Raw genomic sequence first — 121,896 nt, forward strand, 5'->3', positions numbered from 1 at the left:
AAGGTTGGGATTTTATAGCTTTATCCATGTTAAGTTTAGCCTTAAAACAATAACAATTTCTGAATTGAAGCTCTTTTAATAACAAGACTTTTCTGTATGACTTCATTTACCAAACTAGCTACAGCTTAACAATATTAGTAAAAGTAAGGAGGTTAGACATACATTCCTAAATCAGTCTCTGTTAACCTGAATAGACTAGGAGTCTGAATAGACTAGAATAAGAGACCCTTTGCCAGACTGCTTAGGTCACCATCTTGCTACATCATGAAATAGGAATACTTCAATCTCGAGTGTTTAGCTGTGCTCTTAAGTTCTTATTTCAAGAATAAAGACACAGAAAACAACCATAATTTGTAGAAGACAAAACCAAGTTTCAACACTGTAAACAATTCAGTGTCTCTAAAATCAATACCAAGTGGATTACTCTTATGTTACAAAATTCAGCTGCCAGCAAGATACGTCTCTGTAATGCATCAAGGTGCAGTTTTAATATCTCATTAAACCAACATTATTTTAAATTCTCTTTCATAAACCTTGTATTAAGAACAGGACAGGAATTATCATGCAAAAATCCATTCTAATTCACCTTTAATCAAAATGGCAGCAAAGTCACATGACCTCCCTCTTCTCCAATCCTAGTCAAAATGGTGACTGCCCACATGGCTGCACTTAAGAGGATGGCAAACAATGCATTGTTTCCCAAAACAGCTCCAATTCGGACTTACAAGTTTTAACTTTTTGTTACAGATTTCCAACTATATCCAATTCCCTTGGCTGTTTTTTAAATAAGATAGAATATCACAAAACTTTAATATTATTTATACCCAAATGACATATAAATCTCTGTTATTACATCAGATTCAGTGGCCAGAAAGCCCAGAGGCAGATTCTGATCCCAGGCAGCTGTTGCAATAGTAACACCTGAGCTATCACCAAAACATACAGAAAACAGTAAAAACACACATCCAAGACCATTCAGAAACAAACATGCAGTGGCCACACACATTTATACATCTGAGACTAATGAAATTTTGTGTGGCTCCATGTACACAAGGAGACTTAAAGGCACAGATCCATACATATATACAAAATAGATAAGCTTTTCTTTTTTTTAATTTCTCAACAGGGTTTCTCTGTGTAACTGCCGTGGTTGTCCTAGAACTCACTTTCTAGACAAGGCTGGCCTCAAACTCACAGAGATCCACCTGCCTCTGTCTTCCAAGACCTGTGATTAAAGATACACACCACCACCACCCAGGACAAATCTTTTCTAACAAGACAAACAAAACTTCCTGCAGGAAACAGACTTTGTTACAAATTATATAAATTTAAACCACAAGTAAGGAGAGAAAGAGTCCAAGTAGAACATTGTCAGAGTGGTCAGGTTGGCTGCAAGGCAAAATAAAATGAGGGAGAAGAAAAGGGAAGAGTCTATGTGGGTCAGCTGGTCAAAAGAGCCAGAGCCATGTGGAATACAGTGGCCTAGAGTTTAAGCTGTGGATTCCCTAGGCTGCTGGGAGAAGGGAGAGAGCAGGAGAGGAGATTCCACATGGGTGCAGAAGGCTGCAGAAGCCAGAAAAACACATATGTGCCAATGTGGATGGTGACACAGGGCAGAGGGAAGCAGCAGTTGAAGAATCAGATTCTAGAATTTGGAATCAAATTTATAGACAAATAATCCATACATATCTTATTGAGGATTAGATCAGTAGATGCTATAAGGGAGAAAAGGCACGTGCTGAGAAGACACCAGCTGGCCTCTCTTGTTCTAACTCCCATGTTGTAACTAATGTAAGGACAGGGCATTTGCAGAGTTAAGGGTGGGATAGGAGACAGAAACAAAGAGAGCAGACCCATTGCAGGTGGAATGGGCAGGTAGGATCCCAGCATGGTAGGGTGAGAGAGCAGACAGAAACAGAGGGAGCAGATCTGTTTCAGGTGGAGCAGGTGGGTAGAATCCTAGCATACCAGGAGAACCTAGTAAGTCTTTGGCACCAATGAAAATATTTTCAAACAGCAAAGTGGGTACCTTTTGACAGGCCCTGCCAAGGTAAGCCATTAAGTGAAAACACCAAGTGCAACAGAGTTAGTGCAACAGGTTTATTGGAGGAAAGAGAGAGTGAAAGAGCAAAAGGCTATGTTAGAGTGAGTACATGAGAAAGACGGGCAAATAGACAGAATAGGGATGAGAGCCAAGAGGAAGAAGAGAGGTGGGGATGCCAGCAACTCTAGAAGCTCAGTCAGGGTGGAGGGCTCAGGGTCAATCCCTAGGTGAAAAGGTGTCTGGAGCTGCCACTGCTCTGGCAAACAAAACCTGGACCAATTAGTACTGGCTACAGATGGAAGGGCAGAAGTGCATAGCTCAAAAACCCTAGATAAGGGAGCTCAACCATTTGTTTTGGTCATATGGTGTGAAACAGCCCCAATATGGATGAAATTCACAGCAGACACCAGACACCAGGGGTGACTGAGGATCAGGTTTAGATCTGGTGTGTTGAAGGGAGCTGCGGGCTTGCTTTTTGTCGTGCCCAGCTCCCGCACGGCTAGCTTTACACCCGAAATAACCACACACAAATGTATTCTTTTAAACACTGCCAGGCCCATTTCTATTAATGTGTGTAGCACCGAGGTGCGCTTACCGGGAAGATTCTAGCCTACGCCCATCCTGGGTCGGAGCTTCATTGCGTCTGCCCCAGAGAGGAGAGCTATCGACTCTGAGCTCACTTCCTCTTCCTCCCAGCATTCTGTTCTGTTTACTCCGCCTACCTAATTTTCTGTCCTATCAGGGCCAAGGCAGTTTCTTTATTTAACCAATGACCTTCCTCCATCACTGGTATTGCACATTTCCAAGCCTGTGCCAGAGACCAAAAACTAGGGTGAGGCATTCCACACAATAGCCTGGGGTTTTGCAGTGGGGGGTCGGTAGTCTTTGGGAAGGATATCTTCTAACACAAAAGTGTCTCCAAAACAGAAACTATCTCTGCTCTGGGATGGGAGGGCTTGTCCAAGCATGGCCACTGTTTGGCAGGGGATCCTGAGGATCCTGAACCCAGAAAGAGGTCCTCTTTAGGTGGCAGTTGGGAAGTGGGTAACTTACCCGAAGTCAAAAGTCTGTCACATCGAAGACCTGGGCTCCCATGTTTTGGCACCAAGATAATAGGTTTTCTGTCCCCTAATAATAGGTTTCTCTACCAATGCAATAAGTCAGATCAGGCAGAATTGAAAAAGTATAACAACAGGTTTATTTGAGCAAAGCAACTCCCAGATAGGTTCTCCAGTCCCAGAGATCAAGGCCAGAGTAACTGCACCCAAAAAAGCAGGGAGATTAAATAGCTTGTAGGCAAGAGGTGATGATGTGTCTTCCATAAGCTGGATTTGTACCCAAGTATGGTCAAAAGCTGAATGCTTTAGGCGAAAACTTGGGCAGCTGGCTAATTCAAGGGAGGAAACTGCAGTAGTCACCAGGAATGTGGGCTTTTGGTGCCTTCCCTTTGTTTGGAGAGTCTCTTAGTGGACAGGGTTTAAAGAGACAGGAACGGGGCTTTCCAGATGATGCAGGGGTGAGCTGGAGGTTGCAACTGAACAGTATGTATATGCTTATTGTTATTTTATTGTATTATGTAATCTTGAAATTTAGTTTTGTTTCAGGGTAACTCATTTCTCTTGGATTTGGACATCAGTCAGTGATCTCAATGTTGACATTAAGTGTTATTGCTCTTTTTATAGAACAGGTACATTACTTATATTTAGAGTTGTCTACTCAAACATATTTTCACTTTCAGTGTTTATAACAGAAACCTTTAATTATCTTCACTTATGAGAAACTAAATCTCCCAAATGCAGAACACTTTTTAAAAAATGATGTGAAAGTTTTAAAAGTAGTATAATCAAGATAGTCCACCAGACAATTATTTCACATAAAGCAATAGTTTTAAATCCTAAAATATATGTAGGTTTACATAACAATATATATGGAGATTAACTGACACAGATATTTTCCCAAATGTCTCTCAATCTGTACTTGAATTTTCTACCTAGAATATCAGCAAATTATAGCTCTGTCCTGATTAAGAACTTGATTGTGGTCAGTGATTTTTGAAGGTTTTCAATGGTTTGCTTAAGTTCCACTTCAGACACTCTGTGATAAACCTCCGTATCAATTTTCCTACATCCCTACAGCAAATATATTCTGAAGGATGCTTATAAGGTCTTGATCATATCTCTGCTTTGGAGAGAGCTGAGCATCAAGCCCACTGACCTAAACTCTGGAGAGCTGGGTATTATATGGCTTGGCAGGTAGGAGCTAAATTACATATTTTTCATTCAGCAGACTAAGTAATTCCTTTGAAGAATCTTAAAGAACCTAGGTTTCATGAGGCTTTTTGTGAAAATTTGACAGGCAGCTCTCTACCAGATTAAAATTCCAAATCTTCTTTCAGTATTTGCCATACTGGTCAATACCATTTTGAATATCTATGATTACTCTTCAGAATTTCACCTGAGCAAAATTCTATCCATGAGCAGCTGGCTTTCTTTCACTGCACCTCAAGTACTCTTGCTTGTGATAACCTCTTCTACCCCACTCCAATTAATATCATTTCTTTGGATAGTTGGCTGTTTTCTAAAGTATGTATTTTAAATAATACAATGTTATATTAAAATGAAGAAACACAGCATTGGCCTATTATCACACCTGAAAATGTTCTCAGTCTTTCATTTTACCCTGCAAAGAACTTGGTGTCATACTCCACAGATACTTGTTCAGACATGTTCATCGGTGCTCTATTCACAATAGTTAGGCAATGAAAACAATTTAAATATCCTTTAACTGATGAATGGATAATGAAAATGTGGTGCACATATACTATTGAAATCTATTCAGCTGTAAAGCAAAATGAAATGATGAAATATTCAGGTAAATGGATGAAACTAGAAGAAATTATACTGAGTGAGGTGACCCAGACTCTCAGACCAAGAAAGACAAATGCTACATAGTCTATTCTCATCTGTAGCTCCTAATTCCAAATCTTTAAACATAAGCAACTCTCACCCCTTATCTTAGTTAAGGTTTCCACTGCTGGGAAGAGACACTATGACCATAGCAACTCTTAAAAAGAGAAATATTTAATTCTGGATAGCTTACAGTTTCATAGGTTTAGTCCATTACCTTCATGGTGGTGTACAGTTAGACGTGGTGCTGGAGGAGCTGAGAGTTCTTCACCTTGATCCACAGGAAGCAAACTGAATGCAACATTGCATGTAGCTTGAGCATAAGAGATCTCAAAGCCCGCCTCCACAGTGACACATTTCTTTCAACAAGGCCAGACCTACTCCAACAAATTCATACCTTTTAATAGTGCCACTCCCTATGGGGATCATTTTCTTTCAAATTACCACAGCCTCATAAGAAATTCTTTGTAACAGACAGAGACCATTACAGAAAACACAACCAATTAATATGCAGATGTTATGTGTTATATGTATACTTTACCACTAAGCAACATCCCAGTTCAATGGCCCATTTTCAGTTTTTAAACGTATTGACTACCTTTAAGATTTAAAAAATCTCTAACTACTCTATTGCAAAATCTTAACTACCTGTGTTTCGCAATGCATTCCTCCTTTTTCATTCTTATCTTCTCTGGTATGTCCCGTGCTCTTTTTTTTAGTGGTTGTTCCTCAAGACTCATCCTCACTTTCTTTGCTTTCCATTCACTATTTTCTCCCTATGAGTGCAAGTTGAGTTTTGTCAACTTGACACAAATTAGACATATCTGGGAAGGAGGGAATCTTAACTGAGGAACTGCCTACATTAGACTATCTTATGGGCAAGTCTATAGAATGTGTGTCTTGATTGATGGTTGGCAAGGGAGAGCCCAGCCCACTGCAAGTGGTCTTGAGTGGTATAAAAAAAGGCAGGCTCAGTAAGCCATGAAGAGCAAGCTAGTAAGCAATGTTCTTCGATGCCCTCTGCTTTTCACTTCTTCTGGTTGCATCTTTAAATTTGTCCTCACTTGCCTCAATGATAGCCTGAGGCATGGAAATTTGAGCTAAAAGAAACCATTCTCTTTCCCAAATTTATATGCATCTTTCACAGCAATAGAAACTAATCTAGGACACTAAGCATCTTTCTCTTCCCATGGTTTCATCAGATACCTAAATCCAACCCTGACCCACTCCTGAGTTCCAAGACTACATTATCAACCAGTTTAATTATCACAAGTATTCCAAACATGAACAACATTAATGATCTTTCCCTCTTCAAACCATATCTTATAGTTCAATCACTGAAATTCCTAACCATCCATTCTAGCTCTATAATGTAAGACTGATATTTTCCCTCTATTCCAGACCTCTAACAGGGCTCATCCTAGTTTGCAAGAGGCCTGCCAAAGTAGCTAGTATTAATGCCACCATCCAGCCTCTTACTAGACTGTAGTTGAAGTCTTTTGCATACAAGTAAAAGTTCCTCAGATGCCTTGCTGACCCAGGTGTAGTCCAAATTCTGCCCCCATTTCCCTATCCCTTTTTCATAATTGTTTTACATGGTTTCTCAATGAGTATATTGCAAGGTCTCATTTTGTTGCTTCTCTTCACATGCTTCCTGTTCTCTCTGCCCTTCCATTAGCCCTCCATCTGATAATCCTACTTATCTCCAGGTCATTAAATAATAGTTCCATCATAAGTCTTTCCATATCTCTCCTGCTATATTTGACTTAACTAGATTTAAGTCTCTTGGCCACTACATGATTTGAACCTTTATTTTGATGTTATCTACAGATTAACAAATAGACTGTTTCATTACATGTGGACCTGTCTCACCTTCCACATTTTTAACTCCTAGGGGATAGGGTTACTTGTGATCCAATTATTTTAATTTCTAGAAGCTCCCAGGCACATGGTAAGCTGTCAACAAATATTTCATATGACTTTTATTTCTTCCTGTTACAATTATACCAGTTACCTTGAGGCATTCTAGTAAAACCTGTCATTTTTATTTTGAAGTGCTTCTTTTGATAGACCAATAATTAATGTGGGATTCCCCTCTGTATGTTGTGAATATTTTTTATTACCACTGGCTAATAAAGAAGCTGCTTTGGCCTATGGCAGGGCAATATATAGCTAGGCAGGAAAACTAAACAGAATGCAGGAAGAAAGAAGGAGGAGTCAGGCAGATGCCCTGTAGCTGCCAAAGGAGAAAGAAGCCAGAACCTTACTGGTAAACAACGAGCCTCGTGGTAAAATATAAAATAATAGAAATGGGTTAATTTAAGACGTAAGAGCTAGCTAGAAATATGCCTGGGCCATAGGCCAAGCAGTGTTGTAATTAATAGAGTTTCTGTGTGATTATTTGGGTCTGGGCAGCCAGGAAACCAATGTGCTGTCTCTGTTTACAAATCATAGCTCACTCCTTTCTCTAGCTTCACTTCTCACCTCTGCTCTGTCCTATCAGGCATCATTGTATTATACTGATATCTACCTTCCTTTTTCTTGCCCTCATCTGTGGTTTCCTTTCTCTTTTTATCCCTCCTCCCTATTTCAATATCTCACCTTATCCCTTTAAGTATCCCCCATTCTGTTGTTATGAAACAGGGTCTTGTTATGCAGGTCAGGCTGACCTGAAACTTATTTAGTCCAGGTCTAATCCTTCAGTTTCAGCCTTCTAAGAGTTGGGATTATAAGCATGTGCCAACTGACCTGGCTTACCTTCTTTGAAATTTGCTCTTATGAAAGGGGTGGGATTACACTTCACTTGTAAGGATGGGTAGAGATAACAATTCAGTTCTCTTCGAAGACTTTTATACTGTTCTCTTGTGACAGGACAGTGGGGACTGGATAAAATTACATTAATATTAATATATAAAAATCCAATCACAAAGCATAGAAAGGCTGGGGAAAACTATGAATGGGAGAGACTGGTAACTGTTAAAGGCCATACACTGAGTGACTGGATGATTTTGGACTATTTTCCTCAACTCACCAGGCCACTTCCATTCTCAGGAGTGTTCTTCTTTATTTCTGGTTCAAATGGGTCCCTGGGACACAAAAGCCTGATATCAAATGTCCACTTAACTCACACCTGCAGCTTCTATGCATATTTTCCTAACACTATTGACTTCCTCACCATTTCTCTGATCTTCATGGCTAAATTAAAAGGCATAACTTTTTCTCCATATCCCTTTCTGGTGACTGCTAGAATTTTAAGTTTGTCTATATTGTTGCTTTTCTTTCAAAATCTAATAAAATTGTCCTTCTTAGTCTGTTGTTAAATCATTTAAGATACTATGAACCCCCCAAAATAGAACCTCACTTTCTCCACTAACAATCTTGTCACAATTCTTCAGTCCCTGCTAGGTGAAGTATTCTGCACCAGATGACTCTGTAAGCTCTAGTGACACACTACAGAACATCTTATGGAAATTCTAACTTGCAGACCAAATCAATAACATTCAAGAGAGGTTAGTAAACTTGCAGAAGGTCATCTAGGCAGTTGGCAGCAGCCTTTTGGGTTTACTGTATTTTCACTTTTATCATTCCTATGAAGAGAGCTTTACACATCATTACTCACAATGCTGAAACAGTCTCCCAAGAAAGCTCATTTCACAACACTAGCTCATCTTATCTAGAGCCAGTCATTGTTCCTCTTCTTGATTACTGAATGTATTATATTTTTCTATGTTTGCTAAGTACGTTTTCATGTATTGTAAATAATTCAGAAAGACAATGTTTCACATGGGAATTAACTAAACATCAGTCTTTATTTTGCCAGATAATTGCAAAATAATAAACACCTGGAAAAATCAGATATAGTTTTATATATTCTGCTGTCTTCAATAGCATTGGATTTGATTAACAAGGGGGAAAAGAGCTGAAACGAGAAAATGGAAGAGGGTTATTTACATCCTGGTTTGCTTGTACATCCTCAAAGAAACTGAAATGCTGCACAATTTCAATGATTGTCACAAAATTGGTAGTTCTCAGCAGCACCTAAGATTCTCCATTGACCTGATTGTTCCTGGAATTCATTATAAAACAAAGATAAGGATAATTTTCGTAGGATTATTGTTAAGCATCTGATTGTGTTTGAGAGCAACTACCATTTTCAGTTTTCTGAATATAAAAGCATGGCAAACAGAATGCAGTTATTAGGAAGAAATCCAAAGCATGCCATACTCAAACTTCATAATATCTGTCAGTATTTGTTCTGTTTTTAGAACTCAAATTCAGAGAAACAGAAACTATATCCTTTTGGATTCATCTTTATTTAATATTCATTTCCTGGAGCTCATGTAAGTTAAGTATTCTACTTCTTATGTTTGCAGTGTGTCTTGCTTTATTTTTATTTTTTAATGATGAATCTTCTAAATAATGCTTAGGTCATTTCCAAAGTAAAATGTCTTCTTCTGTGTCTAAAAGAAGTACATCCAATTAAAAATAAAGGCTCAATGGTAGTTAATTTGAGTTTACTTGTGTGTGAAGGTGTGTTCCTCATTCTACAATAAACAAAAACCACTCTGTCTTTAAACAGGAACATTTTGGTTTGGGTTCTTCCAGAAGTAAGTAGTGCTTTTAAATATAATTTTCATCTTGTGAGTACATCATTTTCATTACATTCAGATAGAATACTGCACAAGTAATGTCATCTCTTGCTCAATATTTTATTTGAAGGTACACAATGTTTTCTCATTGGCTTCTGCCCCTCATTAGTATTGTTAATTGTGAACACCTATCAAGATGTGTACAATTTCTCCTACTAATAGACCATCTCTGGTGGTGGTAGCACATGTCTTTAATCCCAGCACTCAAAAGGCAGAGGCGGTGAATCTCTGTGAGTTCAAGGCCAGCCTGGTCTACAAGAGCTAGCACTAGTTTCAGGACAAGCTCCAAAGCTACAGAAAAACCCTGTCTCATATTAACCTATACTTAAAAGAAATAAGTTCTGTTGTTCTCTTACATAGTAGAGTGACTGTAACAATAATGTACCTGTATATTTTTTGGAATACAGAAGAGTAAATTTTTGATGGTTTTACCACAAATATAACAGTTTGAAGGGATTATTTATTTAGTTTGATTTAAACATGATACAGTGTATTCATGAACTGAAACACCAAATGATACCCCACAAACATCTACCATCTATACACCCATCTTTAAAAAGACATAAATAAACAAAATCACCTGCAAATTGAAATTTAGTATGTGATAAAGGCAAACACCTAAGCTGGAGAGATAGACGTCTCAGTGGGTAACAGAACTTGCTCTGTAATCATGAGGACTAACCTGAGTTTGAATCTCCAGCACCCATGTAAAAAAAGCCAGGCATGGATGTGGGTGCCTATAACTCGAGCACTGATGGACTAAGACAAGTGGATCCAGAGAATTCATTAGTTAGCCAGCCAAAATGATGAACTTCTGGTTCAGTAAGAGAACTGTCTCAAGGCAACAAGGTCTGCTCTGGCCTCCCCGTGCATGCACAGACACGCACACACATGCTCACACATGCACACACACCACCACCACCACCAACAACAACAACAACAAATGTACATACATACACCATACTACCTTCATATCCCACCCACTAAATAAAAAGAACTTAAGAAACATCTCAGCTGTCTCAGGAGAAAAGAGGTGTTAGATATTAAAACAACTATGTGATCAAACAGAAAAGGTTAGGTTTTTATCTACTTCCTACACCATAAGAATTTTAAATGGATCAATGATTTCACTGTAATGTGGCAATAGTGGTGCATAGTTGTAATCTCAGCATTTGGGAGACTCAGATAAGAAGACTGTCATAAGTTTGAGGCCATTCTGGGATATACAGTTAGTTCAATGCCAGCCTGAACTACAGATTGCATCCCTTCACCACACTTCAAATTTTTTTCTGCATAAAAATTAACATGTGGAGGAGGGCAAGGAACAAAGTAAATGTCTCTATAATCTAAAACTGAAATTATGACTTTAAAATATAAAAATGTATTCACAGTATAGTTCTGTTGATAAAGGGCTTGCTGCACAAGTATAAATTCATCTTAGTTCAATCTCCAGTAGTTATAAAATCTGAGCCATGGTGATGCATTCTTCTAATTCTAGTGCAGAGAAGGAAGTGGCATCAGGATGGTCTCTGGAACTCACTCACCATCCAGTCTAGCCTAATTGACAAGTTCCAGACCGCAGTGCTGGTCTACAAGAGCTAGCACTAGTTCTTTACCACATGGAAGGATATTGAATCTTATTTGCAATAAGGGAAGTGTAAATTAAGAGAATACTGGAATGCCATTTATCATATTAGCAGAAGTTATCAAAAAACATTAGTGGCAGGAATACAAAATGACACAACCATCCCAGGAAAAGAACTTGGAAATATGTTGCAAGATTACAAGGGCAGTTCTTTTATCTAGTAACCCCATTCTAAACTCCAAACATATCCTGTAAAGAAAAACATGAAATCATACATATTATTCACTACAGTGTGCTTTTGCAGAAGACTTGAAACAACTCAAATTTTAATCAGAAAGGGGACTAGGTGAATGTATTATAACACATCCATAAAATGGAGCATCATTTACCTGCTCAAAAAGACTAGGAAATGTCTATTATCTCCACACAGTGATTTCCAGGATATACTGGCATGTGAAAAAGTAAAGTAAAAATAAGTGTATACAGTATACTCCCCCCGGCACACACCTTCATTATAGGAACATCAACTGGATTATTTTATTTAGTGGGTAATTATTTGCTTACATGTCTAATAATAGCACCAAGGTTTTAAAGTTCACATTTCTAGGAAAGAGGTATGAAAATATATTCTCCAGGAGACTCAGAAATAGGAAGGGAAAACTCAGAACTCAAAAACAAAAAATGGAGGTGTTGCATAATATTTGTGTACCCTGTAAAGATGTGTCTCTGCTTGTGGTGCCTTCTGATTGTTTTAATAATGAACTGAATGGCCAATATCTAGGCAGAAAAAGATAGGCTGGATTTCTGGAGAGGGAGAGGAAAGGAATCTAGGCACACAGATTTTGCAGAAGACTCAGGGCAAGTCGGACATGATGTACTGAAGAGAGGTAACTGAGCCATGTGGCAGAACATAAAGTAAAATAATATGAGTTAATTAAGTTAAAAGAGCTACTTGGAAACAAGCCTAAGTTAAAGTTCAAGCTTCCATAATTAATAATAAGTCTCCAGGTCACTATTTGGGAGCTGGCGATCCAAAGATAGTCCAACAAGAAAGCCTGCTACATAGAGGCCAGGCATGGTGGTGCACAAACTTAATCTCAGCATTCAGGAGGCAGAGGCAGGCAGAAATCTTTGTAAATTAGGAGCCAGGCTGGTCTGTAGCAAGTTCCAAGTCAGCCAGGACTACAACAGTGAAACCCTGCCTAAAAAGAAACAAAAATATAGAGGTAGAATATAGATGCAAAATCCCTAAAAATGTATGAAACCTATGTAAGGCAAATATATACAAGTCAGGTATATTTTATATACTAACAACAATAAAAATTAAAGTATTTTACTTACAATGGCAAAAAACTACAAAATGTTTTGAGAAAAATATGTATCCTAAAACATTACCAGTAAAAACTTTAAAAGCTCTAAATAATGTTCATAACATCAGTTATGTGATGTAGGACATAACTAATTTTAGAACTCTGGGAAGTGAACAGGAAAATCAGAAATTCAAGATCATCCTCAACTACATTTGAGTTCAAGTTCAAGACCAACCAACATGAAATTCTGTCTCAAAAAAGCTCATAAATTGTGCAGTTCCGTGTAATCAGGATGACAATTCTCTGTAAACTGATCTACAGAGTCTAATACAATTCCAGTTAAAATCCCAATACAATGCTTTGTGTATACTGAATGGTGTTAAAATCCTTTCAATTTCATATAATCCATTCCAGATAGGAACAATAATTTTGTTGGTGGTAGTGGTGTTGTTGGAGCTGGCTGGTGTGCTCTTTCTGGCCCTCTTCCTCCACCTTCCCCACTCCCTCTCCCCACTCCTCTCTGGTTTTTGGAGAGGGGTTCTTGAAATGAAACTCTGGCTGGTCTTAAACTCGTCAGCTCCTCCTCTGCCTCCTAAGTCCTAGGGTTACTAAATCCAGCTATCCAACCCATTCTGGATCTGACTGAAGCCAATTTTGTAGCACTAGACAATAGCAACAGCAACAGCCAGGGAGCACACCTTTACTGTGTTCAAGGCCAGGCTGGTCTACAGCAGGAGTTCCAGGACAGCCAGAGCTGTGACATAGAGAAACCCTGTCTCAGGAAAAAAAAATATAAAAACTCTCAAGAAAATGAAATTTAATCTGTCAATCAGGCACCTCAATTCACAATTTTACATCTTTTTGGCATACTTTTTCCTTTTTCCCCTCATATAGTTTATCACTGAAATTTTTTGCTCAGAAACATGCTCCTACAGTTAAATGTTTTTTATCAAATGTGAAGTAAAATGCATCTTTTACTAAGAAAATGAAGAAATAGAGAGAGGAGTAAATGGGTAGATTGTACACACACACAAACACAAAAAAATAGAATTGGAATTGTTTGGTTATAAAAAACCAACATTAAATATAAAAATTATTCTATTGCTCTAAACATAATAAAAATAAATTTGCAGAAAAAATATGTGCTTGGTTTTTTGAGGCAGGTTGTACTGTATAGTAAAATGGTCTCAAATTTCCTATATACCTGAAGCTGGCCTTAAACCCTTAATCTTCTTGTCTCTTCCTAAGTGGTGGGATTACAGTTGTATGACATCATATACTTAGCAAAATATTTCACTTAAATTAAAAAACTGTAAGTGCAAGTAAGATTATACTACTAACTTTAAATATATTATAAAATGAAGCATAAAAGTGTTATTATTTATATCTAAAACTTAATTACAAAATAACAGGGATGAGAGAAGTACAAGTGTATCAAACCTCTTGACTAACAGAAGCTATTTTAACATACAGCTTTCTCTTGTCTTTGAAGATTACAAAAATAATGACTAATATTATTTCTGAAAACTGTAAAAGTAATCACTAGCAGAATTTAAGACAGGAATATGTCTTTTTGATGACTTATGCAGAAAAGTGCACACAATTATTTATGACAAGTAAAATAAAAAGGGGGAAACAAAAAAAAACAAGATGACAAAAGTAAGATAAGTCTTACAAATTATAATAATAATTAAAATACATGAAAAGCCAAATCCCTTGACTGAGTAACAACAATGTCTCATCAAAAAGACCAAAAGGTCAGGTGAGTATTAATCGGGCAATTCAAAGAACACAAAATCACGTTACAAAATTAATATCAAACAGCAAAGCATTTAGGGCAAACATTAATTGGGTAAAGCTATTAAAGCAGATTGAGAATATAATTTTCAAAATGAATTAGTTTCATGAAGCTGTACTAAGTATAATTACATTACAATATACAGAAGTTATATATTCACATCTTGTGTTTGCAAGAATAAATTTACCAAGGCTTTGTAAATGCTACTACGCTGTGAAGTTTCCCATTATCCACCATTTTTGACATTAGTGTCAAAGGCAAACTTTTGGGCTGCTGCATCTTTGTTGAGCTGTTTGCAGACCAATTTCCAAAAATAGTAAAAAAGTTTTTTTTTCTAAACACTGAAGAAAGGGAAGTTGGCTATAATGGTTCCTCCTTTCATAGAATTATTCCAGGATTCCTGTGCTAGGGTGGCAACTTTACATATCTATGGCGAAGATCTTAACCAGAGCACACCAGCATTTTGTTCATGGCAAATGCTGAAACAAACACAAATGTTGGCCAGTTTGTCATCTGCACTAATAAGACTGGACAACTGAATAACAAGTATATGAACTTCTGGAAGATAAAAGAGAGCAAGAGTCTTATAGGAGACATGAACATTTGAAGTCTAGGAATAGACAAAGCTAGCAAGACCACCACTGCCACTTGTGACAATTCTTTAATATTTTGACTTGTGTTCATCTCAAAAACCAGATCATTTCTTTTGTAGCTGAGAAGAGTACACTCATCCCTTCTAAGTCTAGCTGGATTGCAGAATTATTTATGATTATGAATAAATCCTAAATAATAACAACAAAAAGAACAAAAACTAGCACATTTTTATATGAGTAGTGGTGGTAGAAGGCAGAACAGCACAAAAAAAAATCATCTTCAGAGACTGCCACTGGCAGATCAAATAAACAAAAGGTAACTCTTATGGGTCAAGTTCCTTGGAAAGAGACAGCTACTGACTGCAAGAGATTTATTGGTTACGCTCTTAAAATTAATACTTGTGATGGAATGGTAAAACTGGATACGTACAAAGGGAACCTAAACCATTCTGCAGGTACATTAAACACCTTAGATCCTACAGGGAGCTCTGGAGATGGTAGGATCCTCTGAAACAAACTCCCCACTGAAGGAAGGATGGAAAATCTTTGTATTTCCTTTTTTTTAAAGATTTATTTATTTATTGTGTATACAGTATTCTGCCTGCATGCATGCCTGCAGACCAGATCTCATTACAGATGGTTGTGAGCCACCATGTGGTTACTGGGAATTGAACTCAGGACCTGTAGAAGAGCAGGCAGTGCTCTTAACCACTTAACATCTCTCTGGCCCTCTTTGTATTTCTCTATCAGTCTCTGGGGCAGAAGTTATTGGGAAATGACTCAGCTCTAAGTTATAAGCAGCTAACAGTCATTACAATGTCCAGGACAATGACAATACTGTTCTCAACAAAAAGAGGAGGAGCTAGAATCTCAAGAGGACCACTGGATCAGAATAGGAAGAAAGGCGAACTGCATATACATCGCCGAGATTACTCTGATATGCTTCTTCCAATCCAAGTTGGAAGCACTAAAAACTAAATAATGCAAAGTTTAAAGCTGACCTAAAATACATACCATGTCTTTCAGGCTGGAGGGGCTCAGTAGTTAACAGCACCTGCTGCTCTTCCAGAAGGCCAAGTCAAGTCACAGCACTCATTTGGAGGCTTACTTATAACCTTCTGTAACTCTAGTTCTGAGGAATCCAGTGCCCTCTTCTGGCCTTCATGATCAGCAGGTATGCACATAATCCATAGAAATATAAGCAGACAAAAGACTTATACACATAAAATAATGAGTAAAATTTAAAATAATCCTTTTAAATTTAAAAATTGAACTTACTTTCCTAGCCAGCATCTAGGTAACATTTACAAAAGTTTACCAAATATTAGATTATAGAAAATGTGTAAGTACATTAAAAACATATTATATCCAATATTGTTCTAAACATAATAACTGAAAGAGTTATAAAATAAGACAATCATTGGCAAAAATGCTGATTAATTAATAATAAATTAAAAGAGTCCAAAATAATAAGGGAAAATGAAATGAAATACAGAAAGGACACTCCTATTGTTAACAAGCAAAAGCTGCTTTTAGATCAAGAAAAAAAAGAGAAAAAAAAACTTTAACAGAAAAGTGAACAAAATAAACATGATATTGCATTGGCTGGAAGCCTTGTGACCTGCATCACTGCTTTCACCAAAGCTACTGCAGCTACCTTTTTCACTTCCATACATGTAACAGACCACATAATCCTTCTGTTGATCTATTCTTCCTTCTAGATTAGGCAAATTTTCACTAGAAAAAAATAGCTGGAGTGGAAGGGTAAGTAAATAGGAAATAAGCAGAATAATTTGCCCTGCATCTCAGTCCTAGTATAACAGGAACAGTCACTTTGTGTCTTGTCAAGAGACACGTGGAAGAAGGTGTACAAGGTATGGGGAAGTCTCACAACAGGTTTATTTCTGTATTTCCTGGTAGACAAATAATGTCATAATTTTTCCTACATTGATTTCTCACTGCATGCTCACAAAAGTCTATCTTTCAACTTTATTGATAGCATTATATCCAATAGATACCAAACACAAAAAGAATGGTTCGGGAGGAAACAGAACAAGTAACCAACTTCTAAAATTCTTTAGATTAAAAGGCTGAGGATATTTTAGATTAAAACAATTGTAAAGTAATACCACAATGAAAATCTGAGCCTATATGTTAGAATATTAATTTTAAAAGTAACAGGTGGATCAGTGGGGGTTCTTGGGAGAAACAGAACCAAAATGAGAAAAAGAGATGTATACATATAATCATCCTGTAAGATTATATAAAGGAATGGCTGTAGGACAGAAATTCATGAACACAAAAATCTGTTGCTGTGCTCATTTCTTACATGAAATATCATATACATAGAGTCTATATATTTTTCCTATGTGCTTTACTCCTTATTTTCTTTTTCATTGTTGTTATTGTGTCCTTTGTAGTGCTGGAGATTAAACTCTTGGCCTAATGTATATTAAGGAAGAACTCTTCTTCCGAGCTACACCACCAGTTCCCTATCTCAAGTATTTTAATGATCTCTTGGTTAGCTATATAACATATATAAAGTCGCACAATCTAATTATCTATTATACTGTATCATTTAGGTAATAATAACAAATGTCTATACACATTCCATATAATTTTAGAAAACAATTTTGGTCTATAGTTAATGTCACAAACATGGAATTCATGTATCTGTAAAGTTGACAGTATATATAGGTTGATAGGACTTTAGGAGTTAGGAAATCTGATACCTACAAGGCAGAATTCCATTCCCTAGGGACTGCAATCTATAGTGATATTTCCTTTGTACTTTAATAAACAAAGCTTGCCCAAAGATCAGAGAGTAAAACAGTCTCACTGGTTATAGACCATGCAGTGGTGACACAGCCTTTATTCCCAGTAGCCACACTAATTTGCCATAGAAATCAGGCAGTAGTGGTTCATGCCTTTAATCCCAGCCATAGAGAGGAACATAAAATGGGAGGAGGCAGCTCTCAGACATAGTCTTATTCTGAGATTCCTGATGGCAGGATCTCCATTTCAGACTGAGGTAGAGGTAAGAGCCAGTGGCTGACTTGTGTTTCTGACCTACAGACTGAACCCCAGTGTCTATTAATCATGCTACAGCAATCTTTGCTTTTAAGATTGTCAGCTAACTGGATGAAGATCACTCAAATTATGTAGTAACATGTACAAATTCATGTACATTGAATTAAATGTTAATCGCTTCTAAATAAAGCCTTCATAGTAACATCTAGACTGGTGTTTGACTAAACAACTTGACACTGTGGTCTAGACAGGTTGATAGAAGAAATTAACTATCAAATTAATTATCATGAGGTTTTAGCCTCTGCGGCATAAATTCTATATATTAGAAACATATAAGCATCATGCTATTCCCAGGACCAGTCTTTCTAAATGCATTAGAGTAGCAAGCAATTCCATGCAGATATTTGAGTCACTTGAGAGTAACTACTAAAGAGCAGTCTAGAGCAAGTCTTCACAATTCATTCAAATCTCTTAAAGAACACCAGAAACCATTCTAGTGCTAAACATGATAACAGTATTTGATGTAACTATATTATAGTAAAAACTCAGAACACTGACTGGCAATGTTGGAGGATCACAATATATTAAAGTTTAATATTTTATGAGGCCAATATACTGACCACTATGCAAATTAGCATTTTAGCATCCTTTTTTTCTTGGAAACTATTTCTGTTAACATCAGTTTTACACTTTTATGCTACTGTTTCATCAATGTATAGTGTTTATTTTTATGGGAAGTTACATTTCTCTTTTAATAGTCACTGTGTTGATATACTAGTAGCAATTTTGATATGCTACAATCATGACACTAGCTATGTTGTGGTGAAAGTTCTTTACATACTAGTACTTGCTGAAATTTTTCTGAATATTGAGTTTGCTGACTCAAAGCAAACATATAAGCTCTTTACATTTTACTTTTGAGTTCCAATTTTAACCAGCAGTATTCTTATTAAATTATTGCCTTCATTTTATGTGACATATTGCCTAACTCTTTCCAAAATAGGATAGTTCTTTTTCCTTATTTTTATATTTTTTTGTGTGTGGATACAAGTGAGAGCAGGTGCTTGAGAAGGCCAGAGGCGCTAAATACCTTGGAGCTAGAGTTACAGGTATTTGTGAGCACCTGGTGTGGGGATACTGGGGACCAAGTTCAGATCTTCCGGAACAGCAATAAGGACTCTTAACTGCTGAGCCATTTCTCCAGTCCCTTATTTTTAATATTTAAGTATTGACACCCTCATTTTCATTTTCATCAAATATTTCCAGCAAAATGTCTTTTGATTAAATGAATTTAATTGAAGTGTGAAATTTCTGTCAAACTGTCAGGTTTAGAATTCTGATAAACAAAAAGAACATAAAAGGAGTTTGATTGTGAAGTATACTTGATTGTGCCTTGAAAAAGAAAGCAAACTTTTATAGTTAGGAATTTAAAAGATACAGAATAAAACAAAAAAACCAGACAACTAACCTTTTAAAACAAAAACTTATAAAAAGAATTTATGACTCAAGAATCTGATATATGACAACCTTTTACAGAATGCAAAAATTAATTGCATAGCACTAAGTGGTCAAATATAAGTGATGAGCCAAATTTATCTCAAAACTGAAAACTTTCACACACATGCACACATACATATATCTTATCCAAGTTTAAAATATACTAAAATCAAATGACCATTTACACTCTCCAAAAAGGCAGATATAGGTAGGTAGGTAGGTAGGTAGGTAGGTAGGTAGATAGATAGATAGATGGAAAAAATCTCTATTATGTCAGTTTATACTGTTGAAAGTGGTTACTATGAAAGATAGAAAATCTGAAAAGCAAGCAGTTCAGGGCAGTAACTGCTGCCTAAAGAAATAGAGTGAAATTACTGACAATGACGGAGTGATTTCAGGAGGAAATGAGAAAATCATATATCAGCAAATAGAATTTTCACAAAAGAAAATAGCCCCAGTTTATCAAAGTTTTGATACTCAGTATTCTAGAAATAAATGTACTGCTGACATCTGATTCATAGAACATTAGTAACTAAATTACCACATAATAGAGAAAGTCAGAAGCCTGAGACATTACCATTAGATGAGTATTATAAGGTCATTGTGCACCTATATGGTAAGAATCATTTACAATCTGTCTCAACACAGCTGCCCAGATATCTCAAGCTGAGTGTGGTAAATACCCACATCATGATCTTGTGAGCTACTGGCATGAATATTTTTAAGGCAGTTAGTTGGTTATTTCTGGCTATTAGCAACTATGTAAATGTATTTGAGTATTAACTCACCTATGAAGGAGTGAATCCTTTTCTCATCTGTCACCATTAGAGGAGCCTGTGGATATGTAAACGAGCCCCCTCAGGAAAAGGGAGATCACTGGTTGGTTTGGTTTGGTTTTCGTTGTTTTGTTTTGTTTCTGACTGCCATCTGTATTTGAGTTTTCCCTTCTCTATCCCTTTGTCCCACATCTGGACAAGCTGAGAAAAACCTAAGCAGTCCTTTCCTGCTTTTCTTGAGCCATTTCAGTATTTCCTGCTCTGCTTTCTCCAGAACTAATTATGTATGTAATACAGTTTTCATATCCTCTTGGTATGTGTGTGGTGTCACTAGAATCAACATCCAAATCTAATCTTGAGAAGGTGTCCTTTCTGTTCCCCAGTGGTAACAAAGTAGTTCATAATATATTGCTGAAAAGGGATTCTTTCGCCCGGATTTTACTTTTATTTTATTTTTCTAAATAAAAATTTAATAAAAAATCCAGGTTACTAGTTAGTGGCTTAAACATTAACAAAGCTGGTATAGATTTAGTGATAGCTACAGATTAAAGAGAAATTCGTCAATGTAATGACAAGAGAATCTACATAATTTGCTTACAGCACTTTTGGAGTAATTGTGGATATGACTATGAGGCCACAACATAATCAAACTGAACTCCTGGTCCTATCTTATTTTTGTGGTGTTCATAAGATTCTATGTCAGTGGTTCTCAACTTTTCCAGTGTTGCAACCCTTTAATACAGTTCTTCATGTTGTGGTGACTCCCAACCATAAAATCGCTTTCATTGTTACTTCATAACTGTAATTTTGCTAGTGTTGTGAATCATAATGTAAATATCTGATATGAAAGATATCAGATATGCAGTGTGGAAGGATCATTAGATCCCCTCTCCAGGGGTTGTAACCCACAGGTTGAGAACTGCTATTCTATGTTATTAGATCTGTTTAAAGTGACTTCACATTATATTAGCCTTCTCTATTCCATCATTTGGCATTCTCATAACAAGACAGAGCTTCTGTGCTTAGATTTAAAAAGGCATAAGAACAACATATTAAATATATTTTTGTCTGAGAAAAATGTGAGAAAACATAAGCTATGAAAGAAAATAACTATATAAAACTGTGTTTTGGGGTTTTTGTTTTGTTTTGTTTTTTGTTTTTTGTCAAGGCAGATATGAAGGTTTCCAAGGCCACAAAAAAAAAAAATGGTAGCTTCTGTTGCAACCCAATAATAGTTGGGTAAGATAAGAACTGCTGGAAAAGGGGACAGAAAACCTGTATCAAGTCAGCTCCCATTTCTTTTAATCCTCAGTTATGGTGATGTCCAGAGTAATTGAGAACCTTTGGCAGTATAAGGAAAACCCCAGTTTTTAGCAGCGGGTGCTCTATCCCTAGCTCTTTGCACTACCAACAACAAAAGACAAAAATCTATCCATAGCTAAATATAGCATGAGGGAGGGATTAGAAGATGGATGGCTTGAAAGAAAATTGCCCCCAATGGGACTGGAACTATTAGCAGGTGTTGTCTTGTTGGAGGAAGTGTGTCACTATGGAGGTGGGCTTTGATATCTCATATACTCATATATGTTCAAGCCAGGCCCAGTGAGACAGACCACTTCCTATTGCTTTCAGATCAAGATGTAGAATTCTCAGCTACTTCTTCAGCACCATGTTTGCCTGCATATCACCATACTCCCAGTTGCCATGTTCCCACCATGATGGTAAAGGGCTAAACATCTAAAACTGTAAGCCTCCACCTCAATTAAATGTTTTCCTTTATAAGAGACATAGACACGGTGTCTCTTCATAGTAATAGAACCCCAACTAAGACAAAGTCAAACACCTGATATAATAAAAGCTTGTCAAAAACCACAAAGAGAAATTACTTCAGGTATAGGCAAGGGAGAAATTGGAGTCCCTCCAATCTTGATGCATATTTTTGTTAACTCAAACTCATTTAGATAACATGCTAAATAAAAACAAAGAATCACTTATCAGAAGTTCAGAAATACATCTCTACTATCTTAGTAATGTTTTATTCTTAAATATTTTTAATATTGAAACAGATTTTTCTAAAAACTGGCATTTATAGGACTGTGACAACCTGTGACAAGGCATAAATAATTTCATTGTAATATCGGAAAGATTTTCAGATGACAAGTTTAAACATGTTAACATTTTCATTTCATTATTCTGACAACATAATTAGCTTTAGAATATAAGTATGGAAAGTGTTAAAAAGGTACAGAAGGTGTTAATCCGAGTATAATATCTTTATTTTAGCTCTGAGATATAAATGCCAATGAATTTTGGTTGCCTAAGGCATTTTTAAAAGTTAAAGATATATAGAGAATATAGAGAGTTGCTGTTCACTTTAAATTTTTTACATATATAGAGAATATATAAAGTTGTGTGGGAGTCAGGAAACAACTTGCAGGACTTTCTTCTCTCTTTTAACCCTGTATGTCCTGGGACTGAACTCAGGTCATCAGTAAGATTAGCAGCAAGTGCTTCACCCACTGAGTCATTTCATCAGCCCTTCTTTGTATTCCTTTTTGCATGTCACTGATTAGACAAATAGAGAAATACTGATAGCAGTGCTATGTCTTAACCACACTAATTTAAAATTTGTAAGATTTGTAAACATTTAGATCAACAAAATGGGAAAACTCAGGCATTATATATGTACATATGTATGGTCAATTGATTTTTTAACAAAGGTAATTCAATAAATGTTACTAAAGTAACCCAAATATCCAAAAGAAAAAAAGAAAGAAGGAGGGAAGAAAATTCAAAATAAACTACATTTATTCCTTCTCATATGCTATGCAAAACTTGGCTCGATGGACCAAGACCTAAAAAAAGGCAAAACATAAAATTAAAACATTAGTGAAAAGGGCACGGGAGTGTTAATGAAATCCTGGTTACATGATTGCACATTTTTCAAAATTCACATACTTAGAAAGACTAAAAAGAACAGATTCTGACACATATTTATACTTAATTTTGATTATTTTCCAAGTATGAGTGTTAAAAATTATTATTTTATCTGACATTGTGACATAGTCCTACAATTCCAGCGTCCAGGATGCTAAGGCAGAAGGGTAGCAATTTTGAGGCCAGCCTGGACAAATGGCTATCTAGCAAGTTCTAGGACATCCTCCTAGGTGACATGAAAAGACCCTGTCTAAAATGCTATATTATTTCACAATCTTGTCAACAATCTGCCTATGTGGTTTTATATTCTCTAGCTCTGCTTATAATACAGATTTTTCTGGGAGCATGGATATTGTATTTACAAGCCCTTCATACTAGAGGGGAATAAAAACTTTTTTTCTGGTGACGATTTATCCAATATCCTTTGTAAATTATTCTCTGCTGGCTTATTTGAAGGCATTGCCACTATAAGTGGCAATATCAATTTTTTTATATACAAGTAGTACACATTTTCTCCCATCATAAATATTTTTTGACAGTGACATAGCTTGCTCAACCAGTCCTATTCTTGGCTTTTTCTTTCAAAATTCCAGAATGTGGAATGCTGCAGTCACTTCTTAGCAGTTTTCTCCTGAGCTTCTAAATCTAAAGCTTCTTTCTGAGTAGCCAGAAATACCTCTTGATCCTTCTGGTAAGCTGCTAGCTCTTCTGCACTGTTATCTTTCACTACATAAATGCCCAAGTAATGGGCAAAGCCAACGATAGAATAGATAACATACTGCAGAGCAAAAGCATCATCCTTACTTAGCTTTGATATAAAAAAATCTCATATATGTGCTTCAATGTTCCCAGGCCTATAACTTCTTTCCCTGTTTGCCAGGCCCCCTTCTAAATTCCGGCGGCTGTCTTTAAGTATTAGTATATAGCAGTTTTAATCTTGAGCTTGATTGTCCTGCCAGGCTTCATAAATACATTTGTAGGTAGAGAAATGTATTCTTTGATGTCTTTTGTCTTCTTATGAACTACTACAAAATTGATAAATATTTATCAAATTGATAACTTTATCAAAATTTGTTATAAAGACACTAAACCCTGAGGTGGGGTTTAGTGGAGACCAAGGCCCTGGGCTAGACTGCCCTGTCTGTATGGTCCAGATCATACCTTGAGTTTCCTGAGGGCTAGAGTTACCCAGCTTAGCTTAAATATGATGTGGGGACTAACAATCTTAGTTAACCTCCCCTATCAAATGTATTTTAGCCTTGCTTGTGATATATTTTGCTTCATATTAATTTTGAACTACTCTGGAATTTAACTTATAATGCTTTCCAAAAGCAAATCCAGGCTCTTCATTCTACAGATGTACAAACAAACACAGGCCAAGTCTCTTGCCTAATTTCTATCAGAATATAGCTGTTTCCACATAATTCTCTTGAGCAACAAGAAAATAAGAAAAATGATGAATACAATTGATAAAGTTAATATCATAGAAACCCAAATGTTTTATCAACTTTTCAAAATTCAGCTGGGTGGTTGTGGTACAAACCTGTATTCCCTGCACTTGGGAGGTAGAAGCAGGCAGATTTCTGTAAGTTCAAGGACAGCCTGGTCTACAAAAAGAGTCCCAAAATGGCTAGGAATATATACACAGCAAAACACCACCTTTGTGAGCAGTTTTCTTCCTTTCCCATCTTAAACACGTCTTTAACTCAATAGTTCTGAGGCTCCAACAGGTTAGTGTTAAAAAGCTCAATCTTTCAGTCCTTTACAGGATTAGACTGCCAGTCATCCTACAAATTTAAAACCAAGTTTTGAATACCACAAATGTTTAAATGTAAATTAGTAGCATAAATTTCTACATGAGACTGAACTTGTTTCTATTTTAAACTTCAAGGAAAGTAAGAGAGATTTCTATATAATGATTCTTGAAATTTTAGATCTAAATATTTCATCTCTTGAGTACATTTCAATTCTGTCCTTCTCTATCCCCATGGCCTCTACTTTTAGGAGAGAGAGAGAGAGAGAGAGAGAGAGAGAGAGAGAGAGAGAGAGAGAGGTAAATGTGATTGAATCCATGTTTTTGCTGGTAATTTTGTCTCTGCAGCATCCTTAGAGGCTATGTGTCACTGAACAATAAGTAAGATGAAGATCTGCCAAAAAAATCCAACTTTCACAGTTACATTGGGTCATTTGATTATAAGATCTCTTGAGCAAACCAACCCTGGATGGCTATTTCATTAACTTTCTTTCTGCAAACTTCTTTTGCTTTACCTCAACTGCATCCTTTAAGAACAGACAATGCTTACTCTAAATTCAAATGAGTGGAACATGTTTCCACTGGAAAACTGGACCATGTTCATGCTATTTGAACAGAGACAATAACAGATAAAATTCTACCTCAGGGTATACTAAAACTCTAGACAGACAGAATGTTACATAATTTTTCAAAGTACTCATGTCTTCAGAGTTCAGAGGAAGGAATATTCCGACTTTTAGATTGTATGTAGCAAACAGCAAGAAAATAAGGGGATCCCATGCCAATGCCACTGTAGCACCTTCACCATATGAGCTGAGCACTGTGAAAAAAGCTGAGGGTAGAGAGAAACCAGCTATAAGGGACCACTCCCCATGGATTTGACTGGCTAACCAGGTAATGAATTCCTGAGCAAGCCGGGAATTACTGGTCAAGCCAACCAAGAATTATGTTGTGGTATACTGGTTAACTGACGCTTCAAAATATTATTATTATTATTATTATTTGTTTTGTTTTGTTTTTTGTTTTTTGAGACAGGGTTTCTCTGCAGTTTTGGAGCCTGTCCTGGAACTAGCTCTTGTGGACCAGGCTGGTTTCGAACTCACAGAAATCCGCCTGCCTCTGCCTCCCGAGTGCTGGGACACTGCCCAGCTATTTTTTTTAAAAGTTATGTGTATGGGTGTTTTGACTACATGTGTGCCTATACACCACATGTATGCAGTATCTACAGAGGTCAGAAGAGGGCATGAGAACCCCTAGAACTGGAGCTACAGGCTATTGTGAACCACCATGTGAGTTCTGGGAATCAAACTCAGGTTCTCTGAAAGCAATCCCTGCTCTTAACTGCTGAGTCATCTCTCTAGCCTTAATATTCCTATTCTTAGGAAAAGAATGGGGACACAGAAAGGAGGGACAGGAGCAAAGCAAGATCAAATCTAGTAAGGAAAACATTAAATCCCATAATTTGGTATCATACACCCAGAACACATGGTGACCTGATGAGAGTCCTCCCTCTCATCTTAGGGCAGTCCCATCCCTAAGGCTTTACTGTAGGCCCATATGGTTTCACTTATCCTGGGTTCCCTTGCTGCCTACGGTTTCTCTTGGCAGACATTCCACATCCCTACTATGTCCAACATCCTAGAGTCTCCATTACAGCTTAGGTTTCAACCTCAGGGCTTCACACATCAACCTCTCATGCGTTCCTTGCAAGGGAAACTGACACACCATCTGATTTTCTAGACTTTCCTTTAAAAATAAGGATGCCTCGATGACTCTGTAATTCGTATCCTGCATGCTTGCAAGAGCAGTAACACAAGGATGATTCAATGGCTGGGCCCCCTTGGACCATTGTTGCAGTAGCCTTTAAGTTTATGGGTATTAAATTTAGGGAAATTCTTCTACTCTGTTGTTATATGATTATCTCATAATCTTTACTGTTCACATTTCTACCCGCATTCAAATATTCCAAGTTAACCTGAGAATAACTCATTAAGCTCTGCTTATAGCATTCAGGCCTCTCTAGCTTAAACTTCCAAACTTCACATTTCTTGTGTGGCTTTTTATAACAACCTTCTAACTGAATGTTCTACATCAAGCATTAATATTCCTGAATTCTTTATCTATATTGATGATAGCATGATTTCCCAAAATATGAATCTAGTCTTGTTCTTTGTGGATAAAATCCCAACTACTTAATGTTTAGCAAAGTTCTTTATAATCTGTAACCTACCAAACTTTCCAATTCTATCTCCCATTGATTCTTAGTTTGTAGTTTATGCTCCATCCACATGAAACAATCAGTCACTTTCAGAATACTGTACATTTTCTTGGGCTTAGAATATGTCTATTTTTGTTACTATAACAAGGAATCCAAAGTTGCACACTGTTATTTAACAGTCATAGAAGATGAAAGTCTAAGATAACTGATCCCATCTGTTTGACCACTGGTGAAAGTTTCCTTAACTGTACCACAGCATAGTAAGGAAATTGCTGTATGTAATAAAAGGTCAATAGTGAAGAGTAGCCTTAATTTAATAAGAAGTTGTAAGTTAGGTCCCAAGAAAACTGTATTAACCTCATTCAAGAGCAATGCCCTAAATGGTCTATAAATGGCCTGTTTACCAAGAGGGCCCCTACTTTCCTTTTTTGGTGCTGGAAATTGAACTTAGGACCTTGTGCATGCTAGACAAGCACTTTACCACTGAACTGCATCCCCAGTCACTGTCCCTCTTCAAAGGGACTAAATTTTCAGCATATGAATTTGGGGACACAAACTCAAATTATATACAAATCATAGCAGTAGGCACTAAGTGATCACTTACTTAAATTACTAGATGTGGTAATATATGCCTATACAGGCAGACATTCCATATCGCTACTTCACTCCTAGCTCTCAGAAGGCTGAGACAGGATTGTAAGTTCAAGGAAAGCCTTAGCTACATAGTAAGATCTAGGCCAGCCTTTTTGAACCTGTCTCAAAAAATATACATACCATTCATTCATTCATACACACATATACACATAACTTCTATAAATATTCCTAAAATACTCTTTGGTCTGGAATATCATTTCTACTTTCTATCTCCTGACCTACAGAGTTCATAAAGTCCCCTTCTATAAACTTTATAACTTTCCTAAGACATAACTCAATGTTCCTCTTCTTTGGCATATAATTTTCCTTTGCAAGCCATTTGCTTAAAAAATTCTGATTGATTCCAGGATTATCCAATCCATTTTCTTCTAAAAATATATAGGTGTAATAAAGATAATAAAAAGAATAAAGAGGGGTACTTATTTTATGCCTGAAGATCCATATTTTCACAAGTATTATTCCACATTTTGGATATAGAGTAATGTGTAAAAAGTGAAGGAGAAGTGTCATGAGACTACAGTAAAATGACAGTCCTGGAGGAAATAAATCTTTCTATATTTCTATATTTATAAATATATTAACATCATTCTCCAGCCATCACTATTTACATATTGGAAATATGTCTTTTCTGTTCTGATAAGGGAGTAAAATGAAGAATAATGTTGTGAAATATTATTTTAAAATATGTTACCTTCTTTTATGCTGTGAAATTATTTAATAATGCAAAGATGTGTTGCATTCCCTTATGTTGCATTTGTTTAACTCTGTGAAGTTGTGTTACTTTGTGTGTCTAAACCACCTGATCGATCTAGACAAATGAGTGCAACTGTGTTCAATAAACCTTTATTTATGAGTACTTAAATCTGAATTTTATAGTTTTCACATGAGATAAATTAATATTATTTGATTTAATGTTGGTGCACACTTGTAATACTGGCACTGAGGAGGCCAAAGCAGGAGGATTGTCATGAGTTTGAGGCTAATCTGGGTGAGTGGATATCAGACCCACCAGGACTACTTAGCAAGAATCTTTCAAGAAAAAACAAAAAAGAATAAAACCAATTTAGTTCTTGGAAGATACAGAAAGAGATACTAAGCCAAATCTGGGGCACAAACTTCAGATCTATGTGAATTTCTGTGAAAAAACATACTTGTAATGACAATGAATATACGTTTAGACAGAGACATAGGAAATGTGAATTAAACACTATCAAATCATTGTCTCTCAATACAATAACCATGAGTGACACATGTCCACTGAGCCCTTGAAGTACGGTTACTCCAAACCAGGAGTGCAGTAAGCATACAACTGCCAAAGTCTAGCACAGAGTCAGAAAAAAAAATACATCCTTAATCATTTCATATACAGTGGTTGCAGAGATGGCTCAGCTGTTAAAAGCACTGGCTGCTCTCTTCCAGAGGACCAGGACTCAGTCCACTCACCCACATGGTGACCCACAGTTGTCTGCAACACTAGTTCCAGGGCATCCAATGCCATCTTCTGGCCTCCAAAGGCACTGCACACACACATTGCACTTACATGCTTGTAAAACACTCTCAAAAATAAAAATAAATTTTTAAAATTTAACTTCATGGATGAGAATAATATTTCAGATATATTGGCATAAGTATAACCCACCTACTCAAGCATTTTCAATTATATATTGCCTTATATTTCTATGAAACAGCACTGGTATATATACTTACTACTTGAACTGATTTGTAACAAGCTTCTCTTTGCTACTTACAATCTTAATAGTGCCAAGCTGATATTAATAATCAATAACAGTGGTCTGTAAATATGCAATTCACTATAATATGAGAAATCATACTGTTAAGTTTTCTAAGAAAATTATTGTATTGTAGGATCTGTAAGAAAAAAAATAAATTTCATCAATTAACTATTTACAGGCACCTGAAACTTTCGGGCTTTCTATTCTGCTTATAATATAAACATGCAGACATTTGTATTTGAATCCATACATATCTATATGGATACAAATATCCAGATGAATATTTATTTTGTAAACTTTGTCTGAGTAGTCATCAAAGTCATCAGGCAATATAAAAATGTCTATCACAACTGACACTCAAAGATAGCATAAATTCTGACCCATCACCCTTGAAGAGTTACAAGAAATTGATGTATAGTTTTCTGAGATCTCCTTTCCTCTCCTACTGAGAATATTTTTATGTTTGTGTCAGCCACACTTTTAAGTACTATGTATCAGTTAAATAAGATAAACACATAAAACTCATGACAGCACTGAGTATGTTACAAAGCATTAATAAGTGTTAATGACTTTTCAATTTTAACCTATTTTCACCTACCAAGTGGGACATGTTCTAAGAAGCTGACAAACTTACAAAGCTTTATATATAGTCTGTATTGTTAGATGTTTCTCCTTTCTATTCTTTTAATAAAGTTCTTATTTGTGAGGTATAGTCAGAATGCCTTTTAATTTTACAAATCAGAGAAAAAAATAAACTGTGTTTTTTGCCTTATACAATTCCTCCTGGGTGTCAAAATATTTATGTGAGAGATGCAGCTGGCTTGAGCACATACAAATGATGTAACCTAAATAAAGATAAGTACAGTTTGTGGGCTAGCTTTCCTTTTCTTTTTTTAAAGATAAGGTCTCACTATGAAGTGTAGGCTGACTTCAAACCCACCATTTTCCTTTAATCATCCCCTTTATGCTGGGATTAAAGGTGTGTGTCACCATGCCTGCCTTTGTGATTAGATTTTCGTGGTCATGAAAAGTGTTTGACGTTTCATGACTGCTTCCCATGTTAATTTATTATCTATGAAAATAAATTCAATCGCAGAGAATACATTGAATATACACAACATTCTCCATTTCTTTTTTGGTATGGGTATAGAATAGATAACCTAATTTGTTCAATAAAGAACCATGCTCAAATATGTTTTTGACACATTTTTTTTTCATGAAAGGGCACTTAATATAACACTTGTCTCTGCTAAACCTGGTTTTATGCGAAGAGGATTTCAGAGGGCACTGGAAGCCCCAGGTTGTCCCTTCTGTCCTCCAGTGTCTTTAGAAAGCAATTTCTAAATCACCATTTCCACTACCCTTTTAATCTCTGCAAATTGTTGGTAAAAGCTATGTCACGGCAGTCTGCCAACAGCAGCTCAATCATATATGCACTATCACTGATTATTCTAAAGAAATATTGCATTTAAGAGAATCCACTCTAGAACATATACCTATCAGATATAAAGACAAAACTTCAGACCATTCAGCATATAACTTAACATGTCTACAATGATAAGCATATAAAACATAAGAACTCATTCTTAACTGCTTCATAAATAATTTTATTATCCAAATTCTAGGGCACATGTACACATGCGCATGTGTGCTCGTACACACACGCACATGCATTATCACTTGTCCTTCAATGCTTGTTTATATTATCTAAAAGTTAACTTTATAAAAGTATCAATTCAATTGTTAAAAATTTCATCCTTACTACATAATTTGTCTTTACCCATTGAGGTGCACCATTTTCATAATGGAAAAGGTAATTTGCCACTTTTGTCTTTATTTGAGATTATTATACATTCTTAACAACATTCTGCACACCAACAATAAATTGCTTTCATTTAAACTAGTACAGAATTTCTCAAGCAATTCTTATTTCTATGGAGTTATATTTTAGATTGAATTACAATTCCCTATACTTTGTGATACTTTTGTGTTTTGTGAAATTCTTGTATTTTCAAAAGAAAAAGCAAACAAGAAAAAATGGTTTTAATCACCTTTCCCATATTATTGCTATTTAATTTCCTATAGGGCATATTTCATATCTAGTATTTCATTGTTTTTAAATCCTAAAATAACATTAGATTTGTTAAAGGGTCAGATCCCATTGTTAGTTCACTTCACAAGCCAAGTATTTTAGGGCAATAATTTCCAAGTGCATTTGACAAATGTGTTGTGGTTTGACAATGACTTCTTACTGAGGATGTAGTTTACAACACTTGGCCTTGGGATTGATGCTCAGCACTGCAGAACTAAAACAGCATTAAAAACTTCACTGCTGTTTATTTGTTTGTTTATTTATTGACAGGGTCTCCTCTTGTAGATCAAGTTGGCTTCACACTCACTATGACACACAGGCTAGCCTTGAACTCACAATTCTCCTGTCTCAAGAGACTAGAGATTACAAATGTGTCACTGTATTCAACTTGATTTTATTTATTTTTGAGATCACATGAGACAACTTTATCAATCAGGTTTTCCTGATGGTTCTCACAATGAATAGAGTAATTAAACTATTTTGTATCAGGCTTTTTAAATGCAAATTATTAAGCTAATAAATGAACTGCTTGAAATTTACCCAAACAGTTTTATGAAGTAGACACTAGCATATTGCTTCCTTTTATGTGCAATTCTCAACCTAAAATTCAGACTGATAATCATAAACAGCTGCTAAATAACATCTCAACATTAGCAATACACAAAAATATAAAGAAATTGTTCTCTAATTGTAATATTGTTCTAGTTATTCTTTCCAAAATGTACATAAGCTTTAATAACAATATAATAATCTAATAATCAAGTCACCAAACATCAAAACTTGGAGTTCTCCTTCAAGTAAGTGATGGCAATAAATAACCCAGCTACCCAGGACAGATGTGAAAAGGACACCTCTGAGCACTGCAAGCTCATTTGTAAAGCTAAGGTCATACCATGTTAATATAATTTGCGTTAAAATCACTTGACTACAAGACTGGGGAAATTTACTGTATATGAAAAAGTTATGAAGGTGTATATTATTAAAAGCTGTGTGTAAGTCATTAAGAATGTACAAAGACAGAACATTTAGAATTTGCTCTCTGCAAAAAAATAATAATAATTTTTTCTTAAAATTCAAAGCATTCTTTTTCTCTATAATGGGCATTTAATGACATTCTATAACATGAAAAAACAACTAAAAGGAAATAAAGTTTTTAAGTTTCTGTGGTAGCAAGATATACAAGTAAACTTGCTATTCAGAAACAAAAATTATATTTCAGTATTGTCAGTTTTCCTATAGCATACAGAACTTTAAATCATTATTTTTAAAACTACAGAAAATGTAAATATCTAGTTTAAGTTTATATTTTTAAGGTAAGAGAATTTTAATATTGTAGATGTATTTTTACTTCTTGCCATATATACCATGTTATTTTCTGCTGTGAGTTAAAAACTAAGATTACAGTTTTCCTGTAATATAGGAGAAGTTGTTGTCTAGTTTGAGTTGTTTTTATATTACTTGTTTATGGTAGGGTTTTTGTTTTTCCTTTGTTTTTTTTTTTTGCTTTGGGAAATCATATTTGAAATTTACTATTATGATTTAGCCAAAAATAGTATTTCTGATATTTACCATTTGTTCTAATGCTGTACTAATAGCTAATAATGGTACTAATTTAAAACAAACTCTTTGGTTAGACTCACCATTAGTAAGAAAGCAGAAAACAATTCTCAATCTAAGAATATGTGAATCATAGAAAATGTTCAGTCAAAAGTCTTTTTGCTAGTATTAAATTACAGGGATTTTGTATTTTTTAAAAAAAAATATATGAAAGGAGTGTTGTGTAACAGAGGAGGCCATAACTATAGGAGTAAAATTAGCAAAAGATATGTGAAATAATTTAAATAATCAATTAAAACCAAAATCATTTAGAAGACGAAAAATAAAAATGGGAACTAGATTCCAGAAACTGATAAAATTAGCAAAAATATTAAATTTCATTTTGTCTTCTTAGCATTTTGCTTATACCTTTGCTACACAAAACTTGTGCTGTTGACATGATTCTTTATTCCATTCCAAGAAAAAAGTTCATAATTATAATATTACAGCTACTTCTTCAACATGAGAATTTTCCTAACTAAATTAGTTTACAACTATTTCAAACTAACCACAAGTACAGCAAATGCTCTTTTCTAAAATAGCACTTATGTTCTTGATTAGCCAGCAGAGAGTAATATTTTCAAGAATGGCTCAACTTGATGTAGAAAGTCAGAAGCAATTGACAATCTATGTGCCACTATAGGAAGACAAAAATCTCCCTCTTATTTCTTCTGGCTGGAACTCTACTTCAAAGGGGGTCTGTCACAAGGTTTCTCCCTCTTCCCCAGACCCCTCTAGCTGAGCTTTATGACATCAGTAAATCCCAATTGCAGGGAAGGCTCTTTCTTCTGATTTTTTTTTTTTTTTTTTTTTTTACTTTTTACCAAGGTTTTTTTGTTTTTGTTTTTTAAAAAAAAAAAAAAGGCCAGGAGAACCTACTGGATCTTTTTGTCTTTCAAATTGTTCTTTATCTTTATAGGCTATCTTAGTAAGTGTTCAGTGTTGTATGATGTATGAAACTCAAAAATATGATCTCTGGAAAAAAGTCAAGGTACCAAAAACTAAATACATACTCTCCCCGATGTGTAAAGCAGTGTTGTACTTCAAGATGTGAAGCCAATCCCAGCAGCAGGATAACAATGTCAAGTGCTGTAAGGAGAGGAAATGGGAAATGTAACCAGGGAGTACAAGGGGGGGGGGGGGGGGATAATCTCTTTTCACTACTGTATTCCCTTTGAGAATATTTGTCTGTCTTCCTTCCTTCCTTCCTTCCTTCCTTTTCTTACTTTTTTTCCACTGAGTGCCAACAAGAAAACATTCCTAAGAGAGACATTTTCTGTGACAATTTCTGTGTTGATAATATTTAACAATCTAGTAACTATAAATTTCCATTCACAATTTGGGCAGAAAATAATTGGATGAAATGAGTTTAGTGGAAATCGTCAATAGAATACCAAAATATTTTGTCTTTAAATATACATGTATACATTCTCCAGATTCTATTATCGAACTCATCTGCACACACAAATAGCACTTACATTTTAAAGGTTTTAAATGTCTAGGGTAAGACACAAATAACTGATTCAAAAAAATGTTGAAGATTTTAAAATATTTTTTTTCTTTCAGAACCGTTCATGTCCAGAAAAGGAATTCTACTTGGCTTATGATGCTCCTAAGCAGTCAAAAAGTGAATTTTGGCAGAGACTCTGTTTTGTTTTATTTTTTTTAAAGATGAGAAACTCCCACATGTGAGTGCACGGATAAACTAAGCAGCAAAATATAGTACAGCTACCTATAAAAATCGCCATACTGAAGTTCTACAAATAAAACGTCATGAGATAAAATCTATACTTTGAAAACAGAGTAACATTTATCTGAGAAAACTATAACCACTTTTCCCAGCTTGGACAACTCATCAACATGAAGTTACAGTAATTTTTTTCTTTATTTTTTAAAGGTGTCTAAACTTGAAAACCATAATGGTTTGCTTGAGACTTTCATATTCAGATACTATGACAACTATATTTACTTATCTCATTGTTGATTAAAGTTTAAGATTACTTTCTGTTGCTTTAATCTATTAGTAAGCAATACAATTTAAAGTAAAACAAAGTTTAAAACCCACATTGTAAAAGGATCCCAGCATTTGAGATCTCTCTCTCTTTTCTCTCTCTCCTTCCTCCTTCCCTCCCTCATTCTCCGTGACTTCTTTGTATATCATTAGTCTTAGAAATATAAGGAAGCAGTTCCAGTGCAAGCTCAAGTGTCTCAAGTTCAAGAAAGACCTGTAAAGGTAGCACCATGCTGGACTGCAACAACACCAATCTTGTTAAGACAATAACTGAAGACTGTAAACAGCTGGTAGAGCCTGGCATTTTGTACCACAGTAAGTGTTTCAAAATATTAACCACCCCTCTGGTTGGTACTTTCTTTCCATGAGTGATCATATGGTCCTTTTCTCCCTACTAGGGCAGATTCTTTGCAAAAGTGTACTGAAATGAACACAATTGCTGATTAAAATAGTAAGACAAAATCACCAAGAACATTCAACCCACAGAGCTGAAACCAAGAAAAAGATAATGCCGAACTGTTCAGATCTTCAAGACACAGACACGTGCTGCCAGGTTAAACTTTGGTAGTTATCCTTTTGTTATTAGACACAATAAAATCTTGCTTAAGAAGCATGCTTCTTTCTTCTACTCCAGCTTCCAGGAAAACTTTAAAAACTGTCTTTGTTTCCTTCTCTTCTTCATGTTTTCAAATTTTACCCATGCCAGCACATTTCTTTGTCTTTTGTCTTGTTCAGCATTTGGTGTAAGTTCATAAGGTGTAAGTTCTTTGTCATTTAAGAACATTTGTAAACCAAGAGATGACAATTTTTGAAAACCAGCTTACAGGTTTGCATATTTCAAGAGGAGCTGCCATTTTTACCTGCTTTCTGCATCCTTCTTTATTTTCATATTTCTTAAACAGATTATTTTCCCACCACCACCAAAAAGATCCATTACAAACAAGTAAAATCAATCTCTCTCTCTCCCTCTCCCCCCCCCCTCTCCCTCTCCCTCTCCTTCCCTCCCTCTCCCTCTCTCTCTCTCCCGGTAGAGACAGAAGAAGAAATCCTAAATCAGATTCTGGGGACGTGAACAAAGGAAAGGCAGCGGCAATGGAGGTGCAAATTAAATATGAAACATTTTTAGCAAATACACTTTCTCTTGTTCAATTTCCATCCTGAGAGTAGGAACAGCATACTTACAAGCCAGCATCTCTGTTAGCCAGTATCTCTCTGTGTGTTGTCTCTCTTCTTTGGATTTGGATACTTTGAGCTAATTTGGAAGTGTCCGTTAGGTTGCCTACAAAATGATGCTTTAAAGGATCTAACGATGCATAAATTAGGGAGCCCTACAATGGCAGAGGACGGTCATTGTACCTCTTCTCTTTATGCGCTCTTATGGTGGGACCCAAGAGCCCCCTTTTTTTTTTAACACTTTAGATGATGGAGCCAGTGAGGGGCTAGTAGCTGGAAAGGAGGTGAGCCCTACAAACCATCCCCCTCCCAAACTTTACAGCTGGTCGTCCCCCCTCACCCTCGACGTTATAATGAAGTTTGTTATAAAGTCACTTTAGGAAAACTCCCAGTCTGAATGAAACAAGAGTGGCGTCTTTCACTGGCCTCAGAGTTTCTATTTCTCGAGGGCGAAGGTAACCCAGGCAGAAGTGCGAAGGATGAAGATCGCAAAGGGGAGTGATCTTTTCAAGAAACATCCAACTGACCCTTTACCTTTTTTGCCTCCGTTATCGGGAAGGGGGGTGAGAGAAAAAGATGTCAATGACCATTGTTTGCTCGTTGGGGATGTTGCTCCGCCCCCCGAGTCTGTCGTAAACCTGGCGCTGGACTAAAATAAACCCGAGATTCCGCAGCTCGGGGGCTCGCCGCGCCGCGGACAGCTCACCACTGGCGCTGCCGCCGGGCCGAGGTGGCGGCGACGAGCTGCCGCCGCGTCCCGCCCGCCCGCGCTCGTCCCGGGCCCCCCTACCTGGCCGTCCGCCGAGCCATGTCGTTGAGCCCCAAGCACACGACGCCCTTCTCCGTGTCCGACATCCTGAGTCCCATCGAGGAGACCTATAAGAAGTTCGGCGGCGTCATGGACGGCGCGCCGCCCGGTCTGGGGACGCCCCTGGGGGCCGCCGCCTACCGCGCGCCGCCGCCCGGCCCCTCCTCGCAGGCTGCGGCCGTGGCGGGCATGCAGCCGGCCCACGCCATGGCGGGACACAACGCGGCCGCGGCGGCAGCGGCGGCGGCAGCGGCGGCGGCGGCGGCCGCTACTTACCACATGCCGCCGGGCGTCTCGCAGTTCCCGCACAGCGCCATGGGCAGCTACTGCAACGGCGGCCTGGGCAACATGGGTGAGCTGCCCGCCTACACGGACGGCATGCGGGGCGGCGCGGCAGCCGCGGCCACCGGCTGGTACGGCGCCAACACGGACCCGCGCTACTCGTCAAGTGAGCGGGGCCAGAAGTGCGGGACTGAGGGCGAGCGGGCGGCGCGGGCTTTTCCCGCCACAGCTGGGGCGCCGGGGTGCTGGCGTTCCAGTCAGCGGCGCCCGAGGGCCGGCGCGCGGGGGGTCCTGGGACGCGGCCTAGGGCTCGTGAGGGGTTCTGGGTCACGGCCGGAGACGCGCGGGGCGGCCTGGGGCGCGCGGGGGTTCCTGGGAGCCCCCCGGGGCACGCGGGGCTGGCCGGGACCCTGGGCGCGCGGAAGGTGTGGGGCGCGAGCCGCGGCGCTCTTGGGGACCTGCGAGGCAGTCGGGGGACCCGTGCCGTCCCGCAAAGCGAGGGGGGCGACGGCGGGAGCGGTGCCCGCGGGCCCGGGGCTCACCGGCCGTCCTTCTTGGGCCCCCTCCCCAGTCTCCAGGTTCATGGGGCCGTCGGCGGGCGTGAACGTGGCAGGCATGGGTTCGCTGACCGGCATCGCGGACGCCGCCAAGTCGCTCGCGCCACTGCACGCGGCCGCGCCGCGAAGGAAGCGCCGAGTGCTCTTCTCGCAAGCGCAGGTCTACGAGCTGGAGCGGCGCTTCAAGCAGCAGAAGTACCTGTCGGCGCCCGAGCGCGAACACCTGGCCAGCATGATCCACCTGACGCCCACGCAGGTCAAGATCTGGTTCCAGAACCATCGCTACAAGATGAAGCGACAAGCCAAGGACAAGGCGGCGCAGCAGCTGCAACAGGAGGGCGGCCTGGGTCCCCCGCCGCCGCCGCCGCCGCCGTCGCCGCGCCGCGTGGCCGTACCCGTGCTAGTGAAGGACGGCAAGCCGTGCCAGAACGGCACGGGCACCCCGACGCCTGGCCAGGGAGGCCAGCAGCCGCAGGCCCCGACGCCCGGCCCGGAGCTGGAGGAGCTGTCGCCCAGTCCGCCCGCGCTGCACGGTCCCGGGGGTGGCTTAGCGGCTCTGGACGCGGCTACCGGGGACTACGGCGGAGGCGTCCTTGGCGCCAACCTGCTCTATGGCAGGACGTGGTGATGAGCCCCGGGGGTCTGCCTGCGACTGGCAGGATCTGCCAAGAAACTGCAAGAACGGATGGGGGAAAATGTACAGAAGCTGAGCCTTTAAGAGTGCATGGAGATCAGGACGAATGAGTCGCGCAGAGGGTCAGGCTGCTTTGAACCTCTTGGCTGGGGGTGGGAGAAGGCTACAGCCCAGGACCGAATAATGTGACACCACACTTTGAGGTGGTGATTTCCCTTCTTTCGGAAGTTTCTAAGTTATGTGAAGAACTGATGGGATCCACATTCACCACGTTCCTAACCAAAGCTCTCTCAGAGTTTTAGAAGTTGGAAACTTTTGTTGGTGTTTGTATCTCTATAAATCAACCAGCTTTCACGATGAATCCTTGAAGTGGAATTTATTTTGGGAGATTAATTTGCAAAGCCCCTCCCCTAAGTGCAATTTCGTTAATGCTTGATTGAAAGTAAATTGAATTGTAGCCCAAAGTGGATCATATACACAGCAACATGATTGCCGAGGAATTACTGCCATTTGGGTAAAATAGAGCAATGGAATAAAAAGAATCGAAATACTAATTATATGGATCGTTACTGTTTTTACATTAAATGCTGATTTTAAAATATCATGTTCATTATTAGACAACCAAGTAACTATTTTTTTTCTAGAGGACCACAACCCCACCCTCAAGATGAAGCTCATCATAAAAAGCGTTGTAAAATAATTTTTATATAGAATCTGGTCTTTCCAAATTAACTGATGAACATAGCATCTCCTTCTATAAACATGGTATTTATTCACTTTAAAGTATTTTTGCCTGAATTTGAACTCCTCGACAAGGTACTAAAACAAACAAGTAAAATTGCCAATATTACTTACTATCAGTCTATTTTAAAACATGTCAATAATTGTAATCAAGATACACAGAAAATTAGGATTATACTTTTCCATAATATTTAGACTTGAGTTGTACCAATTTTATTGTACAGAGAAATGTATTTACTCTTTAATATGCCAATTTATATTTCCAATACTTCAAATGAATATTTAAATATAACTTTTAAAAAATAAGCACTTTTTTCCTAAAAGTTAAGGGGTCATTTCTTTTTCTTAAGTGGTGTAGGGATTTTTTCTTTTTCCTTTTGGCAGAGTGTGGCAAACACAGCTCATTTATTCAATATTAAAATAATCATAATGGAGGAAATTAAAGCTGACTGAATAGTGTAAACTTATAGTTAATGGAAGTTAAGTAAAATGGGCAAAACGTACTTTCAAACGATCAAAACAGAGGTCACTAGAGACCCCAAACCTCTTCTGCATTTGAGTTTTTAGAACAAATTTGAGACTGAAACATTCGATTTCCTTTTATGGCTTGAACATTTTTTTCTGGAAAATTCAAAGTAAATTTATAGGAAGGTACATAGAAGTCAAACTTGAACTTTCTCCAAAACGTACTTCATAAAGTAAATCCTCCTTTAAAAACTAAAAACTCTAATTCCTTTTACTGCAAGAGAAGGGACTATGGAGCAGAGATTGTCTTTCAAACCACCAATGTGCATTTTTGGAGGATGAGATTTAATTTTAAAGCATTTCAATAGACAAATTAGTCAAAAAAAATGGTGTGATAAACATACAGAAAAAACTCCCAGCATGAGTTTCTGCATTATTAGCAGACTGACTTCAGAAGTCAGCGCTAATCTCGCGGGTGAAGCTATCACTGATGTGCTGCGATTGAGTGCTTTGTTTTCATCAGTTTGACTATATTACCTCTAAAAATATGTTTTAAAAATACACACAGTTTGCTTTTTTATTTTATATTTGCAGATCAACACAAAAACAATAGCTTTATGGTCCATGGGCATCCAGTGATACCCTTCAGGAAAATAAACCTGTAACAGTATTTTTTTTTCCCTAGATAACTTATTTCCAGAACAAAGAATCCTTTAAATTAAATGAACTCTACTAAAAATGATGTCACCAGGAGCAAACAATCTTTTTCCATTCACCATTTTCTGAAAGTATATTTACTGTAGCCATATCTTTTTCCAGTCAGCATTCTCTTAAGTAGTAAAAACCCCAAGCTTGAGGTAATTGCTGCAGAGGGCTTAACATTCTACACCAGAGACTTACTGAGCACATCCTGACATTAGGAAAAGGTTTGGTTCCTGAAACATTGAAAGAAATGTTTTTACTATAGAATTCCACTTTCTGATTAATGCAAAGCAAGAGCCTTTTTCTTCTTTTGCAGTTGGTGCTTCACAAACCTTTTATAAAAATACAAACGGCTAGACTAGGTGAAACTCATTAACTGAAGAGGAGGATAAGTGTCTCCACAACCAAGAGGGAGAACTGAAGCAGGGGCTGGGTGGAACAAAGCCCTCTCTAAGTTGAGCAGAGGCCATAGCAAAACCGGCTTTCAGAAATGCTAACTCTGCAGACGTGGCATTTTGCAATACATTTTGGGGTCTAACATCTTTACCAGCAGAAGGATGGAAACCAAAATGCAGAATGAAAGTTGCAGGGAGTCACGGCAGGGATTGCAGGTACTTCCATGTCATCTTCATTAGGATGTAAATTGAAGTATGAGAGTGTTCAATTTTGAAGGACACAAGAAGGATGTTTTGTATATGCAAGGGTGGGAGTGTAACCCAGTTGTCCTATTTAAGGCTTTGCTTAGAACCACAATCTAAAGGTCAGAACAAGTAGTTAATCAACACAGATGTGTTCACACTCCATTCTGCTAGTAGCTGTTTACTTTCAATTTAAAGCAAATCAGAGACTCAATCCTGCTCACTAAATGCACACACCTTCCACAGTGAACAATAATGGCTCTAAAAATGAATTTCTGGACCATAATTATATAAAGATATATAGATTTGATTTTTAGATATCAACTTGTGCATTTGAGAAAGTAATGCATTATGTGATGGCAATATAAATTCCAGATCAGATACAAAGCACAGACAATATTCCCCTGCCATTTAATACCAGAGTATCGTGGTGAACTCCTGTATGTTGTTTGAATTTAGTTTTTTTTTTAATAACACTGTTTTTGCTATCCACAAGCCCAGAGAGACAGAGAACTTGTATACATTTGTAAAACATAAGACACCTCTTTACTGTTAGTGAGAATTGGTGAGTATCTGGGGAAATTTCAGAGATCCAGACTGGGGAACCATATCCATGTCACCTAGAGCTCTTCCCTCCAATGAGTATAGAGATTTCTCTGTGATCTCCAGAATGCTTTTTACTAATTTTAATAGTGATGCAAGTTTCTGACAGAGGGCTTTTGGTTTTGTTTAGTTTTGCTTTAGAATGTTTATCTGAAGTGGAATAAAATGCTGTTCCAAAAAAAAAAAAAACCTGTAACCTCAGTATTTGTTAAGGTAGCTTCTAGAAAAAAAACCATTAATACTGTTTAGGCTAAAAGTGCACAATTTTGCAGCAGTGAATACAAATTAAAGTATGCTGTTCTTTTACCCCAGTTCCATAAACAGTATAGAAAAACAGCCACATCTATTGGAATCAATGCTGAGTGAAGGATGCATATTTCAAGAATTGGCCACTTGTTATTTCATCTGTTCTTTGACTTTTTTCCTGGTTAGAAATGGAGGACTTGGTCACCAGGAATACAGTTGATGGCACCTTAGCTTTCTGACCCTTTTAGAGTGAACATGAAGTCTTGAGAATATAGTGATGCAAAGCCACTCTGTGGCCTTTGGGGACAAATTAACTCTGGAGAACGTCCAGATTTTAGATTTCTAGGCAGAGCTAAATTTAGTTAACAATCAAGACTTTGAATTTTAAACAGAAACCTGGGGCAGAGGTGGAGGCTGTTTCTGATTTTCTTACAGGTTCAGTGCACTTGCCTGGAGAATTGAAAGGATGGAACTGCAGGTTGAGACTGCATCCAGGGAGTGATGATGCTACAAGGCTCCCAAGGTGGAAGGTCTGAAATTCCCTACATCTACCCTACTCAACACTGCCAGTCTGCCTGCTCCTGGCCAGGCTTTGAGATCCTTGAGACTGGGGCGTCAGAACCCGGGGGCCAATGACTGCAGCTTCCAGATTCCACAGAGAGGCCACTTTGACTATGAGGGGTAGCTAACTCTCCTTAGCCCTGCCAACCTGCTGCTCCTGGGCACTGCCAACAGCTCAGGCTCAACTGTGAAATACTTGTGTCCTAGCTCTTCATCCTAGCCAAACCTGAGCATCTGACCTCCATCCAGAGGTAGGTGGATCCCTACAACTGGCCAGCCCTGTTAGGTTGTCCCATGTCTTTGCAAGGAAATTAACCTACGGGTCATTATACCGTTTGCCTTTGAAAAGCTAAAAGGCAATCTAATACTGATTCAAAGGTGGCTTTGTACTTTTACATCACCCTCTTGGTACTGTAGGGATAAGGAAGTTGCTTGCTCCTTACTAGGTTCTCTTAGGAGATGTTTACGGGCACTGACTTAACACAATTTAATGAGACCCTGAAAAAAGGAGCCTTAAAGGTAACATAATGGAATACAAAGTAACAAAACTAGCCTGTTGCCTGAAACACGAGGACTTAGATGGAAATTTACAGCTGTAAATATCCCACTTGAAAGATTTAAACAGCACTTTAAATGAAATAACGATATTTTTCTATTCTAACATGGTTACAACTCAGTAAGAGTTGGGGAGGAGGAAGAGCATTCAGGAGCTGGGCAGATGTTCTCAGGACACACCTGTTTCAAAAGAGGGAACCCAGTGTCAGCTAACTCATTAGGCCTTCTGCTTAGACTTCTTCAGGATCTGTCAGTCAAAACAGAATTTAAAAACTAAACCAAAACCAAGGAATTGGGTAAATAAAAAGAATTAGTGTGGATATGGTGTGCACATGAAACTATATACAGTAAGATACATGCTCCCTTTGGAATACACAGTACTTTATTTAGAGGACTAGATAGCTTTAATATTTGGAAAATGAGAGAAATTAGTAGTAGGATTCATTACTATGTGGAGTAAGGGTAACATACAAAGGCCAACAATTCCTAATGGAGACTCTGTTTTTAACAAAAGGATCCTCCTGCTTTCACAGCATCAGCAATGGACTCAACAGCTTCAAAATGCCTGTCTATTCAAAGATAAGGTGGATTTCCCCCACATAAGCAAAGATTAACAAGTGTGCTTTAGCTGTGTATTAAAGCAAAAACGTCCTAAGTCAGAAGGTCAAAGAGAAATCTTACCATACAAGCTTAGGCTATGATAGAAAAACTGAGACAAAGCCTCAGTTACAGGCTGGTGTCCTGTCTTACGCTTGTTTTGGTAATTAAATGAAAATGCTGTGTGTGAACTGCACGCACATTTAGAGTCTTACTGTGCTCAAATGAAAGGAAGAGTTCAAATTCAATTCTACTGTGAAATTCCATTTTAAATATGCTAAGTATACATTGTTTAGTTGTAAATTAAAATTTCAGCTTGAAAGTTTTAGATGGTCCCTAAACTTTTATAAGTCCTTAAAACCAGAAAACAAGTATGAAATTTGTAAAATTGTAAATAATTAAAGATGTGTTATTAACACGCTAATAAATGCTTCTGTTGAAGTGGTGACCGTATCCTTTTCAAATCTTTGCCCCGACTTGCTTTTGACATCTAATTGTACCAACTGTTTTCTGTAAAAGTTGACTTAACAAAAAAGACATTTAAGCTAAGACTTTCAGCTGAAATAAAGAACACAAGTAACCAGAGCTTTAAAGTTTAGCTTTATTTTTATTTTTTTTTTACTAAAGTCCACAAATTTCTATAAGACAAGTACTTTAATGAAATGCTTCCAAAGGAATTCTGAACAACATATGCTCTAGTCTGCTGAATGTGCAGTTCAAATGTCCATACCTAATTATTCATGTCTGTCAAAATCAGCACAGAGCTGGTTTGAATTTTAACCATAATGAAAACCCAGGACTCCTAATTTCATCAAATGTGTTTACAAGCTATAATAAATTCAGACACACTGTATTATGCAACACACATCTCTGGAAAGCAACATAAAACAGAGAGATCAGATCAGTAAAAATATACACACAGTTAAAAGAAATACACAAAGTACTGTGGTTTTATTAAAAACTACTACTTGAGAAAGAAATCTTTCCACAAATAGCATAGAAGTATATAATAGTGAAATGATTTGGGAAAGCTTTACAAAAGCCTAATTCCAACTGTATCTTCCTGAGGGTGGTGGCAAAGGGTATTTCCTTCCATCTCTGGGATATCCCTGAAAGTAAACAAAAGAAAGTTTATCTTCTGGATTAATATGCCTAATCACCTTACATCTCTGTGAAAAAGCACATCCTGAAGAAGTAGATTGTTTAAGGTACATCACACGGGAATGGGAAGTCTTTGTAAGTATGTGCTCTAAGCCTACAGCTCTAACATAGCTTGTTACAAAGCTGGAGACACACGAAGGCTGAATGAGTACCCAACAGGCATTAATAACCACATCTAAGAAATTCCCTACAATACAAAAGAACAATGAAATGTTTCTTGTAAATATGTACAGTGAGGTTTTTTAATTTTTATTAGTTCTTTAAAATTTTCAAACAACGTATTTTGATCATATTCATCCCCTTCCCCTACTCCTCTCAAACCACTCAACGCTGTGTCTTTATTTTTTTTTTTAACCCATCAAGTATAGTTTGTGCTCCCATATACTCTGGCTATGTGGCCTTCACTGAAGACTGGTCAACCCACCAGGATCCATACCCTTAAAGCAAACAAAGAGCAGCAACAACAAAAACCACCACTACTTTCCCTCTCTCCCAGTGGCTGTCAGCTACCAGTAGGTCCTTAACTAAGGACTTTGTGTCCAGCCTCCCCTCTCCATGCTGGGATTGTGTCTGGTCTGAGCCTGCACAGGTATTATGCATGCTGTAGAGACAGTACTTTACAAATTTCCTACCATTCTGAGCACTTGGCAGAAAAGTCGCTTATTTAAGCAAAGGAAGAGATTTACTGAGGCCTAAAGACCAATTATTTAGGAATATATTTTTTGTTCAATGAAAAACATTAAGTAATAAAGTTATTACATAATTACACTTGGAAAACCGTTTCTGTACATAAATAATTTCTTAATAATTTGTATGGTTGGGAATATATCTCAGTGGTAAGAGCATTTGTGAAGTGAGTGTGGTACTGGGTTTGATTCCAAAAGAAATAAAAAATTTCTATTTAGGAGCACAGGGGTTCCATTTGTCACTTAAGCAGTTTATACTACATAGTATGAGAGATCTTTGTTTAGACATATCGATGTCACTAAAAAAATGAAGGCATGGGCATGACTCTCTGTAATAACATATTGTAACTTTATTAGTTGTGATTTTTAAAAAAACTAAGTAGAAATAAGACTGAAAAGAATGAGTATATTTTCTAAAAAAGTCTTCCAACTTGTTTATTTATCTTCCCAGTGAATAATTCCACCTCTTCTAACAGCAGAGTTCCTTGAAAAGAAAAATCTCCTTGGCCTTTTGCAGAGGCAAGAAGATGGACTGGGGTTCAGTGTCCCCAGCTCTGCTCCAAACTATGAGGTTACAGGCTTTCAGTTCCTGACCTGCAAAATGAAGTGATTGGACATGACATTCTCCAAGGTTTCTTCAGTTCTAAATGTCTTCATTTAAAAAAATGCTGTTATTTTAATTGACCAGTGCCATCTAAACCCCAGTAGCACAGAGCAGCAATTTCCTGATGTGATTTTTCAAAGATGTTGGGTGGACAAATTAAAAGTAAAATTCTATGAAACTATTTTAATGAACTGTAACAAAATGGGTGGACAAATTAAAAGTAAAATTCTATGAAACTATTTTAGTGAACTGTAACAAAATTTTCTCGAAAGGAATTAAGTATAAGCAATTAAGGTGACTACTTTCTTGTAAGGTTGAAACAGAGAAGTTTTCCTTATATGTCAGAGATCTTAAATTTAAGAGGGGCACAATTAGAAAATCAATACACAAAGCACTACAAAAGTCCCAGAGGCAACACCAGGCATACAATTTAAAACTTTAAAACCCCTTCACATCATTGCAGGTGCCCAATTCCAGGAACACTACGCTCTCTGAGTTGCATCATCCCAATCCTGTTCTCTACCATGGGTTAAAGTGCGTATAAATTCTGTCCAGGGTATCAAATTGCTAGGAGAAAATATGTTAAGTAGATCCTAGCCTTAAATGTTGCTAAGACTGAGTGGAATTTAAAAAACAAAACAAAAAAAAAAAACTAGTATCATCTCAATTTCTCTATAAATTGTAGTGTTCATTAGAATCACATGGCACTTTGCATTTAGTATAAAAATGTGTAGAAAATCATCAAAGAAAGATTTGCTTCCACAAGAAGGACTCAATGATGAATCAGATAAGAATTCTAAGATGAATAAAGACAACTGGTAAACAGGTAGGATGTTTTTTATTTATTTATTTTTTTAGCTTCCAGTCAGTCTTCGTTTGTTAATGAAGGATCTAGTTTATATTAGAGAATGGTATTCTCCAAGATAAAAAGAAGTGTTTTGGTGACTGTGACTCATGCTAATCACTACTGACTGCTATGATAAAGGGGACTTGTAGGCTGGGATTCTTGAGCATTGCCCATGTATAAACTACTTAGGTGAGGAACTTCCCTTAGATGCATTTTTAACAGTGACAAAAGTTGAACTACTCTATTACCATTTTCTCCAGAAATACTGGTAAGAAAGTATTAAGTCCTAAGAAGCTTAGCAGTGATCAATATGCTGCTTTTCCTCTACAGCCCACGTGTATTTATTACCTGTCTCCCTCCTCGATCATCACGTCTGGGTGGATATCCTCCAGGCCCAGCCAGCATCTGGTACTGGTTTGGCTGAAAAGCTGCATTTTGGGTTTGGAGCATCCGGTTCCACGGCAGCAGAGGTTCAGCTCCGACACTTCTGTAGAAAGACATAATTATATCAGAAGTGAAGCCTGCTTTACAGCATAAGCCTAAAAAGGCAGGTTGTCTCCTCCAAATTTTAGGACAACCCAATTTGCCTAGATTTGTTATATAGAATATGCAATATGGTGGCCTTTATGTCTCTTGTAACCAGAGCAGTGTACTGCATTTCATAAAGCACCACAGCTTATTAAAAGGAATGTTTAGACATAATGAGATAGCTCAGATGGTCCAAGTGCATGTCTTACAAGTCTGATGACCCAAGTTCAATACCCAGGACCCAAGCTGGAACTTTCATGTATGCACTGTGAAACACACACACCCTGCCACATTAGTGTGCACACACACAAAAATAATAATTTTTTAAAATGAGGATGTTTAAAGTTAGGTGATTAATTTATACAAAATATTTTTGTATATATAAAGTTGTAAATATAAAGTTTCTTTTTATCATTTGAAGCTCTAGATCCCGGCAAGCTGGCAGGCTACATTTATGAAGCTGTCCAAGAGTAAACATGTACAAGTAAGAGAAAGAGGCTTTATTTTCAAAATGTCCAGACTCGTTCTTAGATTCTATTCTTTCTAGTTAATTGCAGGTTGCAAGTGAATTCTTACTGCTGAGTATTTTGAATCCAGGGTAGGGAATTTGGCTGTTTTTTCCCATCCATTATTCTGCTCAATATGTCAGAAGGTCTGATCGTGAAGAAACCTTTTCAAGTTCTATTGATGCAGTTTTCAATTGACCATGGTGACCTAGCAACATGAGCACTAATTGGCATGGGCTGACTGGCATTTGGTGTACAGTTTACATGGGAACGCAGATTCAACAGCTATTATAAACCAGTTTGCTGTCCCAGATTACTAGTTGAAAGACATGTTTTAATTGTCTTCAAGTGCCTATTTTAACTTTAGATATACAACAGGTAGAAGGCATTAAATCATAACTTAATTAAAAGCTGTCACATCAACAATGTAGCAAAGATATTTCTAAAGGCAATAATCACCATTTAAAATGGAACTTTCTCAGTATTCACTTTCAACTTTTATTTTAATCAGGAGAAAAATAAAAAGAAGCAAAACGTTCCTGTGTACTTTAACATTAGAAACCTTGGGGCCACAGATGATGATAGGAAGAATTTAGTAAAATTTTGCATTCACTAAGGCTCTGACTGGCCAGCATCACTATAACAATATCAGCATGGAGAGAAAATCTTAGGCATAAAAGCCTGAAGTTGGGATCATTTGGTGATGGATTCATTCTTAGAGCTAGTTATTCATCTGAATCCATCCTCTCTTTACTCACCACTTACAACAAGCTTTCTTAAAAACAAAACAACAAAAATGAAAAGTAATTATTCTTGTGTAACAGTTCAAAGACAACAGCTCCTGGCGACCTAGAAAGGCCAAAGCTACTCTTTAGAGATAGTGGGCGAAACCAGAGCTCTAATACAACATGCTGCATGTGATTCAGAGTCAGTACAAACAAATTCTGATTGACAAGAACAGTTCTCAGAACACACAAGAATAGTCTTTTCCGGCCTCTGCAGATAGATGAGTAATATGGTAATGGGTTCTGATCAAGGATCATCAATGCTGGGATGTATGTGCAAAGTTCACAAGTCAAGATTAACTTTACGTTTTAGTTTTATAAAATAGGTTGGAAGATAAAGCCACAGTATAAAACATTTTTATTTTTGTTCAACATAATCACTAATATTTTTGTTCAAAGATAATTTTTATGATAAAAATCAACAGTAATAAAATTTAAAGAGAAAGAACAATTAAACAGTGTAGGTATGTAGTATCACTCTGTCTATGGCAGAAACACCTGTATTTACCACAAAACAATCGTTTTTATGTTAACTATATTAATTTACAACTATAAGCAAACTGAAAGTTATCTGACAAAATGTTTCTGAAATGTGAGAGGGAAATGCTAAAGTCGGTCCACTGTCACTTTTAGTAGTTAGGACAGGTATGGTGGTACACACTTTTATTCCCAACACTCTGGGGGCAGAGGCAGGCAGATTCTATGAATCTGAGGCCAACCAGGTCTGCTTAGGAAGCTCCAGGACAGCCAAAGCTACATAGAACCCCATCCCATAAAAGCAAAACAAACAAACAAACAAACAAACAAATAAATAATAGCTAGTAGCTATAGCCAGGCAATGGTAGTGCACGCCTTTAATTCCAGAACTGGGAGGCAGAGGCAGGTGTATCTCTGTGAGTTTGAGGTCAGCCTGGAACAGGGTGAGTTCCAGGACAGCCAGAGCTATACAACACAGTGAAACCTTGTCTCAAAAAACAAAAACAAAAAAATAAAACCTAGTTAGTTATTATAAACTGAGGTAACTTATAAGCCAAGGTACTTCTTAGTAGGTACCACCATGGCAACAATCCTCTTATGTTTCCAAATCACTAGTCTGGAGACCTGTTGTTAAATGAAGCCTGCCAATTTGGGTAGTTTAAGTTTGTACTATGTTTAATCACAGTTTTTAAAAGTTTTTTCATCATTAAACTGAACAGCCACAAGTAAAAAACAAAAACAAACAAACAAAAACCCAAAAACAAATTAAAAAAACTAAAGTAAACACTTTCGATAGTTGAAAAGATACTAAAATGCAGGCTAACTCTGCTTAGTATTGGCACCATAACACAAAATATTTTGTTTGGGGGAGGGGAAGAATGGCTTGTTTGTTTTTAAGTCTAAGCAGCCCTGGTAGGCCCTGAACTCAAATTCTTCTGCCTTACCCATCTCAATTCTGAGATTACAGACGTAAGCCACCACATAAGTCTCTTACTGATTTCTTTTTAAAGATATGACGTTTATTTATTTATTTATTTGCATGTGTGTAAGGTCAGATGATAAGTTGAAGGATTAGTGTTCCTCTTCCACCATGGGGATATAAATCAGGTTTGTCAGGCTTGGTTGCTGAGGCCTTTACCCACTGAGCCCTCTCACTGTATTTTTAGGCCAAAGGAATATATGAATTTAAAGTACTACTATCACAAAGCGAAAAAATAATTCAAGACAACATATCAAAGTTTAAGAAACAAGATACATTCAAAAGCTTTTTTTTTTCCTAATAGGATTTTCAACAACACTCAAAACTAGTGCACTGGAAATGTTCTGAACTACGAATTACAAAAGCTTGGCTATCATAAGACTACCACCATCTACTATCCATAACTTCTTGTTAAAGAAAAATGGTTCCTCCTCTCTGTCTTGTAAGGTCTGAATAGCTGGAATTGACAAGTACTATGAAAATGAATAATAGATTGTACCCACTTATTAGCTACAGTTTAAGAGAGCAGAATTCAAACTTACTTTTTATTTATGAATAGAATGGTTTCGTTCACTAGTACTCAGGAGACTGAGACACAAAGGTGCAAGTTGTAGACCAACATGGCCATACAGTGAAACCCTACCTAAAAAGTAGAGTTCCATTTCCCTAAAAACCATGAGTTAAGGATTCTATAAATGCTTACCTTTAACCTTTTCTTTCAGGGATGGCTTTAAAGTATCTAAAACAACTAAAAATACATACAAAACTCATTCCTAGCTTCCTAGGTTCACAAAGTCAGACAGGTTAATAATACTAGTTGGTAAGGGTAGAATAAGAACAAGAAAATGATGGACAGGGCAAAGAAGGGGACAAAGACGGTGGTCTTAGAAATACTTTACATGTGTACACAGAGAAAGGAAAGCTGCTGCAACTACAGAAGGAGCCTCAGAAGTGCAAGCCGATCCTTCACCTCCTTTGATGTGCTGTGGCTTTATATTATGCGCAGAGTAAACAGTCTGGTGAGTTCTGTTCTACTAAAAAGTTTCTTGGTAAAGAATAGCATGGAAGAGTGACCTTGGATAAGCTACTGAATGATGTGTTTCACTTTACGTAAAAATGAAAATTAATAGCATCTCCTTTAGAAGGTAGCTGAGAGAAACATACACTCACATTTTTAAACAGATGTTAATTCAGTGCTGAAACTTCTTCAGCAGAAGATAATCATTAGAAATTGTTATAATATAGCAAAGAAGTGAAAAACAATAGGAAGAAACCAAGTCTAATAATTTAGAAAAATTTATCCCTTTATTTCTCTTTTAAAATCGTGTTAATTTGGTTGTGTTGTTTATCTGTAATCTCTACTCTCAGATTTGGGAGGAGGTAGGAGGATTGGAAGTTCCAGGCCAACCTGGGCTCCCTGATGATAATTAAATAATACATGTTCTATGCTTTGAGCACATACATTAGAAACATTAACATATGCTTACCAGTTGTATTAAATTTAAAATATGACTTGCATGACACCATCAGCAAATAGCTGAATTACACAAATCTTTGTGGTAATCTTGAACTAAACAACAGAAAGAATTCTGGAGGATCTGAATAACTAACTACTCAGTGTTTGTGAAAGAAGAGCACTATTTCTAGCCCCATTTGTTAATACACTCCATTCATTACAGATGTGAACAGATCAAAATGGTTAACTCAGCAACGAAAAAAAACAGATAACTGGAAAAGTGAAAAAGGAAGCTTAATTGGAATGGGACTCCATTTAGTTTTACATTTATGGATGTTGGCAAAATAAAATCCAGCTTGGGTTTTAAAGCATCATTAAAAATAGTATCCTACAGATGTTAAAAATTATTCATAACATGCCCAGCTGACTTCTCATGGATAGTCCAATCTGACTTAGGAACACAGAACTTATGAATGAAGGAACACATGTCAAACATCCCTTGTTATTAAACCATGTCACATTCTTTCTAGTCCATGGTACTTATTAGACTGCAGATCCCATAATCCTCTTCTGAGTCCCTTCTGCATTTAATTCAGTTCAGTCTTAAGTAGTTGAAGAAACTGTTTTCAGTGGCAACTAATAACTACTGACCTACAGTGACACTGCCCTACAATAGGCCTGTCAGCCCTGAAAAAGTTGTACCAAAGAAGCTGATTAGGACTTGAAGAGGTCTGTAGTAAGAATCAATAGCTGGTCTGTACTAATGCTGTTCTGCTGGCAGACATGATAAAAGTGGAACACCATTAGTTATGCCTCATTAAACTGCACAACCCTGCTTAAAAGAAATTTGTTTAGCCTGACAAAAACCTAATACAATTTTAAGCTCTCTATGTTGCATTTTTTAGAGTACCTCAAAGCTTCAATAAAATATAGTCCAAGAGAACCAAGAAACATAGGAAACTATATAAACACAAGCATTTTAATTCCAAGTATTAACTTCGTATTTCCTAAAAACAGGTGTAGGAAAAATTATTTGGGGTGGGGGGAAAGTATCATTTCAAACCAGGTAGGTTTTGTAAGCAGCCAACCACACACCCACACACACACACCATGTCAATACAGGCAGCATTTAAAACATGCTTGCTTTAGTATTACCTGTCAAATCTCTGCTGCTGGAAAAGAGGAGGAGGACCTCGCCAGGAATCTTGGGGCCTCATATCTGGAAGATAAATAGAAGGAGTTCATAGAAGCCTTGTTAAAGTATTCTCTATCACCTGTCCACATAGTTTATAATTCAAAGTCCTGAAAAGGAAATGAGATAACATGTAAACCAAGTAAGCAAGCTAGAATCAGAATTAACCATGAATGTAAAAATAACCAACAGAATCAACAAAGACTTCTGCTGATTATGTCTATGTTGCTAACAAGTTGGTTTTGGTAACCTTGACCATACTCACACTTTTCGCTCATTTGATATACTGTGTGGCTATGTACTACATACACACACTTTTTACATGTCTATTTTAAATGCTATACACAAAAGAGAAGACCTTGGCCTTGTTTATGACTGCACACTGAACTGGTAATAGTAACTCAACTACACTTTGATACTTTCCTCTGAGTGTGCCAGCTATGACACTGTCCAGTGGAAAGCACACAAACCACCAAGAGAAGCTAATGAAAGAACCACCCACTTTTACACAGTTTCCTGGTCATCAACCTCCTACCCGATTAGTGCAAATCTGAACTGGCAACTTTATCTACTTAGAAGAAACGCAATGGCTGCTTCCATAAACTGAACATTACATGAAAGGAAAGACCCATCAACTCCTGTTCAGGAGTGACAGGGAGTGACATTCACATTCAAAGCACTCAGAGGGACAGAATCAATTAACTACTGTTCCTGGCGGCAGCCTTGCTGTTACCATCTGCCTTTAGCAGAGTCTGCTGTGCCCTAATTAAAACAGCTGGATCCAGAAACTGTGTAATGAGTTCACTGTGTGAGGACAGTACCTATCTCCAGATTCCTAAGACCATGGCCAGCACAGCTTACTATATGTATTCAGGCCCATATTTTAATGGAAACACAAACCAAAACTATGCTTTTCAAAATTAATTTCTTAAAGGAAAGAAGAAATAAAAGTTTATCCTTAGTTAAGAACCAAAAAATGTACAATTTTGTTTTACAAAAAAAGAATTATACTTTTAAAAACTTCACAGAGCACAAATGGGCAAAGTAAAGTACGTGGCAACTGATGACTGTAACATGACACAGCTGGCCTCCTCTGCTCTGGGCTTTCTTCCATCTCCACAGTTTGAGGCAATTCTCTAGATGTGGACATACTACCCAAATATCCATACCAACAAGCATGGTTTCCAGTAGTCAAAGAGGCACTCCTTTTTCATGGAAAGGATGCTCTTCACCAGCAAATCAAGCAGTCTCTTTAGCTGAATTATATCCGGTTTTACTGCTTAATAATAAAATTACTAGCACTCAAGCCAAGTCATAACAGAGAGGTTTCTCACTGGTTATCAGATATGAAAAGTAACTCAAGGCCTCCGTAGAAATTTTGGAAGCTTATTACCATAAAGTCTACAGAAATGGAGAAGAAAGGTGCCTATTGGGCCCCGAGTGAATCACTACTACAGACTATAAATTGCCAGAAAAATCTGTATTTTTATCTCTTTTTTTTTGAGGCAGGGTCTAGCCTAGCCTTAAACTCTATATAGTCAAGGATGACCTTGAACTTCTAGCCTTGCTAATTCTAGTTTTTGAGTACTGGGGATTAGAGTAAGTACCACCATCAGGCCTGGTACACATGGTGCTGGGACACTGAACCCATGGCTGTGTGCTAGACAAGCACTCTACCAACTGAGCTAAACCTCAGCCCCAAAGAAAATCTTGAACAGGTAAAGTCTAGAAATTCTTACAAGAACAGCAATTATTTCATTTGTATGGAATCCTTAGATGGAAAATGTGAGATTTACTAAAAACATAGTTAATTTTCAATGAGTTGCAGTTTATGAGAAAGCAATTTACTGAAAGTAAAAAAATCAGCATTTGCACTTTTTCTGATTATTTATAAACTTGAAGACAAATTCAATGGCATACAAAAATTAGTAAGAATCAGTTAAAATGTTTAAAAAAATGTCGTATTTTAATGTCTTTACATGTACAAAATTAGGTAACAGTCTGATAAGCAAACAAAACAAAGCCAACAGAACGAATCTGCTCAGACCCTCTTTAGTACCACTTTGCAGGCTTCTTCACTTCACCTCGGAAACATGCCTTTGTTTAATGTTAAGACTTAACTCTGTAAGTCTGGTTCCATGTTCCCTAATAAACACAGAATACATACTCTTTATGGAACTTAGGAAAAACTTTCACACGAAACTTGACTTTTACAGACCAAATGAAGACAATGAAAAAGATATATATATATATATACACACATTAAAATAAACTTTCTAGACCACTTTATTCTGAAAATAAAGGGGGAAATTTATTTTCTCCTAGAACATGTACAATTAGAGGGTAATGCCATTACCACCATCAAATACACACATTCAATTCAAACCTGCAGCACATTAAATTAAGAAAACATTATTTTCAGTAACTGGAATTAACTACATAAGCATCAAGGGTTAAGCACTCCCTAACAATCTACATTTAAGTTCTAGAAAATGGTGATAAACACTCATTCCCATGTCACAATTTTTGGTACATCAAGTGTTTCCATATTTAATCCTCACTTTCAGAACAACCCCTTTCCACATAATCTCAGTATTAGCAAATACATGATGTTTTCCTAAAACTTGAGCAAATATAAAATTTAAAAATTTTTGTCATAATTAAGTATCCTTTGTTTTTAATCGAAAAAGAAAAATGACAAAAAAAAGAGACATTTTCAAAGCTATCTTTAAACATTTTTTTCATGTAGCTCTGAGTAATACACATAGCCCTTAAGTATTCATAAAGCAGAAATATTTCCTGGCTGATAAGTAATGAAATAGACAGTAAAACAAACTTATTACCATTCATTTGTATGGCTCTAACAGAAGATCTTTTTGAGTGGGAGAAAAAAAACCTGTGAGACAATGAATTGCACTTCAGAAGGTACAAGCGCAAAGGGGAATAAAAAGACAGTTAATTTTTTCCTTTGGTCTTTAAAAACCTATCCCTTTTCTAGAGCTCTAAGGCCAAACCAACCAAGTTTTGCCATTAGCTTTTCAAGTGACAATTTATTTAATCATTGTGCCAATCACAGAAAAGATTCCATGTTTACTGACTGCAGTAATCACAAATCACTTTTCAAATGCACCTAATTGACAAGTTTACTGTCCAAAATGAAGAGAAATCACACATCAGGTTCTTAGGAATGCAGAAACTCAATGTTTAATTCATACTGAGTGCTCAGGGCTACACTCGACTCCAACAAGTTATCAATAAATGAACAATTACAGCTCAAAACTATCACATTAAAGGCAAACTAAAGACCAACAGTAAGAAACACCAATGGCTGACGGTTGGTAGAAGTAGCAGTTTGACCAAATAGTTCATCTTCAGTGGATTTTAAACCATATTACAGAAAATAATTATGGCACTAAAAACATTTTTTTAAGATTCAGTGGTTTAGTCTAGAGAAATAAATTAGGTAAAAAGTAGACCCTAAGGGGACACACATGGAGGGCCCCAGGAAAGGGGAATAGTTAAGATCTCCTGGGTAAACTGCAAAGGGAGTAGAAGGAAGGGAATGGGGGAATGGAAATATGAGGGCTCAAGATGGCCAAATTGGGGGAAGAACGGAAAGGGGGAGCAATGAAAGAGATATCTTGATAGAGGGAGCCATTATGGGGTTAGGGAGAAACCAGGTGCTAGGGAAATTCCCAGGAATCCACAAGGATGACCCCAGCTAAGACTTCTAGCAACAGTGGAGATGGTGCCTGAACTGAGAACCTATATCCAGTAACTGATGGAAGCAGATACAGTGATCCACAGCCAACCACTGGGCTGAGCATCTGGAGCTTAGCTGAAGAGGGAGAAGAGGGATTATATGAGCAAGGGGGTATCAGGATCATGACTGAGAAAACCACAGAGACAGCTGACCTGAGCTAGTGGGAGCTCACTGACTCTGGACTGACAGCTGGGGATCCTCTATGGGACCGAATTAAGCCCTCTGAGTGTGTGACAGTTATGTAGCTTATCTGTTGGGGTGGGAGAGCTGGCAGTGGGATCAGGACTTATCCTGGGTGCATGAACTGGTTTTTTGAAGCTTATTTCCTATGGTGGGATACCTTGCTCAGCCTTGATACGGGGGTGGGGAAGTGCCTGGTCCTGCCTCAACTTGATATACCAGACTTTGTTGACTCCCCAAGGGAGGCCTTACCTCCTCTGAGGAGTGGATGGGAAGCGAGAGAAGCAGGAGGGGGAACTGGGCTAGTTAAATTTAAAAATTTTTAAATTAGAAACAAAAAAAGATTGAGTGCTTTAAGTTTTTTTCTTTTTCGAGATAGGGTTTCTTTTTGTGTAACAGCCCTAGCTGTCCTGAAACTAACTGTAGACCAGGATGGCTTGGAACTCACAGAGATCTGCCTGCCTCTACCTCCCAAGTTCTGGGATTAAAGACATATGTTACCACTACCCAGCTGTTTTAGTCTTCAATTTTACTAAAATAAAAAAGTTTCTGACAAAGCTTCGAGCTTCAAATTTCTAGTGAGTGATTTTCTTCATAGTGAGTGATTTTCTTCTACAGCTTAAAGACTCCTGTTAAGTCAAGCACCAAAGTCAAATACCACTGACCTAGTAGCATTTCCCAAATAGGGATGCTGTCTTAGGGATTGCTGTGAAGAGACACCATGACCATGGTAACTCTATAAGGAAAAACATTAGATTGGGGCTGGCTTACATTTTCAGAGGTTTAGTGCATCATCATCATGGTGCTACATGGTGGCAAGCAGGCAGACATGGTGCTGAAATTTCTGTAACTGATTAGGCAGAGTGATCTAAGACACTGGGCATGGCTTGAACATATATGAGACCTCAAAGACTGCCTCCACAGTTACACACTTCCTCCAAAAGGGCCATAGCTACACTATCAAGACCACACCTCCTAATAGTGTCAATCCTTTTGAGGATCATTTTCTGTCAAACCACTACAGATGTGTTGGATTGTTTTCTGTTTTTGAACAGGGTTTCTCTGTAGCTTTTTTTTTTTTTTTTTTTTTTTTTTTTGGTTTTTCGAGGCAGGGTTTCTCTGTAGCTTTGGTGCCTGTCCCGGAACTAGCTCTTGTAGACCAGGCTGGCCTCAAACTCCCAGAGATCCCCCTGCCTCTGCCTCTGCCTCTGCCTCTGCCTCCCGAGTACTGGGATTAAAGGCGTGCGCCACCACCGCCCAGCTCTCTGTAGCTTTGAAGACTATCCTGGAACTAGCTCTTGCAGACCAGGTTGTACTCACAGAGATCCGCCTGTCTCTGCCTCCCTAGTGCTGGGATTAAAGGTGTGCACTACCACTGTCTGACAGATTATATTGTTCTTTGAGACAGGGTCTCCCTCTGTGACCCAGTCTGACCTCAAATTTGTGGAATCCTCCCAAATGCTGCTGGGATTAGAAATGTGTGCTATCATGCCTAGTGCAACTGATTTTTGGTACTCACAATCAGGTCTTTATTGTGTGTTGTGTGTGTATTAAAGATTTATTTATTTTTATTTATCTGTTATGGATGTTTACTTGCACATGTCTGTCTACAATGTGCATGCAGTGCCCTCGAAGGTCAGAAGAGAAATGTCAGATTCCCCTAATCCTCTGGAACTAGGGTTACTGATGACTGTGAGCCACCACATAGGTGCTGTGACTTGAACCTGGGTCCTCTGGAAGAAAAGCCACTGTTCTTAATCACTGAGCCACCTTTTTTTTTTAAAAAAAAAAAAAAAAGACACATCCAATGTGTTATAATACTGATATAATTATGAATATATAATACATTGAGGAAAAAGAAGAGTTAAAGGTGAGTATCTAACACACACTATCCAAAGAGATCACAGTAGTAGTAGGCTGTTACTGAAATTGAGGAACATAATGCTTTGGGTTAGTTATGGCTTAAGTGTCCCTCTAGGATGACATGTTGAAATATGATTCTCACTGTGAGGTATTAAGGGGATGGAGTCCCAGGCTACTTAAGGGAGGATCACTTTAGCCCAAAACCTTAAGGGAAACCTGTACAAAATACTAAGATCTTGTCTAAAAAACAAAAAGGAACGGGACATAAAGGGACAATGACAGGGAGAAAAAAAAAGAGTGATTACGATTATGTTACGATCATCACACATCCCCCCACCCCCATGACTAAATCACAGTTAATTTACTAAGCCTAGAAAATATCCCTATCTCTTGCTACATGCTGCCCAATACTGCTTTAGGGCTCTGCCAACAAAAGGTTCAGCAACAAATGAAGTTCTTTAACCCTACTCTTTCAGAATGAAGAGCCCAGATAAAATTTCCTTATTGGACCAGGCGGTAGTAACACATGACTTTAATCCCAGCATTTAGGAGGCAGAAGCAGGTAGATCTCTGTGAGTTTGAGGCCAGTCCAGTCTACAGAGTGAGTTCCAGGACAATCAGAGCTACACAAAGAAACCTTGCCTTAAAAAAAAAAGAAAAAAAATCTTTTTTTAAGTTATCCTACCTTGGCATTTCATGAATAAGGGATAGAAGGAGCTGTTAAATGGTGAACACATGCTTCATCCCATGAAGTATAGAAGTATATACATGCAGTATGTAAGAATTACTGATAACTATCATCTTATGAAACAGTAGCTAAACTAAGATTAATTACATTGGCTCTAGCATTTTGGCCTCTCAATTCATTTTTCTTGGGGGCGGGGGGTGGTGTTGGTTTTTCAAGACAGGGTTTCTCTGTGTCCTGGGACTCACTGAGATCCACCTGCCTCTGCCTCCCAAATGCTGGGATTAAAGGCGTGTGCCACCACCACCCAGCATCAATTCTTTTTCTTGTGTGGTTCAATTATGGACAGAAATAAATGGTTAAGAGCCATAAGAAAAAGGAGAACTGAAAAGGAAAGTGTCAGTAAAGAACTGGCTTTGAAAATGATCTGGTCATGCTCTTACTATTTCCCACCAAAATCTCAGGCTGTAGAGTTCTTTCAAACTGAATAGACTGCTCCATTGCACACAGCAGGCATTAAGAACAAAGACAAGGAAGGAAACACTCAGAAATGTCATCTGCTAGATATTAGAAGCAAAGTAGGTATTCAGCTACTGCACTACATAGATTCCCAGTGAACTTACTAAAACTCTGCACCCTTCTGCACTACCCCCACCCCCAAAAAAAGAATAAGACAGTGGCGAGATGGCAGCAGTCAAGAGCACTCATTCCCAACACTCACAACTACCTGTTAATTCCAGCTCCAAGGGAATCTATGCCTTCTCCACTGGCATACATGTGGCATACATACATATGTGGTATGTACACAAACACATACAAGACACATAAATAAAAGTAAATCTTGAAAAAAGAAAACTGTTGCAATACAAAGTTTCCCTGACAGTGAGCTATGATGTTGTATTCGATTTCAGTAAGTTATACAACACAGCAAAGCAGAGCATCAGATAGCATACCTGATAACAAGTGGGCCCTGAGAGAATGAGACCTTCAGAACTCATTTCTTCTTAGGGACTATGTCCAGAAAATCTGTGCTTCAAGTTAGAAATGGTTTGTAAATCAACTGGCATTAAGACTATGATAAGCACAGACACATCCTAACAATCTCCAACTTTACCTGGCACTTTAACAACTACCTAGCATACCCACCTAAAGCAATGTCTGATTGTATGACATAAAGTACTGGGATAGAATTTGGATCAAGAAAGGATGGCTTAAATCTGTTGTGACAGATTGAGCCTCTTGTCCCAGCACTCAGAAGACTAAGCAAAAGAATTTCTGAAGTCTAAGCCAGGCAGTGGTGGCGCACACCTTTAATCCCAGCACCCAGGAGGCAGAGGCAGATGGATCTCTGTGAGTTCGAGGCCAGCCTGGTCTACAAGAGCTAGTTCCAGAGAAACCCTGTCTCAACCTCTCCCCCCCCCCCAAAAAGGTAAAATTTCTAAAGTCTGAGACCAACCAGGGCTATGGCAAACACAAAATCTTATCTCAAAGACAACAAAAAACAACAAAACAATTGAGATGAGAGAGAGAAGCTTAAAGACTTCTGAGTTCTCTGCACTAAAGCAGCACTCTTTCTTTTTATTACATATGGTAGCAAAGATCAAACACAGGACCCTGACAAGCAAGACAAAGATCTATTGTTGAGTCATATTCCCTGCTCCCATCCTTCTTTTGAAATCAAATTTTCGTAAAAAACAAACATTCAAAAAATAGATTGTGTTATTGCACCTCTGACTTAACAAACGCTAACCTCTTGCCAAAGCCAAACTGTCGTCCCCTGATGTGGGATTCCCCTCTGTATGCTGTGAATACCATTGGTTAATAAAGAAATTGACTTGGCCTGATAGGGTAGAACAGAGGTAGGCAGGACTGAATGCTGGGAGAAAGAAGGACAGAGTCAGAGAGAAGCCATGCAGTCCTACCAGAGCCGGAGGGAACTTTACCTGGTAAGCCACAGCCATATGGCAATATATAGATTATTAGAAATGGGTTAAATTTAGATGTAAGAGTTAGCCAATAAGAAGCCAGAGCTAATGGGCCAAGCAGTGATTTAAATAATAAAGTTTCTTTGTGGTTATTTTGGGGCTGGGCGGCAGAAACAAACAAGGGGCTTTCTACTACAGTCTCCCCACTGCTACCCTTGCCTGGTTGGATATCAACCAGAAAACCAGGAATAGAAAAGTAAAGGCTGTATGAAGATAGTAGCCTGATCTGTATTTTCATGGTGAATGAGCACAGCCATGGGCTCAAAAATAACATTAAATGGGAATAAAATTAAACTCAATGGGAAACCTAAGTACTCAACTGTTTTCTAACATTACTATGGCAATCAAAATACTATATTCTGGCCTCCCTGCCCAGCCTGCTAGGGCGCTGGGACCGAATCTGAACCGGGAGGACATAGGGGTGGCCGGTAGCTCCTTTGTTCCCATAGCCTGCCCGCAGCGAGCGGGGTGGGCCCTTTGTTCGCGAGCTAACCAAGCAGCGCAGAGTTTCGATCTGGGCACCGAGTGAAACATCATTGTGGTGAGTGAGTGCTGCGGCAGCTGGGATCATACCTCAGCCCGCCCACACTTCCTGGCCATCCTACAGGGGCTATACTGCCCAAACCCCCTCTCTCTTCCTATCCCACTCAGCTTACATCCAGATCCCCACACCCCCTGTCTCCCTCCCTCCTTTGGGGCATAGCGCCTCCCTGCCCAGCCTGCTAGGGCGCTGGGACCGAATCTGAACCGGGAGGACATAGGGGTGGCCGGTAGCTCCTTTGTTCCCATAGCCTGCCCGCAGCGAGCGGGGTGGGCCCTTTGTTCACGAGCTAACCAAGCAGCGCAGAGTTTCGATCTGGGCACCGAGTGAAACATCATTGTGGTGAGTGAGTGCTGCGGCAGCTGGGATCATACCTCAGCCCGCCCACACTTCCTGGCCATCCTACAGGGGCTATACTGCCCAAACCCCCTCTCTCTTCCTATCCCACTCAGCTTACATCCAGATCCCCACACCCCCTGTCTCCCTCCCTCCTTTGGGGCATAGCGCCTCCCTGCCCAGCCTGCTAGGGCGCTGGGACCGAATCTGAACCGGGAGGACATAGGGGTGGCCGGTAGCTCCTTTGTTCCCATAGCCTGCCCGCAGCGAGCGGGGTGGGCCCTTTGTTTGCGAGCTAACCAAGCAGCGTGGAGTTTCGTTCTGGGTACCGAGTGAAACATCATTGTGGAGAAACATCTCTGGGGAGTGACATCACTGGGAAGGTACATCAGTGGGCAAGAAGACCTGATCCTATAAAAGAAGATACAAAGGGGAGTATTGGGAGGAAGAGATGGGCAGACGCCAATGCAGGAATTCTCCCAACAATCTGAAAAACAACACGAAACCACCAGAAGCCAGTGACCCCACAACAGGAGGACATGAACACCTTAATCAAGAAGAAGTAGAAAAAACTGACTTCATGAAAGTGATTGACACCCTTAAACAGCATATAAAAAACGCCCTTATAGAAATGGATGAGAAGTATAATAGAAAGTTCGAGGAATTGAGTAAATCAGTGAATGATACCCTAGGAAACCACGGAAAAACAATCAAGCAGATAAAGGAAACAGTTCATGACTTGAAAACTGAAATGGAGGCAAAGAAGAAAACACAAACAGAGGGCCGACTGGACATGGAAAATCTAGGTAAACGAATAGAGACTACAGAATCAAGTATAACCAGCAGAATACAAGAGATAGAAGAAAGAATCTCAGATTCTGAGGATAACATAGAGAAAATAAACACTCTGATCAAAGAAAACAGCAAGTCCAACAAACTCTCATCACAAAACATTCAGGAAATATGGGACACAATAAAAAGACCAAACCTAAGAATAATTGGAGTAGAGGAAGGAGAAGAAGTGCAGCTCAACGGTACAGAAAATATACTTAATAAAATTATAGAAGAAAACTTTCCCAACCTGAAGACAGATGTACCTATGAAGGTTCAAGAAGCATACAGAACACCAAATAGGCTGGATCAAAAGAAAACATCCCCTCGCCATATAATAATCAAAACACAAAATATACAGAATAAAGAAAGAATATTAAGAGCCGCAAAGGAAAAAGGCCAAGTTACTTATAAAGGTAAACCTATCAGACTTACACCTGACTTCTCTATGGAAACCATGAAAGCCAGAAGGTCCTGGATAGATGTTCTCCAAAAACTAAGAGACCACGGATGCAAGCCCAGACTACTATATCCAGCCAAACTTTCATTCACTATAAATGGAGAAAACAAAATTTTCCAGGATAAAAACAAATAAACAATACGTAGCCACAAATCCAGCCTTACAGAAAATAATAGAAGGAAAATCACTAACCAAGGAGTCCAACAATGACCACAATAATTCAGACATCTAGAGACTCTTCACCAGCGCTAATCAAAGAAGGAAAACACACAAACCCTACTACTTAAAAAGTGACCGGAGTTAACAACCACTGGTCATTAATATCACTTAATATCAATGGGCTCAACTCACCTATAAAAAGGCACAGGCTGAGAGATTGGATAAGAAAACAGGATCCAACATTCTGCTGTCTACAAGAAACACACCTCAACCACAAAGACAGGCACCTACTCAGAGTAAAGGGCTGGGAAAAGGCTTATCAAGCAAATGGACCTAAGAAACAAGCAGGTGTGGCCATACTAATTTCTAACAAAGTTGACTTCAAACTCAAATCAATCAGAAGAGATGGAGAGGGACATTTTATACTCATAACAGGAACAATTCATCAGGAAGAAGTCTCAATCCTGAATATCTATGCCCCTAATATAAAAGCACCCACGTACGTAAAAGAAACATTACTAAAACTCAAGGCAGCCATCAAACCTCACACACTAATAGTAGGAGACTTCAACACTCCTCTCTCACCAATGGACAGGTCAATCAGACAGAAACCTAACAGAGAAATTAGAGAATTAATGGAGGTAATGAAGCAAATGGACTTAACAGACATCTATAGATTATTCCACCCAAAGAGGAAAGAATATACCTTCTTCTCTGCAGCTCATGGAACCTTCTCGAAAATTGACCACATACTTGGTAACAAAGCGAACTTACACAGTTACAAAAAAATATTAGTAACCACCTGTGTCTTATCAGATCACCATGGATTAAAGTTAGAATTCAACAACAATGCTACCCCCAGAAAGCCTACAAACTCATGGAAACTGAACAGTCATCTACTGAACCATACCTGGATTAAGGAAGAAATAAAGAAAGAAATTAAAGTCTTCCGTGAATTCAATGAAAATAAAGAAACAACATACTCGAACTTATGGGACACTATGAAAGCAGTCCTGAGAGGAAAGTTCATAGCACTAAGTGCCCACCTAAAGAAAACAGAGAAAGCACATATTGGAGACTTAACAGCCCACTTGAAAGCTCTAGAAAAAAAAGAAGCAGACTCACCTAGGAGGAGTAGAAGACTGGAAATAATCAAATTGAGGGCTGAAATCAACAAAATAGAAACACAGAAAACAATCCAAAGAATCAATGAAACAAAAAGCTGGTTCCTGGAGAAAATCAACAAGATAGATAAACCCCTATCAAAACTAATCAAACGAAAGGGAGAGAACACGCAAATTAATAAGATCAGAAATGAAAAGGGGGACATAACCACAGACACAGAGGAAATTCAGAGTCATTAGATCTTACTACAAAAGCCTATATGCCACAAAACTGGAAAATGTAAAAGAAATGGACGCTTTTTTAGATAAATACCATTTACCAAAACTAAACCAGGACCAGGTGAACAATCTAAACAGACCTGTAAGTCGCGAAGAATTAGAAGCTGTTATCAAAAACCTCCCTACCAAAAAAAGCCCAGGACCAGATGGTTTCAATGCAGAATTCTACCAGAACATCCAAGAAGACCTAATACCTATACTCCTTAATGTATTCCACAATATAGAATCAGAAGGGTCATTACCAAATTCCTTTTATGAAGCCACAATTACTCTGATACCAAAACCACTCAAAGACTCAACCAGGAAAGAGAACTACAGGCCAATCTCACTCATGAATATCAACGCAAAAATCCTCAACAAAATACTGGCAAATCGAATCCAAGAACACATCCGAAAAATTATCCATTATGATCAAGTAGGCTTCATTCCTCAGATGCAGGGCTGGTTCAACATACGAAAATCTATCAATGTAATCCAGCATATAAATAAACTGAAAGAAAAAAACGATATGATCATTTCATTAGATGCTGAAAAAGCATTTGACCAAATTCAACATCCATTTATGTTAAAAGTCTTGGAGAGATTAGGGATACAAGGGTCATACCTAAATATAATAAAAGCTATATACAGCAAGCCGACAGCTAACATCAAATTAAACGGAGAGAAACTCAAAGCCATCCCGCTTAACTCAGGAACACGGCAAGGCTGTCCACTCTCACCATACCTCTTCAATATAGTACTTGAAGTTCTAGCAATAGCAATAAGACAACATAATGGGATCAAGGGGATTCGAATTGGAAAGGAAGAAGTTAAACTTTCGTTATTTGCAGATGATATGATAGTGTACATAAGCGACCCCCAAAACTCCACCAAAGAACTTATACAGCTGATAAACAGCTTTAGTAATGTGGCAGGAAACAAGATCAACTCCAAAAAATCAGTTGCCCTCTTATACACAAAGGATAGGGAAGCAGAGAGGGAAATCAGAGAAGCTTCACCATTCACGATAGCCACAAACAGCATAAAATATCTGGGGGTAAATCTAACCAAGGAAGTGAAAGATCTATTTGACAAGAACTTTAAGGCATTGAAGAAAGAAATTGAAGAGGATACCAAAAAATGGACCTCCCTTGCTCTTGGATTGGGAGGATCAACATAGTAAAAATGGCAATTCTACCAAAGGCAATTTATAGATTCAATGCAATCCCCATCAAGATCCCATCAAAATTCTTCACAGATCTGGAGAAGACAATAATCAACTTTATATGGAAAAACAAAAAACCCAGGATAGCCAAAACAATCCTATACAATAAAGGATCTTCTGGAGGCATTACCATCCCTAACTTCAAACTTTATTACAGAGCTACAGTAATGAAAACAGTGTGGTACTGGCATAAAAACAGAGAAGTCGACCAATGGAATCGTATAGAAGACCCGGATTTTATCCCACAAACCTATGAACACCTCATTTTCGATAAAGGAGCTAAAAGTATGCAATGGAAGAAAGAAAGCATCTTCAACAAATGGTGCTGGCACAACTGGATGTCAACCTGTAGAAGAATGAAAATAGACCCCTATCTCTCACCGTGCACAAAACTCAAGTCCAAATGGATTAAAGACCTCAATATCAGTCCAAACACACTGAACCTGATAGAAGAGAAAGTGGGAAATACCCTACAACAGATGGGCACAGGAGATCGCTTCCTATGTATAACCCCAGAAGCACAGACATTAAGGGCAACATTGAATAAATGGGACCTACTTAAACTGAGAAGCTTCTGTAAAGCAAAGGACACTGTCACTAAGACACAAAGGCAACCTACTGACTGGGAGAAGATCTTCACCAACCCCGCAACAGACAAAGGTCTGATCTCCAAAATATATAGAGAACTCAAGAAACTAGACTTTAAAATGCTAATTAACCCACTTAAAAAATGGGGCACTGAACTGAACAGAGAATTCTCAACAGAAGAAGTTCAAATGGCCAAAAGACACTTAAGGTCGTGCTCAACTTCCTTAGCAATCAGGGAAATGCAAATCAAAACAACTTTGAGATATCATCTTACACCTGTCAGAATGGCTAAACTCAAAAACACCAAGGATAACCTTTGCTGGAGAGGCTGTGGAAGAACGGGTACCCTCATCCATTGCTGGTGGGAATGCAATCTTGTGCAACCACTGTGGAAGTCAGTGTTTCGGTTTCTCAGGAAATTCGGGATCAACTTACCCCTGGACCCAGCAATACCACTCTTGGGAATATACCCAAGAGATGCTCTAACAAATGACAAAAGCATTTGTTCAACTATGTTCATAGCAGTATTATTTGTAATAGCCAGCACCTGGAAACAACCTAGATGCCCTTCAATGGAAGAATGGATGAAGAAAGTATGGAATATATACACGCTAGAGTACTACGCTGCGGTAAAAAACAATGACTTCTAGAATTTTGCATGCAAATGGATGGAAATAGAAAACACTATCCTGAGTCAGGTGTCCCAGACCCAAAAAGATGAATATGGGATGTACTCACTCATAATTGGTTTCTAGCCATAAATAAGGACCAAGGAGTCTACAATAGGTGAACCTAAAGAAGCTAAGGAAGAAGGTGAACCGAAGGAAAAACATATAGTTGTCCTCTTCGCTAAGGGAAGTAGACCAAATTTCCGGGGAGAAAATGGGATCTTGGGGGGCGGGGTGGGATGGGGGTAAGGGGAGATGGGGAGAGAAAAGGTAGAAGGGAAGGAGGGGGGACCTGGGAAACGGGAGAATTGGGATAAAGGAAAGGTGGATAGGGGAGCATGGAACCACAATTCTTAGTTAAGGGAGCCACTTTAGGGTGGGCAAGCGACTTGACCCTAGAGGGGCTCCCTAGTGCCCAGGATGAGGTTCCCAGTTAGTTCCTTGGGCAGCTGAGGATTGGGAACCTGAAATGACCCTATCCTAGAGCAATACTGACGAATATCTTGCATATCATCATAGAATCTTCATCTGGTGATGGATAGAGATCGAGACAGTGACCCACACAGGAGCACTGGACTGAGCTCCCAAGGTCCCAAGGAGGAGCAGAAGGAGGGAGAACATGAGCAAAGAATTCGGGACCACGAGGCGTGCATCCACCCACTGAGACAGAGGAGCTGATCTACGGGGAGCTCACCAAGGCCAGCTGGACTGTGACCGAAAAAGCATGGGATAAAACCGGACTCTCTGAACATGGCGAACAATGAGGGCTGATGAGACACCAAGGACAATGGCAGGGGGTTTTGATCCTACTTAATGTGCTGGCTTTGTGGGAGCCTAGCCAGTTTGGATGTTCACCTTCCTAGATATGGACGGAGAGGACCTAGGACTTAACACAGGGCAGGGAACCCGGACTGCTCTGTGGACTGGAGAGGGAGGGGGAGAGGAGTGGGGGGAGGGGGAGAAGGGTGGGAGGAGGGGGAGAAGGGTGGGAGGAGGGGAAGGGAAATGGGAGGCTGGGAGGAGGTGGAAACTTGTTTTTTGTTTATGTTTTTTTTTCTTCTTTTCGCAATAAAAAAAAACACTATATTCTTTTGTAGTTGACTTATAAACTGTCTCTAACAAGTTTTGAGAAGTGAAAGAAAGAAAGAAAGAAAGAAAGAAAAGAAAGGTCAGGGTTCTCTCAGATGAGAGGTATTACCAACTAAAGCAATGCCTGGCTTCATGTTAGGTAGAACTAAGATACAATTTGGGCCAAGATAGGAATACTTTTATCCTTTAACATCTAAATGATCACAATTTCAACTCTTCAAATATTTGAATTAACAAATAGAAACCCATCAACTACATATATCTCTTTCTATGTAGTTAACTCAGAAATAGATTTATAAAGAAAGAAAAGGAAGAAATTCAGTTCACCTTAATTAGCTAGATATAAACAAGAGAGAAACTATTTGGAAGATTTCTCATTAAGTGTTCTCTTACAACTCTTCTAGAATTGCTTAATTCTACTTCTCCAGCGAAGCAACCAATCTTTTTGGTAATGAGGATGAAAAGCAGCCTTTGCTCATATTTCATTTAGAATATAAAATAACCAATCAGTAAAAACTTACTTGACATAAGTTTTGGAATCTGAGCTTGCCCTCTCAACAGTGGCCTGTGTAAGCTGCCCTGGTAAGCTGCAGGTGGTGGTGCATTGTTGTTGTAAACACCAGTCCCCGAGCCTCTTGGCATAACATGTCTGTAAAAGAGATCCTCACATAAGAAAAGATATTGAGAGCGATATACAAATATATATTAATACATTAAGCTGACAGATCAAATACTAGTTGCCTCTTTTAGACCTGATTCATATAATAAAAGGTTCATAATTAATGTTGAAAACTAAACATAATAGTGATAGCAAATGCTCATCTGCCATATCGATGGTCATAATCCTCTAAACATCTAATTACTTATGCAAAAGGCAACAAATCGTTTTTTCTGTATATGTAAGCTTTTTCCCTCAAGGATCTATTCTGTTGCTGTCACTACTAATTATTATTCTATATTCTGCTATTTTAATTTATCAAATCAAACACTGCCCTGCGTCTTTCTTTACTCTTAATTATAACATGCCATCTATAGGCTATTTCCCTAAGTTACTAAAACTTTTCTCTCATTTAGTGCTAATATTATAGGTTTTGATGAGTAAGACATATTTAGGGATACAGCTATGCTCCTTTGAAACTATTTTCTCAAGGTAAGTTCAAAGTAATAAGAACTTACATAAAATACTGTCTTTGAAACTAGGAACTCTACCTAGATGCACTTCAATGTTGCTTTCTAAAAGACTAAAAACTAAGCAAATGTTACTGAGTCTATTAAAGTTGTTTCTTTTATTCTTAAGAAGAAAAACTTTCCAAACAGTGACAGTATCCGCTGACATTTACAGTGTTGAAGCTATTTCATTTCATAAGGTAGGCACAATTATTGTCTACTTTACCCTTAGATGCAGAGTAGTATAATAACTTTTATAAATACAGGAAGAAACGTCAAAGAGACTGAGTTTTACGCTTAACCTCTAAGACACTGTTTTTCTTTAGTTGTCTCATTAATATCAAAATTTATTAATGAGTTATAGCTTTATTTCCTGAACAATGAGTCATTAACATTTCCTCTAACAAGCTGCTTTTTCTGACATAGGGTCTCACTTTGTAGCCCAGATTGGCTTCCAACTTGTGATCTTGCCCATCACTGCTCTGATTTATATATATTTATATATATTTTAATTCTTTTCATGACAAGGTTTCTCTGTGTAGCTCTGCCTGTCCTGAAACTCATGTAGACCAGGTTGTCCTCGAACTTACAGAGATCCCCCTGCCTTTGCCTCCTAAATTCTGGGATTAAAGGCATGTTCCACCACCAGGCTATCATAGTTCTTTTTATCGCAGACTTAACTATCATTGTTTCAATGTTCTCTAAATGTAAATAGTTTCTTATATCACTAGGAAAAAGACAATCCAACAGCAAATAAGGGTAAAAGATAAAAAACTCAAATTTATAAAGGAAATACAGATTATCAAATAAACATTACTTAGCAGGCATGGAAATGCCAATTCAAACAACGAGAGACCACTTTTCAAGCAAAGGGAAATAAAATTAAGAGCCTGGTGTCTCTGTTGACTAATATATTAGTTAATATTCATAAAGATACTCTGTTGTAGTGACGCATAACAAATTCAAACCTTACTGATATTAAAGGCAATATTTCATTCCTGTGTCTGCTAGAAAACTAGAAAAAAACCTACAAAGAGAATAGACTCTTCATGCAATAAATAAAGCAACATATATAGAAATATAGATGTGAACATCTAAAGAAAAGAAAAGTTAATCCCCAGTACTCTGAAGGCAGGGGCAGGTGGAGCTCTGAGTTTGAGGTCAGTTTGGTCTACATAGTGAGTTCCAGATCAGACAGAAAGATCCTGCAGCCAAAAAAAAAAAGGTGTGGGGGGGTGTATATTATCAAAATCACTAACATAGATACAAAGTAGTTGTACTGATTAGTCTCTTAAATATTTGTGGTAGAAATATTAACTTGTTTATGGAATGACTCAAAAAATATAATATACCAACAGGAATCATAAAACTCACCCTAAAGTTCTAAAAGCTGCCTGGTCCAGGTGAACAGGCCGCCGGTCCCGATTAAAGCCAAGCTGGGGTTTCCACTGCCGCCCATTGCTGGATTTTTCCCAGTCACCAGGTTTCAAAACTGCTGCTGGCTTCCTGATCATTTGAAAGTACACTATTTAGGCTACAGGGATGGACATTATCACAAAGCACACATGTAGGTAAGTAGTTTACTATTGTTACCTCGCTCCTGGAAGCATTACAGCTTTAAAAACATAATCTTCAGCAAACTGTGGATCTTTAAAATTAATACTGAAAGAGAACAACAAAACCTTTAATTATTTGATTATGTCATTGGTTTTAATTATCAAGTAAACAAAGATTTTTTTTAATGTCTAAACAGAGTTACTAAAATTCAAAACTACCCACATTATTATCTTAGAATACTGCTATTGTCAAATGGTTAAATATCTTTCTTACCAAACTACCTCTGATCTCTAATATATTGTCTTCAGGTAACTCTCTATAGAAAGAGCCAGGTTCTAGATCTGTAAATGACTATAGAAAAATAATATACATTATCCCAAATCTTGAGAAGTTCCAGTACAATACCAGAGAAGCAGAGGAAGTTTATAACAATATCTAAAAATAAAATGTATACACAAATAGCTCATCAACTGTGCTGGCTAGTTCTATGCCAACTTGACACCAGCTTGACACCTGAGAGGAGGGAACTTCAATTAAGAAAATGCCTCCATAAATCAAGTTGCAGGCATGCCTGTTAAGTAATTTTCTTAATTAGGGATTGATGGGGGAGGACCCAGCCCACTGCAGGTAGTGTCACCATTGAGCTGGTGGTCTTGGGTTCTGTAAGAAAGCAGGCTGAGCAAGCCACAAGGAGCAATCCAAAAAGCAGTAATCCTCCATAGTCTCTGCATCCTGCCCTTTTTAAATTCTTTTCCTGACTTCCTCTGATGATGAACAATGATATGGAAGTGTAAGCTAAATAAACCCTTTCCTCCCCAAGTTTCTTCATCATGGTGTTTCAATGCAGTAATAAAAATCCTAACTAAGACGACAACTTCTGGGGACAGGGGGCGACAAACATTAAGAGCTTAACTAAATATCATAGCTGGAATCACACACCCTTCCTTAGTAAAATCTTGGTTAACAACTAAAGATATACTGAGCAGCTCTTCAAATTTTCTCTTTTTGGTGATGGCAGGTGTATATGTATCAAGCCCCTAAATTGTTAGGTCTATGTCCGAGTCTTCCTTCTGACTCAGGAACAACCATTCTAGTTTAGTTATGCATCAGGCTTATACTCAAGAATGTTTATGACATCCTTATTCACCTGTTGTATGTTATCATCTGAATGTGTGAGTAATATTACAACTTGTTAAAGAAACCAAGATTCATCCAAAAAATGAAATCCTCAGGAGACAAATAAAAGAATTTAGTAACAAAAAAATAACATGTGTAAAGTATATACACAGTAGACCAAAGATACATTTCAGTAACTGTTACTTTCTTTGTGTAATCATTATCTCCTTGTCAATCCTATCTTTTTAATATTTTCTAAATTATTCTTATAATTACAATTAATTTTTATAGTCAGTTAAAACCTTTTGCCAGGTGGTGGTGGTGGCACACACCTTTAAGCCCAGCCCTTGGAAGGCGGAGGCAGGAAGATCTCTGAGTTCAAGTCCAGTCTAGTCCATAAAGTGAGTTCCAGGACAGGCAGAACTGTTATACAGAGAAACCTTGTCTCCAAGAAAGAAAACAAAAAAAGAAAAAAAAGAAAAAAGTTGACATTTTGGGGCAGCTAATAATTTTCTTTCTTGTTCAATATTACCATTTTTACAACTAGGGTCCATGTATTATACAGAAAAATTTACTATAGCAAGATTTAACTGTATATTTAAGGTTCACAAATCACATTTAAAATAAAAATTACCACGAGCACATGGAACCACTGAACAATACTTCAATTAGTCAGTTGGTTCTTCTTACATCTCACTTTTTACTTGGAACAATCACCTTTATCCCTAGTGTTCCTTGCTGGGCAAAGTGAAAGAAAGGGCAAAACAGGAATAGCAATGAAATGTTTCAGAGTATTGCAATGAACACAGAAATTATGTATTTGGGGTCACTGGGACTTTGAAAATACCAAGAAAGGACACCTGTTGTAGATGTTCTCAAGTACTCTCTGCCTCATAGCAGCTATCTTGTTTCATTCAGTAGATTCCAATCTTCTAGGCTGCCCATTACACACACATTCAGGGTGGCAGCGTGCACACACAGAGTGATTAGGTACCAAGTCTGTCTCCCCTTCTAAAATCGGAAATAAAGAATGTTTCACAGTTTTTGTTTCTTTGTTTTTTAGTTTTATGAGATGAGATTTCTCTGCCATAATTGTTTTATAAACAAGAGAGTAGATATGCAAAAAGATGTCATTAAAAGATGCCAAATAAAAGCTGTGTACCCTTGCCTTTCATAAACAAAGGTATGCATGAATGGGGGAGAGGAACAAGGAAATTCTTTCAATTGGGAACCAAGGAAAACACCCAAGGGGCTGAAGTCTGAGATACAGTAAGACTAGTTATGGAATGGCAGAAAAAAATATTGCTGAAATCTTGCCTGGTGGTGGTGGTACAGGCCTTTAATCCCAGCACTCGGGAGGCAGAGGTAGGCAGATCTCTGTGAGTTTGAGGCCAACCTGGTCTACAAGAGCTAGTTCCAGGATAGGCTTCAAAACTACAGAGAAACCCTGTCTCAAACAAAACAAAACAAAAAAACAGAAAGACCCAAAATATTGCTGAAATCTATACAACACTTGAAAAATTAAAAACTGTCTTTCTCAGACTATTCCAAAAGACTGAAAAAACAGACTGTGTCCAGATACCAAACCACACAAAGGGCATAATAACCAAAAAAGAAATATACAGACCAATATTTCTGATGAATATGTATGTAAAAATTGCCAACAAAACCCTGTCAAACTGAACTGAATAAGACATCAAAAAGATCAAACACCAAGATTAAGTAGGATTTATCCCAGAGATGTAATGGGATTTTCACAAGTCAGTAAAATCAGTGCCTTTGGTATATGGTTTGAATATATAATGTCCTCCCCACACTCATGATTTGAATGTTGGTCACTACTTAGTAACACCTTTTGTGAAGGTTGTAAAAACCAGGAGATGACTCACCTGGAGGAAGTAGGTTACTGGTGAGGAAGTCCTTGTGGAGTATATTATTTATGGCCACTTTCTGCCACATTCTGTTTCCTGGTTAGTTATGAAGTAAAATAACTCTCCCATGTGCTCTGCCCAAGTTTTTAAGACCAAACAACTATGACCCAAACCATTTAAAGTTGTAAGCCAAAATAATTTATCCTCTTAAGCTGTTTCACTGACCCTGTCACAGCAATGAGAAAAGTAACCAAAGCAGCATTACATTAATGTATTGGAAATAGATGTAATTAAAGTAGAAGTAATGTAATTCAAGAGGAAGGCAAAACTATATGATCATCTTAATAAAAACACCCAATAAAATCCAACATTTGTAGTGGGTATTTGTCCCATCCATGACATTGGGCTATCTGGCCCAAAAGAAGTGGAGCTTTTTGTCATAACTCCTTTAAAAGAAAGAAAGAGCAGGCAGGCACTTGCCTTCTTGTGTGGTGGTCAGAGATTGGACTTTTGGTTCCATTTACCCTAAGCAGAGCAGAAGAACTCAACAGCTCTTCACCTTGCTATTTATTTCCTAATTAATCTTTAGATATCCTTTTATTCAGGCTCTTGTGGATTTACATATTCTTCCCTATATCTGGCGTCCAACTTGGTCTCAAACCCACAACCCTGAGATTAAGTGTTCTGTTTTGGTCTTTAGAGAAAAATGGAAATACCCATCTTAAAGAAATCAAATGACCCTGGACATCTAGATGTTTAAAGAAGGTAAAGTCATCCAGAAAAAAAATATCAAGCAAAGAGAAATCTGACCTATGGTACCAATAATCTCTGCAGGGTAAAATCTCACTACCTAAACATCTCTCTTTACTTCTCAGTATAGTGGTAGTCCTGGTTCAATTAAAAATTAAAGCTGGCTTTGGAGTTGCAGTGTGGCTCTCTCCTCTAAACCCAAGCATGTTGTTAAAAGACGAATTCAGAGTTTCAGAAGAGTCACTTGCTGTGGGACAGAAAACCAAAAAATCTAAGTACAATTCCAAATTGGTTAGCTGAGACAGTCTACCTTCTTACAACAATCTAGCCAGAACTTCAGATAAGCCTTAACTGCTACTCAGAGACTGGCTTAACCATTGTTTTAGTTTTTTTTTTTTTTGTTTGTTTGTTTTTAACAGGATTGCGTAGAGTTATCCCCCCAGACAGCTGGAAGTGAATTCTAAGAAAACAAAGCCTCATCTCTAAACAGTTGGGACGGATGGTTTTGGTTTTTCTCATGGTTGATTATAAGTTATTACAGGATTGGGAGCATAATAATAATAGTTAGACTCAGGAATCTCCTTTGGTATAGAAAAAGGGGGGTATAGATAGGATAGGATAATAAGATCGATTAGTGTGTCTACTTGTAAACTATGTTAGCAACTATTAATTATAGACAATTTACAATGATATAGATTCTTGTATATTGTTGAGTAAAATTATTTTGCATTTCTAAGATAATTTGTATATTGATATAAATTTAAAATTATATTTGTCAGATTATGCATGATTCTATTTTATTTACAATGTTTTGCACACAAATGTAACACTATTTTTGTCATATAGTATGTATGTATGTTTCTATATATGCTTAAGACACTTTATATATTGACAGAATTTAAGGATATTTTGTCATATTGCACTATATATTTCTACCTCTGATCAGGATATTTTTATATACATTACAATTTTGATATCATTGTCCTCATGCTGCACATCTGTATAAAGATTACTTTTATGTAAAGTTCTAGTCTGTAAGCTGTATAGGCTATTTGGAGGCAGAGGCAGGTGGATCTCTGTGAGTTCAAGGACAGCCTGGTCTACAGTGAGTTTCAGGACAACCAAAGATAGAGAGAACCTGTCTCAACAAGCCAAAAATTAAAAATAAAAATAAAAGAAATAGAGGTTAAAATAAAGTCACATAAAGATGAAAAATACACAGAGAATCTTGATACTGTATGTTATTATACTCTCTTTGAATTGTTTGAATGCTGAGGAAGGAGCAATAGCTGCTAAAAGATATTTGCTTATAAATATTGCTGAATTAATCCAGATAGGTATTTTGAAAGCACCTTGACTTCAAAATTGAAGTCAAAAGATATGCTACTTTGGAGAAGAGATTTTGCTTTTGTTTCTACAGCAAATGAGAGGCTGTCGATTCATTCTGAGTTAAGAAAAATCAGGTTTGATCAAGGAAGACTACCTGAAAAATCTCTGGTAGAAACAGATGGCCCAGATGTCTGAGTTCTACATACAGAACTGGTTCAAGACTGCTGCCTGAGATGATCAAGACTCATAGGATATTCCAGTCAGGACTTGGTCATAATTCTAAATTTTCTTTAGGTCCCCATAAGATTATCAGTGCCCCTAACCAGCAGGAAGTAACCTGGAAAACTATGCCTACATTCCCAAAAAATGAACTATAAATGTTCTGGGTTGTTTTTTTTTAAGAGGGGGGGGAGGAGGAAGTGATGTGGGACAATTGTCTATATTCTGTCGATTATGTTTTAAATAAACGCTGATTGGCCAGTAGCCAGGCAGGAAGTAGAGGCGGGTCAATGAGAACAGGAGAATTCAGGGAAGAGGAAAGCTCCCTCTGCAGTTCTGTCCAAACACAGAAAAAGCAAGACGTGACTACGCTGCTGAAAAAGGTACTGAGCCATGTGGCTAACACTGATAATAATGGGCTAATATAAGTTATAAGCTTTCCACATTGTCATTATTCATGAGTGTTCCCTAATAAATCTTTGCTATCCTTTTATTTGGGCTTTTGTAGATTCACATACTTACACCTTCAAACATTCTTTTTTGTTGTTGTTCTTTTTGATACAGGGTTTCTCTGTGTAACAGTTTTGGCTATCCTGGAACTTGCTTTGTAGACCAGTCTGAACTTGAACTCACAGAGATCTGCCTGTCTCTTCTTCTCAAGTGCTGGGATTAAATGTGTGCATCACCACCGCCCCGTAAAACTCCAACAGTCTTTCTTGAAAAAACCCTCAATAAGTTAGGCATGAAAGGAAAATGTGTCAATATAACAAAGGCTATATATGAAAAAGCAAAAAAGATCTTAAGCTTTAATGGGAAAAGGTTTAAACTGTTTCCTTTGATATATGAAACAATATAAGGATCCTATGCTCATCATTCCTATCTAACATCCAAAGTGGAACAAAAGAACGAACAAGCCAACTTCCTGCTGTCAGGTTATATGCTCTTATTTACAGAATCCCCCGAAGACTACTAAAACCCAATCCAATTGATAAATTTAGTAAAATTACACGATATAAAAATCAATACACAGGGAGAGTGACACACAGAGAGAGAGAAGCATTTTACCTCACTAATAACCAACTGGCTAAAAAGCTAATTTTTAAAAAGCAGTTTCATGGGGCTAAAGAAATGGCTCAGCAATTAAAGGCATTTGTTGCTCTTGCAGAGGACCAGTGCCCACACTAGGCAGTTCACAACCACTTGTAACTTTAGTTCCAGGGGATCTTGCACAAACATGGAGCACATACAAGCATTCAAGCACACACACACACACACATAAAAAACACATTTTTAGAGGCAGTCTCATTCTCCATATTCAACCTTTTAAAGGGAGAAAACTACTAGGAATAAATTAAACTAAGAAGTAAAAGACATCTATGAAAATTATGATACTGACAAAAAAAATTCATGCAAGGATACATAAAAGGCTCAAGAAATGGAACCATTAGCTGGATGGTGGGTGGTGGCACACACCTTTAACCCCAGCACTTGGGAGGCATAGGCAAGTGGACCTCTTTTCAAGGCCAGCCTAGTCTACAGAGTGAGCTCCAGGACAGCCAGGGCTACACAGAGAAACCTTATGTTAAAAAACCAAAGAGAGATTTTTAAAAGGAACAAAAGAATGGTCTTCTTCCCAAGACCAAAGAAAAACTCAATTTAAATGAAGCAGCCCTTCTCACAATAGGAATCTGGGAGAACTGTAAACCCTATAAAAATGATCTAATTACTTACTAAATTCTCCCAAGGAAGACACAGAACTAGTACTGTTCTACTGTTGGATACAACAAATGCCTTAAATTCTCAAGACTATTCTCCTGTGGAGAAAGAATGGACAATTTAGGCAAAAGCGTTCAATGGGTACGTTCAAGTTCAGATGACAGAGTGAAAGGATGATCTCCAGCAAGTCACATACAGAATGACCTGAAACTAAGAAAGTGAACAAGATCAGCAAAATAACAAGCTCCCAGGAAGAGAAACTAGTCTCAGGGTGCCAAAGATAATCTCCTCTGGCTCTGTAGACCAGGCTGGCCTCAGAGATCTGCATGCCTCTGCCTCCTGAGTGCTGGGAATGATGGCATGTACTAGCATGCCTAGGTAACAATAAAGAGATTTAAGAAGAGCTGGAACTAACATTTGGGAAAACAAATATACTCATTCACCTATATTTGCAATTTATTTCATGTACCGTTCCTTTAACTGTTAAATATTTTCATTTTCCATGCTCATTCTCTGAAAGGGGAAAAGTTTAAGTCAATAGGGAAACTAATTCCCAAAGTTTCCCTCAGAACCATACCAGAACAATAATTTTTATACTTAAGGTATTATGCAAATCATTTAAAGAAAGAAAAGTATCTAAAAATAAATTTGGACATAGTAATTCAGGAGACAAAGATATTACTTATAATCTTAAAGACTAAATCATTCCTTTTTTCACTGTATATCTGAGAAAATAATAAAGATAAAGACTTTTAAAATTTTAAATATTAACTAAAAATGTATATAGACGTGTACTTTCCAATGTTGTAACATCAGCCACAGCACAAACTTACTCCCTAAAGCAAAACCCACCAGGCAAAGATCCAAAGTGGGGGAAATAATCTATTAAAGTTCAAAAACCTTTTAAAAAAACATTCTATCTACCTACCTACTTATCAATCTATTTGTGCAGTGGGACACACATGCCATGGCACAAGGTCAGAGACAGCTTGTAGGAGTCACCTGGTTCTCTATTTCCACTATGTTCACTTCAGAGACTGAACTCAGGCAGCTAGGTTTGGCAGCAAGCACCTTTACCTGCTGAGATATCTCTGGCTAAGGATAATCTTTGATATGGGTCCACGCATTTCCTGTCCCTTCACTTCTCTCAGGTTTATTATCTTGTAAAAACTCAGGTAAAGCACTGAAGAGGAACATACAGATGACCAATCCCAATCTCTACAACCAGAAACAGGAACTAGTGTGTAGGTAGAATTTATCTGGGAAAGAAGCCCTAATACTTAAGACAGGAGAGAACCCACCCTGCCCCTCATGAAAGTCCAAGAAAGAGGAAAGTCAACAACAGAATGGCTATGGCAAAAGGACTATAGCTCTGTGGTAGAGTACTTGCCCCAAAACGTTAAATGAAAGCTCCTGAGCCAGCCCAGCCTATAAATTCAAAAGGTTGTTTTTCTGAGACCAGCAGATTTTTTACTTTATTCCATACAACTGTGCACCTGAGAATATTTTCACCTGCTTTTTTCAAACAGACGTAACATGTTGACTCAACATCTGACTTAGGTCATTTTAAGATTTGAGGTGATGTCAAGATGCTACAGAGGGTAAAGGCCCTTAATGCACAAACCTGACAACCCAGTTTCATCTCTGGAACCCACAAAAAGGTGGAAGAACCAACTCCTCAAAGTCATTCTCTGATAGTCACACGTGATGTGTGTGTGTGTATTGTGCACATGTACCTGCGTGCCTAATAACAAATTTTAAAATAAAAAAGAATTATTCAAATGTTGTTCCAACACTGTTTGAGAATGGTAGCATGCATCTCAAAGCAAGGAGAAAACTCCACACAGCAAGCTTCATTTTTACTCTACCTTTTCCTATAAACTCTATGATTAATGGTAATGCAAACTGTTCTTGCAGGGAGTTTTTAGGATTCATATACTTGACATTTTAAAACAAAGAGTGTGTAGAACTGTGACATTCTATCAAGAGAGGTTAACCAGTTCAATGTCCTAGATGCAAATCCTCCTAAGTGTTTTCCACCATTAGATCTGCTGTTGAGTGTATGTATCCCATTTCCTCCAGGCTTTGATTCTCAGTTACCTATCTGCCAGCTCTATCTGCCAGCTGTGAGCCTTATAAATACTGAGGTGATCATTAACATTTAAAATTTGTTTTACACACAATCCAATTAAAAAAAAACAAAACTGCTGGAAGAGATGAAATGATCTTTGCTACATTTATTCAAAGATGATCAGAGTAACTTTGAAAGACACACCTCTTTTCAAGGAAAAAAGAATGTTATAGCTGAAAATGTCTAATACAAAATTATACAAATTATACACTTTTTTTTAAACAGAAAACAAGCAAAAAAAGCAACAGAAGTTAGCTCATAGACAGGCAAATAAAGGAAAGAACATTTCAAACACTAAAAGAAAGGCAAAAAGGTCAAAGTGATGTTGAAAGGACAGCCAGAATGGCAAGGAGGTAACCTTAAGAAAGCAGAGATTCAGGCCACAGAGCCAATGACCCTTTCACAGGAGTGGCATAGCTGATATCCATATTATAATTCATAACAGTGGCAAAATTATAGTTATGAAGTAGCAATGAAGATAATTTTATGGTTGGGGGTCACCACAACATGAGGAACTGTATTACAGGTTTACAGCATTAGGAAGGTTAAGAATCACTGCTCTAAATCATGACAGGCCTAGAAAGCACACGTTGAGTGTGTATGAATGCCTCCTGCCCCTCCAAAAGAAGAGGCAATTGTGCTGATGAACTGTACTTTTCTATAATTTAAGTCATATATAGCATGATTTATATATTTAGAGCTTGTTGGGAGATATCAATCACACCGTGAGCCCCAAGTTTGCATTTACATTGACTACATAAAATTAACCTGGGTCAGGAGGCTGAGTTAGCAACCAGTTGACAGTAATCATAGAACACCAGAAGGTATCTGGAAGAGATAGAGAGAAACAGGAAGTTGGAGTAATTGAGCTTTTCTGGACTGGTGAACAGAAGAAACCAGGTCTTTCAGAGATGCCAGTAAGGAGAGAGGGTTAGCTGGTTGCTACTCAGCCTCTCTGAGCTTGCAGGTTTTCACCCCAGCCTTAGAATCTTGAGTCTTATTTATAAATAGAATGGTAGAAATTCAGCTAAAGCTACCTTTAGCGGCAGCGACAGGGCCAATGCCTGTGGGAACTGAATTCCCACCAGACTGCGGTCTGAGCAGCCAGCCTGCTGCTAGAGAAACTGGCTGAGAACTGCAGAGTTGCAATTGCAGGCTGAAATAGAAGTAGATTAAGGTGTAGTCGCTGTGCCAAAGATAAAACAACAAGAGTTAGCAAGGATTATTAGAAAAAACACTATGTCCAAACAAATTAAAATAGTGAAGGAAAAAAAACCAAGATGAGGACAATTAAATGATCATCCAAGTTAAGCTACTAATACACTGAATAACTAAGGAAATCAATACTAAAAAAAAAAAAATAAAAGATCTCCGAGGTCACAAGTTATATCTGCTTATATATGAACTTGAGAGGTAAGACCAGATGTGACAGGAACCAATAATCACTCTGAGCAAAGAATTTCAAGAATGGAAGGAGATGCTAGCTGAAGGAAAGTATAAAAAGAGTCAATATAATGACTAGAAGGTTCTATTTTTTGATCTTCATTTTCAAACAATTACAGTTGGAATATACAATGTGGATACATTATGTACATGCACATGCATGCACGCGCATGTGCGCACAAACACACACACACACACACACACTTGCAAAAACCTGGATCTTGGCCTCAACATCATCTCTCAGAGAAAATGCTGAAAATTACACTGTAAAATAAAAATTAGCTCAAATTTACCACAAATCTTTTAGAAAATTGTCTCAAAAAAAGTCCACATCTGAAGAAGTTTCAACAAAAAGCTGAATATGCACCAAGAACTTGGATTTGTTTTATAAACTTAATGAGAACAGCAGATACCTTAAGCATCAAACATTACAGGGTCCTTCAGGTTTGGAAACAATGAGCCAACAAGCTCATCACCTATCACTCAAAAAATACTCCAGGACTTGTCCACTGATCTATAACTCTCCTGCAGGCAAACTTCTCTATCGTAATTAGAAACTTGAGTAGAATTAACCATTTCTAGAGGGCTTGGTAGTAAAGCCTTTGAAAAATGCAGAAAACCCAAAAAGTATAAACAAAAATGTGACAATTCAAATAGAGAATTGGTGCTATTAACTGGCCTGAAGCACCAATGTGAGGCAGAGACCCCACAGGTTAATGCGATGTCCACACTGAATGTGGCAGAGCCAGTTTGTTTGTAATGGGCTTAGGAGCATGGCTTTAAAGTCTGCACTTCACCCTCAACAAAAGAACACAAAGAGAATCAGGACAAATCACATATAAAGAAGACAGCAAAGCATATATTTATAAAATAAGCCCTTCTAGTACAGCAATTAGCTACTAACTAGATCCATTTAAGTCAGGAAATAAACTGATTATATTTTGGAATGAGAAATTTAAGTAAAATCTAAAGTATCTCCTGAAAGTATGAGCAATTTTAACAATGGGTCAGAGAGAAAGACTTAGAATTATCATGTATTTACCAAATTCTTAAATGTGTATGATTTGGTCTTGCCTAAAAACTGCCAAAAATAATAACAGCATAAACCCTGGCACTCAGAGTTTGCACACAGAAGCAGTGTGCTACTGTATACTTTATCTGCAGCAGTTACATCCCACTCTACACCCTCCCTTTTTGAACTCAACAGAAGATGCTAAAGTTAGGGGTAAATTTTCCAGCTAATCTTAATATACTACATAATATTTTTATTTTTTAATTCTGCAGGACCACAATTATAACAATAATTACAAAAACAGCGAACCAGTGTAAGCCAATGGGGGCGGTAAGGTTCGTCTGCTTCTGTATAACATGCTACCCACAAACTATTTCCACCTCCCACTTTCCCTAATCCTGGAAGAATCAGAGGTTGTCAGGGGAAACCAGAAAACAGATAAGCATGCTTGTTAAATCAGTAACCTTAACAATATACATAATTTAAAGTCAAGAGGCTCTGCTCTGAGGTCTGCAACACAAGGACTCTCAATCTCAAAGAACTGGTGAATTAACACTGCCATTTCCTTGTAAATTAGAGATCTGTTAAAATTCACTTGTAATTGTGAAACTGTGCCCTGGGCAAATGCTCCGAATTCTAGAAAACTTACCTGACTGAAGTGTTCTGTGTCAGGTCCCGTAACATGGGCACAGGGGAACATACTGTTCTAAAGGAAAACAGAAGAATCACCAGTGAGCACAGTGAAACTCTTTGGGAAGTTACACTATTTGTGAGGCTTTTGAAAAATCATTAAAATGCACTAACAACAATAGTATGTAAGATGACACTGTTTATTATGAGTAGAAAACAATTATGGATAGTTCATATTAAAATCTGTAAAACAGAACAACAAAAGACAATCTCCCTTCCCCTAGTTAATCCAAAAAGGGAAGAAAGAGATTAACAAAGGGACTCAGCAGTTAAAACACCTCTCTTCTAAATGACCCAAGTTTGGTTGCCAGCACCCCAATTAGGAGGCTCACAACCTCCAATAATTCCAGCTTTAGAGGAATCTGACACTCTTGTCTGGCCTCCACAAATATGTGCACTCACACGCACATACCCGCACACAGACAAGAACTCACGTGATTAAAAAGAAAATAATTTAGAAAAGAAAGCCTAATTGTCAGTGGTGTGGGACATTGGTCTGTATTCTATCAATTATATTTTAAATAAACATGGATTGGTCAGTGGCCAGGCAGGAAGTATAGGTGGAACAACCAGACAGGAAGGAGAGGCAGGTCAATGAGAACATAATTCTGGGAAGAAAAAAATCCTAGTCTGCAGTCCTGACCCAGCAACAGAAGAAGCAAGATGTGACTGCCTTGCCGAATAAGGTACTGAGTCACGTGGCTAACATAGACAAGAATAATGGGCTAATATAAGTTATAAGAGTTAATAAGAAGACTGAGCTAATGGGCCAATCAATTTATGATTAATGTAGAACTCTGTGTGATTTCTTTGGGACTTAACGACTATGGGAACCAGGCAGGACAGAAACCCAGACAACAATTAACTGTAAGATATTTAATCTTAGTAGAAAACAGAGAAATACAACTGTAAAGCACATGAGATCATTAAACAGATTAAGAAAGAAAGAGGTGGCCAGGCGGTGGTGGCGCATGCCTTTAATCCCAGCACTCGGGAGGCAGAGGCAGGCGGATCTCTGTGAGTTCGAGATCAGCCTGGTCTACAAGAGCTAGTTCCAGGACAGGCTCCAAAACCACAGAGAAACCCTGTCTCGAAAAAGAAAGAAAGAAAGAAAGAAAGAAAGAGGTGACAAAGTCTCAAGGGTCTGCCTGAGCAGAGAGTATCAATCTCTCTCACACTACAGCTCACTAGGATGATACTATATTGTAATCACTTAGAAATATTCAACTCACTTTAATGATTAGTAAGTCTCCTCCCGAATATGTGCCCTGAATAGCTGTCCAAAAACTCTGATCTCAGAACTATTTTATATTCTTGAAAATTATGCAGTCAGGCTGGGGAAATGATTCAGTCATAAAGTGCATGAAGACCAGAGCTCTAATCCCCAGCACCATGTAAAAAGTTAAGCATAGCAAACTGTCCTTGTAAATATCAGGGCTGAGAAAGTAGAAACAGAAGGATCCCAAGTATTTGTTGGATAGCCAGTGTAGCCAATATTCCAGCTCCAGGATCAGAGAAACCATGTCTCAAAAAGGGAAAGGAAAATAAAAAAGTAGAGAGTAAATGAGGAAGGCATCCCATATAGCTATCTATTTTCTATACAAGTGAATGTATGCACATACTTGTGTACACACACACATTGTATATATATACACGATGGAGAGGGGGATCTCAAAGAACTTTTCTATTTGTTATAACTATCTATTAAAAATGTTTAAAATACTAAATTAGCAAATAACATTTTGATGTAAAACAACTGTATTTTACAAAATCAAACAAGAAATAAGAGTATTTCTGTTACATTTTTTAAACTAAAAATCAGGCTTATTTATTTCAATCATCTTTTCTGTTTCTTATCCCACCTCTGAAAACTCCACCATGTGTTCAAGAAACAGAGTGGAGAAAGCAAGTGGCAATGAAATAGCAGTAGCATATGACAGCAGCTGTGACAGTGCAGACGCCTTAGTTTCAGATACCCAGAAGCCCCACAGAAGGCAGCAAAGCTACTAAATGCTACAGATGGACTAGGAATCCATGTCTGTATTTTAGTACAACAGAGTTTTGTTATAATTTTCACACTGGACAAAAAGGAAAAGCTAACAAGTTTCATTGAGTTGTCTCAATGATGTACAAGTGGGTACTTACTGATCTGGAAGAATGGCTTCTTCATCCAAAGAAAACTTTCCTTGAATCCCGTGACACAATTCAGGTGGCACATCTACTGGCTGTGGAAAAATGCATTCCTATATTTTACTGAATGCATGGTACACAAGGATGCAGCAGAGACTTGTGCACCTTCTCTTAAGAAGATGTAAGTTCAGAGGCCTGTTACTCAGGGCCAAAGGTGAAGGTACAAACCAACCAAGGATCTGTCAGCAGGTGAGCTGATAAACAGATTGTGCATTTGCTTCTTACTGAACATTATTCAGTCATATAAAGAAATGACATTTTGGTAATGCCTAAAATATGGATGAACTTTTAACACGCAAAATGAGACGAGGCAGACAATGAGGATTAACACTGTTGAATTCCAGTTATATAAGGTATCAAGAATAAACAGATTCATAGAGACAGATAAATATCTAACTTAGGGGATCACAGAGATGTTGTTTACTACTTTCAAATGGGCATAGAATTTCTGAATGGGTAAATGGAAAAGTTCAACAGATGGACAGTGGTGCTAGTTGTATACCATAAATACACTAAGTGTCACAAAATTTTATGCTTCAAAAAGATAAGGATAAATTAAATCCTAAACACACACACACATGCACATATTCCTAATTATTACAAATTATGTACTGTACCTCTGTGGAACCTGTCTGATACAGCTCTAAAATGAAGTCACGTAGTGGATGAAGTTTCCCCACAAACAAAACATCACTTCCAAGACTATTTCTCCTGTCTAAATAAAAAAGAATAGGACCACAGTCAAGCAATTACATCTAATAAGACCATCTTTATAAAGCTACAACAAAGGAAAGTACCTGCACTCTAAAAATAATCCCAGTACAATGTTTATGAAAAATAATTTATTAGTGATAAACTTAAATGTGTGATTTAAATGTGATACTTAAAATATCTGAATGAGTTTTTGAATAAATAACTCTATGAAAGTGGTTATTGCTGAGACATACTTGGATATATTGCAAGATAAAGGGCAAAACTTTCTTAGTTATAATGTATCCAATTTCTTGCATAAGTCATAAACATTCTCTAAGGAAAGACAAATAACCTCATCATAACAAAGATGAACCAACGGTTTCTTAGACTTGTTATTTTGATACTGAGATTTTCAAAACTGAGTTCATCTTTACAATTTTCCAATCTAAATATTCTGTATTAATTATAAGATGCTATTTTTTTATGCAGAGTAACATTTCAAAATAGCCCCCTAGGAGTAAATGGTTATTTTACCCACTACTTTCAAGAAAAGTTAATCCTTTGAGGATAACAGGAAGAAGGCAGATGGAGAAAATGAATAATGCTTTCCTAAGAGGCAAGAGTATTTGTGTGTGAATGTCATTAAGAATCAAAATGTCAAAGGGTATTCTTCCTTTTTTTTTAATTAACCTAGGAATGTTTATTTCCTTCTTAGTTTCTTCAAGGACCCAGTCATTGTTCAGTAGTGTGTTGTTTAATCTCCACAGGTCTGTGAATGCTCTAGGGTTTCTCTTACTGTTGATTTATAGTCTTATTCCAGTAAGATCAGACAGAATAGGAGCAATTATTTCCATTTCCCTGTATTTATTAAGACTTGGTTTGTGTCCTACTTTATGATCTATTTCAGAGATAGTTCCATGGTCTGCAGTTCGGATGAAATGAATGTTCTATAAATATCTGCTCAGTACATTGACCTAAGATGTCATTTTTCTTTTAACTGATTTTATTGAGCTATACATTTTTTCTGCTCCCCTTCCTTTCTCTCCCCTCCCCTTCTACCTCCTCCATGGTCTCCATGCTCCAAATTTACTCAGGAGATCTTGTCTTTTTCTACTTTACATGTAGTTTAGATCCATGTATATCTCTCTTAGGGTCCTCTTTGTTTTCCAGATTCTTTGGGATTGTAAAATTGTAGGCTGGATTTCTTTGCTTTATGTCTAAAAGCTACTTATGAGTGAGTACATATTATATTTGTTTTTCTGGCTCGGGTTACTTCACTCAATATGATGCTTTCTAGATCTATCCATTTGCCCACAAATTTCAAGATGTGATTATTTTTTTCTGCTATGTAATACTCCATTGTGTAAATATTCCACATTTTCCTTATCTATTCTTCAGTAGAGGGACATTTAGGTTGTTAGGATGTCATTTCATTCAGATATTTTTGTCAGCATTAGGATTACCTGTCAATTGCTGGGGTTAATCTGTGACATTATCTCTATCAGTACTTGTTTTTATCAAACTGGATGCATTTCTATTCAGGGAATATTAACATCCTCTTGATGATGGTCCTTTAATCAGTATGAAGTGACCATCTTTATCTGTTTCCGCTAGTTTGGGCTTGAAATATATATTATCAGGCACAATACCTTGTTTCCTTGGTCCACTTCCTTGAAATAACTCAAACGATATTCTTGAAATGTAATTTTTTTTGAAGGTCTTATAATGTAGCCCAAGCTGAACTTGGAACTTCCAGCAATCCTCCTACTTTACCCACTTCAGTACTTGGATAACAGAGGACTATGCCACCAAGTACAGCAGAACAGTAATTTTTAAAATAAATTAGTAAATATTTTTAAATAAAAAAATTGTCATTTAGTACTCAATTTACAGATAATAGATTAAGAAGCAAAGTTAATGTCTGCTACAAAGAAGTAAAACAATAATCTGTGCCTTCTATATGAGAAATTAAACAGAATAAAAAAGTATCATCTTATACAGAAATGTAAAGTCTATGTTGCACACACTCAACATTGACCAAGTGGCAGTGTGACTCTTACTCTCTTCTGGAGTGAGGTCTGGGTACACTTCTTCTAGGGCAGCTCGCAGCCTTCGTTCATCCACAAATGGCAATAGAGCAACACCTGGGGAAACCAGCAAACCTGGTTACCCGGCTATTAAAATCACCCGATTTCAGATTTTCATAGGTTCAAATGAACATTCTAGTAAAGTATCTCTGTTGACACAAAGACATTAAACTCTATTTTGTCATGTAGCCAAAACTCAGATGTAAGTATTTTCATATGCGGTGGTAATGACCAAAAATGTCCCCTATTTTTCATACCTACAATGCTATCACCTCACTAAAGACCTAAGGCCAACAGCAGCTAATCTTCCTAGAGCTTGACCTGTCCTTTTGTCCTTCCTAATTCTTCGTAAAAATGAGGTCATTTAACCTAACACACTCAGAAGTTCTATTTCTGGGCTACATAAAGTCTTTTTAACTTCTAAGCTTCCAAAGCACTGTTTATACTTTAATCTGATTAATTTGTATGCAAACATTCTTTAGAGCCTTGCCTAAATAATTTGCTATTGGGAAATAGAACTATCTGTCCATATGGGGCTAAAAATGGTCCCCCAGAGTACGCAGAACTAAAGGTATTGTTTTATTTGACCTAAGGTTATTATTTTCAGGGAAGTTTATCCTTAATACAGTACCTATTGTAATACTAAAAAAGGTTACTGAAGCATATCTATTTTCTGCTAGAGAACAGCAAAAATCGCATTAAGAACAAATAAAACTTAAAGATAAATAGCAACAACAAAAGTTTAATAGAACTAAATAATTCTAAAACAACCACCACTCCAAACCACTGTATTTGAAAATTATAAGAAATGAAAAGCTTCCAAAGTAGACTTAGTTACTACTATTTTCTCAGTAAGGAAGCATCTGATTTTACTGCCATATAAGAATCTAAGTTTAAAAAGAAACTAAGTTCTGGTATAAATTTTGCAGTACCTAAAAGAAGTGACCTTGGCCTGGCGGTGGTGGCGCACGCCTTTAATCCCAGCACTTGGGAGGCAGAAGCAGGTGGATCTCTGTGAGTTCGAGGCCAGCCTGGTCTACAAGAGCTAGTTCCAGGACAGGCTCCAAAAACTACAGAGAAACCCTGTCTCGAAAATCCATAAATAAATAAATAAAAAGAAAAGAAGTGACCTCAAAATTACTAACAGAAAAAAAAGGAGTTGTTCAAATTCTGTTTAGTTACACACTTGGGAGAAATATACCAACAAATACCCAAGTCATTATTTACCTTTATTTTCTACCTATTTGACTTAGGATTTAAAATAAAGTTCTATAAGACTTTCCTATAGTAAAACTTTTCTATAATATTAATTCCAGAAGCTGGATCCAATCAGGAAACAACTTGCAGTAACACTGACAGTGCTAAAGTCACCAAGGATCAAATCACCGCTGTTGCCTGGGTAAAGGTGAGACAGTTCGTCTCTCTGTGCTCTAGTCCAAACACTGCCTCTTCTGATCCTCACATTCACCCTGATCCAGCTCAGGCACTGGTTCTGCTCAGATAGAGAGTCACTTCAATAAAGTTCCTCTAGAGTCAAACATAAAGAACTATTACATACATAACAAATTTTATTCTATAACAGTACTGCTAAATTACATATAATGTGTTAAAAGTACACACACTCAAAAGTTTGTTTTTTTTTTTAAAGTGTCCAGCTGCAGTTCTCTATCATTTTAAAATATAATCAACCTGGGCAAAAACATTACCAAGTAATATACTGACAATGCTTTCAATAAGTTTATTTTTTTCTTTTCCTTTTTTTTCTTTTTAAGGCAGGGTTTCTCTGTAGCTTTGGAGGCTATCTGGAACTCGCCCTGTAGACCAGGCTAGCCTCAAACTCACAGAGATCCACCTGCCTCTGCCTCCCAAGTGCTGAGATTAAAGGCTTGCGCCACCACCGCCCAGCTACTTCAAGTAAGTTTTAAAAGTGTGTTTAAAACTCTCTGTTAATAACTATAATAACGTAGGTTGACAAATAATCTATATGCTTATATATTTATTTAGTATAAACCTAAGCAAGGACTGATTTATTTAATAAACACAAATATATTTACTTATTTTTTTATCACCCCTCCATTTTCCTATGCTCCTTTTCCTTAATTAAAACATCCTCCACAAAGTTCCTTCAAAAACCTTCTGAGATTCTAATCCATTTATATGAGACAAAAACATTTTACATAACCCCAATCAGTAGGATGCATTTCCATTATCACAAAAGTAACATGAAATTATCACTACTATGTAAACCAAAGCCCAACCTCCCCCACAAATCTCTTAAACTTTTCAAATACAGCATTGAGGGTGAGGGTGAATGTTGTGCTGCTGTGGACCAAAGTCAGTTGTACATGCCAGGCAAATGATCTACCACTGAGCTACAGCCCAGGCCTTCAGTCTTTCATTGTTTCGTATGCCCCTGTCTCACAATTCTGAGCTTAGAATCCAAGAAAAGTACACACACATACACACACACAGACAAAACGATTTGCTAAAAGAAGTCTTTGGCCAAGGATTTTTTTAATTGTGTTTTATATTCAATGATCAACATTTGTGGAGTAGTAAAGAATAGCTCAAATTTAGTATGAATCTTAAAATTGCCTTTTCTACAAAATTTATTCACACAAGGAATTTAAAAACAGACAAAATAAATGAATTTCAAGTGTTAAGTTTCTAGTATATATATTTTTTTTAAAGTTACCAGGGTATAACCCCAAATGGGCATGACTGTTTCTTTCTCAGCAGTTTCTCAGACAATGGACTGCTGACTACAGAAAAGATCACTAAGGACACTAAACCTGCAATTTTAACCCATTTCAACAAGTTACTATTTTACCAGAAAGTTCTGTTAAAATTATTATTGACCATTGACAATCATGTATTGAACAGATACATCCACTTTCACATGTAACTATGAAAATAAGTGTAGAGTATGGTTTCCAGAATTCTTTTATCCTTAAGTCAAGACTAATCGATCAGCTTTATTAAAAACTTAAAACAAACCAGGTAGTGATGGTGCACGCCTTTCAAGGCCAGCCTGGTCTACAGAGCTAGTTTCAGGACAGCCAGGGCTACTTAGAGAAACTGTGTCTCAAAAAACAAAACAACAACAACAAAAGTAAACAAAAATATCTAGATTTTTACCTTGCCATGCATATTTCTTCCCATTCAAATCAATAGCAAAATCTTCAGGATAGAAGTCAATTATACTAGAATCCTATTTCAGGGAGAAAGTAAAAAAAAAAAAAAAAAAAAAAAAAAAGTCACACACCTAGTCACAAGAAACATAACAAGACTCTTGTTCAAGTCATCAGACTTCAATGAAGAAATTTTGAAGTATATTTTCTCTAAATGCTAAGGCATGAGGTTACTAATATGAGATGCAGTAAAAAAAAAAAAACTTTATTTAAACAAAAAAAAGAATTTCAGAACTGTTAATTACGGGCTACATGTAGTCACTGAAGGGTTTATTTACTCAACATTTCCTACTCCCTGGCTGGGTCTCACTTTTTAACTAGCACAAAAAAATAAGCTTAGAGGTAATTGTTAAGTTGGGAACACAGGCCCAAGCCCCTCACATCTATCCCAGCCCCCAGGCCCACAGAGTATTTAAATGAACTCCCAAAAGAGGAACACGTGGTCTCTTTTCCTTCCTCCCAGTGGTCGTGTTCGCTTGCAGAACTCCCATTAAACTTGGATATTTCTTATTTGGCTTGACTGGTATTTTGCGTCGGCAGAGAGCTCACATTAGGAAAATATTCCTAACATCTTGGAGGTTCCACCGAGATAGGGCAGGCCCTTGCCACACGGCAGGCCGCATGTTGAAAGTCCCCTAGTCTATTTTGCGTTGGCAGAGAGCTCGCCTTAGGAAAATATTCCTAAAAGTAATTTTAGGTAAGTCAGATAGAATGTTTAAAGTCATTATATAGGGATGAAACAAACTGGAATACTTATGCAGCTCATGGTGACTTACAACTATAATTGATACTGGAAATCAGAGGTGGATCTCTGTGAGTTCAAGGCTAGCCTGATCTACAGAGGGAACTCCAGGACTATCTAGTAAGTTCCCTGTCTCAAAAAAGTTACATGAAGACTGAAAATAAATCAGTTTTATTTACTGGACAGAATACTCACAGCCAAATAAAGTACAGAGTAACACACTGTGAAGCGAAAAATATATGGAAGAATTTATTCTTTCTGTACTTCAGTTATTTAACTATGAAATGCTAAAGCAACTCTGACTAATGTTGCCAGCATACTTTAGAACACTAAGACTTACAGGGTCACTCATGAGCTTCCGCCATGATGGGGGTAGAAAGTTACCACTCGCAGCTGGAAAGACTCCCATGAGTTGCTCCAATGGTTTAAACTGCAAGAGAGGGAAAGGTTAAAGACTCCAAATTATTATCCAGTTCAAATTACTATTTTTTTTTCATCAACTTGAGGCTTACCGGTTTTGTGCCCTTCTCAAATTCAGAAGACATGTCTGCAATACCTTCAAAGTCTGAGGCAAATGGTGCATAATGGAATGGATAATACCACTTCCAGGAAGCACAGCCCTAAAATCATTAATGACAAAAGCAAAATACTCTTAACAATGAACATGGTATTAAAAAAAAAGTCTATAATATTTGTAAAATAAACCTTCTGTTATATACTTCACTCATTAATTTTCTGAGTTCAAAATATTGTTTAGTTGCCTACTTCATATCAGTGGTTCCTATACCTAAAACATATGGTGAAACTTCTTGAATAATCAGTAGTCTGATGGAGGAAGGTCATTGGTTAATAAACAAACTGCCTTGGCCCATTTGATAGGACATCACTTAGGTAGGTGGAGTAGACAGAACAGAATGCTGGGAGGAAGTGAGACAGATGCCATGCCGCTGCTCTCCAGGGCAGATGTGATAAAGCTCCGACCCAAGATGGACGTAGGCTAGAATCTCCCTGGTAAGTCACCACCTTGTGGTGCTACACACATTAATAGAAATGGGCCAAGCAGTGTTTATATGAATACAGTTTGTGTGTTGTTATTTCGGGGCATAAGCTAGCTGGCGGCCAGGAGCTGGGCAGCAGGAATGCAGCCCGCAGCTCCTTCTACAGTAGTTACCATCAAATTTTATATTCACAAACACAATTGGGCTAAGATATTCATCCTTAATATATTTGATGACATTTCTTTCCAATCTCAAGCTTTTTTCATTAAATAAAACCAATTAACAAAAAATTCAATATTCTATTTCATATAAAAATCAAAATACTATAGGAGTGCTGGTACAACCAAATTCCTTCCAAATTTCTATTGGTATGATTTACACTGTATCTTTTCTTTAATTAGTGACTATCAAATACTCAGTTATTTTTAAACTCTATTTAAACAATCAAAGCAAAACACCAATAAACCTTAATCATTTTAAAGACCAATTCAAACACTCTGATCCTAAAATCTTTTAACGTAACAAAATCAAATTTTACTGATACAGTAATTTCTAAGGAAATTCCAAGTCCTTACAAATATTAAAAAAATTTTAATAGAAAATTTTAAATAACAAGTATGGATTCTATCTAAGAATATTCAACATTATGCACAGCTACAGAAATTACTAGTTTTCTAAAATGAGTAGCCAAAACTTAAAAGGAAAAATTTTTTTGGTACCTGGTAATAATATCGAAGAACCCAGCACAGTCCTTCAACATAAGACTGAACAACCTTACGCCGGAATTTCTCATCAGCTGCATCTACATCAAATTTGTTCTTGTAGTATCGCTGCTTCCAACCAGCCTCCCATAACCTAAAAATTAGGTGAAATAAGTTTATGTTGAATTAATATATCTACAGCAATAGTCTACTGGTTCCAACCTAAATCAATTTAAAAATCTAGGGAGCAAGCAAGATTGTGTGATACTTGTACTCACTATCTTTGCTCACCTCATACCTCTTGCAACACAGAGTTCTGATGACTTACTAGGAGAGAGAGATATATTTCTGCATCGCCTCCCCTCATATCCCTATTCTCCTCACTTATGTTCTGGTATAACCTAGAACAGGTCAATTAATTTACTGATATATCAATAACATTGAAAATAAACAATCACATCTTAAATTTTATGTGTGTGTTCCTACATGCATGACTGAGCACAACATGCATGTCTCATGACCACGAGGATTTCCTGGAATTGGAGTTAGCTGCCAAATTCGTACTGGGAATGAAACCCAGGTCCTCTGCAGGAGCAGCCCATGATCTTAAGCCCTCATCTATCTCTCCCCAGCCCCACAAACAATTTTCACTCCCAAAAAATTGTGTTTTGTTTTGTATCTTTATTCTTTCAAAGATTTAAATATGTTATGCAAGGAACAAGAAAAAAAACTAAAGGACACTTTCAAAAAAAAATCAAGGGAGACCAAGAACATCAAGTCCTTCTCCATTAACGCATGTCAGACTTTTACAAAATAACTTTGGAGAATACACTATCTTCCCAAACTATCTACCAAAAACAAAAAGTCTCTTAGAACTAGAAGAAATGGCCTCTACTCTACTGTTTTACATAACAGTATAAATGAAACAAATGACAAAAGTCCTAACCATTTCTTGATAGAAGCCTTGAATAACCCTGGCACCCATTAAATAATAAATTACTGAACAAATCAAGTTCCCTATTAATCTAGTGTTTATCATGATGGCTATGTGATAAACAAAAAACAATATAGCTGGGTAAGATGGCACATGCATCTTAGCAGTCAATGGCAGAAGCAGGCACATCTCTGTCAGCTCAAGAGTAGCCTGGTCTACAAAGCAATTTCCACACAAACTTAGACTACTCAGTGCCTTGTGTTTAAAAAAAGAAAGGGGGCGGGGAGTTGGGGAGACAGTTCAGAGGAGAGAGAGCTCAGAGGTTAAGAGCACTGTCTGCTCTTCCAGAAGACTGGGGTTCACATCCCAGCACCCAACCACCATCTGTAACTCCAATTTCAGGGTATCTGAAATTCTCTTCTTGCCTCTCCAGGTACCAGGCACACACATGGAACAAAGGCATACATTCAGGCTAAAACACATAAATACATATAAAACTTCTAGAATGAAAACCCAAAGTGATAGGGCAAAGACCAGAGATATATTAATTAAAAGTTTATCTCATGGCAATTCACTAATCTAATTTTTCCCCACTGATCCAATATTAAAGGATTCTAGGAAAGTCAAGTCATATATGACATACACATGAAGTTCTTAATCATAAATAAGAATACCCACATCCTATCTCCTGTGCAAGAAGTTTGCCTTGCTGGACTTTGAAAGACACCATTTTCCTAAATTCTTAGTGAGCTACAATGTTTTAAATTGTTGACCTTTTGTAAAGAGAGCACAGGGTAGTCTGGACTTGGGTATAGGAGAGGCTAGTAATCTTTTTACATAATGACTCCAAGTCCAGCCTCTGAACCAATTACAGAATCAAAGCTTCTCACTATAAAATTTAAGTATGCAGTTAAAAGGAAGAAAACTTCTCTGCCATGAAACAAAATTGTACATATGCAATTCTATAGTTCTTTTTTAAAATACATATTTATATCTTAAAATGACTTCTGCACATTTCGTTTTGAAGAGCAACCTTTTCAGTTGAGAACACTAAAGCAAACTATGTTATTGTCAAAATGTATCTCAACTTTCTAGGCTAAGCAACTTGAAAATTTAATCTCCAAACAGTAACATTCAGATCACATTATTGGAGCTAAATATTCGTGACTAGCCAATCTAGATCTTGGTCTCAGAGGGGAAAGTGGCTTGGAAGACAGAAAGCTGCCTGCATACTAATCTAGATACTTGGGTTTAACAGCAACAGCTTACACATCTCTGTGGAATTAGTGACTATTCTAACTCTCCACATTAATTACTGATGGATAAAAAGATCACAGGCAAGTATCTGAAGGCATTACTGCTCTAAGCTAAATAGCATTAATTAGACCACATCTATTTCAGCAATTTGCTAACAAAGTGCTACCAAAAAAAATGGCTTTACCTGATGTTATCCTCTGGCTCTGGCTCACTGTCACTGTCTTCTGCTTTTCTCTTAATTCCTGCTAGTGGAGATGGGGAGCCATCAGATGCAAAACTTGTATTAGGAGATACTGAGGGACTCTGCAGACAATTATGACATTACAGAAGGACTGTATTATTCATTTTACACAAGAAGATATAGGCAAATATCTACCACTTAAGAGTTTCATGGTGATAATTTTCAAAACTATTAAACAGAGAGCAAACGTATCTAGAAAGAAGAGACTGACCTTCTCTCACACCAGTTCCCTTCCCAAGAAATCCAACAAAGTACCAAGCTTTCTATGTTCAAATTCCAAAAAATTATTAAGACAAAACATGTTTAAAAAAAATAGTTTCACAAACATAAAAAAATTATTCAGCTTGAGTCTTGATTTCTTTTGGTAGTTTCCTACATTATGAATTTACAATTAATCTCTACTATCAAACAATGAAGTTATATAAAAAACCCCTGAATGGAAAATCAAATACATGGTACATATTATCTGTAATACATAACAATTACACACATCAGACAAAGCTTGTGAGAGTGCCATCAAATAGTAAGCCATACCCAACCACTCTGGAAAGCAGCAAAGACTTTAGCTGAAAACTGTTAAATTATTTTATATGTATTGTTTTAAGATAAAGTATATAAAATATAAAAGTGGGGACTTTCATTAGTATTGCAAAAAAACTTGAATGATAAGTTACTATTTTTCCTTTGTACCAAACTCAAAGAACAAAACAGGACCCTAAATATTTTAGTATTTAATTATTTTAAAAAAATCTTTGAGATTATAGTTAAAATAAATGACCAAAATTGTCATGATAGATAACATTTTCATAGTTAAGCTTTCCTTCTGCTAATCACAGCAGATTAGCTATTTTAAATAAATTTAATTACTTTAAAATGAGAGCTCACAAGGCTCTATAGGCTTTAATGATATTAAAACAAAAATCTTAGTATGAAGACAGTTCACATTACATACTAAAAAAATGTTAGGCTATACTTCACATAGAACTTCAAAGTACTTTTCTTTCAAAAACGTATGTCAGCTTTGTTCAGAGCAATTTAATAAACCAAGGCTAGAAAGACAGCTCAGTGAGTAATGCACTTGCTGTACCAGAACGAGACTCTGAGTTCAACCCACATATATCAAAAAGGAAAAGGCCAGACACAGCTTTTAATCACAAACTCTATGAGTTTGAGACTAGCCTAGTCTACACAGTGAGTACCAGCCAGGACTGTATAGTTAGAGTCTGTCTGTTAAAAAAAAAATTGTGAAAGGTGAAAAACAATTCTACAAAATGCCCTATGACTTCCATAAGTGCACAATGATTCACAGCACCCTCACACACACATCATACACAAACACAATAATAATCATTAAATAATTTCTTTTAAAAATACATATTCGGTGTCTAAACAAATCAGTACAGAAAGGTATCTTTGTATTTGGAAAATGAGGGGGGGGGGCATTATCCAACAGACTGATAAGAGTCTGACATACCAAGTTCAGCCTCTACTGGATGCATGCATGGCCTTGAGCAGTGCAACCTCTGTGAGCTTCCCCGACAATGATGATGATATACTTTTTAGATGGTATAACAAGTGTTAAATAAATTATGTGTGTCAAAGATCACTGACTAGTATTCTGCTTGTCTAGCACAAGTAGTTAATCAACCAGTAAATGATCATTATTAGGTAAGTCTTATCTATTTGGGTGACATTCATATTAACTGCCCAGGCAAAAGCATAGAGAAATTGTATGCTTTTCAAAATACAGTATTTCTTGGACTATCAAAAAAAAAATATATTCCTCAATGACTAAATCCTCATGGTCTAATTAAGGCATGGAACAGTTCTGAAAAGATATTTTAAGGTATCCGTTACTACCCAAAATTTGGGTAATTTGTATTTGTAAAGATAAAAAACAGATGGCAAAAGCTCAAAACTGGTTCCTAGGAGGAAGGAAAAATTAGACAGCAAAAGCCACTGTGCCCCCTAATCTAGGCCTTAAGACATTTGGATACCCCAAATTTTTACATTTTTAGTACTATTTACCAATCAGTTCTTTGGGGTAGAGACAAACAGCTGCAGGCCATGTATTATAGGAACACCAATGCCATTTAGCTATCTCTTTATATAACTTGTATTGACTACCCCATTTTCTTTCACTTCATTTAGTGATTTTCATCTTGATAAAGATAGATTTAATAAAGTTAAAAATATTCTGAGACAATGTTGGGAAAACCCTGTCAAACAAAACCTTAGACAAAATAATAAAATCCACAGACACACAATTGTAAAAGGAATTGAACATTCTCCATGCAACACCACACAGAAGCAAGTCACTTACAGAGTTACTATGCATCCTCATCTCATAGGCCGCGTGTCTTGGATTACTGGCTACTTGACAACCTGGGGAATTTCTTGAACCCAAGGCATGAGGTGTTAATATTCCACCAGGAGTAAAAGCTGGTTGATCTCTCTAACATAAAACAGAAGTAAAATTAAATTACAAAACAATTAGTGACAGGAAACAAAGAAGATAATGGAATAGTCCTCATAAGTACTTTTGATGATGAACTGTTTATGTGGAACTCTGAGAGAAATAAACCCTCTCCTAGTTGTTTTAGGTCATGGTGTTTCATCATATCAATGATAACCCTAACTAAGACAGTGCTCGTGAATCCAAATGCAATGGTAAGCAACTTAACATTTCTCCCTTTCAGTTTCCGATACTGCTCAGTTCTTATAAAACATAGTAAAGGCAACAAGTCTGAAAATCCATCTGGTAAGAAAAAAAGGTGAGGTGACTATAAAGCATTATGCAATTACAGACAGAATCTATCACAGTCAGACAATAAGCAGCATAGTTAAGAGAAAGGACTGATCAATACTAGGAGCAAAACCAACAAAGAAGGCCATGTGTATAATGGAAGGAAGTAACAAAAGCAGTAATGTAATTAGAAGTACAAATGAAGGAACCCCTCAAGAGCACAATAGGTGAATTTAGAACATGGGGGAGGGGGTGGTTCTAGATGGGCAGAATTAGACCAAAACCAAGATAGAAGTGAATTTCGAAGGGACAAAGGAGTCTGAGGAGATTTCAAAAAGAGAAACAAAATTCAGAGGGTCACATTCTAAGAGGATTAGAATCTGACAAAGATGAAGACAGCAGACTGGAGGTGCATGGTCTCGACTAAGGAATATTTATCATCCTCAAAAAAAGTTAAACTATGACCAATCCCATACAATTATTAAAAACTCACCTTCATCCTCTTTCTTTTTTCTTTCTGTCGTCTTCTAAAACTGTCCTAAAAGTATAAAATCCACATATTCTGTCAAATAATTACACAAAAATGTCAGAGTTAAACATTAGCAGGAGTGATTCGAAAGACCATTTAAGTTTTAAAGGAAAAAATCAATAATATGGGAACCTAACTGAACTAGGGCAACCTACATTTAGCCCATCAGCCAGCTGCATTGGCACTACTTTCAAAACTTGTTCAGAATCCCTCTGCCCTCAATAGTTAATCAAAACAAGGTAGGTGGAAAGTCAGATCTTGTCAGTTTTCTATCCAGAACCCTCCATTGATGCATAGTAAAGTCCTTAAGATGGCCTATGGGGCACTAGATCTGGCCCCCATCACTTTTTGGAACTCCACACTAATACTCTTACCTTCTTGCCTCTGCTCATGCCACATAATACTTGCTTCTTGCTGTTCTGTGTATATATAAGGCAGCTCCTGTCCAGAGCTCTGGCACAGCTATTCTCTGGGTTTTAAGTGTTTCCATTAAATATCTACATAGCATACTTCTCCACATTATTCATGTCTTTATTCACACTCATCTATCAGCACAGCCTCACTGTGATTTCTACTGCCATTACCATGTTCCCACACACTGTTTCAACTGCTGTTGTTTTTTGTTTGTTTGTTTGTTTGTTTGTTTTTAAATCTTAATGGCATTTAAAACTACCACATTACATGGTGGAGTTGGTGACTGTGTTTGTTGTCCATTTTCCACTAAAGAATGCAAGCTTCCAGAAGGCAGAAATTTTTGTCTAGTTTTACTTTAGTGTTTTACTTTGGTTTTCTGCTGCCTTATCACTGGCAATCAAAACACTGGCACATAGCTAGGCTCATAGTAAGATTACCAAAGCCCATAATGCATCATTTTCTGAAGCCTTCCATTCTGCTATCTGATAAATATCTGACTCAGAGGGTTGGTAGTAACACATAAACAGAAGAACATACTGCTGGTGTGAACCTTATTGGTCTTTAACTTTTATGTGCTATGAATACTTTTATGAATGTGTCAAAAACCACAAACATACTTTCTAGAAGTTTCAAACTGAAATTCTGATGTTTCCCCTGTTTCCAGGCAAGGGAGAAAACAATATGACAAAAGGGACACCAAGGCTTAAAATATCTTCTTAATAGGTCAGCCAGAAATCATATTAAGTCTGAAACACTAAGGCAGAAATCAAACCCTTTCTGCTTCAATGCTAACTTATCAATATTTAATGTGATAGTATCTGCTAAAGTCACAGAAAAAGACTGCTCTTGCAAGGATATTTTATACAAAGCTGTAACAAAGCATATACTATTTTTTGTTAAGTATAAATAGTAATAAAGTAAAGACACTGTTAAGTGTTGAAGATATATAGTCAAACACACACACACACACACACACACACACTCCAAAACAGCTGTTCCAGTAGATACTGAAAGAAAACAACTCAATATCAAGGCAATTGGAAAGAATGCTTACTTGGTCGCTTAGTCAACTCTTATTACATAAGAGAGATTCAAAGTCCTAAAACTAAGAACAGAACTGTGATATACAAAGTTTTAAAAAAAAATGTAATTATTTGCTATTTGCTCAATAAAGCCATGTGAGTTTTTTTGTTTGTATTTTGTTGTTTTTGTTTTTTACAAAATTAGCTTACAAAAGAATTTTTCTCTTTAAGAAGCTACTATCTGGGCTGGAGAGATGGCTCAGTGGTTAAGAGCACTGCTCGCCCTTCCGAAGGTTCTGAGTTCAGTTCCCTGCAACCACATGGTGGCTCACAACCATCTTTGATGAGATCTGGTGCCCTCTTCTGGTTTGCAGGCATAAATGCAGAGAGAATACTGAGAATACTGTATACATAATAAATAAATAGATTTAAAAAAAGAAGAAGTTACTATCAGCTCATTTCCCCATTCTGGTCTCCTTAGCATTTCTGGTCTCCTTTGCTACCCCTACATATCAATCTCCAAACATTCTGACTGTAGACTGCTGCCATTCCAGCCCACCTGCTTCCTTAGGCTTTGTACCCCTGGCCAAGGGCTAGGTAGTATGACTAAGTCACTCTAACCTACAGCTTTTCTTCTATTTAGGGATCTCCTTTTACCTCTTATTAATGGTAAATGTTTCCCAAGCTCTCGTAGAGCACTTTCATTCTACACAAGTTCCCACAGAATTTCACATTCCACCATAACTTCAAGTACCTCCTCCCATCAACCAAGGTTCTAAAATTATTTTCAAGATTTTGCCCATCCCCATGTCAGACACCCTTAGTCCCCTCATACTCATATCCAAAATGAACTTCAATTTGTATCTGGTCTCTCACCCCAATCTCCTATACTCACAGTATTTGCTATCTCAGTGAATGGATTCAACAAACACCAAACTACCTAGGATAGAAATCGGGACTTCTCTAAAAGCACTTGTCAGTCTTACATGGTCCAAGTGCTTTTTTTTTTTTCTTTTTTTCTTTTTTTTACTTTATTTCCTTCCTCTATGTTTCAATTTGTGGAGGGAGCTACCACCCTCCACAAAACCTACATTCTTCCATCACTCTATTCTAGCTGACGCTATCCAACTTAGATCCTATACTTGGGACTCCTAGAATACAAACTCCTAGTCCTTACCCAGTTTTCTAGAGTATAAACAGTTTCTGTAAAATGTGGTAGCCATGTTTTAGCTAGTTTAAGATTTATATCCTAAATAAGATTAGGAAGAGAAAAACTACAATACAACTCAAACAATGTACAATACACAGTTACACACAGCAAGCATCGCAGCCTTTATAAAATAATCAAGTACCAAGCTTGGGATTATGTAAGTGACAACACATTACAGTAGTATTACACACAGACAGGTAAAAAGTCTATCACAGCCTATGAGAGACAGGAGTAATTTTAGCTACTGCAATGTATTTACCTCATCATCTTTTCTCTTTTTAAAAATGCTATCTTCAACTTCACCAACTGCTAACATGATCATCTGTACTCTTTGTAGATTGACATAACCACTTTCTGTAAGGTAACCCTGTAAGTGATAAAATACATGTAAAATGATCTGCCTATAAAACCAAATACTTCTGTTTTTAAATTACTCAAGAATAAACTTACCCCAGTTTTGTGTACCACGTTTTTGTATATGTTAACCAAACGATCAATAGCACCTTCCCTGCCACCAGGAGACAAACATTATTCATTAGGACCAGTGGGCTCTGTAAAGTCAAGAAGGCTGAGACAGTCATTGGAACATCCCAGATACACATACCTAATCTCTAGTGACGGCAAGTGAGGAAGGAAATCATTGCCCACAAAGAAGCACATGAACACCCAGTCATCAATGCTCCTCTCCACATCAAATGGGAATGGTAAGCTGGCCATGGTGAGTTCTCTTTCCAGATACTACAACCAAAGAAGAATGCTGACATCAAAGCAATGAAAAGAACATGTTTGAGGAATGACAGTTCCAATAATCACTGAAACGTACCTCTCGAAGAACATTCAGCCGAAGGAAGATAAACTCCCCTTCTGCACAAGGAAGACTATCTGCAAGTTCATCATGCTGTAAGAAAGACAGTGGAGATTATGCCCAGACTAAACCCTGAAATTTTTTTTCTAGTCACACAAATTTTAGGGTTTTTCTAATGTAAGATCTCATTTAATATTTAAGTACTAAATTTGAAAAGCCCATCAAACTATTTAAAAATAAACACATCTAGACCATAAGTAAGCAAGTATTTGGTATGAAGGACCAGCAGTGCATATTTTACTTTTGGGGAGACAGATACAAATGAATAGTCTTTCCGTGGACCCAAGTTCAGTTCCCGGCACCCACATCAGGAAGCTCACAACAACCTATGACTCCAGATCCAGAGTAACACACACACACCTTAAAATAAAACCTTCTAAAGAAAAATAAAAAAAAAAAAACATTTTTAACTTATACGTCAGTATGAAAGACATATTTGTCTTTCATCACCTATGTCCAACCAATATTAGTATTTTGTTGTATACTCCTCTGGTCCCTTCTCAGACATGTATACTTCATTTATTCTATCTGCACTACAAAACCATATAGTATATTATATTTATTTTTCACTTTTTCTCCAAGCACAAAGTTCTTAAAATAGAAACACATGTAGGTTGAACTTCATCCAACCAAGTAAACTCAAATAAATAGAAAACAGAGTATCTAATGTGTAGTTCCCTTAAAAAATACTAATCATTTGAAATATCTTCCATAGATAATTCACATTCAATGGGCATCATCATCTATAAGAACTTACCTTCACAGAAACACAAATTACATTAGAAAAATAAAGTAGAAAATATGAGTATGTGTAAGCTTGTGAGTACAGGTTCACCTTATATTATTTTATAAGCTACATTACTGTGAAATACTTTCATGAAGCAGTTTGAATAGACGGTGCTTAACTGAACGCTTAAATAGTTAAATGACATACTTGGTGACAGCCTTAATTTTCCTATGATAACATGCTTTTTAAATGCAGTACTGTCCATCTTAAAGTTCTTACCTTTCCCTTCTTTTCTCTTGGCAAACCTTCACAATCCTTGACCTCATGTCCAAACTGATTACAAAGAGCACATGGTTTGGGTTTGTTTGGCTTGAATTCTTCTCTGATTATGGTGAAGTTAGGTTCATGTGTAGCAAGACCAAGCATAATAAGATCAGCTATCAATCAATAAGAAAAAAACAAATGAATGGCACTTTGGAAGAATCCTTTACCGTAATCAAAGTACTACTAAACGATGACATAAGAAAAAGCCCCACGAAACAGAGCATAGGAAGCAAAAATCAAAAAGTAATCCTAGTAGTTGTTCTGTCTACAAAGCCATTCAGACATGAATCTCAACAAAGCCCGACTCAGATTACATGTGGGGAACTACCCGTCGTAAAGTCAGTGACATGCTATCTAAAGTTTAAAGAAAACATAGAACAAAATTCCTGACAGGTGACCACAGTACAACAGCAAATCAACAGAGATTCCTTCTAAACTTAGGCAAGACATCTGGGAACTATCAACCAACCCTAAAATATCCACAACACAACAATACAACAACATATTCTGGCTTAACCCAAGAACAGAAAATCCTCAAAAAGAAACATACCATCAGCACCACACAAACAATGATGCGTATTTGGGTCATGGTTAGGCTGAGCTAAAAAAAAAAAAGAGAGAGACATATTTATAGAAACATATCATCTATAAAAGAAGTACCACAACTTGCCAAGTATTTTCTAGTTAACAGCCTTTTTGTTTGTTTACAGGCAGTGCTGGGAATAAAACCCAAAGTACCCCATGTGCAGGTAAATCTTTTACCATTAAGTTATATCCCCAGCCTGCGTTATATTTGTTAGAACAAATATACAATCAAACACTTTTGAATTTTACCTCTTTGTCTTCTAATGTAATCCATGATTTTGTGTTCTCCTTCACCAGGTGCACTAGCATCAGATAATATAACCTATTAAAAAAAGTTTAATGTTTAGTTCATCTTCCCAGTTTCTACCAGAACAAAGAGGAAGACTGACTGCTTTAAGAAAAACAGATGATTTCATTAATGTGGTGTTACTACGTGGAAAAAACTCTAAAGATGTGTGCTAAACACTAACAGTACACCACTGAATAACTAACCACATAGAGTGGAAAAGAATAACAGGACTAGGGTCAGATGCCCATTAGTACTACCAATCAATTCACAGATTCTGACTACTTACTATCAAGGATAAAGTATCAAACCCAAGAGCAATCAATAAAAGGTAGAGTTTACCAAGTCTAATTAAAAGGAAACACACCTTAAGCCACAATTACAGAATAGTTCACTCAAGCTTTATTTATCCATTTGTAAATGCAGTCCCACAACTTTAATCTGTTATCTAATGACGTATCTACTTTCTAGTTAAAAACTACATTCTTATACATGTATTTTTAAGATTTATGAATTCCATTTTATAGCTTCACATGAGGTAAGAGAAAGAAATTGGCATTAAGAGAAAATTCAGCTATATAAAACCTGGCCATGAAAGGCATCCCATTTCCAATAACCTGGAAAGTTTCTCTTTCTTCTGACAGTCAACTAGCATTTTATGGGAGAAAATCATAAATAATATCAGTCATATCAAAGTACAGACTCAAATGGTCACTCTAATCTTTTTGAAGTACTAAAGTGTGAAACTTACTGTCAAATTTTTCCACCCAGGGTCATTATTTAAACGATCAGCTATGTAATAGCGAAGGCATTTAGCAAGATTGTCCATGAACTCAGTTCCCTAAAATGATAGAAAGAAAGAAATTAACCTACCATTTAAGAGTTAGCAGCAGCTAGCAAAACCTGAGACTACTTACTGGTGTAATACAGTTGCTGTCAAATCTTTCTTTTACTTCTTCTGGAGGAAGAAAGCCACCTAGACAAAAGAGACAATGTTTTTGTTTTCCCCATAAAAAGTGAAATAAACTAATCACCAAAAGTGAACAGTAACAAAAACATTCAAATATAAAAGAAACATGTTATCATGTTATCACCTAAGAAAAAAATGACCCCCCTCCAAGAAAACAACATTTCCCCCCTTCAATTTAAATAAAACTGTAACACAGTGGTCCTCAACCTCCCTAATGCTGCAACCATTTAAAACAATTCCTCATGATGTGGTGACCCCCCCAACCATAATATTATTTTCATATTGCTATTGTCATGAATCATAATGTAAATATCTGATATACAGGAGATCTGATATGCAACTCCTGTAAAAGGGCCGTTTGACTCTCAATGGTATTAATTATAACCTACAGGTTGAGAACCACGTCTTTAAGAAGACTGTCAAACATACAAAAGGTGCTACAACACCAGTAGAATAAAAATCATGAAGTCCTTCCTCTGTAACAAAAGAACATAAGCAGTGGATGATGGTTTTAACTTTGACAATAGATATTAAGAAATCATTAAGATATTCGATATTCTTTTTTTTTTTTTCGGTTTTTCAAGACAGGGTTTCTCTGTAGCTTTGGTGCCTGTCCCGGAACTAGCTCTTGTAGACCAGGCTGGCCTCGAACTCCCAGAGATCCGCCTGCCTCTGCCTCCCGAGTGCTGGGATTAAAGGCGTGCGCCACCACCGCCCGGCTTCATTAAGATATTCTATCATAAACAAACTTTAAGAGTCTTAATTAAAGCCATGTCTAAAATAACTATATACTTACACACTTTCAAATAAATTAATATAGCATAATAAGATTTATAAATGCAGTCCATGAAATCTTTTTCTCCAGCTGTAAAATCCAATTATAGCATCAAATAACATCATGGTTTTCCTGTCTATTATATTGCTATAGGTAGCACACATCAAAAAATAAACCTGATAAAACCAACCAGACATCACACCACACACACTGGGTTGGAGAAGAACCAGGTCTCAGTATCCCTTTCCCACTTCCCTCTTCTGTGAGACTTAGATTTAACCTAGGTACCCACCAAGAATTTTAAAGCTTTGGGAACTGCAGAAGAAAAGGGAAAAGTCCAAATTAAAGGCACGCTTTCCCTACCTTTTGCAAGTATTTCTTCTCTGACTCGCTGTTTCTCAATTGCTGCTTCCATTCCTTCCTTTGATGCTCTAAACCTCCTTGAACGCTGTTGGTTCATTTTGGCACGTGGTGCCTAAAAATGTATAACTCATGTTTACATAATGCTATTCAAAATGTTCACAAGCAAATCTATACATTATTTTTCCAGCCTCTCTTTCTATCACCACAGTAAATCCAAACTGCCTCTTCTCAACTCCTCTGTATGTGTCACCTAGTACTGCTAAGTAACAAATTCACTCATGGCCTATGTCACTTCAAAAGGGCAATCACCAATAAGGCACAGTCAATGACACAAAATAAGCACTAAAAGAAAATATCAATGAATTACTGAAGTATCAGGCTTTTCTTTCTAAAATTAACAGTCCATATTTTTCACTAGTCAGCTGATTTTCATTGCAATATTCAGAAAGCTAAAAACAGAAAGAGACTTTTAAAGTATTTTAGCACTTACCACTCCATCTATTGCCATATAGAGAAGTCTTCTTGGTCTTACAATATTGAAAAGTCTGTCAATGTACTCAAAAATTGCAACCATCATTTCATCTTCATTTTTTGGTGCTGGTCTATAATTATAAGCAGACAATGTAATAGACTACATAGTACTTCTATGACCCGTGCTATCAATGGCAAAAAGGGACTACATACTTGTCTTCAGGATGAGTACAGGGATGGATGATTCCATTCATATCCAAATACAGATTATCAAACTCCACATCATTTGGATTAGGTTTACTGGCGTCAACTGGAATCTTTACACCATTGCATTCTTTTGGCTATGAAGAAATGATAATTTGATTGTTAAAATCTAAACAAGACAAGTACTAAGTTCAATATGAACCAATTTAATTTAAGAACTGGAAATAAAATACTTCAAGTACAAACAGAACTAAATTAACCCATTAAATGTGAATGGCTTCTAACTCAAGTTAATTATGTGAGATCACTGAGGTATCCACGTGGGTGGGGAGAGTCATCTTAGTGACTTCTCTCATCATTCACATCAAGTTCTGTCAATTTAACATAAAACGCTTTTCCACTCCCTTCCATGTCATGAGCACACCATGCTAGTACAATCATACATAGAAAGTCACAACTACCTTCCAACGACTGCCTCACCAGTACACAATCTCATTTCCAGTCCAGAGTTTAATCAGGAAAACACAAAAGCATCTTTGTCTAACCTTGCTTACTTTCCTAGTGCTTTCTATACCAAATAGCTAAACAATAAGCCTGCCCCACAACAATATTATGTAGCCTGTTCATTTCTCAAAAGTTCCTATAAACCAGATATAGTACCTAACACCTGTACCCAGCACTCAGGAGGCTAAGAAGGAACAGTGTCCTGATTTTAAGGCTAATGGGCTACAAAATAAATTCCACTATACAGTAAGTTATAGATTTATAGAGTAAGACCCTGTCTCAAAAGAAAACCTAAAAACAAAACAAAACAGAAGTTCCAAGAAAGTAATGTCATCTCACTACCCTTTCTGAATGCCTTCTTCCTCTCTACCAATACTCACTTCTTAAAATCTTAGTAACTTCAGCTAGACACAAATCAAGACACTTGCTTCACAGTATATGTAACATATCACCCAAGAAAGGTTTTCTCCCTACATTTTCTTAGAATTTTGCTTATATTCTTGTAGTACCACCAGTTTTAGGATTAATTTGTCACTTCCACCCAACTACACTGTTAAATCCTTCAAAAAGTAGGGTTGTATTTTCAAAGGTTCTCAATTACACTTTTATAATGACAGTACTTGAAGGCACAGAGAAAAGCAAGGGAATGACGACAAGACCATTTCAGAAAAGTGTTTACTCAGAGGAAGGAAAGGGCACGGAAGCAAGATTCAGTGTGTATTGTAATTGAGGATGAGGGATATGGAAAAATGAAACTTTTGACAGGGGCTCAATCACAGTTCCAGGAAAACCAGGACTACATATAGAGACACAAACAAACAATAAAAATATGTATATATCCCAAGTCTTTGGAAATTGTTCTAAGGACAAACAGTAACTTTACCAAGAAAACCCATGAAAATGGATGCAAAAGAATGTACATATGGTACATTTTTTTTAGTAATGGTAGGAAGAGAAAAAGATGGAGCAGAAAAAACATATTCAAAGAATACTGAAATTATTCCAAATTTAAAAACTATACCTAGAAGCTCTATGAACTCTAAACTACAGATAACATCACAGTAAAAATGCTGAAATATACAAGAAGAAAAAAATTATATGGTAAAAGGCAGGCTGGAGAATTGGCTCAGTGATTAAGAGTACTCAATGCTCTTGCAAGGGACCCAAGGTTGATTCCCAGCACCCACATGGCACTCACAATCATCTGTAATCCCAGTCCCTGTGAATATGATGCTCTCTTCTAAACTCCAAAAGGCGCCGCACACACGCATGCAGGTAAAACACTCATATAGATAAAATAATAAATCTGGGCAGTGGTGGCACACACCTTTAATACCAGTGGGCAGAGGCAGGCAGATCTCTGTGAGTTCAAGGCCAGCCTGATTTACAAGAGCTAGTTCCAAGACAGGCTCCAAAGCTACAGAGAAACCCTGGGGAGGGGAGAAGATATAAAATAATAAATCTAAAATATTTAAATAAACAAATACATAGTAAATGCTTAGTAACTCTCAAGAGAACCTCAGTAAGAGCAACTTCTTACTTCTCAGGGAGTCAGAAGGATGGCATAAAAATACTAAATGCTAACCAAGGAAAATTCTATCTAGGAACTAGGAAAGTTATCATTAAACAATGAAGATGAAGGCCAGCAAGGTGGCTCAGAGGATAAAGGCCCTTGATGCCAAGCCACACTGCAGAAAGACCTGACCTTCACATGCACACCATGGCATGTACCCATGGCCTCCAAATAAATAAAATAAATATAATTTCAAAGCATTTAGGACAGTGAGATGGCTCATGACCAATCCTGGCCACCTGAATTTGATCCTCAAAAGCCCCAGAAATACGGACAAAGAACCAACTCTGAAAAATTGTCCTCTGACCTCCATAACACCATGGCATACAGTCACCATAATATACTATGCACACATAATAACAAAATTTTAAAGTGAAGGTGAAATAAAGACTTCTCTGTGAAGAGAAACAAAATTTGTAGATAGCAGACTTGACTTCCAAGAAATATGAATCTTCTTCAGACTAAAGTGACTGTAAAATAATTCAAACTCTACAGTGATGACTTCAGAAAAATAATTTTTAAAAAGCAAAGAAGATAATAATCACTCAGTGTAAAAGAAAGTAAAGAACACAGGAAGAAAAACTATATGAAGCATAAGAAATAAAAAGTCAAATAGCAAACACAAATCCAAATATACTGGTAATTACAGCATAGATACAACAGAAAAAGTCAGTGAACCAAAATATATCTTACCTATAAGAAACAGAGTTGAGATTCAAACACGAAGAGTAGAAGTTAAAGAAAAGAAATCAGGCAAACAACCAATGAAAGAAAGCTGCAGTAGCTACACTGTGTATGTATACTGTGTATGTATGTATGTGTGCCTGCTTGTTTACATGCCCACCACATGCATACAGGTATCCTTGGAGGCCAAAAGAAGGCATTGGATCCCATGGAACTGGAGTTGCAGGCACTTGTGAGCTAACAAAGGTAGGTACTGGGATATGAACATAGGTCTTCTTCAAGAGCAGCAAATACTCCTAACTACTGATCACCCTCCCCCAATACTTTTAATTTTTTAGCTACATTTTATTTGCTTTTTGTATGTGGAGGTAAGGAACATGCACATGCCACTAATCCTATGTAGGGATCAGAAAACCTACTAGAATCCTCTCCATCGTGTGAGTTACAGAGCTCAAACTCAGGTTACTGGGCTTGAAAACATATGCCTTTACCTACTGAGTAATTTCACCAGTCCACAAAACAGGATAAAAAAAAAATGTTAATAAAAGAGCATCCTCTAGCAGGGTGGTGGTGGTGTACACCTTTAATCCCAGCATTTGGGAGGCAGGCAGAGACAGGTGGATCTGAGTTTGAGGCCAGCCTGGTCTATAGGATGATTTCCAGGACAGCCAAGGTTACATAGAGAAACTCTCTTGAAAAACCAAAAAGAAGAGGAAAAGGAAGAGAAGGAAGAGGAAGAAAGAGAAAAAGATCTTCTAGCTCCGTGACCTCCAAGCATACACATGGTGCACATACCTAGATGCAGGCAAACATAAACATAAAAGCATACCTTTAAAAAAACATCTCAAATCAAACCAGGCAAGGTGGCAAACATCTGTACTCCAGCACTCAGTCAGCTGAAACAACATGATTCTGAGCTTGAGGTTAGTTTTGCTTGCATAGCTAGACTACACTTTAATCATAATCACAATAAAAAAAAGAAGTATCTCAATAAACTTTCTCCATTTCAAGACCCCATGAAAAGGGATAAATCAAGTCTAACATAAACAAAAAGAATGCAAAACTAGAGTAGAAAATAATCAGAGAACAGGAGAAAAGTCAGTTAAACTAAAAGCTAATCCTTCAAAACGATCAATGAAACTGAGAGTCCTTTATTTAACTTGAGCAAGAAAAAGACTAAAATTACTAGAATGAGACACAAAAACTTACTTTACTGCCAACTTTAGAAACCAAAAATAATTATTAAAATACTACAAATAAACATATCAACAAATAAGCTAGCACAGACAAACATATTACTAGGAACATAAGTACCAAAACCATTCAGGAAGAGATGATCAAAGCAAACCAATAATAAGTGAAGAAACTAATCAGTAATTCAAAACTGACCAGCAAGAAAGCCCCAGGCCAACAGCGGTGAATCCTACCAAGTATGCAAAAAGAATTCACACCACGTATTATTCATCAACCCTTTCCAACATTTCCTACTATGTTGTATAAAGCCAGTATCTTAACACCAAATCCAGACAAATCCTAGCAAGAAAAAAAGTTACAGATGAGTATCTCATGGGACTATTGATGCAAAAATCCTCAACAAAACACTATCACATAATAGTCAGCCCCAACAACATACACACACATACACACACACACACACACACACACACACACAGAGGGGGTGGGGAGAAAGTATATTCACAGCTAGGAGTCCCTGAGCTACCTTCACCGGGTTGATGATCACCTTTCTCCTGTCACACAAAAATTTTGCATTCAAGTGACATTACAGACTAAGTGTATTAAGTGTATGCCCTCTTTTCTTTCTTTCTTTCTTTCCACGAAAGGGTTTCACTGTAGCTTTGGAGCCTGTGCTGGAGCTCTTGTAGACCTGTACACCAGGCAAGCCTTGAACTCACACAGATCCGCCAGCTTCTGCACCTCTCTCTCTCTCTCTCTCTCTCTCTCTCCTTCTTTCTTTCTTTTTTATTTGGTTTTTGTTTGTTTGTTTGTTTTTGTTTTTTTGAGACAGGGTTTCTCTGTGTAGATAGTGCTTGGATTAAAGGCAAGTGCCATCACCACCCCGGCTTTCTTTTCTTTCTTTCCTTTTTTTTTTTCTAAAACAGGGTTTCTTTGTGTATGTAGCCTTGGCTTGTTGCTCTGTAGACCAGGTTTGCTGTCTCTATAGAGCCTCAAGGGGAAATTGAAGTAGTTGCTTTTGGTAAAAGGGTCACTCACACCTGTGAAGGTCACCACCGACCAAGTCAGCTCTTCCCCCTTCCCCGGGTAGGGATCATTCCCTGAGAGTCTTGCCTTCCCAACCCCCCACTTCCTCCACCACCAACCCTCCACCATTCAGGGTGTGGCAGGCAGAGCTGAGTGAAGCCACAAGGGCCAGTCTGTCATGGTGTGGCTTATGACACCAGTCCTGGGAAAATGAAAACAGTCTCTGTAAATGCTCTGGGAATGATGGCAGCTTGACGCTCACCTCCATTCAGAGCCCCTCTGAGTTTCCAAGGAAACACTGACTGCTTATTTATCAAACACCTGATCGGTGCCAGAAAGCCGAACCAAAGTGTGTTTTCCAAGAATTCCCAGTAATGAGAAAGGGAAATGGACTAGGGCTCTGAGACCTAACCAAGAAGCCAACTGCAATTGCTACTCACTTGCAAAGAAAAGCTAGTTTTCTTCAATGGAATCCTACTGGGTACACTAACCACACTTAAGGGCAGGCCCCATGCCCAGCAGCAGATGGCCAACACAGAGCAAACCCCATGGTATTTTTGTAGACTTTTTGTCCCAGTGTGCTTTGGGTACTTTTTTTTTTTTTTTTGGTCTTACTGGTCTGCTTGTATGTCATGGTTTCCAATTTTGTATTTTTATTTTTTTTTGGTGTGTTTCTTTCTTTTTTAAAATTCTTTTTTGTTGTTGTTCTTACCAACTCGTTTGCTTTCTAAAAAGTGAGAAAAAAAGATGTGGGTGGGGAGGTTGGAAGGATCCGGGAGGAGGGGAAACTGTAACCAGAATATATTGTATGAAAAATACTTTTTCAATAAAAAAAGTACGAAAAAAAACTTAACTCAATATATCATACTAATATCACAACATGGGTTACATAGTGAGACCCCCATCTCAAAAAATAAAACACAAATCACTCACTAAAAGACACTGTAAGAATTGTACAAATAATTTTTTTTGCAAATATATAAGCAAAAAAAAACTTTAGTGAACTGAACACAACAATAATAATAATAACCAATATAATATGACCTCTGGGGTCTTTCCAAGGAAGGTACACTAGGTTTAAACATTAAAAAAAAAAGATCAAAATAATGAACAAAGAGACTTAAACTTCTTTAAGAAAATAAGAGAAGAGCTTGAATGATCTTGACATAAACTTGTTTTTAACAATGATGCAGAAATTTAAAAGAGAAAACTTACTAAACTCATCATTATAATCTAAGATTTTAAGGGGCTAGAGAGATGGCTTAGTGGGTAAAACCACAGCTGTTCTTCCAGAGGACCTGGATTCAGTTCCCAACACATACAGGGCTCAAAACTCTGTAACTCCAGTTGCAAGAGTTCTCACTCCCTCTTCTGGTGTCTCAGGTACTGTACATCCATGGTGCACAGACCTTTGTACATCCAAGCAAAACAATCATAAACATTAAGTAAGAGTAATCTGAAGATTAACAGAAAATATATGCAAAATATTTATCAACCTAAAGACCTCTATCTAGAATATCTAAATAAAACCGAACATAATCTTATTTCACATATGGTCAAAAAAATTGGAACAGACCTTCTGCCTAAGAAGATACATAGGGCACTTGATAAAATGCTTTATTATCATTTGTCCCTAGGAAAATGCAAGTTTAAAACCACAATCAGATGACATTATGCTATAATATCTAAACCTAGAAGACAAACCATCAGTAATGAAGCAACTGAGAACTCTCAAATGCTGCTCAAGTCAAAAAGACAGAACTGATTTGCAACAAAAGGCTGGAGGACTGATTTTTCTTGCAAAATCATACACCTACCACAGAATCTCATCATTTCACTCTTAGATTTCCACACATAAAAGGAAGTATATGTGTCCATTTGAAGTGTATGCAGATGCTCATGGGTTTTCTAACAGCCCCAAACTAGAAACAAGGCAAATGTTCCTTACTGAGAAGAATGCAAAAAAAAAAAAAACAAATATAACACAACCACAAGACAATATGTTACCAATCTCGAAAAGATTAGCTAGATTGACTGATCCTGTGCTTACTTCAGCAGTACATACTCAAACTGTAACAAACAGGGAAGATAAGCATGGCCTTAGCATAATACTGACTACTATTCCTTAATCAAATTAGCCACAAGAGAGGATATTCAAATTGATAAAGTTAGAAGTGAAAAGGGGACAACATAATAAATAGTAAAGAAATTCAGAGGCCCATTAGAGAATACTTTGAAAACTCTATTTCAATAAACTGGAAAATCTAGAAGTGGATTAATTCTAACAAATTAAATTTAGAATTTATGCACAGTGAAAGTGAAGCTGTAATAGAATCTCCCAACAAAGAAACCCAGGCTAGGGCAAATTCATCGCTAAATTCTACCAGATCTTTTTTTTTTTTTTTTTTTTTTTTTTTGGTTTTTTGAGACAGGGTTTCTCTGTAGCTTTGGGGCCTGTCCCAGAACTAGCTCTTGTAGACCAGGCTGGCCTCGAACTCCCAGAGATCCGCCTGCCTCTGCCTCCCGAGTGCTGGGATTAAAGGCATGCGCCACCACCGCCCGGCTTTCTACCAGATCTTTAAATAAGAAATGACACCAATGTTCCTCAAACTGTTCCAGAAAATAGAAAGAATTCAGCTAACCTCATTCTTTAAAAAATAGTACGACTCTGACACAAAGAAATATGGACACAACAACAAAACTACAGGTAGATCAGTCTTCCCTGTGAACACAGATACAAGACTCTCATCACAACACTTTCAAACTAAATTTAACAACACATTTAAAAAGATCTTATAACCAAGTTTGTTTCATCCCAGGAACACAGGGATTATTTAACATATACAAATCAGTGTACACAAATCTAATACACTATAAATTAGAGCAAAGGTAGTAAAATCATATGATCTCAGATGCAGAAAAGACCTCCAACAAAGTTCAACACTCCTTTATGATAAAGCCCTCAAGAAATTAGGAATAGAAGAAGCATACTTCAACATAACTAATGTTATATATGAGCAACAGTCAATAGTGAATAAGGGAAAATACAAAACCATTTTCTCTAAAAACAGAAACAAGACAAAGATGTCCGCTCTATCCACTCGTATTTCCAATACAGCACTGGAATTCTTAGCTGGAGAAATAAAGCAAGAAAATGAAACCTGATACAAACAGGAAAGTAAATTATTCCTATTTGCAGATTGAATGTTCTATACTCAAAAGGTGCTAAGGATGGGTTAACCGAGATGGCTCACTAGATAAAAGCTATTATCACTGCATACCTATGCTCACACACAAATACATTTAAGGATACCCTAAAAATTCTACCAGAAAAATCTCAGAGCAGATAAACATCTTCAGTGAAATATCATAATATAAAATCAACATTAAAATAAAACCAGCAAAAGGGCCAGCAAGATAGCTTTGGGATAAAGGTAACTATCAACAAGCCTGATGAACTGAGCTTGAACCCCGGGACCTACATGGTGGAGAGAACCAAATTTGTTCTCTGACCTCCACAGACACACCAAGGCACAGCCATATACAAACATATGCACACACAAAATAAAGTATGGTTGTTCTGTTTTTTTTTTTGTTTTACTCAGTAACAGCTGAGAATAAGTGACTATTAAGTGTTCATCCCTAAATGGACATCAACTTTCATGCCACCAAGGCTAAGGGAACATCATGGAAGAGGAAAAATCTAAGTTCTAGAGGGTGGAAAAGGGTGCTGCAAAATGCTGTCTTATGGACATGACATGGTCATTGCACTCATGAGAAGCTGGAATTACCAGCACAAAACCTATACAAGACCAAGCCAGTCAACATTCTAGCAAGGATGAGGGAAGGACTCATAAAGTGCTGCCCCTAGCTAGAGAAGGGAGTCAATTTTCTTTGGGGGTATAACCTCCAGTACATTGTTGATGCCCCAGTCCAACACCCCCATATACATGTGAACAGTATTATTTGGATTCAATCCAGACGTATCATTTGAAAAGACAAAACAAGACAAATGGCAAACATATCCCAGCACTAGAAAGGCAGATAGATATCTTGTGAGTTAGAGGTCAGCCTGGTCTATAGTACAATAGTCCCTGTCTCAAATAACAGCAGTTTGTCTACATACAATAATGAACATGCTGAGAAACTAGGAAAAAAAATCCAATCACAACAGCTTCAAAAACAAAGTCAACAAACCCCATTCTACAGTAAGTATGATCAAGAAGGTAAAAGAACTCTATAATGAGGTTATGCCTCAATAGGTAAGTGTGCGTGCTCTGTAAGAACTGAGCATCTAATTCTGAATCCCAGGATCTGTGTTGAAAAAGCAGGCTGCGCCTAACTGTAACCTAGAGTTGGGAAGGTCACACAAGGAGATCTTGGAAATTTGCTAGCTAGTTAGCCTCATCTAAAAAGTGAGCTTCAGTTCAGTGAGAAACCCTGTCTTAAATGAATAAAGTAGGAATTAAATAAGAAAGATACCCAATGTCCTTCAGCCTCTTCACATAACAAGTACAGCACAAGCAACCACATACCCATGTGCATGCACCACACACATATCTCCAAAATAAAACACTAAAGAAAGCAGACACTAGGAGACGAAAACCTCCCATACCTTGGATTGACCCAAGAGCAATCCAGACTCAATATAATCTATATAAAAGTTCCAATGACATTCTCTACAGAGAGAAATAAAATTCATAAGGCAGCACCAAAAGTCAAAGCAATCCTGAGCAGAAAGAACACTAGAGGTGTCACTCAATCTCAAATTATACAACAGAGCTGTGGTAACAAAAACAGCATTGTTACCAATCACAAGACATGTAAAAAAGAAATAAAATAGAGGACCCAGAAATAAAACAGCAATAGCCTTCATGCATTTGACACAAGGGCCAAAAAAAAAAAAAAAAGCCAGAGAAAAACAGTTTCTTCAACAAACATTTCTACAGAACTGAGTATTACATGCAAAAGAACAAACCAGACCGTATCTCTTTAGTACAAAATTTCAAAATTAGATCAAAACCTTAAATGCTAGACCTGAAACTCTACAACTACCAAAAGAAAATTATTATGCTAAACAAGCAGGCTAAGACAAATAATGCATTCATGCTCTCATGAGGATTCCAGACTTGTGCTCAAAGAAGGTAATGGGAGGGAGTAAATAAGCACATGAGAATGTGACAATGAAATTCGTTAACAAATATATATTTTTTAAAACTGTAGAAAGGATCCTGAGTTCCTGGAAAGTTTGAGCTATTGTTTCAAATATGAAAGCGATGCAACAATATCAATCTCAAAGTCTAACTATGTAACATCAAAGTCAATGAGCCATGAAGACTATTAGTAGGGGTCAACCACAAGTTCAACTGGGTTAAGGTGCTTGCTTAGAAGAAAAGAACCAAGTTCACAAAGTTGTCTTCTGACTTCCATACACATGCCAAGGCACACATGTTATTGTCCCTCACTTCTGTTCAGGGTGCACGCGTGTCTGCACACTCACACATACATACATACACACCCAAAAACTTTCACTAGGCACTGGTGGCACACACCTTTAACCCCAGCACCTGGGAGGCAGAGGCAGGTACATCTCTGAGTTCCAGGTCAGCTTGGTCTACATAATGAGTTTCAGGACAGCCAGAGCTACACAGAGAAACACTGTCTTGAAAAACAAAAACTAAGAAGAAAAAAAATCCTCTCACCCGCATTCTTCTATAAACAACACTAATAAAACTGAGCAATTCCCACAAAGTCAATGTAGGAGGTAACTAGTTGGGAATAAAGATGAGCAAGAAGGAGCAAGACACTGTACGGGAAGGACAACTGGTACCTAGAGCTGTCGATATGTGCAAAAGGCACAATGAAAAGTAAGAAACTGATCAATTCCAAAGAATAAAATGGAGGGTCATACATTTAGAAGCATGGCTTTTTTCACACTGGTACTGACAGTTATCAGCTGTTTGTTATAAGCACCTATCAACCTATTATCAATAAAGTGGTCAAACAGTGTCTGATACATTGTAAATGCTACCAAAATCTTGGTTAAATAAACAAAATATCACATAAACAGTCAGGCCTACTGGCCATCACCTTCAATCCTGGCACTTGGGAGGCAGAGACAGGCAGATCTAAGAGTTCCAGGCCAACCAGAGTTACATAGTGAGACAGTGTCTTAAAAAATGAAAATTTAAACTGAACTTTTCATCAACAATAATAGCTGAAAAGAATGGTTCCAACATCTTCATGGGAATTGGGTTTCCAACTTGGACTCAATCATGGGGAGAATAAAGGTATTTTAGAACCTAAAATGAAAACTCAGAACAGAAAACAGAAAATTCAGGTAACACACAGTGGCATTTCCTAAGAATTCAATTCAAAAACAAAAATGAAGGGCCACTTTAAGCCAAGAAAGATAAAATTCAGGAAACAGTAATTCCCAGGAATCACCTCCAGGAAGCATACTGAAAAAAATTGTTGTGAAGAAAACGGACATAAAGACGAAATGGGAGTGACAGTGTACGTGGTAATCCCTAATCCCAGCACGCTGGAGGCTGAGTGGGAGAGCCTGGAGTTTGTGGCTAAGCATTGAGATTCTTCATCCAAGGAAAAATTAAAGAGGCTTAATGAACAAAAGGACTTGACAGAATGCATGATAAAATAATTTGCATGGGGAAAGGTAAGAGGGGTGAAAGATGAGGAAATTGGAGGGGCCAGTTTAAATAAAAGATAAGCAACCTAAATTAATCACATATATAACAGTCAGCAAGACCACTTCTCTCGCAGTTCATATGGTCAAAGCTTTGACAATCTTGAATGAGAACTAAAGTACAGCTGACTGGACTTAAGACAGTTTGAGGGGGAAAAGCTAACATCACCCTTAAAAACTAGAAAAGGATTACTTTGTATAGACTACAGAAACTAGTAAAATGATACTTTATAAAGGCGACAGAATTTCTGTTTGTTTTGAGAGAGGGTCTCACATGTAAGCCTTGGTTTGCTTTGAACTCCTATGTAGAGTAGGCTGACCTGGAACTCATAGATGAGCCTGTCTCTGCCTCCTGAGTGCTAGGGTAAAGGCATGAGCGTGATAAAAATTTAAAGGCATTCTCGGTTAAATTACAAAATTTATCATTGTCAGATATGTGTATTAGCATTAGGAAGGCAGAGTGGCGGTAAATAAATGTCTAGTTCCTCTTCCACCTAGAATTAGATAGACCTGAGACCCATAAACCAAATATAAACACAGTGAGAAATAGAACCACAACAGTTCAAAGTGACTTTGAAGAGAAGACCAGACCGAAAAGGACGGATAAAGGAACTGTTGCTTTCCTTTTGGCCGAGGGAAACATAAAGTTTTACAAAGGAAACAATGATTCAGCTTAGCAATTTGTCTTTTGAGAACACAAGAAATGCTAGGACTGTCACCAAAACAACGCGTGTGGTTTCTTCTAAGAAAGGAGGTTTAAAAAAAAAAAGCAAATAACCTAAAGCAGGAGAAATAGGTTCTTGAAGACAGGAGAGTACTAGGTTCTAAAGCCAAAAGTGGGAGGGGACACATGTGTACGGAACTTTTCCAATCCAGAAATTCTAACTGAGAGTACAAAGTCGAACTCAGACAGAATCACGGGAAACGATGAAAGTAAAACCCACGAATCGGAACGGCTAAAAGCCTACCCACAAACTCGTAAACTAACACCACTTGAGAATCCGGAAAGTGAAACAGCAATCTGCTCTGCAGCCCTACAGCGGAGCCCGATCTGGCAACCGACGGCTCCCCCGTCCCAGTCCTTCGGAACTAGCCGCTCTGCGCGTACGGTTAACAGCAACAGATGGCCAGGCTCGGGTGAAAAACACGCGATCCGGCCACCGGAAACAATACGCGTGTGGACCAGCAAGCGGTCCCCATCCTGCCATCCCTGCAGCCCGCGTAGGGGGTCTACCCAGCCAGGGCGCCCTTCCGAGCCCTGAGCTGCACTGGCTGGCAGGCAAGGAAACAAAGCCGTGGACAGAGACCGGGGTGTCCGGCTTGGCAGGCGGAAGAGGAGCCGCCCAAGCCCCCACGGACGGCCCCACTCTCCCTCGCTCTGCCCTGACCGTCTCCGGAACCGCGAACCCGCGGGGCAGCCCGCGAGGCTGCTTGGGCAGGCGCCCGGCTCCTAGGGCCGCGGCCTAGACGTGCCGCGCCGGGTCCCCACCACGGCGTAATGACCGCCTCTCACCTTCTCCTCCACGCAGTTGACAATGATGGACGGATACTTGCGGCTGAGCCAGCGGAAGAACGCCGGGACTCCCATGACCAGCGGGCGGCACGGAGCAGCGGCCGGGCCAGCGGGCTAGTGTAACCAACGGGACTGGCAGGAGCAGCGGGCGCGGGCAGCGACACTTCCTCTCACGTGCGGTCAGGGACCGGAAGTGGCGTCACGCCCCGCCGCGGGGGAAGCCGGGAAAGGAGCTCGGCTAAGCTCCTAGACTGCACAAGTTGTGGCTGGCTTGGGCAGGCTATGTGGCGAAATGGTAAGGCCTGGCTCGCAGCGTTCTAGGATCGAGCCTTCCAGAGCCAGGCTCCGGGCCTCCATCTTCGCCCACAGTAGTCCCCAGGACGCGTGGCACAGCAGGCCTGCGGTAGCAGGGTCTTGCCGGTGTGGTTACTACTTTCGAAAGGCGTGGCC

General features: G+C 37.7%; 2 protein-coding genes across 3 annotated transcripts; one reads left to right on the forward strand and one right to left on the reverse strand.

Moving 5' to 3' along the window:
- The first annotated feature begins 37,151 nt into the window (after positions 1-37,151).
- Positions 37,152-38,630, forward strand: Nkx2-4 (NK2 homeobox 4). The gene is made up of 2 exons (XM_041670077.1): positions 37,152-37,611; positions 38,017-38,630. Exons 1-2 carry the CDS (start codon positions 37,164-37,166, stop codon positions 38,628-38,630), a joined length of 1,062 nt encoding a protein of 353 aa, XP_041526011.1. The 5' UTR covers positions 37,152-37,163.
- Positions 38,631-44,331: 5,701 nt separating this feature from the next.
- On the reverse strand, positions 44,332-121,618 carry Xrn2 (5'-3' exoribonuclease 2). Of its 2 annotated transcripts, XM_041670644.1 has the most exons (30): positions 121,447-121,618; positions 108,256-108,383; positions 108,062-108,173; positions 107,572-107,683; positions 106,381-106,439; positions 106,215-106,304; positions 105,427-105,499; positions 105,143-105,193; positions 104,548-104,705; positions 103,500-103,574; positions 103,281-103,414; positions 103,127-103,184; positions 102,936-103,043; positions 99,995-100,039; positions 99,079-99,210; positions 96,699-96,817; positions 94,342-94,477; positions 93,137-93,244; positions 92,965-93,054; positions 91,830-91,902; positions 88,665-88,748; positions 86,529-86,626; positions 85,867-85,946; positions 83,681-83,737; positions 71,481-71,549; positions 71,262-71,393; positions 69,242-69,369; positions 52,929-52,992; positions 47,391-47,529; positions 44,332-44,853 (listed from the first exon to the last, which is right to left on the reverse strand). In XM_041670644.1, the coding sequence occupies exons 1-30, from the start codon at positions 121,519-121,521 to the stop codon at positions 44,788-44,790; spliced, it is 2,853 nt and encodes a 950-aa protein (XP_041526578.1). In that variant the 5' UTR covers positions 121,522-121,618; the 3' UTR covers positions 44,332-44,787. The 2 variants fall into 2 exon arrangements, with proteins under 2 accessions (XP_041526578.1, XP_041526579.1); XM_041670645.1 differs by lacking the exons at positions 106,215-106,304; positions 106,381-106,439; positions 107,572-107,683; ... (1 more) ...; positions 108,256-108,383; positions 121,447-121,618 and having other exon boundaries at positions 104,548-104,601; positions 105,427-105,486.
- Positions 121,619-121,896: the final 278 nt, after the last annotated feature.

Source organism: Microtus oregoni, unplaced genomic scaffold (genome assembly GCF_018167655.1).
Source record: "Microtus oregoni isolate MIOR12 unplaced genomic scaffold, Mior012 000020F_ref0000438, whole genome shotgun sequence".
Lineage (NCBI taxonomy): Eukaryota > Metazoa > Chordata > Mammalia > Rodentia > Cricetidae > Microtus > Microtus oregoni.

Coding starts and splice junctions, on each gene's coding strand:
- Nkx2-4 (XM_041670077.1), top strand. CDS start 37,164: ATGTCGTTGAGCCCCAAGCACACGACGCCCTTCTCCGTGTCCGACATC. Junction 37,612..38,016: donor GGACCCGCGCTACTCGTCAA/GTGAGCGGGGCC, acceptor CCCCCTCCCCAG/TCTCCAGGTTCATGGGGCCG.
- Xrn2 (XM_041670644.1), bottom strand. CDS start 121,521: ATGGGAGTCCCGGCGTTCTTCCGCTGGCTCAGCCGCAAGTATCCGTCC. Junction 104,706..105,142: donor TTGTTTGTGTGGTGCTGATG/GTATGTTTCTTT, acceptor ATTGATTGATAG/CTGATCTTATTATGCTTGGT. Junction 103,415..103,499: donor GGCTGAATGTTCTTCGAGAG/GTACGTTTCAGT, acceptor CTTTGGTTGTAG/TATCTGGAAAGAGAACTCAC.